At 50.0% G+C, this 119,763-nt stretch overlaps 3 protein-coding genes, 1 long non-coding RNA gene and 1 other non-coding gene across 7 annotated transcripts; 3 read left to right on the top strand and 2 right to left on the bottom strand.

Moving 5' to 3' along the window:
* The first annotated feature begins 7,609 nt into the window (after positions 1-7,609).
* On the top strand, positions 7,610-55,579 carry ASAP3 (ArfGAP with SH3 domain, ankyrin repeat and PH domain 3). The gene is given in 27 exon segments (XM_059136272.1): positions 7,610-7,951; positions 33,057-33,129; positions 33,221-33,366; positions 35,285-35,359; positions 36,548-36,597; positions 43,438-43,549; positions 43,741-43,826; positions 44,258-44,333; positions 44,484-44,570; positions 44,709-44,827; positions 45,743-45,812; positions 46,125-46,212; positions 47,508-47,556; positions 47,728-47,921; positions 48,012-48,145; positions 48,370-48,464; positions 48,699-48,876; positions 49,829-49,914; positions 50,078-50,193; positions 50,763-50,830; positions 50,925-51,032; positions 51,164-51,359; positions 52,406-52,613; positions 53,164-53,206; positions 53,208-53,255; positions 54,207-54,240; positions 54,243-55,579. Coding segments are annotated over 27 exon segments (2,706 nt in total). The 5' UTR covers positions 7,610-7,822; the 3' UTR covers positions 54,281-55,579.
* A 2,906-nt stretch (positions 55,580-58,485) lies between these two features.
* Positions 58,486-94,767, top strand: TCEA3 (transcription elongation factor A3). Of its 2 annotated transcripts, XM_059134893.1 has the most exons (11): positions 58,487-58,686; positions 63,816-63,878; positions 64,818-64,923; positions 65,411-65,552; positions 72,778-72,840; positions 82,643-82,806; positions 82,973-83,034; positions 85,588-85,737; positions 90,070-90,216; positions 92,067-92,138; positions 94,569-94,767. In XM_059134893.1, the coding sequence occupies exons 1-11, from the start codon at positions 58,618-58,620 to the stop codon at positions 94,575-94,577; spliced, it is 1,047 nt and encodes a 348-aa protein (XP_058990876.1). In that variant the 5' UTR covers positions 58,487-58,617; the 3' UTR covers positions 94,578-94,767. The 2 variants fall into 2 exon arrangements, with proteins under 2 accessions (XP_058990878.1, XP_058990876.1); XM_059134895.1 differs by lacking the exon at positions 63,816-63,878 and having other exon boundaries at positions 58,486-58,686.
* A 5,027-nt stretch (positions 94,768-99,794) lies between these two features.
* Positions 99,795-99,902, bottom strand: LOC131810644 (U6 spliceosomal RNA). Its single transcript, XR_009345643.1, has one exon. It is a non-coding gene; the product is annotated as a U6 spliceosomal RNA (small nuclear RNA).
* Positions 99,903-101,397: 1,495 nt separating this feature from the next.
* On the bottom strand, positions 101,398-103,782 carry LOC131808810 (uncharacterized). Its single transcript, XR_009344965.1, has 2 exons — positions 103,646-103,782; positions 101,398-102,093 (listed from the first exon to the last, which is right to left on the bottom strand). It is a non-coding gene; the product is annotated as an uncharacterized LOC131808810 (long non-coding RNA).
* On the top strand, positions 103,660-112,790 carry ZNF436 (zinc finger protein 436). Of its 2 annotated transcripts, none has more exons than XM_059134892.1 (3): positions 103,660-103,799; positions 105,999-106,125; positions 108,327-112,790. In XM_059134892.1, exons 2-3 carry the CDS (start codon positions 106,020-106,022, stop codon positions 109,577-109,579), a joined length of 1,359 nt encoding a protein of 452 aa, XP_058990875.1. In that variant the 5' UTR covers positions 103,660-103,799; positions 105,999-106,019; the 3' UTR covers positions 109,580-112,790. The 2 variants fall into 2 exon arrangements, with proteins under 2 accessions (XP_058990875.1, XP_058990874.1); XM_059134891.1 differs by lacking the exon at positions 103,660-103,799 and adding an exon at positions 104,826-105,191.
* The last annotated feature ends 6,973 nt before the right edge of the window (positions 112,791-119,763 follow it).

Genomic DNA, 119,763 nt, shown 5'->3' with positions numbered 1-119,763 from the left:
AACAGAGGTGGAGAACAAAGGGAAGAGTAAGAGTAGACAAGGTCAGAGGGAGGCGGATTATGTAGGGACTTGCAGGCTATGTAGAAACTTGCCTTTTTGTCCGAGTGAAATGAAGAGCCATTAGAGGGTTGGGTTTTTTGTTTTGTTTTGTTTTGTTTTGTTTTGTTTTGTTTTGGTAAGATATATTTATTTACTTATTTATTTAGAGAGAGAGAGAGCAGGGGAAAGGGAGAGACAGAACCTTAAGCAGACTCGCCGTTGAGCACAGAACCTGATGCAGGGCTCAGTCTCATGACTCAGATCATGACCTGAGCTGAAATTAAGAGAGTTGGGCACTTAACTGACTGAGTTCCTCATTAGAGGCTTTCAAAGAGTGAAATTACATGATCTGACAGGATACATTTTTAAAATTTTTTAGAAGATCTTATTTATTTATTTGACACAGAGAGAGGCAGTGAGAGCAGGAATACAAGCAGGGGTAGTGAGAGAGGGAGAAGCAGGTTTCCCACTGAGCAGAGAGCCCGATGAGGGACTCGATCCCAGGACCCGAGGATCATGACCTGAGCCAAAGGCAGATGCTTAATGACTGAGCCATCCAGGAGTCCTCTGACATATTTTATTTAAAGGATCATTTGCTTCTCTGTTAAGAGTAGACTATAGCAGAGTAAGGATGGCACCCAAGAGACCAATTTGAAGCCTCCTGAAATAATCCAGGCAGGAGATGATATGACTGAAATCAGGCTGGTAGCAGTGCAGTGATGAGGAGTGGTGGGTTTAGGATCTATTTTGGATATAGACGCGAGAGATTTCTCACTGTGGGAAAGGAGCTTTGGGAGGGAAATCTGAAGTTTGGCTTTGGATACACCAGGTTCAAGATGCCCCATGTGCCCTCCAGGAGCGTCAAGGAGGCAGATGGATATAAGGGGCTGAAGTTCAGGAGAGGTTCAGGCTGGAGTTTTAAGTCTGGGACTCATCAGGATCTAAATGGTATTTAAAGCAATGGGGCTAGATGAGATCATCAAAGGACTGAGCACACATAGGAGAGGAAATGACCAAGGACCGGGTCCTCAGTGTTAAGAAACCAGAAAAAAAACAGAAAGAGCTGATATGGGAGGTCCAGAAGCCACCAGTGAGGGAGGCAGAAAATCAGGCAGTGTAGTATCAGGCCAGCACTGAGCACTGGCCACTGGGTTCAGCAATGTGGGGGCACCAGTGACCTGAATGCGAGCAGTTGCAGTGGCTAATGGGAGTGAAAGGCTGATCCCAGGTAATTTAAGAGAATATTAGAGTTCAGGCCTCTTTCTGGAACTCCTGGTATTGTCCCTGGTGGCTCCACGGCTCACGCTTCTAGGTCTCTCCAAGCTCGTTTTTCACCCTTCCCAGCACTCAATCCCAGCAGCACCCTGGGTTCTCCTCTTGACAGATGCAATTTGCCTGGAACCCCAAATCAAGTACAATATACCAATGGTGCCAGTGAGTGATGTCCGAGCAACTGCTCCTGACTCTGTACTACTCGGGGCAAGCAGAAAGGAAGAGAATCTATCTTCAGACGTTCTCTTTAGAAAGTGATGACACTGGAGCCCCTGGATGGCTCAATTGGTTGAACGTCCAACTCTTGGCTTCAGCTCAGGTCATGATCTTGCAGTAGTGGGATTAAGTCCTGCATCAGGCTCTGCTCTCAGTAGGGAGCCTGCTTCAGATTCTCTCTCCTTCTCCATCTTGCTGTTGTGCTTGCGTGCTCTCTCTCTCAAGTAAATAAATAAAATCTTTAAAAAGAAAATGATGACAATGAAAGAGAGCATTTGCATTAGGTACCCCAAACACTGGGATCCTTATATTTTTCTCCTCTATTCTGCTCCAACATAAACATAACCTTGGCCACAACAGGATATTAAACACCTATTGATTACTCAAAGATTTCCCCAAGCCTGGAAACTTAGGGAAATTCTCAGTTTAACTGAATTGTTCACATAATACTTCAATAAAAGCAAAGGGTTGGGGGTGGGGTTATGGACATTGGGGAGGGTATGTGCTTTGGTGAGTGCTGTGAAGTGTGTAAACCTGGCGGTTCACAGACCTATACCCCTGGGGATAAAAATATATGTTTATAGGGTGCCTGGGTGGCTCAGTGGGTTAAGCCGCTGCCTTCGGCTCAGGTCATGATCTCAGGGTCCTGGGATCGAGTCCCGCATCGGGCTCTCTGCTCGGCAGGGAGCCTGCTTCCTCCTCTCTCTCTCTGTCTGCCTCTCTGCCTACTTGTGATCTCTCTCTGTCAAATAAATAAATAAAATCTTTAAAAAATATATATATATATGTTTATAAAAAATAAAAATTTGAAAAAAAGAAAAAGAAAAGCAACATTATTAAAAAAAAGCAAAGGGTTATTTTACTAAAAAGAAAAATACTAAAAATTAAATTATTAAAAAATTAAATATTTTACTAAAAAGAAAAATATTTTACTAAAAAGAAAAATCCAGGAGTGGAACTGGATACAGTGAAGACAGCAGTGACTTTCAATGACTCCAGCGGCAAAGGGAAGCCGGGAAATGGGGCAGTAGCTGAAGGGAGAAGAGAGATCAAGAGAATTGCTTCATCACAAAAGCTGTTAGGGCATGCGTCTGTGCTGATGGGAGCGGATTTTCTGTATCATCTTTATCCCCGCCTTGGCTCATTCTGTCCCCAGCGCCCTCAAATCCTTCAGGGCTCAGCTCAGGTGTCCTTTCTTTTCTGAAGTCTCCTCAGCTTCCCTGAGCCCCACATTGAAAGGGTTCTCTTCCCCTCCTCACCCCTCATTCCCATAGCTCCTCTTCAAGGCCAACTACAATTTGCATCTTATGATGATTTGAGTTCAAGTTCCTCCAGAATCTCCCCATATCGTGCCAATCTCTGTATCCACACCTTCCCCACTGCTCATCTTCCACTCAGGAATCGGCCTGGAACTGCGTGGTGACTGTTTGTTGAGTGAATAAGTAAATTTCCGGGAGTCAGATTTGTATAGTTTGGCCCAGGGACTTAGAGAAATGGCTATTTTATACATAATGTGTCTCAAACTCTTCCCTTGAAATAGCCCTAGTAAAGTTGAATTGTTTCACAGGGTGGTCTGGGGGCATAACTTGAAGCAACTGGAAATTTCCTTGAAGGCACATATTTTCTCTGAAAATTCCCCCAAATTTCGTAACTTATGCTGATAGGGTCCCAGGTTTATCTTATTTCCCCCAAAATACTGTAATTTACTTACCATTTGTTATTTAATTCCCCCTATTTTTATTTATTTATCTATCTATCTATCTATCTATCTATTTATTTTGACAGAGAGAGACACAGTCAGAGAGGGAACACAAGCAGGGGGAGTGAGCGAGGGAGAAGCAGGCAGGGAGCCAGATGTGGGGCTTGATCCCAAGACCCTGGGATCATGACCTGAGCGGAAGACAGATGCTTTAACGACTAAGCCACCCAAGTGCCCCTTCTCACAAAGATCTTGAAAGCTTCAGAAGTGGGCCACAAGAGTAACATGTGTCTCTCAGTCTGAGCATTTGATAAAAGATTTGACCTTGAAGTAGTTGCTTTGCAAGCTAGTAAGGAATTTGTTAGCCTGTTAGATATGACGACAGTGTTCTGCCTCTAGTGGGTGGTATGTTTTAATTATAGGAGAGAACACATGGAACATTTATATCTACTCAATTTGCAAGAAGCAACATTTTCAAGTTAGGTAGCATAGTTTGGTGATAAAACAAAACAAAACAGGCTTCTGAGTCATGCAGACCTGGGCTGGAATCTGGGTTCTATTGCTGGTTCATTCTGATTTTATACTAATTAGCCTCTCTAAGCTTTAGTTTTCCCACCTACCACACAGAGATGGCAAGAATAATGTTATCTGCCTCCCTGGGTTGTTGGGGGTACTGAGCAAATTATTGCTTGTAGCCCTTGGCATTGTGACCGGTACATAGTAAGTGCTCAGTAAATAAACATGTGGACCAGAGACCCAGATCGGCAAGCGAGTGATTACAGCGCACAGTGGGAGGTGTTATAGCAGGGCATAGCACGTCCTGTGGGAATCTCCAAAAGGACATTGGGGACGGATTCCTGAAGCAAGTGACATTGAATTTTGGGCAGCTGAAAAGAGGTTGGGGAGTATTACAGGCAGCAGGCGGTATAGCGAGAGGTCTCAGATGATGTCAGGGACAGAGGGTTGGGGTGAGAGATAAGGCTGTACATGGCAGGAACGGCAAGATCGTGCAGGACCAGCAAGCCATGAAAAAAAGTTCATCTTTCACCCAGAGAGCAATGCGGACCATTAGACAGCTCTAAGCACGGCAGTATCAGATCAGACATGCAAGACTGGGGGCAGGGAGACCTGTGAGGAGGTGAGAGGTAGCTTGGCCTGGACTGGGGTTGGTCTGGAGAAGGAGAAGGTGGCCATATTGGTGAGACATTGGAGACAGTGATAAGACTTGACCGAGTGGAAGTTGGTGGAAAGAGATGGAGAGGATTACCCTGTGGTGGTGCAAGATGATACCTTTTACCAAGACAGGGACAGAGAAGGAGCCAGGGCCAGGGGCAGGGTACAAGATGGTGAGTTCAGTTTTAGACAACGTAGAGTTTGAGAGGTCTGTCTGTGAGATATGCATGTAAGATATGCACCATCCCATGGGCCACTGGATCTTTAGTAAGCAGAGAGGCAGGCAGAGAGAGAGGAGGAAGGAGGCGTCCTGCTAAGCAGAGAGCCCGATGCAGGGCTCGATCCCAGAACCCTGGGATCATGACCTGAGCTGAAGGCAGAGGCTTTAACTCACTGAGCCACCCAGGCACCCGGATTCATAGATCTTAAGCCAGAAAAGAGTCGGAGCTGGAGCTAGAGCCTTGAAAGATGTGGTAGGCTCAGTAATGGCCCCCAAAGACATGCAGGTCCTAATCCCTGGAACCTATAAATATTATCTCATATCCAAAAGGAATGTTGCAGTTGTGATTAATGTAAGGATCCTGAGATAGGGAAATTATCGTGGATTATCTGGGTGGATCCTAAATGTAATCACAAAAATGCTTATAAAATGGAGACGGAGGGAGATTTGACCACAGACATGAAAGCAATATGATATGACACAGAGGCAAGATGCCCTTGAAGATGGAGTAAGTTGACTATAAGCCAAAGAAGGTGAGAAATGCAATTCTAGAAGCTGGGAAAGGTAAGGAAATGGATGCCCACCGAGTACCTTCAGAGGGAGTGCAGTCTTGCTGGTGCTTTGATTTCCACACGACGAAACTCATTTCAGACTTCTGACCTCCAGAACTGCAAGAGAATAAATGTGTGTTGTTTGCAGCCACCAAGTTTGCAAGAATTTGTTACAGTCCCGATAGGAAGCTAACACAGAAAACATCCACATTAATGGTGTGAAGGAAGCTGGTGGGGATGGATGAAAGTGTCCAGAAAGCCTGGGCAGAGTGAGAAGAGCAAAAGGTCTAGAAGGGAGCTCCCAATGATTCCAGCATTTAAGATACATGCAGAGAAAGTACATCTGAGAAAGGGCTCCGTGCAGCGGCCAGGGAGGGAGGAAAACCACCAAGGAAAAGAATTCTCTTAAAATTCAAAGGAAAGAGTTTTTCAAGAAGGAGGGAGTGATTAATAGTGCAAAATATTTCTAGAGGTCAAGAAAGAAAAGTGCTGGTTGCATTTTAAGAGAGAGATCCTCGTTGACCTTGAAATAACTCTGGAGGGATTCCTGCTGAAAACAGACCTGAGTCAGTTGAAGGGTGACTGAGTTGTATTTCACAGCATATTTGTCTTGTCTCCTCCAGCAGACTGTACACAGCTTTTCAACATTTAATTCTATTACAAGTAGTATATGCTCCTTACAGAGAAGTTAGGAGATACGGATTCACCAAAAGAAAAAAAAAAAAAAAAAGACTCATAATGTCCTCAGCCAGTGATATCTTAGTGTTTTTTTTTTAGTGGTTTTTTTTTCCCCTATGCAAAGTATGTAATAGTCTCAATCACCTTATGGAGTAAAATATTACTAAGCCGGCCACTTTAAGAGTAGAAAATTTAGGTTTGGGGGAGCCTGGGTGGCTTAGTTATGATTTTGCCTCAATCAGGGTTGTGTGATCAGCCGTGTTGGGTTCCCCACTGGGCTTGGAATGTGCTTAAGATTCTCTCTCCCACTCAAAAAAAAAAAAAAAAAAAAAAAAAAGAGAGAGAGAGAGAGAGAGAGAAAGAAAAAGAAAACTTCAAGTTTAGAGAAGCAAGCAATTTGCTCAGCCGCACACAGCCGGTCAACAGCAGCAATCACGATTGGAACTCAGATCTATGAAATTCCAAAGCCAATATTCTTCATCTCAGGGCTTCCCTGATTTATTTTTTTAAATTAATTAATTAATTTTTAAAAACCTGAATAAATCCTTTCCTTAGGACTTCAGGCTCCAGAACAAAACCCAAGTGGATTTCTATCCTGAACCCCATTCCTCATCCGCCCAAGGAAATAGGTGGTTTCCAAGAGGTAAGGGTTAACAGTTGGGAAGAGTGGCAGTCTTCAGCCCAGTACGGACAGTGAGCAGGGTTGAGGAGTGAAAGGCACGATACTGAGCCCAGCAAGAGTGAGGGCGCGGTTGAGAGGGTCCGCAAAGGGCGAACGGATTGCTCAGAGTTTATTCGTTACGCGCACGTGTTAGGTTCTTTCCTCGAAACTTCACAGTTTAGTGGGCATCAGACTTCTCACGTCGCAGAGAAGGAAACTGAGGTTCCAAGGAAGGAATGTACCCGCCTTCAGATCACACAGCCACCCAAGGGCAACGAGCCACACAACCCCACGGCGAACCAAGGGGAGGGTGGGCGGCTCCGGGGGAGCGCAGACTGGAGGCCAAGAGCTGGGCGTGCGGCGCAAGGGAGTGGTGCAGTTGGGAGCGGAGAGGGGGGCCCAGACCAGGTGGGCTTGGTGGAGAGATGGGGGCCGGAGTCGGGATGAGGCCGAAGGGGCAAAGTCACGAGGGCTGGGAACGAATCCATAAGAGAAGACACAGGGCGCAGGCAGGAGGGACGCGGAGGTGGGGCGCCCGCGCAGCGGGAGGGTAGCAAACTTGGGAGGCCCAGGAGAGGGCCGAAAGGGGGCGTGGCCGTGGAGGGCCAGAGAGGGAGAAGTGGCAGAGAAGCTCGCAGGCAGGCCGGGGCGGCGCAGTCGGGACGGAGCTCTCTGGGGCTGGGCGGGCTGGGAACCCTGCAGGGGAGCCCGACGTGGGGCCGGGGGCGGGGCTGGGAGTCCGGGGCAAAGCTCTCAGGGCCTGGGAGGCCTGGGGGCGGAGCGGAGGAGCCCGGTGAGGTCTCGAGCTCCGGGGCCCCGAGTCCCGGTGGCCGGGCGGGGCAGTGAGTCAGGGGCGGAGCTCTGAAGGGATGGGCGGCCTGGGGACGGGGCCGAGGAGCCCGGTGAGGGGCGGAGCTCCCGGGTTCTGAGGCTTGGTGGCCCGGCGGAGGAGTCCGATAGGGAGCCGGGGGCGGGGCAGTCAGTCAGGGGCGGAGCTCTCAGGCTGGGAGGTCTGGGGGTGGGGCTGGGGAGCTCCGCGAGGGGCCTAGGCGGGGCAGTCCAGCCTAAGAGGATGGAAGGCCGGGGGCGGGGCCTAAAGGCCGGCGGGGTGGGGAAGCTCTAGGCTCCCCGGACGCGAGGGATCGCGGCTGTGCAGGGCGAGGGCAGTCGAGGGCGGGGCGGCGTGGAGGGGGCGGGGCGTGCGGAGGCCCCGACGGCGCTCGCGGTGGGCTGTGAGGCCAGCCCAGTTCCGTGCAGCGAGCGCCCCCCGCGCCCCGCTCCGGCAGTCCCGGCGCCCTAGCCCCGCGCCCGCCATGCCCGAGCAGCTCAGCGTCGCCGAGTTCCTGGCCGTCACCGCGGAGGACCTCAGCTCCCCGGCCGGGGCCAATGCCTTTGCCGCCAAGATGCCCCGGTGCCGGGGGGCGGCACTGGCGCGGGAGGAGGTGAGGAGGCCGAGGCGGGAGGGGTCGGGGGTCCCGGCAGGGCCTCGCTTTGACCTTCACGGGCGTGACCGTGATGGCTTTTACCGCGCCCCAGAAACCTGACCCCTCTCTAGATCTTTGAGAACCGAGTGCATCTTAAACATCGGCGACCTCACTGTCGAGTCCGGAGGGGGGCCCCGAGGGACTTTTTGTGCGGCGGGGGGGGGGTGGGAATGGGGGCTTGAGGTCATCTCGATGACAGGCTTCACAGGTCGGGGTCATAACCCCAGTGCTCGTGTTGATCGACCCCGTCGCATGCATGTTTGTTCAGCGCCTCACTGCATCTGTTTGGGTTTTCGTCTTCGGAGCCCCACGAGTTTGCTCCCCAAGTCACTCCCCTCCTGGAAAACAGGCCTTTTGCCTCAGTCTGAACTTAACTTTTCCGCAGCTTCAGGGAGGCCCCCTCCCCCTGGCTGCGGGTTCTGAGATTTGGCCGGCGCTTGTGGAATGAATGCGAATGAGAAGGCGCCAGGAGCCGGGGTTCACCTTGGCCAGGCTCTTGGCAAGTTTGTAGTCTCCCCTCCCCTCCCCTTTTCTCTTTGTCTTTCCCAGCAACGCGTCCCAGGCCTTTTCTTTCGCCCTTGCAGGCTGCCCCACCCCATTCCCGTCTGCAGTTCATTCCTACCCCCCACCCAAACGGACCTGCTGCACGCTGGCTGGGGGCGGGGGGGTGGGCTCCTCTGCCCCGACTGTTCTAGGGCAGACACCCTGTGGCTTTGGGTCAAGGGAGGATAATGGGGTTGTGCACCTCCCTTTCAGAGGATGCCCTGAATTGGGTGGCATTTTTGACTTTACCAGGAGCTCTCATCTCCAGTCTTCACCATGAGAGTCTTGACCGCCCACTGTGTGGCAAATAAAAAGCTCAATAGTTCAGAATACTATTGGGCCTTGGCCCAGTGTCTTGGGCCAGTGTCTTGAGGAGTATCTCCTTCTCCCCCTCTCCCTGACAGGCTGAACCCCCATCCCAGAGTCTGTGCATCTCTCTGTAGGGGTGTTAGAGGAGCGTGGGAAGAGCATTGACTTTGCGAGAGGCAGAGCTGTGTTCAAATTCTGGCCCTGCAGTTTGCCAGCTGTGTGAGCTTGGGTGTATGACCTGAGCTGTTTGAGCCTCACATTTGGGATCTATAAAATGGGATAATAATGTTTACCTCACAGGGCTATGGTATTATATGAGTCAGTGTGAGTAAAGCATGCATCTTTATAAATGGAATGATTATTAGGTTGATTGATGGACCTTTTTAGATGGTGACCGGTTCTCTTTTGTTTGTCCTCATTTCTCTCATAGAGACTAGCCTAGTACGTTGCACATAGTAGGGTTACAGGCTTTCATAAAATAAGAAGCAGCCGTGGCGCCTGAATGGCTTAGTGGGTTAAAGCTTCTGCCTTCAGCTCAGGTCATGATCTCAGGGTCCTGGGATCCAGCCCCGCATCGGGCTCTCTGCTCAGCGGCTTCCTCCTCTCTCCCACTCTGCCTCTCTGCCTACTTGAGATCTCTGACTGTCAAATAAATAAATAAAATCTTTAAAAAAAAAAAGAAGCAGCAGCAGCCAATGACCTTTTGGCCTCTTTCCTCAGGCAGAACCAGTAACTTGAAGTCCCCGCACTATGAATGTGGATTCTGTGTTTCTGGGAGGTTCACAGGGCAACTGTCGTCCTGATGGGAGAGTGCTACCAGAGGTTTGTCTTCATGGCTTCACATTCCTTGACCTGGAAGAGTTCAGTGCCACTGGCATCAGTAGGGCTTTCACAGTTCACCCTCCTCTCTGGGTTGTTCATTAAAATGTTAGATCAGGAGCCGGAGAAGGGACTGTACTATGAACCTTTCTCCAGGGACAGAAATGGCCATTTATCCTGTGCATCTGGCCTTGCCTGGGTTGGTGTGTGTTAGTACTTGTGTGTGCTGGGGAATGAGCACGGGTGGGAGGGAGTATGGGGGGGCACCCCTTGGAACGGGTCTGGAGGCTGTCGTAGACTCCGGTCAGGACTCAGCTTTGCCCCAGTTCAGGCCAGACAAAAATCCAGCCTCGTTTGCATTTAGGACTTTGGTTTGGTCCGTGTGACGGTTTGTTTTCGCAGCAGAAAGCCTGTGGCACCCAAACACAGCTTTCCTCTTCAGTGTTTTAGTGTCCGAATAGTTAGCATCTGACCTTTGGATTGGACTTTCCTGAGGTTTCCTGTTTGATTTTGCATTCATGTTTATATTTACATGCAGTTTGATGCTGGCATCCACCCACACCCCTTCCCCCCAGCTTCCCCCCCTGCCCCCACTCCACCGTACCCCCATTCTGGGCATGTCTAACCCACCCCCTGGCTTGAGGCTCCATTTGGCTGAATTAAAATGCAACAGGTTCTTAAAGCACACCTTCCAGTCCCCTATGGCTTCCCCGGGAGTAACTAGAGACACTGTGCTGGGACTTGTAGGACTCTTTAGGTTCTCTAGGAAGGACCCTTGGCAAGCCACTGAACTGGAATGTCAGCATTGAGCAGCCATTTAAGATAGAGGTCACCTAGGAACTCTCATCTAAGTTGTGAAACTGATGTCCAGAAAGAACAAGAGACTTGTCCGAGCTCCTTCCTCTGGGTAATAGAAGAATTGACATTGCCATTCAAATATTCTAATCCCTGGTCCTATTCTGTTTCCTTCCTAAATCCAAATGCCTGTTTTCCCTACGTAACTTTTCTGAACCTTAATTATTCTACCCTTAAAATGGGTCTAATAATCCTTCCTTGCTTTCCTCTCTAGGTTGTTAAAGCTTTGTTTTTTAAGATTTTTATTTATGTATTTGACAGAGAGAGACACAGTGAGAGAGAGAACATGGGGTGGGGGGGAGGGAGAAGCAGGCGTCCTGCTGAACAGGGCGCCTAATGCTGGGCTCGATCCCAGGACCCTGGATCATGACCTGAGCTGAAGGCAGACGCTTAACGACTGAGCTACCCAGGCATCCTAAAGTTTTTTGTTTTTAATTGTGAAACACTGTACAAATGTGAAGGAATATTAAGACAAATAAACCATTCTGTCAACCACCTCTTTCCTGTTCTGGGCCCCTTTACAGTCATCATCTTACTAGTAATCACAAGAACACAGGTGAAAATGGACCCAAGAAGTTTAAGTCAGTCACCTAGTGACTGCCTTAGTCACCACTATCACATAGTGGCTATGTCTGACTCTAAGTATATTCTTTATCCAGTTCTCCATGCCATCTCTGGGCCAGGCACCAAGGACGTAGAGATGCTGCTCTGGTTTGATGGCTGGTTGGGAGATGTGCCTGCCTTAAGGAGACGAGTAGGAATCCCAGGAGTCTGTCCTGAGTGCCTAGAGAGAAGTACAGAAGGAGGGGCACCTGGGTGCCTCAGCAGGTTAAGCCCCTGCCTTCGGCTCAGGTCATGAACTCGGAGTCCTGGGATCGAGCCCTGCATCGGGCTCTCTGCTCAGTGGGGAGCCTGCTTCCTCCTCTCTCTCTGCCTGACTCTCTGCCTGCTTGTGATCTCTCTCAAATAAATAAATAAAATCTTAAAAAAAAAAAAAAAAAGAAGTACAGGAGGATGCCATAAGAGGTCAGTGGGGTCGTGGGGGAGAGAACAGTGAGGATTGGTGCAATCATTGCGAGCTTCCTGGAAGAGGTGACTTCCAGATGGGTCTTGAGAAATGGAGGAACTCCTTCATTCAGTGGAGAGGGTACGTGAGTGAATTTGGAGATGCGGGAAGAGAGCATATACAAGGACCAAGTAAACTATTTTGACCGATGCTAAGAATTCATGCAGTATTGTGTATCTCAAACTACTACTGAGCGTGTATCTCCTGCTAAGGTATTAGATAAAAGCAGTCTTCCACGGAGAGATCTTCGAAGGCTTGCGTCTCATATATTTATTTGAAGGTCAATGAAGTTTTAATTGCACAAAGGACATGATAATTTTTTATTAAGTTTTAAATTTTAATTCCTAGATAGTTAACATGTAGTGGTATAAGGACATAATCATTTATAATTAAAACATACAAAAACATAACAGAAAAGGCAGAATTCACCTCTGATCATGCTTCACAATCCTTATACTCTCCCTGGAGGTATTTGCTGTGGAAATGTGTGTGTTTCCCAACATATGACCTCAAAGAAAATACATTATCGCAAGGGGGTGGTAATTAGGAGGAATGTTTACCTCGATTAGTATCATGTTCTATATCACATAGTTGACATTTTATTGGAGTCAGATTTGTCTTGTCCTTTGTGACTTTGCTTTTTTTTTTTTAATCTTGTTTTAGAAAGAACTTTGTAGCTAATACTCTTGTGACTTCTATATTCTGCTCTATTGTGTCTTTATTTGTTTTACAAAAAATAATAAAAATTATGTAATCTTTGAGGTTGTTTGCAAGAAACATAAGCCCTCTCAAGCTGCTGATGTTGAAGGGAAACTTGTTTTAGGGAATTAGAGGGGCCTCAGGGGACTGAAGCGTGGTTAAGTAATAGTAGACCGCATCAGGGCCTCACTTGAGGCTGGGAAGTCATCAGAAACAAAGGGAACTGCTTCATCATTCTGGCTGCCCTGCCTCTGCTTCTTTCTGCGCATCTGCTCACTTGTCATCACACAGGTCCCAGAAGGTATCACATAGTCGTCTGGGGAAGAAGGCGGCTTCAGCCCCATATCCCCGTGACCTCACGTGTCTGAAGGTAACCACGCTGGCCTTGGGTCCCACTTCCTGGTTCCTGGTGGAGAGGTTGATGGCCTGGCTCGGCTTGTGGATTGGTTCTAGAAAATGGGGTTTCCACCCCTGGTTTCACGTGGCTACGGAGACCTGTGCTGTGGGAGGGAACACTTCCCAGAGAAGAGGGGCAGAGCTTGGAAAGTCCCCACCCCCTCCTATGCACAATCTAGGATCCAGGGAGAGGCACAGTTCTCATCCTGTTTTCTGCCTACTTGGCTATCCAGGTGTTAGGTGGACCCCAGTTTCAAAAGCTCAGGTTTAGTGGAATTAAAAAGATGGAGAGCTAGGGGCATCTGGGTGGCTCAGTTGGTTGGGCCACCAGCTCTTGATCTCAGGTTGGATCTTGATCTCAGTGTTGTGAGTTCAGGCCGTGAGTTGGGATCTGTGTTGGGCGTGGAGCCTATTTAAAAAAAAAAAGATGGAGAACTAGAGGGTGTAGCATGACTTAGAAGGCCATGACTGCCAATTTGTCACTTGGGCTTTTTGCTGGACACGGGGGACCAGTGAACCCAATCATGTTGTCCTAGGAATGGATGAGGCCAGTTCTGCTAAGGGACACAGCAGCCAGCATAAGGCCTTTGGGACTGCTCGGTGCCAGGGCCTGTGGTATGCACTGGGTGGACACATTGCTTATTAAAAGAAATAGAGGCCTTGCTCCATTGCGCTTTCAAATCTTCTGGGGAAGACGGCTAGTAAACAGATTAACAAAGTAGGTAATTGCATGTTGTGATGAATGGTATGAAGGCTCATCCTCCTGGCCAAGGCCTTCCTTGGAGCTTGGTCCTGGGCCCTCATTTCTTTGCACGCTAGCCCCTCTCCGGGCAATCTCATCCACACCCTCAGCTTCGGTCCTCTCTCATCTTTAAACGACTCACTCACGCATTGGTATATCCAGCCCAGACCCTTATGTTCAACGGCTTGCTTGGCCATTTCACTTAGACATCTCAATGAGTCCAAAACCACACTTGTGACTTCCTACACAGGCTGGCCTTTCCAGGATCCCCTTCTCCAGGAGTGGAACCTCCCTCTGTACTGTCACACCAGCCAGAAACCTTGTACCTCCACATGCATCCTGCATCATCAAGGGTCACCAGTTCTGTAAATATCTCCGCAGCCTACTCACTTCTATACATCCCAACCCTGTCCAGCCCACCATCACCTCTCCCCTGGTGCTCCTAACTTGTTTCTCTGCTTTTATTCTAGCCCAGTTCTCCCTAATAGCATTGCATGTCCCTCCTTTGTGGCACACATCAGAGATATATTTTGTATTTATTTATATAATGATGTTATTAAAATCTGATTACTCATTAGATTTTGAGTTCCATGAGAATAGAATCTAATCTCACCACTGTACCCCTGGTATTTACCATAACACCATTGTGGGTGCTCAGAAAATATTGGTTGGATCATGAATAAATAAAAGAGGAAAACTAAAAAGGAGCATACTAGAGAATAGTGGTGTGAGGGTGTTCCAGATTGGGGGAACAGCTTAAGCAAAGGCCCTGAGGCAGTAAAGAACCTAAAGCATCTCTGACACCGAAAGGAGGCCAGAGGGACAGCAGCTTAGTGATGAGGTGTTGGAAGACCAAGATCAAATGAGTTTGGGAAAGCAGGCAGGGGCTTTCAAGCTTGTAGGCCCTGGCAGCAGGTTTGGATTTTATCTTTTTTTGTAAGCAAGCAGCATGATCCAGTTTCCGTTCTAGAAAGGTCCTATCAGCTGCCTTGTGGAGATGAGATCAGAGGGAGCAGGAGAAAACCCAAGGATGCTGTCACAGCTGTTCATGGAAGAGAATGATGGAAGTGTGACTAGGGCCGTGATTGGTGGAGGAGAGAAGTGGACAGATTCTAGAAGTATTTTGTAAGTAGTAACTAACATCGAGACTTGTTGATGGAGTGCATGTAGGGGAGTGGTCAAGAAAGGCTTCCAGATTCCTAAGGAAGAATGCCATTGACCCTTTTCTAAGAAGGAGAAATCTGGGGGAGAGACAGGTTTGGGGGAGAGTCAGGAATCCTGTTTGTACGACCTTATAGGTCTTTGAGATACCCCAGTGGAGAGGTCAGGAAGGCGTTCGGGTATGAGTTTATTTCGGGTATATGAGTCTGGAGATGAAGGGAGTGAGGGAAGGAGAGTTGTCAGAGTTGAGATAGCGGGTTTTGAACTTGTATCTGTGTAAGAATCACCTGCTGGCCTCCTCAGAGAGTCTAACTCAGTAGCTGTGTCTTTCTGAGGTCTCTTATTGCAAGCGATAGAAACCAACCTGAGCTGCTTCACACAAAAAAGCAGTTCACGGAAAGGGAATATTCAGTAGGTCACACAGTTTCTGGGAAGCTGGAGAGCTGGGGTGAGGTGGCAGCCAGGCTCTGAGCCAAAATCACTCCGCTGAGCCAGTTTGGCGAGGACACCGCTAAATGCCACAGCTCATTGCTGCCACTGTCCTTGGAGACAGGGCTCCTTCGTGGCTCTTGCCGATGGCAGGAGAACAGATCTTACCTCTCTGCTCCCGACTCGGAGTCTGCAGCGAGTGCCTGCTCCGCCGAGTCCCGCTCGCTCCTGGACCCTAGCTGCAAGGGAGTCCGGAACAGCAAGAATTTGGACTTCACAGCTTTTGCCAGAGGCAAGCTCTGCCAGGACTTGCACTGCAAGTAGTTTCATAGATGAAAGAAGGAGACTCATAAGCTGGTCGGTGAAAAGTGGCAAGTGTCCCTGGCCGGTTTGCTGGCGGGCAGGAGGGTGTCTGAGAATCTGCATTTTGATCAGCGTCCCAGGAGATGCTCTTTCAGACGGTCCATGGACCACGTGGGCTTACATCGCATTAGCTGGTGTTTAAAGCTGAGGGAATGGATGAGATCCCCCAGGGAGAGGAAGGAAGAGGGCCCTGGGTCCAAGCTCTGGGGAGCTCCAGGGCCAAGAAGTTGGGAAGGAAAAGAGTAGCTAATGCAGGAGATTGAGAAGGAGCTGCCAGTGGGGAAGGAGGAAACTCAAGAGGGTGTAGAGCCCCAGAAAACTGGAGAGGAGTGTTCCAAGGAAGGAGCCATGCTCAGCTCAGTCAGATGCTGCCTAGATGTCCAGAGGCAAAATAAGAAAATGGCAGACACAACGCCTGAGCATGGCAACATAGAAGTCGATGAACAGGTTAGGAGCCGGGCCAGTGCTGGCTTCCCCTCTGTACTGGCCTGGACCGATTCAGGGAATGGGCTGATGAGAAGTTGTCCTGAGATGGGGAGCGGAGATGGGATGATGGCTGGGGACCCGCGCCAAGAGGGTTTTCCAGGATGGGCTTAGAACGTGGCCCCGCCTCAACTACCCTCTTCCCGTACCTACCTCTGGACAAGGGCAGAGGGTCTTCCTGGAGTGTCTGCCTCAGGCTCAGTCTTGTAGAGTCTCCCCCTCTCTCTAAATTTCAGTCTTCAGTGTTCACTTCCTTGCCTCATGTTCAGCTGTTTTGGGACACTGAGGTGACACAAGCAGGTCTGAGGACAGACACTGGAACTGCAGGGCGTGGCAGAAGGAAAGTGCTTTCCCTGAAGGCCGTTTGGTAGTCCAGTCCTTAGACAGATGTTGTTGCTAGAAGATCTTTTTTTTTTTTTTTTTTTTTTTCAAGATTTTTATTTATTTGTGAGAGAGAGGGAGTGAGCAGGGGGAGGACAGAGGGAGAGGGAATCTCAAGCAGACTCCCCACTGAGCATGGAACCCAATGCGAGGCTTGATCTCATGACCCTGAGATCATGCCCTGAGCTGAAACCAAGAGCCAGATGCTCAACCAACTGAATCACCTAGGCACACTGCTAGAAGATTCTTTCAGTGGGCCTAGTGCTTGGGTCCAGAGCACATGAGGCATTGAGGTCTGGGGAGGAATAGTGACTTCCCCAGGCTCTGGGGCAGAGCCCTGGGAACCCTCTGTCCTGGGAACATTGTAGGGACTGGGCCTCACTGGGGTCAGAGTGGGCCTCACTGTGGAGCGTACTGGAGGCTGACCTGGGAACAGCTGCTAAAGGTTCTCCAACTCAGATGGCTTTGACCTTGACTGAGCTTTTAAGAACTTCAGTTGCCATGGGCTCTACCCGGACCCACTTTATGAGAATCTCCCAGGGGTGAAGCCTGGTCAGGTGAGGAGTTCAGAAGTTCCCCAGGCGACTGATGAGCAGTGGGGGTGAAGATGATTGTGGTAAGCCCTGGCATGCCCCTGTAAGGTTGGGAAGGTAGGTTCTGATGGCACGGAGACCATAGGACAAGGCCCTGTCTGGAAAGGAGAAGGACTTAGGCCCATGGAAAGCTGATCGACAACCCACAGCATATAGGGATGAGGCTGAGCTCTATGCAGAGAGTCCGGGGACTGACGTCAGACAAACCTGGGTTTGAATTCCCTTTGGCTGTGTGACCTCAGGCAGATGACTTCACCTTTCTGAATCTCAGTTTCCCCATCTGTAAATCACAGCCAGTGATAACACTGTCACGGGGTTGTTCAAGGGGATCACAGATAAAGTACTAGCATATCCTTCGCACGTGACAGATGCTTAACTTTTTAAAAAATATATTTTATTTATTTATTTGACAGAGAGAGAGAGAGAGATCACAAGTAGGCAGAGAGAGAGGGGGAAGCAGTCTCCCCACTGAGCAGAGAGCCTGATGTGGAGCTCGATCCTAGGACCCTGAGATCATGACCTGAGCTAAAGGTAGAGGCTTAACTCACAGAGCCACCCAGGTGCCCTGATACTTAACTTTTTTAGAAGTCCCTTTTACTAAAAGCACAATTCCCCCCTGGGCATAGGATACCTAAAGAGATCAGGAGCCACACAGGGAAAATGAGATCATTGCAACAGGGTTTATGAGTGAGCGCTACAATGGTCTGGGACGTCCTAGCACCAGAGTCAAAAGAGGACTCTTGTGTCCCCTCCAGGTGTCCAGGAGTGAAGAGCCCAGCCCAGTCCTGGACAAGGCAGCTTCTTCCCTCAGCTCTGCTCTTTGTTGCCTCTCAACCATTCTTCTTCAGCAAACATTTACTGAGACTGACTGCACGTCCCCTCCCCTGGGTTGCTTTTAGGAGGATTTCTTAAAATTGGGATAAAATTCACCATTTTAACCATTCTAAAGCATGCTGGTCAGTGGTCCTTATTCACGGTGCTGTACAAACACCACCTCTTACTCCAGAACATCTCCTCACCCCCAAAACAAATACCGTGTTCCTTAGAGTCACTCCCTGCTGCCCCTCCCTGAGCCCCTGGCCACTCTCTGTCCCTCTGGATTGGCCTGTTCTGAATATTTCATATCCATGGAATCCTCCAATATGTAGCCTTTTGGGTCTGGCTTCTTCTCGTTAGTGTCATGTTCACATGGTTCTCCCATGTCATCTGGGTTGCTTTAAAAGCAGTAAAAATAGGAACGGCAAACACAGCAGGCAGTGCTGTGCGCACTTCCTGAATCCAATCACTGTAATCCCCATAAGGAGGCGAAGGCACAGAGAGATGAGTAGCTCAGTAAACAGGATCACCAGAAAACGTCCTGGATGCCCATGTGATATCTGGGATATACTTATCCTAAAAAATTATCTGAAATTCTAATGTAACTGCATGTCCTGTGTTTGCAAAATCTGGCAGCTCTACTAGCCTAAGTGGCAAAGCCAGGGTTTGGACTTGGCAGTTCGAAGCCCTTGGGAGGACCTGACCTTTCACCCCATGGGTCATGCCTGACTGACATGATTTAGCAGGTCTCAAGTGAGGCTCTGGTACGCTCGCTTTTTGAAGTGCTCCAGGTGATTCCCCTGGCAGCCTGGGAGTTTGGGGCCGAGTTCGCTGGGCAGGAGAGCTAGGCTGCCACCCTCCCTGTGTGCAGGGCGCTTCGCTATAGGCTGAAAGACCTGACTGCATTCAGTCCTATGAGGTAGATGCTGTTATTATCCCATTTGACAGATGGAGAAATGGAGGAACTGAGAAACCAAGTCAACCTGCTCCAGGTCACGTCATTGACCATGATTTACAGATGGGGAAACTGAGAATCGGAAAGGTGAAGTCATCTGTCTGAGGTCACACAGCCAAAGGGAATTCAAGACTATTGGAAAGAGAATTTAGACCTCAGAACAGGGCCGTGATCGTATAGTGGTTAGTACTCTGCGTTGTGGACCTCAGAACAGTGTGATGTGAAAGCTGGAGTCCTGACCTCCTGCTGCTTTTTCTTTGTTCCCATAGGGCCTTTCATCCATTCATTCACAAACGTTTCCGGCTACTCACGTGGCCCTGTGCTGGGGGCTGTGAATGCAAAGCCAAATGAGCCAGTCTTCAGCCCCAGAGGGAAGTCAGATGTGTGGTACAGAAGGGCCATGAATGCCCGGATAAAAGACAGAAAGGCAGGAGGGATGGGTTCTGGAGGGGTAAGTTCTGTTGAGGCAGGGAGGAAGTAACCTAAGCAGTGTCTGGGAAGACTAAGCGTCTAGGGCGGAACGGGAGAGGGCCTGTCCAGGCAGCCGGGAGAGCGTGAGCAAAGGCATGGTGGCTGGCAACAGCCTAGCGTGTTGAGGAAATTGCAGAGCTGGGTAGGACTGACATTTATGGGATCCGTGATGGATATCCCGTTGGGTGCAGGGAAGGGACTCATCCAGGCCAATAAGGGAGCCAGAGAATGGGAGGCGGGGGGCTCTTGGCTCCTCTATTCAGGGAGGGCAGGCAGGCCAGGCTGTCTGCAGAGCTGGGTGGAATTCAGGGCTTGGGGCCAGGATTCAGCTGGGAATCCAAGGCGATCGGTCCGGCAGAGTTCTCGCTCTCTTAGCTCATCACTGCCTAGCAGTCTCCCGAGAAAAATCCCAGCCAGGAAACTTGGGGTTTACAGAGGGCTCAGCTTACGTGGAGGGTGCGGCTCCCTTCCTGCAACCCCTCTTCCTCCCCACTTCCCACCACCCTGCAAGGGGCAGCTGGTGAGGCCTAGCAGCTTCCCTGGCCGGGGAGACAGATGCAGGGGCCCAACCGAGGGGGCCCCCGGCCAGTCACGGGCTCCAGCCGCGCAGGAAGGAAAACAGCGAGAGGCTGAGGGACCCTGAAATAATAAATGTCAGAGCTGGCAGGAGCCTTCCGCATCCCGCCCAGCCCCTTCGTTCCAGACTCCAGATGGGAGCCGAGGAGTCAGTCTGGGAGGGAAGGAGACTGCTCGAGGTCACAGCAGGGGTGGGGGTAGAGCTGGGCCCCTGGTCCTGGCTCCCAGGCTCTGCGGTTTAGCTAGGACAGAGGCTGCAGGCAGGCAAGGAGAGAGGAACTGGAAAGAGCCCTGCCCTGCTCCCTGGCACCTCCTTCTGACTCCCCCAGCCTGGACTCTTGGGTTCTGGGGGGTGGGGGCTTTGCCCACCTAGATGAAAACCAGTTGGAGATGTGCTCTCGCTGGTGCCCGAGGTTTGAGCAGCCTTGCGGGATATGATTAACAGGACTCGGGGTCCCAGAGCATCCTCTAGAAGGGGAATTAGCACTCATGTCTCTCAACTCTAAGGTGTACAGGTGAGGAAACTGAGGCACAGAAGGGCAGCACGTGCTCAGGGAGACCCAGAGGGGCTAGTGGCTGAGGCAGGCCTAAAATTCAGTCCCTTTCCCCTCCTTCAGAATGTTACTGCATTACCTCTGAAGCTGCCTGACATCCACCATTAGAAAAAATACGGTCTCATTTAATGTTCACAGTCGTGCTGACAGAGCTAACAGGCTCAGCCAGGTGGGATCTCGCTCATGGTTTGCTATAGCATGATAATATGCGAGAAGGCTCTGGAAACTACGGGCTCTACCCTTCCTGGAGCTGCCTGTGGCACCTGAGCCAGTTGCCTCATCTATCCCAGCCTCAGTTTCCTCATCTGTAAAATGGGAAGGATAATAACTACCTCGCAGGGCCACTGGGAAGAACAAATGAGGGAAGCATCAAGTGTCTGGCCCAAAGTGGTCCCTCAGTGGGAAGGGGGGATGGATGGTTGGATTCACGTTAGTAAGTAGACTCATTCTGGGACTTTGGAGTCTGAGTCCTTCCTGTCGTGTGTGATCGGCTTTGGGTCGGGCCAGGCTGTGTTCCCCTTCACCCTGTCAAGCCTGGTGGATGCGTCTGCGCCCCTTTTTCCCTCTTGGACATGGGTCTGCAGGCAAGCCCTGGGGCTGATCTTTCTACCATCGGAATTTACCACGTCACTCCTCTCTTGTCCAGAGCCCTGCGGGTGCTCCCCGTCAGCTGTGGGGTAAAACCTAAGGGTTTGGTTGAAAAAGCCTGACACCCTGGGTCTAAGTCTAAGTTCCACCACCTACCAGTTGTATGAGCCTGGGCAAATGCCAAAACTTCCCTGGGCCTCAGTTTCCTCATCTGTAAAACCTTCTGGGGTCACTGACAGGATTCCATGACATGGGACAAAGCATGTCACCTGGGGTAGAGTGCAACTCTTGACCCTGGGAGTGTGAGTTTGAGCCCCATGTTGGGGGTAGAGATGACTTAATGAATAAAAGTTAAAAAAAAAAAAGTATGTCACATGCTTGCTGCACAGCCTGGCATACAGTAGTGCTAGAAGCATCTGCTCAGCTCTCACTGTGACCCTGGTCTCCCAGGGGGTCATTCTGGGCCCTCTCGGTCCTGAGACCTCACTGTTTGCTGCCCCGCCCCTGGTGACGAGCTGCTGCAGGAAGCTCCTGGCTGGTCCCCAGATGTGGGAAGCGTTCCTACCCAGGGACTCTGCCAGGCACCTCTCCTCTCTTAAAGTCATCTTCCACTGTCTCACTTTGCTCCACTAATGTCTCCTTGTTTTTCAGGGCCCTGAAGAAGCATCACTTCATCTCAGCGTGGGGTGGGTACCTCTTAGTCTGTGTCCCCACACAGGCTTCTCTCCTGCTCTGTGCTCCCCAAGGGTCTCCGTAGCTATCCGAGACCGTGTCCTATCTCCCACACTGGGCACCGTGAGGGCAGGGCCCAAGCAGACATCCCTCTCTCCCCAGCATCCATGCAGGGGCTTAGGGACAGCTCGATGCTCAGTATGTGTGAATGAGTTCCTACTCTGTGCCGGTGACTGGCTAGAGACCTTACCCCAGCTCCTCCCTCTGTCTCACGGGGTGGAAAGGGGCAGGTTTGCAAATCTGAACTTCCCCAGCACACACACTCCTGAGGGTGTGGAGTTGAGCTGGGATTGCCCTGGAGCTGGGTTGCTGGAAATACTTCTCAGTCCCGCCCTTTCCCTTCCTTGCTGGCCACCCACCAAGGGCCCAGTGGGGTTCCCTGCCTGGCTCTGGATCTGGTGGTTAGACAGGTGGACGAGAAAAAGCAAACTTTAGAGCCTCACATGAGCAGGACAGCTCACATTTGCATGGGCTGCAAACTTCCCCAGTCTAATAGGATTTAATTCTCAATGCGGGGTGACTGGAGCATCGGTGACTGTCATTCCCATTTTGCAAGTAGAGAGCCAATGGCTGAGAGACCCTTGCTCAGGGTCTCCGAGCTAGTGAGAAATTGGGTCTAGAATAGACCTGCCTCCACATCCTGTGCTCTTTCCACCACGTGCCCTTTTATAATCAGGCCGCAGAGCATGGAACCTGCCTCTAGCCAGCAGGTCAGCCTTTACCCCTTCCTGCCTGATCCCTTGCCCTCCATTGGCCCTGCGCCCTAGGCCCCTGGCTCCCTCGGGCCAGCTTCTCCAAACCCACTCTTCCGTCCCGTTCCCCTTGTGGAAAGCCGTGTCCAGACAGCTATCCACTGAAAAGAATCAGTTCGAACGTACTAAGGTGTCAAGGGCTCGTTGCAGTAAATTAGTGCAGTGGTTCTCTACCTTTCTGAATATATGAATCCCTGGACGGGGCGCCTGGGTGGCTCAGTCAGTTGAATGTCCAACTCTTGATCTCAACTCGGGTCTTGACCTCAGGGTTGTGAGTTCGGGCCCCGTACTGGGCTCCACACCAAAAATAAAGGAAGGGAGGGAGAGGGGGAGGGGGAAAGAAGGAAGGGCCCCTGGTCGTCTTGTATGAACTCTGTACTGTAGAAATTCTCAAACATACCCAGAAGTAGACTAACCCAACTATTATTATTTCCTCAATCTTCTTTTTCATCGACGAGCCCTCACTTTTTCCTGAATTTGTAGAGATTCTGGAATGGTCACGGGGACAGAACAAAATGATGCACAACCCCCATTTGCACGTGACCCAGTCCTGTCCTGACCACACCTCCACCTGCTTCCCTGACTCTCATCTTATTTTGAAGCAAATGCCAAAGTTTTGCTTAAATTCCAAAAAATGTTCTAAAAAGCAAAGGAAGGTCTGTGCATCCCCTTTTGTCGGTGTGTGTTTTGCACCTCTTAAATGATTTCTCCTCCGTTGTTTTTTGTTTCGTTTTTTTGCAATCCCCTTGTTAAGGAGATCGGTGGCTTTTTCTGTAGTTTCACACGGTCTGTGCTCATTGTTGCATTCCCCAGGCGTGGCTGCACGAGTTTCTCCGTCTGCATTTCCCGTACGTTAGTAGTTGGATGTAGAAATGAGAAGCCCTGGCGATTTTGTGTGTGGGGTTGTTTTTTTGGTTTTGTATTTTATTGTATTTGCATTTTATATATCACTTCATTAAAATTTTTTTAAAAATCACTCTTTTTAGTTATTTATCTATTTATTTATTTATTTGACAGAGAGAGAGAGAGAGAGAGAGAGAGAGACAATGAGAGGGAACACAAGGCTGGGGAGAAAAAGAGGGAGAAGCAGGCTTCCCGCCGAGCAGGGAGCCCGATGTGGGACTCGATCCCAGGACTCTGGGATCATCACCTGAGCCGAAGGCAGAGGCTTTAACCCACTGAGCCCCCAGGCGCCCCTCATTAAATGGTTTTTTTTTTTTTAAGATATTTATTTATTATTGGACAGACAGAGATCACAAGTAGGCAGAGAGACAGGCAAAGAGAGAGGAGGAAGCAGGCTCCCTGTGGAGGAGAGAGCCCAATGTGGGGCTCGATCCCAGGACCTTGGGATCGTGACTGAGCCGAAGGCAGAGGCTTTAACCCACTGAGCCACCCAGGCACTCCTCATTAAATGGTTTTTTTTTTTTTCTTTTTTAAGATATTTATTTATTTATTGGACAGACAGAGATCACAGAGAGGCAGAGAGGCAGGCAGAGAGAGAGAGGAGGAAGCAGGCTCCCTGCTGAGCAGAAGTCCAATGCGGGGCTCGATCCCAGGATCCTGGGATCATGATCTGAGCTGAAGGCAGGACTTTAACCCACTGAGCCACCCAGGCACCCCTCATTAAATATTTTAAGTGTAACTTGGCTTGCTCTTTAGAATGCAGTATTTTAACTTTCACATTTAATATGTAGTAGATATAATTTAATCTTCTTTGTGGATATGAAAGCTCAAAGGAGCCGGGATTCTGCTCCCTCACAGAGGGACCTCTTTTTAATGTCAGTTTCATTGACCTTCCCATGAAGTCATACTTTTAGCATTGCTTGAGAAATTTGGAAAAGGACAAAAAGTTACCATGAATTCAAGAATGCTTATTTATTTATTTGAGAAAGAGAGAGAGAAAGCATGAGCAGGGAGAGGAAGAAGCAGGCTCCCCGAAGAGGAGGGGGCCTGACATGGGGCTCAGTCCCAGGACCCCAGGATCATGACCTGAGCCGAAGGCAGACGCTTAACTGACCAAGCCATCCAGACGCCCCCCACTCCACCCATGAATTCAATAATGCTTTTAAAGACTTTTGTGTCTTATTGATCATAACAGCTGTGTACAGATTTGGAAGGTGGTCATGCTAACCTGGGAGACTTTTAAAAATTGGTCTCTGGTGCTTCCTGTAGGTGCAGCTTGGTGGGGCCCAGGTAGGAACTGTGTGGACATCCAGGGTCTGGGGTCCACAGACTAGAAATGAACTAGAAATGGCATCTCCCAGTTTGGGTCTGTGCATCTCTGCTACTTTGTGGCTGTGTGAATTCAGGCAACTCCCTTCACCTCTCTGAGCCTCACTGACTCTTTGGCCAGATGGGAACAAAAGCAGCAACTGCCCTGTTGGGATGCTGTCCGTCTTACAGGATGGATGTGAAGCTCCTTTAGGAACTGTAAAGTCCTGTAAAAGTGTTGGTTTATATTCTTTTCTCAGTTTGTATTTCCTATGAGACTTGGGGCAGGAAGCTCATCCGACCCTTTGCTCTACAGTCTGTAGGATGAGGAGGTAATGTTAGATTATCGCTACTATTCTGTGATTTAGTCCTTTGGGAGACAACATCATGGTCCAAAGCAAAGATGGAAAATGGTTTTCATCTCCTGTGCCAACTCTGATTTAATTGGTTAGAAGCTACCTGAAGAGTAGTCCTAGCAGAATGAACCAAATCCAGGGTCAGTGGGAAAAATCCTGAGATGGATTAAGGAGGCCACAAAAGTGATGCCTCTGTGCCGTATTTGGTAGTCCCAAGGAGTGAATGTCTAATGGTGAAATTTAATGAGCAGCTCCCAAGGCCTTAGCTTTTGCTGCTCTGCTCCCTCTGCTGAGTCGCCATGGTTACCACAGCTGGCACTGGGAAATCACAGGAATGAAGAATGGGTCCTATTGATGAATCTTAACCCAAGAGGGGGGCATGCAAAAGCCCCTTCCAAGCAGGCCAGCTGGGCATGGCCCTAGTGCTGCCATCTATATAGCCTTTGCCTGCAGAGAACACAAATCAGAGCCAGAGCACAGTGTATGTGTGTGGGGGGAGGTCTGAAGGGGGAGCACGCCGGGGGAGGGAGGGGCATAAAGGGCAGTGCCACTAGCGGGAATTCAGGCTTTGTCTAGGGCCAGACAGGTAAGGCTGCCCAAAGGTCTCCAGCTAGTTTTCCAAGTTTAGGCACGTCTCCCCCGCCTCTGCCCGATGCCTGCCCAGGCTCTCCTGTGGAGCCATTGACTCTAAGCTTTGAGGGAACTCTGAATGGCCATCACTACTAAATCCAATTCCAGTTTGAATCGTGCTCTACTACCTGAAGTCCTTGAATACTTCCAAGTGCTGGGGAGCTCACTCTCTCAAAGGGTCGCTTACTCTTCCTTAGGAATGTCTTCTGAGCTGAAATTTGTTTCTGTCTCCTTAAATTCTACCTCTCAGGCCTGGAAATCCTCCTCTGGTCCAATTTGTACACTCTACGTTCTCTTCAGTAGGCTAGCCTGTGGAGTATTTGTCGTTGGGCACCGCTGTCAACCCTGTTGTTCTGGCACAGGTCTCTACCTGCCTTGTCCCTATTTGAAGGATGGGGAGGGGATGGTAGAGGCGTTTGAGTTGGGGTTCAGATTCAGAGGCAGAGCCAGTCCCCAGATCAAAGAAGCCATGTCCCTGAATGTCTGGGGGGCAGCTTGGTGGGAGGGACAGACCATCAGCCCTGGATGTGGCCAGACCTGGGTTTCAAGGACAGCTCTGCCACTCTTTGGCATTTATGTGACCTGACCGTCCCTGGACACGCTCCTTCCCCCAGCAGCTTCATCTATAAAATGCCAGTGGTGATGCTGGAAGAGTGACAAGAAACGTGCCTGGCACAGCCCAGGCATTCTCATGTACCATCTTGTCTGCCCTGTGGCGGAGTTTCTGTGTGACTGCCCAGTGGCCCCTCGGGGACCTGCCATTCACGGGTCGTGCTGAGCCGGATCATTGCAGGGTGAGGAGAGGATCTTTAATCAGCTCCAGGAAGGTGGAGAAAATCCTAACCCAATTCAGCTTAATTTTGGAATAGGTAACATCACCAGCTCTCAAATAATAAGCGCTTTAAGCACTAAGCACTTTACCTGGGTGAAGTCATTCCGTCTCCCCAACAACCGTTTGTAGTGGAAACTCTTGTCATCCTCATTTCAGGAATGGGAACCTTGAGGCACAGAGAAGTCACACAGCGAGTGCCTAAATGGAGCTGAATTCGAAACCAGGTAGTTTGGGGCCAGTCCCATACATTCGGCTGTGATGATTTATTGCGTCTCAAGGGTAGAATTAGGGAGCGATTTCCAAACTTTAGCATGCGTCAGAGTCACCTGGAGGACTTGTTAGACCAAATTGCTGGGCCCCGCCCCTGGATTTCCTGATTCAGCATTTCTGCATCCCTGCATTTCTGACAAGGTCCCAGGTGACGCTGTCGCTGCTGGTTCAGAGACCCCACTTGGAGGATTAGGTAGACCCACCTGCATCCAGAGACTGATTTATTTTTTTATTTTTTTTTTTTTTCTAACCTGTCCAGCCTCAGACCTGGGGAATGAGGACTGATCTCCTGCAGAGGCAGGAAGCAAACCACAGTCAGATTCATACTCATGTTTTCCAGATGCCCCAAGCCTTGGCACGTGCTGCCAGGTCTGCGATCTCTCGTAAGCTTCACCAGGAACTCTGTAGGTTAAGTGAAGAATGGATTATCTCCCTGCATTGTAGTGTTTTTCTCCTGTTTTAAGCAAGAGGAGATTTGGAAAACTGCTGTGTCAGTGTTCCCCAGGGAGGTCGTTTCGAGTAGACTAGGGCTAGAATCTCAGCTTGTGACTCCTCTCTCGTCCTACAGTCCATCACAGGAGTTCTGGAAACTCTGGGGCCTTTCCCCAGATACCTTTCCATCCCCACACTATGACCAGGATTTTCTCCTTAAAACTATATTCCTTTAGCTTAAGTCTTTGCTGCGTTGTATCATAGAGTGTGGATAGATGTTATCAGTCATTTATACCCCGGTATGAACGGTGTTCAGATTTTTTTTCTTGAGAAAAGGGTGATGAGGGGGCGGGTACCTTGGTGGCTCAGTCATTAAGCATCTGCCTTTGGCTTGGATCATAATCCCAGGGTCCTGGGATCAAGCCCCGCATTGGGCTCCCTGCTCGGCCGAGAGCCTGCTTCCCCTCTCCCACTCCCCCTGCTTGTGTTCCCTCTCTCGCTGTGCCTCTGTCAAATAAATAAATAAAATCTTTAAATTAAAAAAAAAAAAAAAGGAGACGAGGGTGATTAGAATTCTCCCCTTTTGTGCCCACATCGAACACTTCCATGTTTGTATGTCTGGGAGCCTCTTGAAGGAAGGGGCCATGCATGGCTAAAACAGGGCACCAGCAGATCCTTGCTGGAATGAATGAATGAATGAATGCATGAATGAACATACGGACCATGTTCCTCTCCTTTCCCCTTCTTCCCCGAGCCCTCCCTCCTCTAGCGATCCTACCATTATATGGAGCGCTCCCCACACCACCTCACAGTGCATTCTTAGTCCCTTTCCTGCCTGTCCCGTCCCCATAGTCAAGCATCACAGCTTACAGCTTTCCCTGTTCCTTTTAAGCAGATGCGATTCTGCTTCCCCTGGGCTCCCGGGTGTCTTGTCCACCTTCCATTACTAGCTCTAATCACATTGAAGGGATCTATTTGCTCGGCTCTTTCTCCCCTTAGATACTGATTTCCCTGGAGAGATGAGACTGTGGCTTTTACACAGGGTGCAAATGCAGAGCAGGCACTGGGTAACTAAGATGAATCAATGAATGAATGAATGACTGTGTGAACTTTGGTACAAGCACGAATGGTATCTTGCCAGGAAGCCATTTCCTGATGTATGTCTGACAAGGGCATCGAGTGATAGTTTGTTGGTCTTTTCTTTTTCCTCAAAGATTTTGTTTATTTATCTATTTGACAGCGAGAGATACAGTGAGAGAGGCAACACAGCAGAGGGAGTGGGAGAGGGAGAAGCAGGCTCCCTGGATGTGGGGCTCGATCCCAGGACCCTGAGATCATGACCCGAGCTGGAGACAGACGCCTAATGGCTTGAGCCACCCAAGTGCCCCAGTTTGTTGGTCTTTAGGTGACTTGCCTGCCTGGACCAGCTAGAGCTCCTAGCTTCAGTCCCAAGAGTATGCCCAGCATAACGTGGCTCATAGAAGACAGACATGTATTTCTCTTCCGTATGAAAGAAGTCTGCAGGTGAGTGGTCCAGGGCTGACGGGGTGGCTCCCTAGTTACTGGGGACAAGGCCACTACTTTGTCTACCACCATCTGTAGCACATGACTTCTGCCTTACGGTTCAAGATGGCTGCCCGAGCTCTAGCCATCACACATGCATTCTCACCAGAACGGTATGACAGAGGGTTACCCCTCCCTTTCTTCCTTTTCTTTCTTCCTTCCTTTCTTTCTTTTTTTATTTTTTTTTAAAGAGAGAGAGTTCTGGTGGAATGGAGGGACAAAGGGAGAGGGAGAGAGAGAATCTCAAGCAGGCTCCATGGTCAGCATTAAACCTGACATGGGACTTGATCTCAAGACCCTGAGATCACGACCTGAGCAGAAATCAAGAGTTGGATACTTAAAAGACTGAGCCACCCAGACATTCCTCCCCTTTTTTCAGGAAACAAAACAAAACAAAACAAAACAAACTTTATTTTTTAGAACACTTTTAGGGACACCTCTGTGGCTCAGTTGGTTGAGTGTCTGCCTTCAGCTCAGGTCACGATCGTGGGGTCCTGGGTTCGAGTCCCACTCAGGCTCCCTGCTCAGCAGGAATCCTGCTTCTCCCTCTGCCTGCTTCTTCCTCTGCTTGTGCTCTCTCTCTGACAAATAAATAAATAAAATCTTAAAAAAAAAAAAAGGAAAGGAAGTACAGAGTTCTCATATATCTCCTACTCCACAGACAACCTCCCTCCCTGTCACTGGCCCACACCAGAGTGGTACCTTTGTTAGAATCCATGAACTGACACGAACACGTCATTGTCACCCTAGATCCGTAGTTAAGTTAGGTTCACTCTTGGTGGTATATGTTCTTTGAGTTTTGACCAGTGCCTAGTGTCCACTCTCAACATCGGGCAGGATAGTGTGATGGCTCTATAAACCGTTTGTGCGCCACCTGTTTATCCTGCCCTCCGCTAGTGACCCCTGATCTTTTCATCGTGTCCATTCTTTAGCCTCTTCCAGAATGTCACATAATTGGAATCAGACACTATGCTGCCTTTTCAGCTGGGTTTCTTTCACACAGTAATATCCACATTTTGTGAAAGATTTTATTTTTAAGTAACCTCTGCACCCAAAGTGGGGCTCAGACCCACAATCCCAAGATCAGGAGTCACATGCTCTGCTGACTGAGCCAGCCCGGTGCCCTCCCTCCTCGAAATACACACTTAAGTTTCTTTCACGTATTTTGTGACTTGATAGCTCACTTCTTTTTAGTGCTTAGTAATATTCCCTTGTCTTCCAAGTTTTAGCAGTTAGGAATAAAGCTGCTATAAACATCCATGGGCGTGTTTTTACATGGGAACACGTTGTCAGTTCACTTGGGTAAATACCGAGGAGTGCAGTTGCTGGATCAGATGGTAAGAGTATGTGTAGTTTTGTAACAAGCTGCCAAGCTGTCTAGCGAAGCACCCGTACCGTTTTCCTTTCCCACTAGCAGTGTCTGAGAGTGCTGGTTACTCCACAGCCTCATCAGCATTTGGTGTTGTCAGTGTTTTGGATTTTGGCCATTTTAAGAGGTGGGTAGTCCCTTCCTTTTAAGAATACTTCTGGAAGCTAACAAGTAAAATATCCATTATATGACGTAGGTCAGCACGTAGTCCTAGACTACATTCAGCTGCAAGGTAAGCTGGGAAGTGTAGCCTGTATTGGGGTGACCGAGTTGCCATCTGAAAAGTCAGCATTCTTCTTTTTTTTATTTTTTTAAGATTTTATTTATTTGACAGAGAGATCACAAATAGGCAGAGGCAGGCAGAGAGAGAGGGGGAAGCAGGCTCCCCACTGAGCATCCCAGGGGCTCGATCCCAGGACCCTGAGATCATGACCTGAGCCGAAGACAGAAGCTTAACCCACTGAGCCACCCTGGTGCCCCAAAAGTCAGCATTCTTAACTGCTAAGGAAGAAGAAAGAATGGACACCGAGAGCCAACCAGCAGATTGTGCCGTGCTGCAGGGAAAAGAGATGCTCTCAGAGCAGCTTAAGCATGAAGGGGTATTTGTTGGGTGCATTCAAGGATATTTCATGAAGACCCAAGGACAGGAAGTGTGGAGAAGCCTCTCGGGGTGCAGGATCTGGAGATTTGCCAGAAACCAGAGCAGCCTTCTCTGGTTTTCTGGGGGCAGAATACATCTGCTTTATTCTTTTGTCTTTGCGCATGGTGGGAAAGATGTCCCAGCTTGAGTATTTCAGATCAATTAGCCAACTTCCCAGAGCCCGATTCCAAGTTCCTTGGAGAGAGAAGCTGTTTGGGCCGGCCTGGATCAGGTATCACCCCGGTCCCGTCTACTCTGGCTAGAACAGACAAACAAGGTAATAAAGGACCCCCTTCGAGAGGGGAGGAGGGCAGTTTTCCGAGAACAGGTATCGTGAGGTGGGGAGGCTCCCCCAAAAGTATCTACAGCAGGGACACAGACTCCGCAGATCCATGTCCCGGGACTTTGCAAAATGTTTCTTTAGGTAAACAACTAGTGGGTATTTTCTGTGTGCTCAGCACATGGATCTGCCTTTTAGGGAGCTTTCTCCTTTTTAAAAGATTTTATTTTTATGTATTTATTTGAGAGAGAGCGTTCATGGGGGCGGGGGAGTGACAGAGGGAGAAAGAGAAGCAGACTCCTTGCTGAATGTGGAGCCCAACGCAGGGCTCGATCCCAGGACCCTGAGATCATGCATAACCTGAGCCGAAATCAAGCGTCAGAGGCTTCACCGACCCAGCCACACAGGAGCCCCCTTTGCAGGAGTTTTTAAGTCTCTTTGGAATTCATTTGTATCTGTGGTCCGCACTGTTGGAGAAGGTCAGAGCTCCTTAAATTAATCATGTCTTCGCTTTCCCTGTCAAGTCTCAAGGTGGGGATCAAGGGCTTCGGGGAATGCGTGTGTCCCCCGCTGGGTCTTTGGGAACTATCGTGATGTCCTAGTTCTCTCCTCATGTCTTTGTTTCTCTGGTAGTGTCTGAGTTTGTTAGCTGGTTCAGATATGGCCTCCTGTTCCCCCATCTCCCTAATTCCTTGACTTTTTTTCCTTCAGCCCTGGGATGGGCGTCCACTGTCTCAAAGTCACATGTCCCAAACATGAAATCTATACTCAGGGAAGAGAATGTTAGCTTTCTAGTCCCTGTAGGAAACGTACTCAGAGTTCGGCGGACCCTTCTAGCCGCAGGTGCTGATAATGACCACAGGTGCTGTTCTTTGAGGCCATACTCAGCACCAAGCTAGGCCCTCTCTGTGCATCATCTCATACATACAATCTCATAACCCTGAGAGGGAGGCATGATTTCCCCCCATTGTAAAGATAGTTAATCAGGAAGCAACTTGCTGGAGGTCACACAGCATCTGGGCACTAGAGCAGAGCTTCGGAACCAGACCCCTCTCCCTCCTGAGGCTTCCCCCATGCCCAAGGCCTCGGAGAACATTCCACATTGCCCCCGAGCTCTGCTGGGTGCGTGCTCTCCTGTGCGCAATCTTTGGAGAAACCATTCCGAATGTGTTTGCTAACTCTTGTCACTTTGAAGGTAACTCTTTGGAGATAAACTCTGATCCCTTTTTCAGTCAGCGGACAAAAAAGGTGGGGCTGTGGCGGGGGTCGGGGGAAGGGTGTGTGGTGGAGCACCGAGCTAGAGCAGGGACAGGGAAGCCCGGCTCCGAGGCTGCCCCACTCTTTGGCTCTGGGCCAGGCCCTGCCCTCTCCAGGCCTCAGTCTCCTCTGAAGTGGTTCTGTCAGCCTTTCTCAGCCCTGATGTTCTATAATTTCCAGCTTCACCAACATTTCATCAGGGGTCCGGTGAGGTTGGAGCATCTGTACCCCAGTGAAGGAGGAGGTTTGGATTTCTGGCTGAGCCTGCCCCCCTAGCGCCTGTGAGACCTGCTTCTCCCCGTCACATCTCCTGGCCTTCCCCATCTGCTGCAACCCACAGAGGTTGCCTGGTGCTGTCCCACCAGTTCTTTCCAGTCGGGGTATACTGTGGCCCCTTCTGCTTACCGAACCTGGGATTCAAGGAACAAGCATTCTTCTGTCTGTGCCTTCGAGAATACAGAGATGTGTCTGCATTCTCTCCTCTGGTCTTTTGCTAAGCATTTTTGGATACATCTGTCAAATCATTAATTCTATCAGCACCTCCGGGAGCCTGTAGTATCGTTTCCTTTTGCAGACAAAGCCCCCAAGGCTCAGAGAAGTTAGCAGTTCTGTCTCGATCGATACTCTAGGTAGTGCCAGGGTCAGGATTCAAACCTGGGACTGGCGTTCCCCCGACTATGCCACGTGCCTTGGAATCGCTCCATTTACTTGGCCTGCGTTGGAATTGGGGAGATAAAGTCTGTAGGTCTTCCTGGAGTGCTGTGATGGATCTCTGGTGTCCTGTGTGGTCTGGATGGAAGATGGTGGTCTGTCCCTGTTTGGAGGGGGGCTGGGAGGCCCGAGGGAAGAAACTTTATATGTGTGTTTGGAGGGTGGGGTCCTGGAGTCAGGCACCCCTCCCAGCTGAGCATCCCTGAACTCTGTCTGCATTTGCTTCCAGATGCTGGAAGGAGACCAAGCCATCTTGCAGAGAATAAAGAAGGCTGTGCGGGCGATCCACAGCTCCGGCCTTGGTGAGTGAGCCTGCCTGATGCCCAGGCTGGCCAAGCAGCCCCTTCCCCAGCCCCAGCATGGAACTGACTCTGCCTTTCCCTACCTCCACAGGCCATGTGGAGAATGAAGAGCAGTACCGAGAGGCCGTAGAGTCCTTAGGCAACAGCCACTTGTCCCAAAACAGTCACGAGCTGTCCACTGGCTTCTTGAACTTGGCCGTCTTCACCCGTGAGGTGGCTGCACTTTTCAAGAACCTGGTGAGGACCTGTTCCTTTCTCAGCCACCCTTAGCCTAGGCTTGGGACAAATCAAGTGAGCTAATGAACCTCTCTGTCCAGGGTTGCCCTGGACCTCCAGTCTCCCTTGACCTTGACCAATGACCCAATTCCCTTTCCAGTTCTGACCTCCCATTTGCATTCTTCTTCTTGTCTGACTTTCCCCCCATGTGTTCTCTCTCCCTCTCTCCCTCCATGTCTGTCGTGTACCCACTTTGCAGAGCTGTGATGAGGCTCATGCTAGCTAAGTGCCCAGCCCCGAGGAAGTGCTCAGTAAGGGTTTGTTACTCTTGCGTCTGTGATTATTATATCTCTTTGCGTAGCACTGCCTCTCGCACTGTCTTCTGTAGTCTATGTAGGTCTTTGGTGTTTGAGTTCAACCGAGTTAAAGATTGCTTTTGTCTTTATCTCTCCTCCCCCTGCTTTGGTCAAACTAAGGTTTGCTGAGGGTCTCCTCCGTCTGTCCTGAGCATTGTACTGGGGGCTGTTGACACAGGAAAGAGTCGGGCTGTGCCTGAGAGAGCCACAGTCTACTGGGGGAGGCAGGAACTGAGATGTGGGACGACACCAAGCATGACTAGCTGTGCGGCACAAACTCAAGAACCCAGCAAGTTGGGTCAGAGGCTGGTGCTGCCAGGGTTCGGAAAAAGGAAGGTCACAGGGCGCCTGGGTGGTTCAGTCCATTGAGCATCTGACTTCGGCTCAGGTCATGATCTCAGGGTCCTGGGATGGAGCTTCGAGTCGGGCTTCACGCTCAGGGGGGAGTCTGCTTCTCCCTCTGCCTCTCCCCTCACTTGTGTGCATGTGCACTCTCTCTCTCTCTTAAAAAAGTAAGTAAAATCTTTAAAAAGAATTGAAAAGGGAAGGTCAGCATAGGCCATGAGTGGGGGCAGTCAGGAAGGCTTCCTGGAGTAGGGGAGACCTAAGCTGTACCTTAAAAGGTAAGCTGAAATAGCAGACAGGCAGTTGGGGCTGCCAGATGATAGAGATTCTATTCAAAATAGGTTTGGTTTTTTTTTTTTTCAAATTAGAATGTTTTATTTTTTTTTAAGATTTTATTTATTTATTTGACAGAGATCACTAGTAGGCAGAGAGGCAGGCAGAGAGAGAAGGGAAGCAGACTCCCCACTGAGCAGAGACCCCGATACCGGGCTCGATCCCTGGACCCTGGGATCATGGCCTGAGCCGAAGGCAGAGGCTTTAACCCACTGAGCCACCCAGGCGCCCCCAAACTAGGATTTTTTAAACCGGAAGTTCATTGGCCCTTGTAATGGGAAATCTAGGTATGCAACTGACTTTAGGCCTCTTCTCTTTCTCTTAGATAGTTTCTGTGTCTGCTCAGTGGGCAAGGTGGCCCAGCAGACCCAGACTGACAATACTGTCAGAAGAAAGACAGTCTCTCTCCCATGACTTTGGCAGAAAGTTACAGGAAGGACCCTGATTGGCTGGCTTGAGTCATGTTCCTGATACAGTCACTACGGCCCAGGGATGGGGTACCCTGATGAGCTCTGCTCCTGTGTTTACCCCATGTGACCACAGGGGAAGGGTTCCCCACATGATGGGGGAGACGAGGAGCTAACCACATACAAATGACAGATGGGCACTTCAGAGTCAGGGTCTGAGCGGTCAGGTGAGGATGCTGGAGGCAAAGGGCCAGAGATGGGACTGACCGTGGATGTTCCTAGAGCTGGGAGGTGATGAGGCCAGTTAGTCAGGGATGGCGGTAACAGCTCTTATGGGAGACCCCCTCTGCCACTCCGCTCCCCTCCTCCCTCGCCTCTCTCTCCCCAACCTCCTCTACCCCCAGTGCCCTCTTGGCCTCCCAGTGCTGTGCCCTAGCCTCTTGGGGCCGGAAAGATGGTCAGCCAGGGTGGGGTCTGAGGGGTCTCTGCTCTTTCTAGGTTCAAAACCTGAACAACATCGTCTCATTCCCCCTGGACAGTCTATTGAAGGGGCAACTGAGGGACGGGCGACAGGTGAGTTCCCTTTTGGGGAGCGGGGGTGCCCAACGGTGGTGGGATGGAGCGAGAAAGCGGTGGGCAGGAGACCAGAGGGGAGGCAGGGGCTGGGCTGAAGCCGCAGGTCAAATGAGGCTGTCACTGTGGGAGTGCTGACCCCATATTAGGGACTCTTGGAAGGACAGGAAGACATGGCTTTGGGGTCAGCCGAGGATGGCTGACCTACTGTGTGTCTGGGCCCTGATGTGAGATAGCTCGGGCTACTCTTACAGCAGCCCCACAAGGTAGATTCTGTAGGCACTGTCGTCCCCGCTCTGCAGGTGAGAAAACCCGAGGCTCAGGGAGTTTGGTAACCTGCTTACAGTTCATACAGCTGGCTGGCGGAAGAGCCAGGGTGGGCTCTGGGGCTCTTGACTCTCATGCTTGGCTAGTCCCTGCCCTGGCAGCTCCCCGCTCCAGGCAGAGCAGAACTCAAAGAAAGTGACAGAATAATCTGCATGAGAAATCTGTCCCAGAGCTCAGGGGAGACGCTGTCCTCCCCCCAGAGGCTTCCCTCTTGCCTAAGGCCAGTCACCAACCTGGGAACCACCCAAACCAGCCAGGCAGCTTCCTGCCTACCCCCTCCTGGGCTGAATGGGGCAATTCTGAAGGGTGTGAGCTGTCCCAGGCAAACTAGGCCAGGGATCGGCCAGGTGTTACTGGCTTGCTGTGTGGCCTTCAGTAGGCTTCGTAGCCTCTCTGTGCCTATGTCCCTCTATCTGTACCCTTCCTGTTGAGAGGATGATCTAGTACCAGGCAGGAGGAAGGAGTGGGGTAAAGTTAGGGGACGAGTTTGACCTTCGTCTTGCCATCCTCATCCTCATGGTGATCTCAGTCTTCTGAGGGAGAGGACTTAGGGCAGACCCCAAAATCTTCCCACACTTCAGGCCAGGGCCCACCAAACCCAGCTGATTCTTAGCAGCTATGGGAGGAGGTTGGGTGGGTGAAGGGGCTCAACCCTGGGAACGGGGCTGGTTGGGTCTATTTGGGTGTGGGGTGGGGGCGGGGTTTACAGTAAGGGCTCCCGGGGTAGGAGTTAGTTGGATTGTGGCTCTGAGCAGCATAGGGGAGCATGAAAGCGCAAAGTTGCCTTAAAGGTAGCAAAGTGTGCTGTGGATTCCCGACTCCAAGTGTCCCTTTGGGCACATTGTTCTTTCTAAACCACAGGATTCCAAAAAGCAGCTGGAGAAGGCGTGGAAGGACTATGAAGCCAGAATGTAAGTGGCTACAGTCAGGGTGGGTTTCCAGGGGGATCATGTCGGTGTTGCAGCAGGAGGCTAGACACTGGGGAGAACTTCCATGCTGCCCGAACATGTCACCCACAAGTGCACGGCCTCTCACTCTCTAGGGGCATTCATAGGGGGCGATTTATGCCCAGGCCTGATGGGAGTCTAGGGGCTGGGCTGCGAGACCACCGAAGGGAGGCAATTGTGAAGGGACCTCAAGATGCTGCTCTAAGAGGCTCATCTGCTCAGTGGTGCCAGATGTGGGCAGAGGGATGGAAAAAAGCGATCACTGACATACCAGCCACTTAATCCTCACAAGCACCCAGCCCTGTGCAGGAGGGGTTAGCGTCCCGATTGTCAGAGGAAGAATTGGAGGCTCAGAAGGGTTAAGTCACTTGGCCAAGGCCACACAGCTAGGCAGAGGAAGGATTGGGATTCGTGCTCCTTGATCCTTTTTCTGCAACACTAGGTGGTGTCTCAAAACATTTTGGTGGACATAGAGGAGGGAAGGGAGTTTGTGGTCATACCCAAGCCTCTTGGGTTCACCACACCAGACACTGGACCTCTCACCAGCTACGGGGCCATCATGGGGACAGAAGGAGCCAGTTCCCCCTGAGAGAGACTCCTCTGTCTGCAGGACTCTGCCAGGGCCCGCCCAGGCTCACCACACCTCAGAGCACTTGGTGGCTGTTTGTAAAATTTTGTTTCTCTTGCACTTTGCGAAAGCAGTATGTGTCCATTGAGAATAACTTAGAAAATAAGGAGACGCAAAAGAAGAAAACATTTTAATTATCCTTAAGAGAGGATTAGGGCAACGTGGGGACTTGACACTACTTCTCTGTTGTTTGTATATTCATACATAGTATGAGCGGACCCTGTCATTTTGTCACTTACAAACATGGGGGTAGGGAAAACTACCAAAACCAAGAGGAAAATTCTTAATTTCCGAGCCTCAAGTAGTAACAGCCTTCTGATCATTTTATTAAAATATTTTATTTATTTATTTGAAAGAGATCACAAGTAGGCAGAGAAGCAGGCAGAGAGAGAGAGAGAGGAGGAAGCAGGCTCCCTGCAGAGCAGAGAGCCTGATGTGGGGCTCAATCCCAAGACCCTGGGATCATGACCTGAGCTGAAGGCAGAGGCTTTAACCCACTGAACCACCCAGGTGCCCCTCTGGTCATTTTTCTATGCATAAAGAAATATTTTTACAAAACTGAGAACATAATAGTCATACATTTTTTTTTAACTTAAAAATACATCATGACCATCTTTCCACATTGTTACATATTCTTATACGACGTCACTTAAATGGGTGCCAACATATGCATGATTCGTAATGTATTTTGTCTTCCCTGCCTTTGGGGAAGCATCCTTGGAATGAGATCTTGGCTTCTACCCATAATTATTGCTTGTGTAGGATCATTCTAAGTAGATCCTGGAGCTTTATGGTTCCTCCAGCCCCAGGGCCATGGGGATCTCCTGAAGTCGAAGGAAGGCCAGGACACCCCCCCCACAAGCCTGTGCCAGCAGTATCCCCATCTACACTGCAGCTGTGCATGTAGACCCCGGGACGAAGGTCACGGGAGCTGTGATGGGCATGGCCATTTGCTCTCACAAGAGGCCCAGGGATGGGCACGCACACGCAGGCAGTCTTGTCTTTGGGCTTGGATGTGGGGTCGTCACATGGCCTGCATCTTACTGAGTCTCCTTAACCAAGCCCACAGCCTCGCAGGACACCGTGTACCAAATGAAAGAATAACCCCCACCTTCCAGCCTCCTCCAGGCAGTTCTGCTTTTATCAGAGTTTCCATCTTGCTCTTGCCTGTAAGGTGTTGTTTCGAGAAAAGATGCTGCAGTTGGTGGGGAGAGGGGCTCTGTGAAGATTCTCCAGTGAGGTATCACCGGGGCCCAGACTGGACCCCAGGGCTTCTGCGTCTGGTGGTCTCTCTGAGTCCTTATGCTCTGTGGCCCCCCGGCCTCTGCCATGGGCGCTACACAGGCTGAGCTCCACATCCAGGCACAGGTGTCCATGTACACTCCTTTCTGTGAGGGCTTCAGGTATGGCTAGATATTGGTGAGCCCTGCGTTTCTGTGCATTTCCACCCCTTCCTCCCACACTGGTCTGGGCAGCAGCTGGAAAGGCCACGAACAGCATCTGTCGGATACCACCAGGAGTCGCTTCCTGGTTGGTCACAGAGGAGGGTGGGTTCTCCGTTCTGCCTGGAGCTGCAAAGAAAGGCATCCCAGGCCCTGAGCAGGGGCCAAGTTTTTCTCCGTTGTTTCACGTGCAGGTCCGTTTCCTCATCTGAAACACAGGGCCGGTGGTACCTGGCAGGGTTGGCGTGGAGATGCAGTAGAACATCTAATGTTCTACTTACATGTAATGTTCTTTACATGGCTGTGAAGCACATCAGCAAGTACTCAGTGGTCATCTTTCCGAGCCCAGAACCGTGACCAGAATAGCACAGCAAGGGGCCAAGAGGCAGGAGCCAAACCCTCGGCTCCTAGCATTCCCCCCCGACCAGACTGGGATCTGGGACAATCACGTCCCTTCTCCAGGGCTCGGCTTCATCTTGTGTAAAACAATCCTTCACTGTGACCTGTCAGAAAAGACACCATGGTGGGGGGGGGAGGGGCACGGGCAGTGAAATAGGTGCTGGGGATTAAGTACACTTACAGGGTGCCTGGGGGCGGGTATAGTCAGTTAAGCGGCAGACTCTTGGTTTCGGCTTGGTCATGATCTCAGGGTCATGGGACTGAACCCCACATGGGCCTCCGTGCTCAGCCAGGAGTTGGCTTGAGGTCCTCTGTCCCTCTCCCTCTGCCTCCTCCCCCGCATGCTCTCTCTCAAATAAATCAATCAATCACATACCGTGACAAGCACTGAGCAATGTATAGAATTGTCGAATCACTATATTCTACACCTGAAACTAATATAACACCTATGTTAACTATGCTGGAATTAACATTTAAAAATTAAATAAATAAATAAATACATTTGGGAAAAAAAAGATACTGTGCCTGTCACCAGCTGGGGTGGGAGGTAGGGGGCGGGAGACCAGGCAGGACAGGAGGGATGGAGCTAATCTGAGGCACCGTGTTGGTTACCAATGTCGTCCCCAAGGATCTGTCGTCAGACCTGGATCCAAATCCTAGCTCTAGCACTCAACAGCCGAGCAATCTGTGACCCGTCTCAGCCTCAGGCTCCTCAACTGTAAAAGGGGGTCATGAATCCTGCCCGACAGGGTTCTCACGTTAGTACGTGAAGGGTCTGGCAGAGCACCCGGCATAGTAGTAGTGCTTAAAAATAATAATTAATAATAATAGCAGCTGATACCTGTACTCAGTTAAGAGCTCCCTCTGTCCAAGGAATTGTGATAAGCTCTTTAGATCATCAGACTGACTCCCCTTGGCAGGGAAAGGGGCTGTTACTGCCCCCAACTTCTAGGTAAGAAGTAAGGGAAAAAACACCACCACAGTCCCTGCTTTGTGGATCCCACTGGTTTGTAAGTGAGAAGAGAGGTGGGTTGATAAGTGACGGAAATACAAAGCGATGGTGCCGTGGGGATGGTGTCAGCGCTGCGGTGGCAGAAAAGACAGGTGGTTTGGTTTGGGTGGGGGTGGAGGGGAGGAGGCATCCCAGGAGAGGCTGTTCAAGGGGTCAGGCTGGCAGATACTGATTCGTTTTGTTTGTTTGTTTGTTTTAAGATTTATTTATTTGACAGAGAGAGATTACAAGTAGGCAGAGAGGCAGGCAGAGAGAGAGGAGGAAGCAGGCTCCCTGCTGAGCAGAGAGCCCGATGCGGGACTCGATCCCAGGACCCTGAGATCATGACCTGAGCCGAAGGCAGCGGCTTAACCCACTGAGCCACCCAGGCGCCCGATACTGATTCGTTTTGATTCCTTTCCTCTCCCGCCATCCTCCTCGCTGCCCCCCCCACTCCCCGTCTGAATACGAGACTGTCCCCCAAGTCCCCCTTCCATTTCTCTCAGTGTCCTCAGGAACTAGCATTTCCCTGCTTCTCACTCCCTACTTATTTTACTTCTCTTGCAGCAACTTCATTCGAAGGAAATAAACGTTTTCCAACGGTTGAAATGTTAAGAAACCACTGGTGAACCGTTGAGGACATTGAGGGAATAGGAGTTGTATTCTCTTCTGGCCAGGGCGTGAGAGAATAAAAAGCACTCCGCAGCTGGCAGTTTGAGGTTGGCAGGTCATCTCAGGTGACCAGGTCAGCTTTGGCAGGGTAAATTTCTTAGGTTACCTTAGCGGAGACGGAGGAACAGAGCTATGGTAATTCACAAAACCGTGCAGCGTACTTTACAGCTTGTTTTCATCCTGAGCTGCCTAGCTTCTGTCCTTTAATCTCCACTAGAGCCAGTAGCCCCAACCCCGAATTAAATAAATAAATAAGGAAGCACCCTGTGCTAACACACACACACACACACACACACACACACACACACACACACACACACATTATCTAAAGGAATCACCAGACGGCTCAGTTGGTTGAGCGTCTGCCTTCAGTTTGGGTCGTGATCCCAGGGTCCTGGGATCGAGCCCCAAGTTGGGCTCCCTGCCCAGTGGGGAGCCTGCTTCTCCCTCTCCCCCTGCTGCTCCCCCTGCTTGTGCTTGCTTGCTCTCTCTCTCAAATGAATAAATAAAATTAAAAAAAATAAAGGAATCACCAGCGGTTATTACCATAACCGTCAATATCACTAGCATCGTCATAATCCTGCTACTTATTGAGGACTTACCATAGGCCAGGGACGGTACCATGCATTATACCATCTGAGAACAAAACAGTATTTGTCTCGTTTTTGAAATGGGGGAAATAAAGCTTAGAAAGTTTTATAAAAATTAGGTGAGAAAGCTGCCATTCAAACCCAGACTGTGCATTTCTAGCCACTGTGCTATGGTGCTTCCTTTTTGTCCATTTACTCTGGAGCAGATGTCTCTCAGTGTTAGTACATACAGAGCTTCCTCATCCTTTTTAACAGTTGCATAGTATTCCTGTAACTGGCCATAGCGTAATTTAACTACTTCCTCCTGATAGACATTTAGCTTGTTTTTCATTTTTTACTATTGAAAGATGTGGTAGCAATGTCTGTGGGAGATTCCCCTGCCCCTGCCAGCAGCTCTGCCTTCTCTGTCTCCTACCCTTCTTAGCAAGCTGCCAGGCTCACAGCTGACACCCTGCTGTCCTAGCCAGCGCCTCTCTCTGCTGCTCATTCAGATCCCCCAAAAAGCATCTGTCATGATCCCTTAGCAGGCCCGGGTCATAGGGTCCATCCCCACCCTAACTCCACTACCCTGTCATAGACTCCCTCTCGGGATATCATCATGTCTTAGGGAAATGTAAAAGAGTCACTCCTAAGAAATGTTTTCTAGAAAACCTATAGAACTGTACCCTAGAGCAGTAGTTTCTCAGTCAGGGGTGATTCTGCACCCCCACATCACCCCCAGGAGATATCTCTGGTTGTCAAAACTGGGAGAGGCTACAGGAACCTTGTGGGTAGAGGTTCCAAGCATCCTACATCCACGGAACAGCCCCTCACATCAGAATCATCTGATCAAAGTATCTGTAGTTCCAGGGTTGAGAAGCTGCTCTCTGGGTCTCCAGGGACAGATTCTGAGTATAAACACTACCTCAGAGGCCTGACCTCAGTGGGGCCTGGAACTTTAAAGCCAGAATGAACTCGGCGCCTAGGCCATTGCTTCCCCAGTTTACAGATGGGAAAACTAAGGCCTACAGGGACCTGTGATAATAATAGCTGTAGGGTCTTTTGTGTGCTGAGTCTGCTGTGTCCTCTCTCTCATCTGGGTACAGAGAAGGATCCCCATTTTGCAGATGGGGAGACCAAAGGGGGGAGGGGAGTGACATTTGTCATGTATCCCACAACCATCTTTGCTTGGGGCTGGCACCTACTTGAAATCACCACTGATAAGCAAGAGGTATCGTTGACAGAGGAATTGTGGTGACAGGTGCCCAGCCCCAGATGTGGAAACACCCCCGGGCTGAGAGTGGGTGGGCTGCTGGGTGTGGGATTTCCAGGAAATCATTTAAACAGATACACCCATCCCTGAAGAGGGAAAACAGCCAACCCTGGACATCTGTGGGGGCAAGGCCCAGGTTGCTCTCAGCTGCAAGCCCAAGAGGCCCCGTCTTCACTCACAAAGAAAAGAAGGGTTTGCTAAGCTTTACCTGGGAGGTTCCGTGGCTCAGAGCATGAAGGCGCTTGGTGATCCCTTAAGCCATGTGGTCCTAAACCCCTCCCAGCAAAATCACACTGGTCACCCCAGACCTCACCTGGCCCTCATCTAAGCCCATCACTTCCTGCATAAAAACCTTCCATTCCTTCCCACTGCTCTTGGGAACCCTGACATGATCTGAACCAGGCCCTGTGTGACCTGGCCCCTCTGTCCCTTACTGGGAACCACCTCCTCTCTGCCTCTACTCCTGAGCCCTGAGGCCTCCTGCCTCCAGCCATCACAGGGTCTGATGTTCCTAGCTTCCTCCTGGCAACTCCACAGACCTCAGCTCTCACCTCGAGCAGCACTTCCTGAGCGGCCCTTGGTCAGATCCCCATTTTAGCTTTTCATGACTCTCTTGATGCCTGGGATCGGATCCACGTCATTCTCCCCCACCAGCCCGTGGGTTCCCAAATCTGCCTCGTTCACCGCTGTACCCACCCTGCCACACGGCTGGCGCACGGGAAGCCCCCTCGCTCTCGTGTGCTCGTGGCAGAGAGGAGCATGGGGAGGTGGTGGGACATGAAAGGGGCCCCAGTGAGAGTTGTTCAGGTTTCTCTTTCCTTGGGGCCTAGGGCCAGGCTGGAGAAGGAGAGGGACCGGGCCCGGGTGACAGGAGGGACGCCTGGGGAGGTGGCCCAGGACACTCAGAGAGAGCGGCGCGTCTTCCAGCTGCACATGTGTGAGGTAAGGATGCTGCAGGGGTGAGGGCTTCCTGCCTTCGTCTCCTGAACCCCCAGGGGGGCCAAGTCACAGGTTCTGGCCCAGAGGGATGGCACCAAGGTTCAGTGATGGCCTGGGATGGGGACGGCAGCCCCCTGGCCCCCAAGATTCCGCTTCAGCTCACAACTGCGTGCTTGGCCCTGCTCTTTCCCCAGTATCTGCTGAGAGCCGGGGAGAGCCAGCTGAAGCAGGGGCCCGATTTCCTGCAGAGCCTCATCAAGTTCTTCCACGCCCAGCACAAGTAGGTCTTTGCCCTGTCCCCAGCCCCCACACCATGGTCCTTGCCCCTTAACCCTTCAGGCAACACAAAACAAGGCCCCTCCCCAGGGTCTGGCAGGCCCTGGAGAACTCTGTGCCTTGGTGATGCTTTGTACAGCTTCCCTTAAGGGGGTGTAAACCGTGTATCAGGCGCTAAGTACTTTCTCTTACACATTGGCTCCCTCTCAATCCCCAGCAACCCATTTTCTCAGAAACTAAGCCTGAGGTTTACTAACATCCCCCAGCTAGTAAGTGGGATCTAGACCCAGACAACTTGGGCTCCAGAGAGCAGGCTCCCGCCAGACAGAGAGCACTGCCCCAGGTGCCCCGCGATCCTTGGAGCACCTTCTCCCACACGTCCTGCTTCTCTCTTTCTCATCGTTCTCATCCCTTGCTGGGCCTCACACCTCTTAGCTTTTTCCAAGATGGCTGGAAGGCTGCTCAGAGCCTGTCCCCCTTCATCGAGAAGCTGGCAGCCTCTGTACATGCGGTAAGTTGGGCCTTGGCCTTGGGGACCTGGTCAAGCCCCTGTCTTTCCGGGGGGAGCCTGAGGGTGGGGAGAGCTGGCCCCTGCTCGTCTTGGTCTGGGCCGTGCGCCTGACCCGTCTGCTGGCTGACGGAGGGGTCCTCTGTTCCACAGCTGCGTCAAGCCCAAGAGGAGGAGCTCCAGAAGCTGATCCGGCTTCGGGACTCCCTCCGTGGGACACTGCAGCTTGACAGCAGAGAGGTCAGCCCCTGTGAATCATCCCCAAGTGTACGCCTTCTCCCAAGGTCCGCTGTGGAGGGAGGGAGAGAGGGACCCCTGCAGAATGAGGCTCTGCCCACCCAGACGCCCTAAGGTCTCCTTTGCATGTCGGAGGAACAGGAGACTCTGAGCCGGAAGAACTCGGGAGGCGGTGGCGGCGGCTACAGCATCCATCAGCACCAAGGCAATAAGCAGTTTGGGACAGAGAAGGTGGGCTTTCTCTACAAGAAGAGTGACGGGTAAGTGACCCCGAGAGCTTGACTAACTTGCCCAAAGCCACACGGCCAGTAAATGACAGTAGGGGGACCTGCCCGGGGGAGCCGATCTCATCATTTACGTAGACTCTGCGGGTTCCAGGACCCTCCACTCTAGCAATGCAAAATCCTCCAAATCCTAAGCACGTGAACTTCTCCTAGAAGTCACTGGTTGTTCCTGACTTGAAAAAGAATAAAAGCAGCTGCTAGCAGTTACTGAGCACTTATTATGCCCTAGACCATCCCCGTGCCCTTCCGTTGAACCTCTGTAATATACTGAGTATGCCTGGAAATGAAAGTGTTGACTGTGCCTTGCTCCCTGGTGTAAAAAAAAATCAGTGTGTAAAATGCAAAGCCTCCATGGGATGTTCCCATTTCTCCTGACTAATCAGTTTTTATCAGAGAATAATAACTTTGGTATACTAATTAATATTTACTTCTTGAAGAAGTGTTAAGTAGCTTTGGATCATGGGTTTGCCAAATTTATTTGGGGGGGGTCTCAATATTTATCTTGCTTTATCCTTAATCATAATGCAGCTGTTGTGGTCGAGAGCCTGATCCTCCTCTCAGTCTGGGAGTTCCCTAAAGTCCGGGGCTGTGTCTCCTTTATCAGACTAGTGGCTCTCAGAAGGCCAGGGTCACGATTCCCTTCAGAGTCAGGATTCCCAGAGAGTGGGGGCTCTGTTTCCTCATCAGACTGGGAGGTACCTCAGGGCAAGACTACGTCTCCACCATCAGAAGGGAGCCCCAGAAAGTGAGGGGTGTAGGGGTCAGGGAATGAAGAGGTGTGCTGGAGGTCAGACAGGTGGGGCCAGGGACCTGGTCAGAACTCTGTTTTCTGATATGGGGGAATTAGGTGTGAGCCTTGGGTCAGTGTCTCTCTATCCCTCTGGGCTCTAGAATTCGAAGAGTCTGGCAGAAAAGGAAGTGTGGAGTCAAGTATGGCTGCCTGACCATCTCCCACAGCACGGTGAGGCCTGGAGGGGGCACGATCGATAGGTCCTCTCTTCACTTCTGAACAAACAAGTGTCAAACCCTCCCTCCAGCCCTGGCCCCCAAACCTGGATCCAGATCCCTGGAGACCCCCTGTGGGAGGAAGGCTGGGACTCAAAGCTCTCAACCTAATCTTGGCCCACACTCCACATCCCTGAGGCGCTGGAAGAGGGAAGACATGAACCGGAACAGGACAATTATGCCCATTTAACAGACTGGGAAAATGGAGGCCTGCGAGTTTGGGAGACCCAGAGGGGCACATGTGTCCTCTCTCCCCAAATTCCCACAGATAAACCGGCCCCCAGTGAAGCTGACCCTGCTGACGTGCCAAGTGAGGCCAAACCCTGAGGAGAAAAAGTGCTTTGACCTGGTGACCCGTGAGTACTCCCCGTCTCCTCCCTACAACTGCCCAGCACATCTCTAAGAGACCTGCCGGCTCCCTGGAGGCTTCAGTTAGGGCCCCGTGTCCAGTCCCCAGTGTGTTTATCAGACGGCTGGCCCTGCAGGCATCAGACACCTGAGGCCCTGGACGCTGTTTTTAGAGGCTTTACTCCACAGACTATTAAATATTAAAATGTACCTTCATCCCACATTAAGTATGATTATTTCTGTAAAGTATATTTAAATGGATTTGGGTAATTCAGCTTTGGAAGTTATTATTTAACATTTTCACTCTTCATCCTTTGGAGGCTTTGGTGCCAGGTTTTACGTGGGGGTCAGTGCAGGCTAAGAAAGACCTAGATCTCATTCTAGGGCAGCTCTCTCTGGCAAGGATGTGATGTGGGGATCCAGTAAGATGATGGGGAGTATTCAGAAGAGAGGTACAGATATAGCACTGTCAAAGATAAAGGAGGGGAAGGCCTGCCCTGCTGTGGCAATCAGGAAAGGCTACTTGGAGGAGAGAGCCTTTGAGTGTAGCCTTGAAGGACAGAGATCGCTGAGTTTGGGGGAGGACGTTTCAGGAGACAGGACTGGCATGATGAAAGGCACGGGAGTAGGAGAGTAGGTCTGACCAGGCTGACCAGAGTGCAGAGTTCGCAGAGGAGAGTGGTGTGAGATAAAGCCTGGGAATGCCTCTTAAAGTTTCAGACCTTATTTTCTGGCAATAGGGAGCCACAGAGGGTCCTGAAGAGGGGGTGGCCTGATGAGATCAGAACCTTGGGCACAACAGTCTGGCGGATGGTACAGGTTGGGGAAGGGGGAGCTGGGGAGCAGGGAGACCAGACAGGAGGCTGAGGGCCCATGTGGGGTGGTGGCAGTAGGTTTGGAGTATACCCTGTCTCTGAGCTGGGGTTGGGGGGGTGGTCCTGGAAGAGGAGGGCCTTGGTAGGATCCTCCTTTGGAGGTGACTTCTGAGAAACAGCCCATGCTGCCAGCCACTATCCTTGCCCATGGTTATCTGCCTGCCCCCCAGCTCCCAGCTAGGCAGAGTCTGAAAGGGAGCCCCAGAAAGTGAGGGGTGTAGGAGTCAGGGGATGAAGAGGTGTGGCTGGAGGTCAGACGGGTGGGGCCAGGGACCTGGTCCAGGACTCTGTTTTCTGATACAGGGGAATTAGGTGTGAGCCTTGGGTCAGTGTCTCTGACACTGGGGACAAAGTTCCACCTCGACCCCACCAGCTGGGTGAGGGCTCCTTGCATTTCTCTGGGCCAAACATACCCCCTCTCCCCACAGACAACAGGACATACCACTTCCAGGCAGAAGATGAACATGAGTGTGAGGCGTGAGTGACACCACCCTCCCCCCTTTCTAAGCCCCCCCCCCATCTCTCCCCACTCCCCTCCCAGCTGGAGACAACCTGGGGGTGGGGGCAGGGGAGCCTCATCTACCTCCCAGCCAGGTGTCCCCACCCATGCGGGTATCACTCCCATGCCCCCTCGCACCCTTTCCGTAGGTGGGTGTCAGTGTTACAGAACAGCAAGGATGAGGCCTTGAGCAGTGCCTTCCTCGCGGAGCCCAGCGGCGGTGGCCCGGGACCCTGGGGGGGCGCCGGGCTGGACGGGGAGCCCCAGGACCTCACGAAGCTGCTCATCGCCGAGGTGAAGAGCAGGCCCGGGAATGGCCAGTGCTGCGACTGCGGGGCTGCAGGTGGGCCAGCGAGGGGTGGGGAGAGAGGTGGGAGCTGGCGGTGGAGGGGAAGGGCCGGCGCCTTCAGGCACGAGCCGCTCTCTCTTGCAGACCCCACGTGGCTCAGCACCAACCTGGGCGTGCTCACCTGCATCCAGTGCTCGGGCGTCCACCGCGAGCTGGGCGTGCGCTTCTCGCGCATGCAGTCCCTCACCTTGGACCTTCTGGGCCCCTCCGAGCTGCTGGTGAGGGCGGGGCGGGGCCAGAGGGGTGTTGGGGCGGGGCTTAGTCGGGGCGGGGCTTGGGCCGACTGGCTCTGCCCTAGGGTTTTGCGCTAGGCGGGGCGAGGTGGGGCAGGATCCTTAAGATCCGGAAAGGGGAGGGTCGGGTCCGGCCTCTGCTGGCTCGGTCCTCCAGGGGCGCTTTCCTAAAGCACCGGTCTTACCCCACCGCTTTCTTGCGACTCCAGCTGGCCTTGAACATCGGAAACACGCGCTTCAATGAGGTGATGGAGGCCCAGCTGCCCGCACAAGGCGGCCCTAAACCCTCAGCTGAGAGTGACATGTAAGGGGATTCTCAGATGGGGGTCGGGCCGTTCGTCCTGGCTGGGGATTCTGCTTCTCCAGCTCCTGTAGTCTCAGGAGGATCTTGGGCCAGAAGTCTAGGGAGAAGGGAGCCGCAGATCTGGACGAGTACAGGACATGGGGCGGGGGGTAGATCCGTAGCTCCTCTGGGATGGTTCAGGGGTCAGCTGAGTGGAAACAGCCCATGCTCTGACACTAAGGTTGACTTCGGCAGGAGCACGCGCAGGGACTACATCGTGGCCAAGTATGTGGAACACAGGTTTGCCCGCCGGTCCACACCCGAGCCTCAGAGATTCCGAACGGCCATTTGCAACCGGGACCTCCTGTCAGTACTGGAGGCCTTTGCTAATGGGCAGGACTTTGGACAGCTGCTGCCTGGGCCTGAGGGACAGGTGAGGACCCCGTCCAAGGGCCACCTATATCCCATCCCCTCTCATACTCCCCAGTCCTTCTCCAGGACCAGCTGTCACTCTCCTCTGCCTCCCCCCCCCCACATCTGTTCAAACCCCACCTGTTGGAGGGGTAAATGGGACAGAGCACTTCCATGGGGCAGACCTGGGCCAGAGTCCTGGCTCTGTGTTTTCCTAGCTGTGTGATCTAGAACAGGTGACTTCACTTCTCTGAGCCTCCGTTTCTCATCTGTGAAATGAGTGGATGATAGCACCCCAGGGTTGAAGTGAGAATGAAGCATGTAGTGTAAAGGGCCAAGCGCATAATAAGTGTGCAAGAAATGTTAGTATCTTTCTTTTTCCTTGACTAACCTTGGACATGGGTAAAGGTGGGTCAGATTAGGTCAGGGAAGCCTGTTGCCTTGGTGATTCTGGTAGCAAATACCCCATGAGCCAGGGATTTGGGAGGGGAAGGGTGTCAGAGACATCTGCAAGGTTAAATTGGCAGGAGTTGCTGACTGTAGATGAACAATGGATGTCGTCTTTGAACTGTCTGATATCTTAGTGGGACTGTCCAGTGGGCAGTGAGGGTGCAGCACTTAGATGAGGTAAGAATTTGGAACAGCCTTCACATGAGTGAGAGCTGACAGCCTGAGGTTAGCTGAGCTCCCGGGGGACCAGCGAGAGAGAGGAGCAGAGAGAGCAAGGCCGGGGCTAAGAACCGAATTTGGGAAGCACGTGTAACTGGGAGCAAGAGGAGGCAGAGCCACAGAAGGAAGCATGGAGGAAGGGTCTCTCCTCGCAAACACGAGTCTCCCTCTCCGCAGTCTCCTCTCTCAGGGTTCAGTCAGGTTTATATCTGGAGATGTCGGGGGACAGCAAGAGTTCAAAAGGGTGATACTGGGTTGGGGGCAGGTGAACTGGGGGAATCTCAGAGGTGTGGACATGTACCCAGGCACCTGGAGAGCTTGCCCTGCACTTGGCCATCAGAGTCGCCAGCCCTGCCTCCTTGCCCCTGGTGGACTTCATCATCCAGAATGGGTGAGAGCGCCCCTGCCCATCTGCCCACCTCCTCATCCTCCTCTCCCCCCGTCCTGTTCCTTTCTCTTCTCCACAACCCTTCCCCCCTCCCTCTTTTTCTCCCTGACTTTGACCCTCCTCCCCTGTCTGTTCCCCTTCCTGCCTCCCTGTCTTCCCCCGACAGAGGTCACCCGGATGCCAAGGCTGCTGACGGGAACAGCGCTCTGCACTGGGCTGCTCTCTACAACCAACCTGACTGCCTCAAGCTGCTGCTGAAAGGGAGAGCTTCGCTCGGCACAGGTGGGGCTCCCAGCACGTCCCCCAGCAGACTTCCATTCTTTTCTGCCCCTGGTGTGGAACTTCCTGCCCTCTTCCCAGACCAAGGGAGTGGGTAACAAGCACAGACTTTGCAGACAGACTGGGGTTCTAATCCTGGCTTGCCTCTGACCACCTCTGTGACCTTGGGATTTGTCCATTCATCTCTTGAACCTCAGCTTCCTCGTGTGTAAAGTGGGTATAATACCACTGACCTGGCAGACCTGCAAAGAACATAAAATGATGTTTCTGAAAGTAGCTAACCAAGTAAATACTAGCCGAATGCAAATAATAATGATTATAATAGCCACTATTTACCGGCATAGTAACTCCTTTAGTACTCACGACAGCTCGTCAGGAGGTTACAAGTATTACACTTATTTTATAGATAAGAAAATCAAAGCCCAGAGACGCTAGGTAACTTGCCCAAGATCACACAGCCAGGAAGTAGCAGAGCCAAGATTCAAACACAGTCTGATTTCAGAGGCCCATCGTAACCTCTAAGCTAGAATGCATTTGACCTTGACCGTGACCCTTGGCTTTACCCCTCACAGTGAACGAGGCAGGAGAGACAGCTCTGGACATAGCCAGGAAGAAGCAGCACAAGGAATGTGAGGAGCTGGTGAGGTCTAGGAAAGGAGGGGAAGCCCCTTACCCTGTCTGTCTCTCTGCCGAGCCCCTGACCCTCTAAACTGCCAGGACCTTGTTATTGGCAGCTGGAGCAGGCCCAGGCTGGGACCCTCACCTTCCCTCTGCACGTGGACTACAACTGGGGAATCTCCCCTGAGCCTGGCTCTGACAGTGAGGAGGACGAGGAAGAGAAGGTGAGTCCCGGCCCCGTCTCTCGGGCCTTTGTTAGTCCATGGAAGGAGCCCGATTGGGCCTGGCAGGGGGAGGGCCAGGGCTGAACTGGAGGAACCAGACCATCCTTTCTCCCATTCTTTTGCCCCTGCAGCGCTCTCCTCTGAAGCCCCCAGCCCAGGCCCGCTGGGCCAGCGGGAGGGTCGACCTCAGCAATAAAACCTATGAGACCATCGCCAACCTGGGATCAGCTGCCCCTCAGAGCCAGAGTGAGGCCTGCCCCCCACCCTTGCCAGTCAAAAACCCTTCTCGGACCATGGTCCAAGGGCGTGCAGGACATGCCAGCGGAGGTATGGCCAGCCACCCGGAAAAGTGCTCCCCATACTGTTCATGGACGGTCTGCCGTGTGCTGGCGCGCTGAGCTAAGGCTGTGTGCGGTAGTCCACGCCCCCCTCCCGCCCTTGCAATCACCTGTCAGGTAGAGGCTATCCTCTACCCCCTGCAGGTAAAGGAACAGAGATGTTAAGTCACGTGTCCAAGAGCCCACAGCTAAGTCCCCAATGTGGGATCCCAACCCAGGTCTGTCTTATTCCAGATTCCTCAATGCTACGCTTAAGTAAAAAGGCAGAGAAGCACGTACTGACCATCCACTGGGTGCCTGAGACGCAGTCTAGTGGGGGAGATAACAGCCAGAATGTGATTCATTACAATATCAGACACGACGGTACAGAATGTAAATCCCCACCCCCACCCCACGAAGGATGTAAATCGCAAAAGCACAGGGATTGGAGTGTTCTGGGACTAGTATTTCCGCACCTGGCTGGCCTCAAGAACTGTTTGTTGACTGAATGAAGAAGCTTGTTCTGGGAGCTCAGGGGAAGGAGGGAGCATGTCCTGTTGGGACCGAGGGGTGGCTGAGGAGGGCATCCTGTCCTGTCAGCACCTGAGCTGAGCCTGACAGGTGAGCGGAGGAGTCCAGAGTGAGGACCCGGGGTAGCAGAAGCAAAAACAGTGCGTCACTAGCCCATGAGACCCAAGCAGAGTGGGGAGAAGCTGGAGGGGAACGCCAGATGGGGGGGCGTGGCAGTGGGGGCAGCTGTGATAGGCCCTAGCGGCCAAGGACTGCTTCGACATTGAGAACAGAGTAAGACATAAAGACAGGTTTTATCACTTCTTTTTTTTATAAATATTTTTTTTTCTAGATTTTATTTATTTATTTGACAGAGAGAGAGAGATCACAAGTAGGCAGAGTGGCAGGAGGAAACAGGCTCCCTGCTGAGCAGAAAGCCTGATGTGGGGCTCAACCCCAGGACCCTGAGATCATGACCTGAGCAAGGCAGTGGCCCAATCCCCTGAGCTACTCAGGCGCTCCAGGTTTTATCACTTCTGATTCCAGATCGTTCTGAAGTCCCCAGCCTGAGCTGTGAGCCCTCCGGGGCCCCTGAGAGCCTGGGCCGTCCAGCCTCCACCTCTTCCACCCTCACAAACCCCGTGGATCCTGCGGGTCCCAGCCAGACCTTACCCAGCTCTGAGGAGGGCCCCTCCCGACCCAGCCTGACATCTGGAGGCACCCCTGCAGAGATGTATCCCCCAGTCAGGTTCAGGTAAGAGCCCAGCTTTGCCGCTGAGCAAGTTTTTCCTGACCCCTATGTACATCGTCTAGCTCCCCACCTGTAAATGGTGGCTGCCTAAAGACTGGGACACCTCCCAGCTCCGAGGCCCACAACTAACATAACACACTGGCCTTCGATTGGGGGGTGAGAGGACCCTTCGCCCTTCGTATACCTGCCCTGAGTCCAGCCTGAAGGGCTGGGAAGGAGCCTAGAACTCACACTGCTGCAGATGGGGTAGAAAAGGCTGAGTCCCGCCTGTGTGGCTTCTTCTAGAGGTTCTCGGTGGGATCTTTGCCATGTCCCATTGCCAACCCACAATCCAGTCCTCCCTTCCCTGTACTCAACGCCTTTGGTCTTGAGTCTGGAGAGCAGACACAGGAAAGCTCCAGTTCCAGGCCTCTGTAGCCTGTGATGGGCCCAGCCAGGACCCTGGAGGACACTGTCCCCACTTGTCTCAGTCCCCAGCCGATACCTGAGCTCTTTGTCCCCGCTCTAAGAGGCTCTCGGCATGAGGTCATCTTGGCCTTTCCCTGCCTTCCAGCTCCGAGAGCACTCGCTCGTATCGGCGGGGTGGGCTGGAGCCTGGAAGACTGTCCCTCAGCCAGGCAGCCTCTGCCCACAAGGAACATGCTGGTATGAGCTCTGGGACTGTGGTTCGAGGGGTGGTGGCAGGACATGTGGGAGGCAGAGTTGGTCAACAGTCGATGGGTGGGGTGGGGTCATGGGGACCTCTGCCCATGGCCAGAGTCTATAGGAGGCTGGGTGGCCACAGTTCGGCCAGTCCCTTGCGCTGGTGTGCCCCCTTCCCCCTCCAGCCCGGGACTCATGAAGCTGGGGAGAGCCCAGGTCTTGAGGGACGGCAGAGGTGAGGGGGCCCGAGCTGGGGCTTCTCTCCAGGGGAAGATGAGCAGACCTGTGTCAGCCAGACTGGGGGCTCACTTCCCTACAGATGAGGCAGGATTAGGGTGGCTGGAGAGCAGCCCTTGGCTTGCCAGCTGTCCCCTTGTATAGGACAGTCTCCTGAATCCTCCCAGACAGGCCACTCCCAGGCAGAGAGGCGTGTGACAGGGACAAGGCAAGAGCTGTCACCCTGAATCCGCCCTCTCCCTGCTGAATCGTGACATCTTTCACAGTCACCCATAGTTAGTTGGGGATCCTGGGAGTGGGCACAGGACAGAGCCAGCTGGGCTGAGCACGAAGCCACGGTTCCCCTGGGGATCCCTCAGGGGTGGCGGTGGTTGCTGTGCTGGGAGTCAGAGACAGCAGGGGCAGGAGCTGGGCCTCTCTGAGGAATCGTCATCCTCAGTCCATCAAAGTCAGGTGCCAGACCCCAATCTGTGTCCACAACCAGGTATCAGCCCCCAGCATTTAGCAGATGCATGTTGGTGGCACATGTGTGATAAGAAGAGCTTGGACTGTAGGACATGGAGGACTTGGAAAAGTGGCTTTGCTCCTTCAAGCCTCAGTTTCGTTGTCTGTGAAATGGGGATAATTTCATCTATCCATGATAGGACGGTGGTGGAACTGAGGTGCTATGTAATATAGGTACTCGGAACATGTCAGTTTTCATTCTTCTCTCCCCAGGTTGGCTTCACTGAAGGAGAGGACTCCAGGAGAGGGCTTCTCCTGGAAACTCTGCACAGCTTTTGCAAGACTAGCTCCTTGCTCGTCCTTGCATGCCAGAACTAGCGCCCGTGTGGGACCCCAATGTTCAGTGCTAGGCCTTGAGCCCACAAGACCGGGGAACTGAGTTCTCCACTACCTTAGGTCTTGCTCTGTTTGTACCTTGTGCCTCTGTGGCTGGCCTTCCTCCCTGCCGTGGGCCCGTGCCCCCTCCAAGGATACGGGGCCCTTCCATATTCGGGCTGATGGCAGTTCCTTCCCCTCTATCCTGTCCCCACCCCAGGAGCTCATTAGCTGGGTCTGAGTATTCATGAGCTAACGGTAGTTAGCTGCAGAACCCTCAGTCTCTCATCAGACCAGAATATCTTTCTTCCATCAGTCTGGGGGCTCCATAAGAGTAGGGCCAGCCCACCTTCATCATCCAGACCAGGGATTCTGCCAGCCAAGGGGCCGTCTTTTTGGACGTTTGTTAGTCTAGTATTTTACTGAGGTTTTCCTCTACGTCCAGATGCCACACAAGTAAGACAAGGTTCTTGCAGATGTGGCCCCTTGCTGGGTCACTGGTCCCAAAGGCTGGGTTTGGCAATCAGCAGGGCTAGATTCCAGGGGATGGTCCCGGGCCCAGGGGCAGACAGGCAATCAGCTGCCTGATACCGATGGGACGCTGCATTGTCTGCGGCTCGCATCCATCCTGGTTGGCCACTGCTCGTGCTGTACCGGCTGTTAAGTAAATAAGCACTAGCACTCCTTTTGAGGAACCGCATAGCCCTCCTGGGGACCTCTGCTCTATTCCTCAGCCAGGAAGCAGGCTCAGCATAGCCCCCCATTTGCCTACTGTCCTTGATGTAACAGGAGGGAAAGGAATGGTCTGGGATGATTGATCTTCCCTGCTCTCCTTTTCCTTTGGTCAACTCAGAAGCCTTCCAGTCTTGGGGGAGGAAAGAGCTAAGAAAGGAAGAAGGGGAATAATAGGAATGGGAAGGAAGGGCTCAAATTCTGTTTCCCAGTCCCAGAAGTGTCACCATGACTTTCAGCCCCATATTAGAAAACAGGTACAGCTAAGCCATCATCAGTCTCTAAGGCGGCTTCATGGGCACCCGGCGCTGAGCCCTGGCAGGGATGGGTCAGGCCAAACAGGAGAGGCCAGAGAGTGCCAATGGCCAATGAAGCAATCTGGCCTGGGAGGCGGGGCTGTGTATGCTGGAGACTGGCCTGGTCTGGGATCCCACGGATCCCAATGTGGTAGTCTTCTGGGCCTCCAGCATCTGGTTTTGTTCATCTCAGACTTGTTATCTCACTCATCTCTAATAAAAGATTTTTTTTTTTGCATTAAATTCAGTGGCTTCATTTGTGGGATCTGAAGAACAGTAGGGAAGGGGTGGGAATCCTAGGGCCTGGAATGCTTTCTCTGGACCTACTAAGGAAGACCGCGGCATGAACAGGGGTTTGCACCTAGGGGTGGTTTTGCCCCCAGGGGGAGGTTTGGCAACATAGAGACCTTTTTTGATGGTTGCCAACTGGAAGGTACTACTAGCATCTAGTGGCTAAAGGTCAGAGACCCTGGTGACCACCCTCCAGTTCACAGCTCTGCCCTCAAAACAATGGATCATCCTAACTAGAATGTTAACAGCACGTGGGTTAAAAACCCCCATGCTGGCCAGGGAGCCGGAAGGCCAGCAGTTTAGGTTGACCACTGCCCTTGTCTCAGTTTGCGGTCTCCTGAGACAAAGTTCTGGAAGCAAGGGGTTTATAGTTTGCAAGGTGATCCCAGGAAATATAAAGAGGAAGTAGGGAGTGGAATACTGGGTCAAAAAGCAATAGGGGGTGTGTTAATGAGGGGCTCCTGCAAACTAGGGCTTATCTTCAGGACCTTCCAGAGACTATTGATTAGAACATGTCTTCGGGGCACCTGGCTGGCTCAGTCGGTAGAGCATGTGACTCTTGATCTCGGGGTCATGAGTTTGAGCCCCATGTTGGGCATAGAAATTGGTTTAAAAAAGAATAAAAAAGAACAAATCTCTGAGTTGTCCCACTGAAAGTGAAAAAATTGGTGTGTTTGCCACCACGTCTTTTGTTGTGTTTTGTTGGCTGAGGGGTCCTGCCTGGGAGTGTCCGTTTCTAAGCACCTCAGCCTGCTCTGAAGCCCTCATCCCGAGATGTGGGTAGGTGTTGGAGGTGCGTCCAGGAACAGCCTGCTGTGACCTCCATGTGATGGCAGGTAGAGGGAATACGGCGGGTACCAACAGTGTCTGATACGGTTGAGCAGTGCAACCCTGGGCTGCCCTAAGCCTCAGTCTTCCCGTCTGTACAATGAAGAGGTTGGACTTGATGTTTTCTTAGGGTCCTTTGAGCCCCAGTGATGTAGGTGTCTTGTCATACAACTCACCGTGGGAACTCTGTGGAACTTTGAGGAGGATCAGCTCTGCTTTTTTTCTTTTTTCAAGGCAATCCTGGGGCGTCTGGCTGGCTGTCAGTGGAGTATGTGACTCTTGATCTCAGGGTTATAAGTTTGAGCCCCACCTTGGGTGTGGAGTTTACTTGAAAATAAAATCTTAAAAAAAAAAAAAAAAGGCAACCCTAAGTAACTACAGACAGCTGTCCCTTCAACCCAGAGGTTGCTTGGGAGTTGACCAAGAGACCTCCGCACATCCCAAACAAAGTCTAACCTCCTAAAAGTGGCCCATAATGCTGGTGTGGTCAGACCACACTCACCTCTGGCTTTCTGCCCTGTCTTCCCCCAAAACCAACCTCTAAGCTGTAGCCCCGCCAATATTTAGTTCTTCCAACCCTGACACATGAAGCCCACTCCCACCCCAAAGCTTTGCACGTTCAGAGCTCCAGGAAGACTGTTTTGTTCCTCTCTGGATGCCCAGGGCTAGAACTGTCTGGCACATAGTAGGTGTTCAATACATATTGAATGAATGAATGAATGTTTCTTTCTCCCTTATGTGAATAGTCCCTTCCCACGCCCAACCCCCACCCCGCACTTCTGCCCCAAAGATTAAACTTCCTTTCTTCAGGGTAAATGAAACCTCCACTGGTGCAGGTCCTCTCAAAGGTGTCCTTAAAGCATCCTTACTTCTTCCTGACCCTCACCCCACTTGTGATAATATATTTGATTGCATCCAAATTCCCTTAGGTTTTCTCCTGCCTATAGACTGTACCTCAAGTTTGCTGGGACTAGTCCTGGACACTCAAAATGCATTTGTTGAATGAAGATAAACTCACTCCTTCTTACCATACTCCCAGGTCACTCACTCAGCAGCAGTTAGAAGCCAGATGAGCCGTCACCAAGGCTGGGATGGAGTTCTCTAACACTGAACACCCCAAGCCACTGTGTCCCCCCCTCTGCATATGCACTGACCACTTTTCATGCTTCCCCTCCAGGTCCCTAAGCACCTCTTCCAGCAAAAAGATAATGTTGTGTTAATTATGCTCACCAGTTTAGGACTCTTCCTGAGTGTGCTGGAGACACTTGGAAAGAAGGTCCTTCCATGGGAACACAGATGGGTGTGCAGTTGTGAGGGCACAGTTCTCTTTACTCCTTTCATCCAAGATCCCCCCCCTCCGGACCCGATCCCACTGGGGAGGCAGGTGGCCTGACCCTGAATAAATTAGGGGCACCCATCCACCCGGATCAGTATTTCTCAAACTTTGGCGCACCTAAGAATCTCCCAAGTCGTCACTACACAGAGAGCAGTCCTCGGCATAGCCCTGCCTGCTGCACTCGGGGGAGCTTCTAAGAAACGCAACATCTCACTGCAGCCAACAAAATCGATGGAACCAGAGGGCCTGGGTGCACCCGTGTACACAGGCTGTGTGCACGAATGAGCGGGGCCCGGTAGAGCAGAGTTGGATTTGACCGCCGCGCACGAAATATGAGCCGAGCGCTGCAAGCTGCCTGCACTTGGGCGCAGGCACGGAGCTAGGTCCGCCCGCTCGGAGCTGCGACCATGCAGAGTCGCTGGAGCCAGGACTCCTCCCAGAGCGCTGGGGCACCCTCAGGCGCCCTGCTTGCCGAGACAGCCCCTTGCGTCCGGGGACCACGGCCTCCCCAATTGCCAAACCTCGCTTCGGCAGAAGGGCCGAGGCGCAGGGCCCTCTCTCGCGCGGCCTCGTCCCTCTCGAGAGGCCAAACCCGCCGGCGCTGGCAAACTTTGCCCGGGCGAGTCCTTGAAGTCTATATTTAGTGCACGTCACCCCTCCCCCCTGCGGCTGCGGGGCGGGCGGGCCAAGGGGGTGTGGGGGGAGAGCCCCGCCCCCGCAGGCGTGTGCGTCGTGTGGGTTTGGGGCCCGCGCGGTCGCGCGCCCTCCGCCTTTGCGCCTCCCGCAGCCCCGGCGCCCCTAGCCCCGGCGGGCGTCGCGCGCCAGCATGGGCCAGGAAGAGGAGCTGCTGAGGATCGCCAGAAAGCTGGAGAAGATGGTCGCCAGGAAGAACACGGTGAGGCCGCAGAGTTTGGGCCACGGCCCCCGCCCCCAGGAGGCGCGGCGCGTGCGAGCCAGGAGTCCCGGGGGCGCGTGCTGGCCGGGCGCCCGGGAGGCGCGTGCGGGACGCCAGGGCCCGAGGGAGGCGCGGCTGGCGCAGGACGCAGCGCCACTTGGGGGCTGCTGCGAACTCCCGGGGTGGGCGTGTGCCCGGCCCAGGGCGCTGGGCAGGATCGCGCGGGCCGCAGAGGCGAGGCTTATGCACGCCTCTCTGGACCAGCGGGGTTCAGGGGCCCTGGGTGACTTGCGCAGGGCCCGGGAAAGCGAGCGAAAAGACCGGGACCTGGAAAAGGACTTTCGGAGTCCGGGGACTCAAGGCAAAGTCCAGGGAGTGGTGGCGACAGCGGGGCGGGGGAGAAGGGGGAACGGCGCGGGGGGTGTGGATTGCAAAATCCTGGGTGCCCGAGAAGGGGCAAAGAAACTTGAGATGATGTAGGGTGCTGAGCCGCCTCCATCCCTCACCCGGGGAGCGGATCTAGGGAAGGGATCGCAGATCTCACAACCTCACAGCCTGCGGGCGCCAGGAGCGGTTCTACTTGGAACTTTCCCTTAACTTGGCCGCAGGGTGGGGCCCCCGCGGGCGGGGCCGAACAGGTGCCGGGCAGCCACTGCGCGCCCTCGGGGGCCCTCGGGGCGGGGAGGGAAGGAGGACTGGCGGTAGGCCTGGCCCCGGAGGGTGGAGGGTTGGAGGGGAGAGCCGGACCCAGAGGAGAATGCAGACTGACGGCCCTACCTGCGCGGCCTGCGGCTCTCAGGCCAACTTCAAGTTAATGTTTGATCCTCACCATGATCTTTGCCTCAAGCTGGTGGCCACCAGGTTGCCTGGTCAGAGCAAAGTTGGCCTTGGGTCTGGGAGGGTCTGAGCACACCTGGAGAGGGAAAAGAGGACGACTTAGCCCTTGAGAGCTCAATAGTCCCTGCTGGAGCCTGACCTGGCTTTTCAGCCCATTCTGTGACTCTAGGAGCTTGGGAAAGGGATGGCCCCTAAGGAAAGCTTTAGAATGGGGAAAAAGGAAGAGTCACCAGAACCAAGGACTGTGTCAAGCAGCCCTAGAGCAGGCACAGTGAGTGGGTGTCCATATAAAGGCCAGAGTCTGCCAGTTTCCTCACGTGGAGAGAAGAGATAAGATTATCTACCTCCTGGGAAGGAGTGACTGCAGGCAGTGGTGAGTGTGGAAGAGATGTGAGTCCTTCAGGAGCACTTGCATGGATGTTTAGTAAGAGTTAGACAATGACTCCTCCTTTGGGACAGCAAGGCGGGACACGAAACCTGTGGAGTGCTGGGAGCCTGTCACCCTTACAAGCCCAGCCTCCCCCAACCCGGTTCCCGGATACCCCACCCAGTTCCAAGATCAGTGGTACTGAGCCTCGCATCCGAGGGCGTTTTCCCAGCTCCAAGTGGTGGAGCTCAGGCCCCTGTCTGCTGAGCTCAATCCTGCCTCATAGACCTGTCCCTGGCTAACCCCAGGCTTGGGCCGGCAGATTCTGGCCTGAGGTGGGGGTGGTGGAACACCTGGGGAAAAGCAGTTTGGGGGGTAGTCGAGCTCTGGCTGAGAAGGCGGGGACTTGCCCTGGGCTTCCCCCTCACTCCTTGTATGGTCCTAGGCTCACCATTCTCTAGGCTTTCCCTCTCTGGGCCTCAGTGCCCTCTTCTGTGAAATGGGAAGAGGAAACTGTGTCCCTTGGGGGATGGATTCCTGTGAAAGTACCCAGAGCTCCGTCCAGGAAAGAGCCCCATCTGGATGCAAGGTCTCAGTAGCACAGAGCTCCTTCGTGGCCACGTCTGCGCCTGGGCTCTTGGCAGCATCTGGGTGGGCACAAGCTCTGGGCCTGTGGCAGGGAGAGGCGGGGCCTGCTCTGGGAGCAAAAGTGGGGCCCGCCCAGCAGCGGTTAGGGAGAGGAGGACACATTTCCTGTAACAAGACGGATCCTCCACGTTGCAGCTCAGGCCTGGGGTTTGCTGCCAGTTACCGAAGTCCCAGCAACATACTAAGGGCTTTTGTCAGCTGCTGTGAGCATCCGGCTGAAGCAGCCTCAGACACAGAGCCACAGCGACAGCCACAGCAACACATACACATGATCACACACAACAAACATAGCTGCACACACGCAGCCACACACCGCAACAGCTAGACAAGCATCTACACACATAACTGCGTATGAGACACAGCCACAGGCACCGACGTGCCAGATACAGTGGCCATGATGTTTCCAGAAAGACACACATGTGTGTGCCGCAGAACCACCCTCAGACAGCCACACTGACCCACTCGGAGGTTGTAATACGGGCATCATTCCACAGAGACACACAGACTTGCTGCTCAGAGCCGCACATGCACAGCTCCACGCGGGGACCAGAGCTACAGCTGGGCGCACACCACAGCCCTGTACAAGGAGAGTCACAGCTGGCAGCTCTCGCTCAGGGTTCCTAGAAGTTTCTCTCCATCACCCCCCAGCGGTACAGTGGGACACACAGAGACACACACCCCGTGGTGAGCTGCAGCCACAGCCACTATTGATTTTTCAGGAATTTTCCAAACTGGCTGTGAAATGCAGACGTTTTATTCTTTTAATTGATTATAGTTGTCAGCCAATGTGACATTTAGTTTCAGGTGTATGACATAGTGATTCCTCAGCTCTATACATTCTGTATGGCACCACCTGTCACCGTATGATGCTGTTAAAATACCATCGACTTGGGGCGCCTGGGTGGCTCAATGGGTGAAGCATCTGTCCTTGGTTGAGGTCATGATCTCAGGGTCTTGGGATCGAGCCCCACGTTGAGCTCTCTGCTCAGTGGGGAGTCTGCTTCTCTCTCTCTCTCTCTTTCTCTTTTGCTCTCGCCCTTTCTCTTTGAAATAAATAAAATCTCTAAAAAATAATAAAATACCATTTTATATTCCCTACGTAGAGCATTATCTTAAAAATTAAAGATATACTTACAATTAAATAAGTTATATTAAAAACAAAGGTAACAAACTCTCCAAAGCCATCACTGCTAATTGTTTTACTTGACTTCACTATCACCTGGGGTCTAGAGCTGATTCCCTCGGATCACATCAATACGGTGGAAACAGCGTATGGTTCTGCACATCCCTCCTTTACTTCAGTGACAGCGGTTGGTAGCTTGAAACTGGCCACGGGAGGACTATTGACATGATAGAAATTGACAAACACTACAGATCAGGTGGTTTTTTCTTTGAGAACTGGGCGTTAAACATTGAGCAACAGGCCACTGCCCCTACTCATATTTCGTAATCGTACACTCCGAGGTCGCTACGTGTCCATCTCGAAGCAGTTTGTATCGTGGTTAGAGCCGAGGGGCCTCAGTTCGAATCCCAGGTCAATGTCTTGCAACTTGGGGCAAAGTATTTAATCTCTTTGTTCCTTGGGTGGCTCATCTGTGAAAATGGGGTAGTAATTTGGTAAGAAGGGGGCTAGGGATAGTATGTGCCTCACAGGGCCAGTGTGAGAGTGAAAGAGACAAAGGCAGGTGAAGGACGGAGGGCAGGGCCCAGCACCCAGGAAGCCTTGAATTAGTGCTGCACGCAGAGTTGTTTGCCCACACGTTTATGTACACACTTGCACGTCCGCAGGTCACGCCTCCAAAAATGTACTACAAGGCCGAGTTCCAAGAGAGGCTGAGGGCTGCCCTTGGGACACGGTCCTGGCAAGGAAGCCTGGCCGGCAGGGGCTGGCAGCTGAAACCACACACTGAGACCAGGGCAAGGGGCATGCAGGACACAGTCAGCTGGCGCTCCCAGGGGACCGAGCTCAGGACAGGAGGCAGGGATGGCCTCTGGGAAGTGGGTGTAGGAAGGAGAAGGCTGAGATGGGGCAGGGGTTCACGGGGCCTGGCAGGCAGCAGATTTTCAGATCTGAGGTCCTTTGCTTCCTTCTACCTCTCGCACCTCTGCTCTCTGCTTTAGCCATTCAGTCAGGGAGTGCCGAGCTGTGTGCTGAACCCTGAGGTTTCAGAGACTAAAACAGTCCTCTTTGCCCCAAAGAAATGAAAGTATATGTCCATACAAGGACTTGTGCGTGAATGCTCCTTGGCCCAGCTGGAAACTACCCCTACGTCCCACCAGCAGGTGAATGGATAAGCCAGTTGTGGTACATCTCTGCGATGGAAAATGACTCAGTAATAAAAAGAAATATCGATCTATGCAGCAACATACATGAATCTCAATTATGCAGAGTCAAGGAGAAAGCCCATCACAGTACATTTTATTTTTTTTACAAGATTTTATTTATTTATTTGTCATAGAGAGAGCACAAGCAGGCCGAATGGCAGGCTCCCTGCTGGACAAGGAGCCCGATGTGGGACTCGATCCCCAAACCCTGAGATCATGACCTGAGCCGAAGGCAGCGGCTTAACTGACTGAACCACCCAGGCGCCCCTGCAGTATGCTTTATATAAAATCCTTTCAAATGCATCTAGACTGACGTCAGAATACTGGTGTCTTGGGGTTGGGGTGCAGGGCGGGAGGGATCACAAGGGGGCACAAGGGAACTTTGGGGGATGACGGCTATGTTCTTCTCTTGATTGTGATGATGGTTTCACGGGTGTACGCAAACATCAAACATGCAGCGCATTGCATATCAGTTATATCTTATTAAAGCTATTAAGAAAAAAAAAAAAAAGCAAGGTCCTCGCCCTGCAGAAGCTCATAGTTGGCAAGCAGGGGGCTGAGGTTGCAGACTCAAAAGCAGTAACAAGAAGCCATGAAGTAGTTACTTTAAGAGGACAAGAAGGCGGAGGAGAGCGCATGCCCAGTAGAAGGAACAGCAGAACGGAGGCTGGGGGGAGGGGGAGTGGTTAGAGCTGGGACCCAGCTCAGGGAGGGCATGAGGCTGGCTGGGTGGTGGGAGAGGAAGTTAGGGAGCTGGTCCGGGGCAGAACTTCTTCCCTCTCTCCTTCTTCCTATCCCTTGCCTGTCCTTCGACCACTTGGCTGTGTTTATCCGGGAGCTGAGCAATCTCCCCTACCTCCTGCACCCCTCTTTCCCGCAACACCACACAGTGTCAGAAAGGGGCCTGGGGCAGAAGCCATGGCCCCCGTCCTCACCTCGTGGCCTCCCACAGGAAGCGGCCCTCGACCTTCTGAAGAAGCTGAACAGCTGTCAGATGTCCATCCAGCTACTCCAGGTGGGGGGGGGTGGGAAGCCTGGGGGGGGGGTGCTGTCCCTGGGGGATGGGGAAGACCTTCTGGGGAAGAGGAAGTGCTGGGGGGGGCCCTTCAAGGGTGGGGTCTGGGAGGGGTCTGGGACGGGAGGGCCAAGGGCGGGAAAGGTCTTGAGCTCTGAGGGTGGAGACTGAGGCACTGAGATGGCGGCCAGGTACCCTCCAAGGGCAGGAGGCCCTCTAGGTCTGTGAGAAGGACAGATTTGCTTTCTTAAATACCCCAATTCCTAAGTCCCTGGGCCTATGGGATCTGTTTTATTTATTTATTTTTTTAAGATTGTATTTATTTATTTGAGAGAGAGAGCGCATAGAGAGGGGAGAAGGTCAGAGGGAGAAGCAGACTCCCCACAGAGCTGGGAGCCGGATGTGGGACTCCCAGAACTCCAGGATCATGACCTGAGCTGAAGGCAGTGGCCCAACCACCTGAGCCACCTAGGCATCCCTGGGCCTATGGGATCTGAAAGGCCGGTGATCCAGGGGAAAGGAAAAGTGGCCCACTTTTAGATCCTCCCTGTGTTGCCCAAACAGCCCCCAAGCATTACCAGAAGTTCTCGGCCCTGAAAAAAATCAGCACAGACCCAAGCTGTAGGCACCAGACCTGTGTCTTCAGCTGAAACTTGAGCTCAGAGATGCCAGGAGGTGGACGTGGTGAGGGGTCCTCAGCGGCAGCTTTTCACCGAAGCCATGGTCACCATCGGGGCAGGGGGCTGGGCCTTGGGGCCTGGACTTCAATGCGTCCTGTCGGACCAGGGTCACAACATCAGCCACGGCTCGGGGCCAGGCCTCTGCAGAGGCTGGGGCGGGGGACGGTGTGGGGATTGAGCAGGGGCGGGTCTTGCCAATTAAGGTCGCCAGTCCTGGGGGCCCATTGGAAGACCAGCCCTTGACCCTCTGGCTTTGCAGACTACCAGGATTGGAGTGGCCGTCAATGGGGTCCGCAAGCACTGCTCAGACAAGGAGGTTGTGTCCTTGGCCAAAGTCCTCATCAAAAACTGGAAGCGGCTGCTGGGTGAGAGGAGTCCAAGTCGGCTTGGGCTGTGTGCTTCTCCCTTCTCCTGGGTCGGGACCATGCCTGGCTTACCGCACGCACTCAGTGCATGTTTGTCAAATGACTTAAGAAGTGACAGGGGGCCTCGTAGCGGGGAATGCCAGGGTTGGCCCACACACTCTGCACTTTTGTAGACGTGTGCCTCTATGTATGTATTTCCGTGTGTTTGCATGTTCTATAAAGAGCATATGTCTGTATAGACGCATTTGTGTAAATACGGTCTATGTGCAGATGTCTTTCTATCCCCGTATGAGCACGGGTTTGCACACGTGTGTGCATGTTGCATAAACATCCGTGTGTGAATGTATTTCTGTGTGTGTGTAAGGGTGTGTTGGGGGCATGTGCTGCTGTCCTGGTCCCTGCTCTTTGCTCCACCCTCCCCGAAGTCATGCGAGGGTCTGCGGAGATAGAGCGCAGTTTGGGACCAATGCCATGCTCTCGTTTTCAGACTCCCCTGGACCCCCCAAAGGAGAAAAAGGAGAGGAGAGAGACAAAGCAAAGAAGGAAAAAGGGCTTGACTGTTCCGACTGGAAGCCAGAGATGGATCTTTCTCCACCAAGGGAAAAACGAGGCAAAGAGCCCAAAGACAGGTATTTTTCTTCTGGGATGGAGACAGGGGGGTGACATTTGTCCTGTCCTCTGCCAGTGGCTCTGTTTCTATAACTTCATTTAATCCTCATGCCCTGGGAGGAGCTGCTGCTCTCATCTCCTAGGGGACCCCCTTGAGGGGCTCTTCTTGGGCTCAATCAGACAGACCCACAAGGCCCAAATAGGCCATCCCTGTCACTGACTTTACCGAGAAGGACGCTGGGGCAGGAGGCACACTGTGCCGGGGGGCAGGCCCAGGCCTTTCTCATCTGCTAGGGGACCGCACAGCCTCCAGAGCTCTTCTGAGTTCTACCCAGGTACAGGGTAATGAGTCCACAATGAGGAGGCCGTGAACCCCTGACGGAGAAGACAAAGCTGCCAGGATCCCAGCAGGATTCACGGTCCTTGGCGCAGCCCCCCAAAGCTATGGTTTTCCACTAATTATTTATATTGCGTTCAGAGCCCTTCCTGCCTGCATGTAATTTACCAATCAGGGCTCATTTGCTATAAGCAACGTTGCCTAGTGACACAGCTGACATCCCGCCCTTGTCAGGGTTCCAGGTAAATGGGGCTAGGAACTCACTTAACCACACAGAATGTAAAGTGTTCTGTTGCCTCTCTATTCAACATTTCCATTTCGTGAGGAGGAAGCCAAAGATTGGGGAGCAGGGACTTTTCCAAGACCACACAGCTGTTATGTGACCGAGTAGGATCGCATCTTTGTCAGACCCCCAGGCTTCTGCTGAGAAGAGTTGTTTGTCTCAACTCCATGCCCATTCCCCCTTGCCCACCTAACCAGGGTCCCCCAAATTGCATGACTTCATATAGACCCAAATGCCTTATCCATGACAGCAGATAAAAAGTCTTCATCGATGTACAAATAAATCCGACCTGTTCCCTATGTAACTAGAGCTCTTAAATCGCGGGGGAGGGATCTGCATTTGTTCATCTAATAGGTAAGGAGGCAGTTTTAAATAATACTGAATAGTATCTGATGGTGGATAATGGTAGGTATTTTATGGATAATATCACCCATGATATAGCAATATTTTTAAAAGATTTTTGTTTATATATTTGACAGACAGAGATCACAAGTAGGCAGAGAGGCAGGCAGAGGGAGAGGGGAAAGCAGGCTCCCTGCTGAACAGAGAGCCCGATGCGGGGCTCAATCCCAAGACCCTGAGATCATGACCTGAGCCGAAGGCAGAGGCTTAACCCATTGAACCACCAAGGTGCCCCCGATATAGCAATATTTTTTTTTTCTTTTAAAGATTTTATTTATTTATTTGACAGAGAGAGATCACAAGTAGGCAGAGAGGCAGGCAGAGAGAGAGGAGGAAGCAGGCTCCCCACTGAGCAGAGAGCCTAATGCAGCTCTCGATCCCAGGACCCTGAGATCATGACCTGAGCCGAAGGCAGTGGCTTAACCCACTGAGCCACCCAGGCGCCCCTATAGCAATATTTTTAACGAACATACCTTTTTACCCAATATAGACACTGTAGGTCTTCATTTTAAGGAATTAACCAGGTTAGGGGCACCTGGCTGGCTCAGTCGGAAGAGCATAGGACTCTTGATCTTGGGGTTGTGAGTTCAAGCCCCACACTGGGGTGGAGATTACTTAAAAAAAAAAAAAAGGAATTAACCAGATTAAAGCATAAAGACTAAATGTTGTATGTGTAACATATTTCTGCTGGCATTTCTGAAACATTTTAAATCTCTGAGCCATTTTAAAATGAATGTTTATTATAATCCTATAAAACAAGTGTCTTGCAGAAAACACTTTTAGGGAATGATGCTGTAGAAGAAAAGGTCTCACCCAGAAGGAAGACATACCTCTACCACGCTACTCCCAGTCTGGGCTGTGCAAACAGCTGTAGGGCAAGGATCCTGTGTATCCTTCCAAGCACAAAACAGTCCCACACATTGAAAAACCACTTTACTGTGTTCAAAAAGCTGGTAGGGCCTCCATGGAGAGGCGATGCTGGGTAGAAAAAAATTTAATGACGTGGGAAAATATTCACTAAGAATTAGGAGAAGCTGTGGGTATAATATAGTATATATGGTATGATCCCATTTTTTATAAAAATTAAGTAAGTGAGGGGCACTTGACTGGCTCAGTCAGTAGAGCATGTGACTCTTGATCTTGGGGTGGGGAGTTTACTAAAAAAATAAAATAAAATAAAAAAATTAAAAAATAAGTTTAAAAAATTAAGTGAATTTTATGTGTATGTATAGGAGAAAAGATGAGAAGGATGTATACCAGGATGGTACCAGTGATTATATCTGGGTGGTCAGATTGAGTTGTTTTCCTTCTTCTTTTTGCAAATCTCTGTCTTTCTTATTTTTCTCCAATAAATGTGTACTAATTTTTAAGTAAGAAAAAAATAATGAAACCATTTTTTAAAAAAAACAAAAATATATCTGTGTGGTTTTAATTAAGAAGATGATTAGAGACCAGAAAGCCAAGTTCTGGGCTGAACTCCGTCACTTACTCATACCCTTAGTCTATGAGACTCAGTATTGTGGCCCGAAAAATGGGCATCATTTTCTCAGGGTTTTTTTTTTCCTTGTAAAAATAAAAAATATTGGGCGCCTGGGTGGCTCAGTAGATTAAGCCGCTGCCTTCGGCTCAGGTCATGATCTCAGGGTCCTGGGATCGAGTCCCGCATCAGGCTCTCTGCTCCTTCTCTCTCTCTGCCTGCCTCTCTGCCTACTTGTGACCTCTCTCTGTCAAATAAATAAATAAAATCTTTTAAAAAAATAAAAATAAAAAAATAAAAAATATTTTATTTGTAATATATTCTAATTATATTTATTGTTTTAATTTATTTTATATTCATTTTATATTTTATATATTTTATATTATATATATTTTATTTAGGTAGATACTTGCCCATTGTGGGAAGTTTTTTTGTTTTTTTATTTTTTTAAAGAATTTATTTATTTATTTGAAAGAGAGAAATCACAAGTAGGCAGAGAGGCAGACAGAGAGAGGAGGGAAGCAGGCTCCCCGCTGAGCAGAGAGCCTGATGTGGGGCTTGATCCCAGGACCCTGAGATCATGACCTGAGCTGAAGGCAGAGGCTTTAATCCACTGAGCCACCTTGTGGGAAGTTTTTAAAAGTACAAATAAGAAAATTAAAAAAAAATCCATTCTCTAGAGACAAGCACATATAATCATGTATAATAATCTGTGTTTAAATATATATATATTAGGGGTGTCTGGGTGGCTCAGTGGGTTAAAGCCTCTGCCTTCAGCTCAGGTAATGATCCCAGGGTCCTGGGATTGAGCCCCACATTGGGCTTTCTGTTCAGCAGGGAGCCTACTTCCTCCTCTCTCTCTCTCTCTCTGCCTGCCTCTTCACCTACTTGTGATCTCTGTCTGTCAAATAAATAAACAAAATATTTAAAAATTATTAAATATATATTATATACATATTCATATATATATGTGTATATATATATATATAATTTATGGATGCTTACGTGGCTTAGTCGGTTGACCATACCACTTTTGATTTCAGCTCAGGTCACGATCTCCGGGTTGTGGGTTGTTAGATGGAGGCCCAGATCAGGCTGTGTGCTCAGTGCAGAGTCTGCTTGAGATTCTCTCTCTCCCTCTCCCATTGCCTCTCCCCCAACACTCTCTAAACACATACATACATACATAATAAATACATATATCATTTATGTAATCATATATACCCTTCCAGAATTTTTTGCATGCTTATTTTGTCAATAACATGGAGTTATACGCTATATATTATTTTATAACTTTTCCAAATGCTTATATTTATTTCAACAGTAAGGCACATTTAGTGTAAAAAATTTAGAAACTCAAACATAAAAGAAAATAACAGAAATAACCACTGTTAATATTTTGATGTGTACCCTTCTTGTCTTTTTTTTTTTTTTTTTTTTTAAGAGAGGGGTGAGGGGCAGAGGGAGAGGGCAAGACAGAATCTTAAGCAGGCTCCACACCCGGCACGGAGCCTGACATGGGCTCAATCTCATGACCCTGAGATCATGACCTGAGCCAAAATCAAGAGTACTTTTCCCTGGGAAATGAAGTTGTCACTGAGGCCAAGCAGGGAATGAGTAGGTTGTCTCCCCACCTCATGGAGAAAATTAAGTTGGCAAGGGTCCATTTTCAATTCAATTGGTGAACTTTTTGTTTTAGTTTCCTTAATGATGATTCACTATCGTTATTTATTATATAAACACTATCCACATTAGTGATATTTAAAATTTAAATGAGTGGCGCCTGGCTGTCAGAAGAGCACGCAACTCTTGATCTCAGCGTTGTGAGTTCGAGCCCCACATTGGGTGTAGAGATTACTCAAAAATAAAACCTTTTAAAAAATAAAATAAAAACAAAAAATATTTGTCCACAGTGTGTCACTTCCAACAAATGAAACAGCTTTTGGACATCTTCTTCCCTCTCAGTCCTGATCTAATATACATAATTTTTCCATTCCTATCGGCAGAGTAGACAATTACGTCCCTGTGTATCTTCCTATTGTATTCTAAGCATTTTTTCTTGCTCCTAAACACTTTTCGTAATGATCGTTTGCAGTAATTGCAGAATATTTCTGGTTTGCTCTAAAAAGAAAGGCAATGAAGAAGGGCCAGAAAATGGGGAGTCTCAGGGATTGAGGCTCATGTCTTCTTTCTTCTACTGCAAGAATTCCAGCTTCCCACTCGGGCCTGCACCTGTTCGTCCCCATGGGGCATTCGGGGTCGGGGGGAACCCCGCAGGGGAACTCCCAGGGTCCAGTGAGGGATTGGAGGGACATGTGAAGAAGGGTTGCTTCTCCCCCCTCTCTCTCTCTCTCTGCTGCCTCCCCTGTGTTTAAAGCTGGGGTGAAGATCTGGGTCCAAATGAGTCTGGCCCACAGGATAGTCAGGCCTAGCCCCTATATTTCCGCATTGGTCAATTCCACGGCATTTGGCAATAAATACTTATACAGCACCCGTTTTGTGTTAGAAGGTCTTCTGTTGGCCTGAAATAAGCCAGTCCAGGCATGAGATTGGATTCCACAGAAGCAGACCCTGAGACACAGGTTCAAGTGCAAGGGGTTTACTTGGGAAGTGATTTCAGGAAATGCAGAGAGAAGAGTGAGGGAAGCGAGATGGGGAAGGGAGGGAAGCCAGCCCAGGGTGTGTCAGTGGGCGGGCTAGTGCTGTGGGCGACCAGGGCTTAAATCCGGCCGGGGAGTTCTGGGTGACGTGGAAAACACACCTCGGTTCACCCCCTTGAGGGCTGAGGACGCTGGGGTGTTTATCCACCAATTTCTGTGTATCTGGTTGAAGGCTGCTCCTGGGGTCCTTAACTCCTTGGCACTTCTGGCCCATTGGCAGCTGGCACTCGCTGACACAGAGAACTCTCTCGAGCACAGTCTGGGGGACCCCACAGCACAAGTCCTTGGGTCCCAGTGCACAGGGAGAGTGAGTGCCTAAGGGGGTGTGGACTCTGCAGGGACAGCATCCGCCACAGTGAACAAACCCCACCAAGCTCTGTGCTTGTGGAATTTATGTGGGGGCTGGTCGGATAATATACATAGTACATAAGAACATTTTGTAGTACCTTAGAAGGGGATGCCCGCCCTGGACATAAAAAGAAGTCTCGGGGGACACCTGGCTGTGACTGTTAGTAGAGCATGTGACTCTTGTTGGTTTCAAGGTCATGAATTCCAGCCCCAGATCAGGCGCCAAAATTACTTAAAAAAAAAAAAAAAAAAGGCAGCCTGGGTAAGTGAAATGGGGAGTGATGGTTACAATTTACAGACAGATTAATTTCATAAAACCATTAAAAGGGGGAAACATATTAGATGGCATATAAAGAGAATGTAGCTACATGCATTTTGGAGAATAGAAACAAATTTTCACATCTGATCCTATCACCCTACTGTAACCATGGTTGTATTTTCCTTCTTTCCCCCCTTTTTATTTTTCCATATTTTTAAAAGTTTTTATTTTTGGAGATTTTATTTATTTGAGAGACCCAGAGAGCAGGAGCAGGGGGAGGAGTAGAGGGAGAGGGAGAAGTTGGCTCCCCGCTGGCAGGGAGCCTGAGATGGGGCGCATTAATGCGGGGCTCTATCCCAGGACCCTGAGATAACGACCAGAGCTTAAGGCAGATGCTTAACAACTGACCCACCCAGATGCCCCTAGATTTTTTTTTTCATTTGAGTAATCTCTACACCCAACGTGGGGCTCCAACTTAACTACCTGAGATCAAGAGTCCCATTCTCTACCAGCTGAGCCAGCCAGGAGCCCCGATCACATTTTCTTTCAATCTTTTTTCCTCCTAGGCATTGCTTTTCTTGTATGACTTTAGAAATAGTATGCATCTAATTTTATGTACCATTTCACTTGTCAGTTTAATAGCTCTACTATCTCCAAGGCCTGTGTGCCTCTCTCCGCTCCTCCTAAGTAAGGTGCCCGCAGGGGAGGCTGACGCTGATCTTTTCCGGCTCCCTGGCTCCTCCTGAGAATAGGCAGTCCCAGGAATGCCAGTCTCCATGGACTCCAGCTAGCCAAGGCTTGCCTGACAGCAAGGAGGAGGGGAGTCTGCTGAGAATTAATGAATAATAATTAGTAACACAAAATAAAGGTGTAGGGGTGCCTGGCTGGCTCAGTTGGTAGAACACGTGACTCTTGATCTGAGGGTTGTAAGTTCAAGCCCCAGTCTGGGTATAGAGATTACTTAAAAATTAAAAATCTTAAAAAAAAAAAAAAAAAAACCATTAGGGGCGCCTGGGTGGCTCAGTGGGTTAAAGCCTCTACCTTTGGCTCAGGTCATGATCCCAGGATCCTGGGATTAAGCCCCGCATTGGGCTCTCTGCTCAGCAGGGAGCCTGCTTCCCCTCACCCCCCCTCTGCCTGCTTCTCTGCCTGATTGTGATCTCTGTCAAATAAATAAATAAAATCTTTCCCAAAAAACACAAAAAAACAACCTTTAGTAACACATGCATAACACACATAATGTACATGGCACGTATAAGACCTCCTTCCCTTGATTGCTTCATTCAGTGGAGGGTAGGGGCAGGTGTCCAGCCCGCACGACTTGCAGCTTCGTCTCCAGGCAGCTGTGGTCCAGGTGGGTTCCACTACTCTCAGCCCAGCAGGCCTGGCTCCCAGAAGCTTTGTCCCCAGCCTTTGAGCTCTCGAGATCCGTCCTGGTGCTAACTTAAAGAGTCTCATCTCCAATTTCTCTTCTTTCAGGAGAGACTCTGTGGACTCCAAGTCTTCAGCCAGCTCTTCTCCAAAAAGGCCACCGATGGAAAGGTAAAAGAAGCCATGGGCTTCTCCATCCCAGAGGTGCTGTTCAGCATGTGTTCCCCTCTCTGCTTTTCTAGAAACAGCCTGGGGGCAGAGGAAAGCAGAAAGCCTTGTATATTATGTTCTTTGCAGACTCTAGGACCTACACAGGAAGACTGAATGGGATCCTGAATCAGAGGGATGGCTCCTTCACTGGGGTGGCTGACCAGTCACTATTGCCCCAACACTATCTAGGGAACATTCTCAAGGTCAAGTTGAACCCAGTGAGGACAGAGGTCTGGAGAACTTATCCCTGGAGTGGGATCTCTGTATTTTAGTTACCCAAAATAGCATAAGTCAGCAAGTTATTTATTCATCAAATATTTATTGAGAGGCAACTATGTGCCAGGAAATGTTCTAGGTGCCAAGGATACACACAGCAATGAACAAAAGAAAAATCTCTGCAGTCATGAGGCCTATATCCTAACAAGGCGTGAGAGGCAATCCATAGAATAAATAAATCAGGTGATGATTTAGAAGGTGACGAGCATTGTGGAGACAACAGGGCAGAGTGAGGGGGTTGGGAAGGATGGTCATTTGAACAGTGACCTTTGAACAAACCTTTCAGAGATGAAGGAATGAGCCATGCAGATCTCCAGGTCATTCCAAGCCAGGACCCTGAGTGGCAGGGTCAGGAGGCGGTGAAGTGGCCAGGGCTGGAGTGGAAAAGTGAGGCGGGAGAGTTGGAGGACAGAGTCGAACAGGAGCCCTGCGAGGGAATTTATCAGAATGCCTTTGGCTGCTGTGCTGAGAACGGGCTGTCAGGGCCAAGGGCAGGGGCAGAGCCCAGCCAGGAGGCTACTCAGTAATTCGGGCAAGAAATGACGGTGGGTTTCCCGACAGGCTGGGGAGGGATACTGGAGAATATCAAGAGTCAAGATGACTCCAAGACTTTTCTCTTGAGCGCTGGCAAAGACTGAATGGGGAAGACCGCGTCTAACTCAGGCTTCAGCAGGTGATACAGAGCTGAGGTGGGGATGTGTTGGGTTTCAGGCGTGTCCTAGTCATTCAGATGGAGAAGTTGAAGGCACTTAGGGTAGACCAAGCTAGAATTCAGGAAAAATGTCTGGGCTGGAATTTGAGTTTCAGACTCATTAGTATGGATCTAGCATTTGAAGCCACAGACCTTGATAGGTGGCTAAGGAGTGATTGTGACTGAAAGAGGGAGTGTGAGCTGTGGTCCAAGGGGCGGTCAGAGCAGGAGGAAGTGACGTAGAGGTGGATCAAAGCTAGTAAGTCATGTCTGGGGGCCATATTGGATGCCGGGGCAACTAGGCTAGAATGGTAAAGGTGTTGGCTTCCAGGAGACTATGTGTGGAGCCGTACAGTTATTTTAGGTCTAATGTACCAGTGAGACTACCACTGGAAAGAAAAGAAGAGGCACAAAAATTAGGCCGTTTAAGGTTTCTGAAGATTAAACAGGCCTGGGATATTGATGGGGTGATGTACTGCTATAGTCCAAAATGGCCGCCAGGTGCCTGCTGATGAGTGGCGGATCTGGGGAGTGCTGCGGCTTCAAGTTGGAGTCTGAGGCCATATCCTGCCTCTGAAGGGAAGAGTTTGTGGTCAACTGGTGATGTCTTCCATGAGTGAGGCCTAAGAATGGAGGACCCAGGGTCATCCTGCTTCTGCACCAGTGGTTGTCAGTGGAGAGTCATTTAGAAATTCGTAGAGGTATTTTTGGTCACAGTGACGACTGTGACATGGGGTATCTTAGTTCACACTGCTGTAACGAAATATCATGGACTTAAGCAACAGACATTTATTCCTCACAGTTCTGGAAGATGGGAACGCCAAGGTATGAGCCAACTCAGTTCCCAATGACAGCCCTTTGCCTGGTTTGCAGATAGCCACCTTCTCTCTGTGTCTGCACAACATACACGCACACACACAGATACACGCACACACACACAGTGAGCTCTGGTCTCTTTTCTTCTTATAAGGCCAATAATCCCATCATGGGACCCTAACTTCATCTAAACTGAATCACCGCTCAAAGTCCTCACCTCCAAATTCTATCACATTAGGAGTTAGGGCTTCAACATATGACTTAATGGAGGACACGAACATTCCGTCTGCAGTGGGAGAGAGGCAGGAGCAGTACAGCATTTACTAGGCAGGGGCCAGAGATGCTAAATGTCCTGGAACATGAAGGACAGACCTGCATAAGGAAGGATTGTTCTATCCCAAAAGGAAACACTGACCACTAGTCCAGTTCTGGGTGTGATATTATAAGAAAAACATTTCATATTTGTGTAAGGTTTTATACCTCTGTATTCCTTTCCTGACTTAGCCTTTTGACCTTGAAGTCTCCTGACTCCCTCCTGTAATACATTCTTTTTCTGAAGGTCAGTCAAGCAGAATACGTTTGTCCTTAGAGCAGTTGTGCCCTTTCCTGCTTGTTCTATATTGGGGGTGGGGAATCCAGAGAAATACAAGGAAGTCTTGTAAATCCACCTTATCTACTACCACACAGTTTCCTGTACACTCTCCCTCTCGATTTCATCTTTCCCATCCATCCATCCATTCATCCATCCATCCAATGAGCACATTTGTTGAGGACCTCCTTGCAAACCTAACATGCTCCGAGGACCAAGGTCATGTGCATACAGTGGGAGACTAGTGGAGACCATGGCAGACTGAAGGGGGCACTCACTATCCAGCACAGCTATTTGTTGCTTTGTGGAAATGCAGGCCCTGCATGGCATGTCTTCCTATTTTTTAAGGAAAGCTGGACATCTACATGTTCATATGAAACTCCCAATTTTTTTTAAGATTTTATTTATTTGATAGACAGAGATCACAAGTAGGCAGAGAGGCAGGCAGAGAGAGAGGAAGGGAAGCAGGCTCCCTGCTGAGCAAAGAGCCTGATGCAGGGCTTCATCCCAGGACCCTGAGATCATGACCTGAGCCAAAGGCAGATACTTTAACCCATTGAGCCCCCCAGGCGCCCCTGAAACTCCCAATTTTAAATATGGATGATGTATTCATATTTTTCTGCAACACAGTAGGGCAAACAAAATTCATTTGGAGCTCACCAGCTGCAGCCTCTAAGCCCAGGCAAAGGTGTAAACTCATGATCTCTGCCTTCATATGGCAAATCACTGATATAGAGGCAGACACCAAAATGTTTTTTGTTTTTGTTTCCCAAATGCTTCTTAAACAAACAAACAAACAAAAATTGAAGATGTAACATTCAATGGGGACATAGGAAGAGTCTCAATATGACTTGAGAAGTCAAAGAAGACTTCCTCCAAGATAATGTATTTGTACTCAGAATTGAGAGATGAGAAGGAGTTCGGTGGACAAGCCAGGAGAGGGCCTGTCGGGCAGTGGGACTGGAAGGTGCAAAGCTGTACTATGAGTGAACGTGGTGCTCTGGGAACTGTAGCTGGGGCATCAGGGAGCAAACCCCTCAGTGCACCCCTGTGACAAGGAGGAAGGCTGCACCTTATGGAGAGCCTAGCCAGCTCTCTGAATTGTGGACTTTTCACCCAGCAGCTGGGCTTCCTATCGGTGTAGTAACTGCAATGTCCTCGAGGTGGCGCGCAGGAGCAGCGAGCGGGCCTCCAGGTGCCTCCGCTCCGATCTGGGGTTGAATTTTTCTATGGGCTTGGTGATGTCAGATCACAGGCTGTGGGGCTGGCGCTGGCACATCCGGGGAGCAGAAGGAAGCTGTTGATAAATCCAACGCCCCACCCCCACCCCCGCCAGTGATGCCTTCCCTGCAGTTTGTCGCTGTTCCCGATCGTGTGCACTGAAAGCAAAATGAGGCTGGCTGCCTGAAATGCACTGAGACAGGAAGGCCAGCCAGCCAGCCAGCTCTTAGCCAAGGGGAGGGACCGGGGCTGGGAGTGCCCTGCCTAGAAGGTGGTGAGAAGAAAGCAACAGGCAGCCTAACCTAGCCTGGGTTAGGGGACCCTGAAAAACTTTCTGCCTTGTAGAAACACAGTGAGATGTACTGAAAAGAATTTGGAAGCAGAAGATCTCGGTTTGTGGTGTGGCTCTGCCATTTGCTGGTTGGATGACCTTGGACAAGTCAGTTCAGCTCTCTGAACCTCAGCCTACTAATCTGTAAGACGGGGACAATTATGACCCTTCCCCAGGTCATTACGAGGATTAAATGAAATAACAAAATGCTTAACACTGTTCCCAACCCATATAAATGCTCAGTAAGTACATAATCCTTGGTAATAATACTCACACTTAATGTGGCAATCTAGGTAAATTACCTAACCCTTCATTACTAGAATTCTCCTGGGTACTAGAATCCTATCAGAAACTCTCTAAGATGGGTACTGTTTTCATCCCCATTACTAGCCCAGGGTCACAGAGCTACAAAGTGGTGGTGTCAGGACTTGAGCCTTGGAGTTTGGCTCTGGAGCAGCTTGGGTCCTTAATAAATATACCACCTTAGTGTAGGCATTCCCTTGAGGAAGCTGTCATTTGTTATTATGTGTCCTTCCAAGCAATGTGTCCTCCAGGCTCCACTGTCGGGTCTCCACTGGAGAATCCTAGACATTGAGGATATGGTGATGGGGCATGTAGCTCAGTGAGGTCCAGCACCAGGAAGAATCTAGGGCTCCATCACAGCTGGAGAAGGGCTGGAGATGGGCTGACCTGGGTGGTGGGAGGTGACAGACTCTGGCTCAGAGAGAGATCACTTTCTTAATCTCAGAGAGTAGGGTCTCTATCTTTCCAAAGAGGACCTGTCACCCACCCAGTTCAGCTCTATCTAGGCCTCCTGGATGTGCCTTTTATCTCTTTGTGGCCAAATTTCTCAACTCATCTTATATTCATGCATTTAACAAAGACTCATCGAGTTTTGGCCCAGAATGCTATTCCAGGTGCTGGAAACAGTGGTGAACCAGCCAAAAGGGTTCCTATACTCTGAAACCTGTAATCTGGAGATGGAGGCAGACAATGCTTATAAACACACAAACAAGTTAATTCTAGACTTGGATAAGTGCTATGAATGAAAGAAATCAGGTCACATGCTAGGGAGTTACAGGGCAGGCATAGGCTGCTTGACTGGGCTGATTGTGGGAGGCCTCCCTGAGGATGTGATACTGGAGCTAAGACCTGACTGGTGGGAAGAGGCCCAGTCATAAGGAAATCTGGAGGAGGAGGAGCCTTCCCAGAGGAGGGAGCAGCCAGTGCAAAGGCACTGTGGTGGGAGTGACAGGTATATTTAAGAAAGAGAAAGAAGCAGTGCAGTGGGGAAGCTTCTATGAACCAAAGGGGAGCATGGCATGAGATTAGGTCAGAGAGGAAGCAGAGGCCAATGTCAAGGGGGCTGGGAGGCCATGGTGAACTTTATGCTGAAAATAACTGGAAGCCATTAGAGGGCCAGAAGCAGGGAGTGATGAGATCTGCCGTGTTTGAAAGGTTTCCCCAGGCTTTTGTGTGGCAAATGGATTGTAAGGGGGGCAAGAGGTTGCCGGGAGACCAGCTTTGGGGTTATTTTGGCTGTGTAGGTGAGAGCCCAGTGGCTAGGACTAGGGTTGAATGTGGGGGAGATTCCCACTGATTGCAGGCAGCTCCTTAAGCTCTAGACTTTACACACTACTTTACACGCTTCCCAGCCCTCTCTCGCTCACACCTTTCCCTCCCACTGAAATCTGACTCCAGCAGAGAGCAGGCTAGAGCTGGGGTTCCCAAGGCCTGTGCCCTGCCGAAAGGCCACTCACTTGTTAGGGAGGGTTGGGCCAAATCCAGGGTAAATTTATCTAGAACAGAAAGTTTCAAACTGCATTTAAAAAAATAAATAAAAGCTAAGAAATCCCTTTGGACAAAATTTTTCATAATTCAAAATATAAACCTTACAAGAGCAAAGCCCTCCCTCCCCAGCCCGCCTCAGTCCTGAGGTAGCACTTAGGAACATTTGAGGAATCTCAAGGTTCCGGAGAATACAAAAATCCCAGTGATCCAAGATTGTCTGTGGTGACAGAAGGCATCCAAGCCAGATCAAGCCAAACAGCAAAGGCTGAGGAACAACAAGGTCTCCAGCAGAATTTACACTGAAGAGTACCTAGCAGGATGTTGGATGTTTCTTGTCACCCCAGCTTTTTAACACTAGAAAGCTTAGGCTACTCAGTCAGCTTCACTCTCAGACACAACTTCTTGGGCCTTAATTTTCAGAAGCCCGTCATCATCTTCCTGAGGGGATGAAGTACATCCATAACTCCAGAGAGGTCTGGTGCAGCTGCCCAGGCTGTGCACTGTACAACTCCAGAAGATACCGAGCTGGCAATATAAATGGTGCTCTCTGGAATTAAGAAATACAGCAGCCCTTTAGGACCTTCCACAAGAGCTCAGTGGGTTAAGATTCTGGGGTGGAGGAAGGGACCTTAATTTCTTCAACCCTTGTGTGTCAGTTTTTCCGAGGAGGCCTAAGGACTGGCTGGCTGATCCTGATGGGTTACTGAAGGAAACAAAGGTGAAGGCATCTTGACGCCTGGCCCCCACCCCAAGAGTAGTGTAGAAGCAGCTCTGAAAGGGAGGGAGTTGTGGAACTATCACTCCATCCTCTCATCTGTGAAATGGGGCCAGGAACTTGCCACGGTCAGGGTTATGGAGAAGAAGAGATAGCAAACAAGCAATAAAAGATGGCTTTGGCTTTTACCTTTTTTTTTTTTTTTTAAACAAACCCCTAACAAGTCCTGTCCTTTCTCTCCAACACCCTTAGCCTCACACCCCAGGTGCCCTGAGCCCCTCAACACTGCCCACGCAAAACATGGGTTTCATGCTTCTGTGCATTTCTGCCATGAATGCATCTTCCCGTCCGCTCCTCCTGTGGCCAGCTCCCATCCCTTGGGAACTTGTAGACCTTGTGGAACTTGAACAGAGTTGCACTGCAGTGTGGGACCTCTTTGAGCTTTCTTAGGCTGCGTGGTTACTAAGGGCTGGCATTGTGATACTGATTCGCACAGGTCACCAACAGGATGCTGGCGGGTGCCTCTTCCCTCGCCCAGCACCCTCTTTGCAAGGACTCAAAAGGGACCAACAACAGTCCAAGTTTCAGCCTAGATTTTTTGGTTGCATGTATCAGTACTTCTTTTTTTTTTTTAAGCTTTTTTATCGTGATAAAATATATATAACAAAATGTGCATTTCAATCTTTTTCTTTCAGTGTAAGAAAAAAGATATTTTATCATTTCAAATGCATTAAGATTTGCCAAATATATAAAAACAGATTACTTATCATTGCATATGTCAAGCTGTGTGGTTATTTTTACTCCTTAAACTTCCTAGATGGATTTTTTTTTTTAAAGATTCCTAGACAGATTTTTTAAATTGGATCAAAATATATATAACATAAAATTTAGCCATTTTAACCATTTTTAAGTGTATCACGGCGTTAAGTACATTCACATTGTGGTACAACCCCACCACTGTCCCATCTCCAGAACTTTCTCATTCTCCCAAACTGAAACCCGACCCCATTTCCCCCTTCCTCCAGCCCCCACAGCACCATCCTACTTCCTGTCTCTGTGGATGTAATGACTCCAGGTACTTTGTGTGAGTGGATCACACAGTATCTGTCCTTTTGTATCCAGCCCATTTCACCCACCATGTCTTCCGTTCATGGCATCCATGTTGTAGTGTATCTCAGGATTCCGTTCCTTTCTGTGGCTGGATGGTCATCCACTGTATTCCATACCGCATTCCGTGTATCCATACATCTCTCTCTGGACACACGGGTTGCTTCCACATTTGCTGGGAGCTCTCTGAGAACAGGAACACAGGAAGCCCGTCTGAGCCATCCGCTTAGAGTGACCACTCGTGATTATCAATTTTCTTTTTTTAAAGAAAAAAACCAAAGAGTTTCTTATTACAGAAGTAGATATGCTCTTCAGGGAAGATATAGAAAATCTGGATAAGCAAAGATGAGATTGAAATCTAATATAACTCCACCTCAGAAAGATAATTAATAATTACTCATTATTATGATCAATAATTAATTATATAATTAGTAATAATAATAATTATTGCTCTTAACAAGGTGTTGCTGTTTGAATGTTTCTGTGTTGAAGCCCCCAGCCACAAAGTGACTGCATTGGGAGATAGACCCTTTATGGGAATAATGAAGACTAAATGAAGTCATAAGGGCAGAGCCCTGATCCGACAGGATTAGTGTCCTTTTGAGAGAAACCTGAGAGTTTGCTCACTCTCTGCCACGGGAGGACCTAGCAAGAAGATGGTTGTGGGATGCCTGGGTGGCTCAGTCAGTTAAGCTGCTGCCTTTGACTCAGGTCACAATTCCAGGGTCCTGGGATCGAGTCCCAAATCAGGCTCCTTGCTCAGTGGAGAGCCTGCTTCTCTCTCTGCCTCTGCCTGCCACTCTGCCTCCTCCCCTGCTTGTGCTCTCTCTCTCTGATAAATAAACAAACAAATAAATAAATAAAATCTTAAAAAAATAAAAGAAGAAGAAGAAGAAGAAGAAGAAGGAGAAGGAGAAGGAGAAGGAGAAGGAGAAGGAGAAGGAGAAGGAGAAGGAGAAGGAGAAGGAGAAGGAGAAGGAGAAGGAGAAGGAGAAGGAGAAGGAGGAGAAGGAGAAGGAGAAGAAGGAGAAGGAGAAGGTGGTAGTTGTCTACAAGCCAGGAAGCAAGCTCTGTCCAGTACCTTGATCTCAGACTTCCCAGTCTCCAGATCTGTGGGAAATATCTATGGTGCAAACCACCCAGTCTTTGGTATGTTGTTATAGCAGCCCACGCTAAGATGCAAAGTTATCCTGCCAGTCGTCTGTACATACATGTATATATACTTGTGGGGTTTTAAGCCCAAACCAAAATGAAATCATTCTTTTTTTTTTTTTTAAAGATTTTATTTATGTGTCAGAGAGAAAAAGAGCATAAGCAGGGGGAGCTGCAGGCAGAGGGAGAAGCAGTCTCCCCAGGGAGCCCAATGTAGAACTCAGTCCCAGGAACCCAGAATGAGGAGCCAAAGGCAGAAGCTTAACCAACAGAGTCACCCAGGCGTCCTCAAAACAAGATCCTTCTTAGGCAGTCTCTCTTGGGTGTTAAGAGTAGACTTCGGACTCAGACAGACCCGAGTTCAAGTCTCAGTGGTGTAATTCTGTTTCCTCATCTGCAAATGAGGAGGACGACAGTATCTACCACCTAGGACCGCTTTGAGGATTTGATTACAAAATGTTCCTGGGGTGCCTGGCACTGGGTAAAAGCCAGCTCTCTTCAGTGGTGCTAAAGTCACCCGTCACTAGACTGTCAGCTCCTTGAGGATTGGAGCTTTGCTGACTTTTCTGCTTTACCCCTTGTTCCTAGCACTGGACCTACAGAATAAGGGCCTACTAAGCATTCACTGAACGAGTGAGTAAATGGTCCAGTGAGAAGACAGAGCAGCTAGCACGGTGTCTAACGGATCATAGTGTGGTTTCACGTGGTGGTACAACATTCTGTGACCTGCAGAGCAGAGCGCTTGGTTAAGAGTCTGGGCGCCTGAGTTCAACTGCTTGGGTTTCAGTTCTGGCCTCCACACGTGTGACCTGAGTCAAATTATCGTGATTGCGGCTAGCTCTACGATTCACTTTAAAATGCAACTCTAACGGGGAGGTAAGAAGAGAAGCAGCCTCGAGGGGTTGTCATGAGGATTAAATGAGATGATCCATGTCAAGCCCCTAAAAATAGCACCTACCTCACCGTGTTGTGTGAGGATTAAGCGAGATCACCCATGAAAACGTCCAGAATGGTGCTCAGGGAAAGCTTTATCCACTTAATGTGCAAATGTCTATTACTGTTTGTCATCCTCAGATCAAACAGCAGCAAATCGAAAGCAGAGACCCCCAAAACACCCAGCAGCCCCCTGACCCCCACCTTCGCCCCCTCTGTCTGCCTCCTGGCATCGTGCTATCTCACGGGGGACTCTGTGCGGGACAAATGTGTGGAGATGCTCTCAGCAGCCTTGAAGGCGGAAGGTGAGAGGGCCTGGGCTGGGGGCAGAGGAGGGCAGGGCTTCTAGGAGGGCAGATGAGATGCCGTTTTTCTCAGGAGTGGCACAGGACACTCCAGTCTCTGGTACGGGCAGGCTCCACTGCCAAGGTCATGTCTGGCTGACGCCTGTGCTTCCTGAATCTCTTACAGACGATTACAAGGACTATGGAGTCAACTGTGACAAGATGGCGTCGGAAATCGAAGATCATATCCTTAAGTTGTGCCAGGGCTGTGGGTGCCCGGTGCTCTGTCCGGTGGCAGAGTCTCCCAAGTGCAAGGGACCTGGGACAGTGAGGGGGAGGGGACGGGCTCTGGGGACAGCCCCCTGTTCTGCCTCTGAACCGGAGTTCTTAATTCTAGCTAACATTTAGTAAGTCTTGCACCCGCCAGCCTCTTTTGCTAAGCTGTTCCTGAGCAGCACCTCCTTCAAGGTTGAGACAATCCCGCAAGGGAGGCCCCTGACTAATCCCATTTTACGAGGGAGGTAAACAGGCTCAGAGAGGTTAAGTCACTTGCCAAAGCTCATGCAGCTAGTAGTCGTGGTAGAGTTGGGATTTGAACCCAGGAAGCGTGACTCTAGAAATCGAGAGCTCAACTGCCGCGCTAGACAGGCCATGTCGTCATGTGGCTCGGTTGCAGGGTCAAGTATCAGAACGGACAGGGAAGACAGCATTCCTCATGCTCAGCCTTCTCCCTCTTCTCTCCCCTGAAGATGGATTCTCTGCTGGGTAGCAGGCCCTGTGATGAGCAGCCGACACTTCCTAGTCTGTCCCTTCTCACCGTCTCTATGAGACGGGCTGTTGCTCCCATTTTACAGATCAGGAAACTGAGGCTCAGGAACGACTGGGTGTCACAGCTTGACTGAAAACCTTGGCCTTTGGATTCCATGTCCTGAGTTCTTTCCGTATGACCCATCCTCCTACTCTTTGAAAGGGGGCTATGTAGACAGAGGAGGTGACCCCCCCCCCAAAGTCGTGTGGGCCCATTGCACCAAAAGATTGTTGTTTGGGGGAAAGAACTCCCTCTCTGTGGTGCCCCACAGCATATGAAAGAGGTGTAGAGGGAGGGGGACAGGATCCCCAGGGGAGAGGGGTTCTGAGAGTGGCAGTGAGGTGTGAGTGACCCTTTTAAACCTCTGGGGCTCCTAGGGAGCTCAGTCGGGTCTATTGGGGAGGTCCCTGCTCCGTCTAGTCTGACCTTCTCCCCTCCTGCCACCTCCTGTGTGAAGCCCACCTGGATATCCTCCTGCATAACTTCCTGGGACCTCCCCTCCGCTGTCCTTTAATTATGAACCAGCACATCTTGGGCTATGGAACTCCACACCAAATACGTTTTCATCAGTCTCAGTGATTCAGGAACACAGAGCAAAACTCTGAGCTTCATCTTTATTCTCTCCAAGCAATTGTCCCTCCCTCCAAACAGGTCCCCTCAACGTTCAAGCCCAGTTGGAAACAGACGCTGGTGGTCTGGTACCTCATTCCACTCCCCAGCCTGTCTTCCTTCCCTTCCTCCATCAAGCCCTTTATCTCTGTGTTCTTAAAAGGTGGGAGATAAAGGGGAGGATGAGTTCTAGGGGCTTGAAGGCTCTGGGCCCCCAAAAGATCTGTCCTGTTTGGAGAAACCTCACAGTAACATGGCAGCCAGAGGGCTGCGCTCCTCAGAAGGGGTCAGTGACCCCCCAGGCCTGGGCTCCATTTTGTCCCGGTCGGGGCCACTTCCTGCCTGGCGAGGGGGAGAGTGGAGAGAGCATGACCGGCTGGCTTCCCACCCTGTCTCTGCCGGGAATTTGCCCTGTGACCTTGAGCACGGCTGCATCCTTTCTAAGCCTCAGCTTCCTTCTATGTTCATGAGAAGTAACTCTGACCAGCAATTCCCAGAGTGGGTTCCGTGGCATGGTAATAGGTATTCCTAGGGGATAGGCGCAGGGGGAGATGGTTCTATGCTCAAATATGTTGGGAACATAATTGAACAAAATGATGTCTTTCTTGCAATACCTCTCTGAGGCTTCAACATGAGGCTCCTCGTCTTCTGTTTTCCTCTGATAGCTGGACGCCTGCCTTCCAGTGGTCCTGCAAAACTGGGGTTGTCTTCATCACCGTTCTCATCTTCATAGCCCCTAAGTGTTGAGCACTCCATGTCCCAGACCCTAGGCTAGTGGATCATGCAGTGCAGCTTGCTAAATCTTTGTTGTAGCCCGATATTTTGTAAATAAGGAAATCTAGGGCACCTGGTTGGCTCAGTTGTTAATCGTCTGCCTTTGGCTCAGGTCTTGATCCCAGGGTCCTGGGATCGAGCCCCGCATTGGGCTCCCTGCTCGGTGGGAAAGCCTGCTTCTCTGTCTCCCACTCCCCCTGCTTGTGTTCCCTCTCTCATTGTGTCTCTCTTTGTCAAGTAAATAAATAAAATCTTAATAAATAAATAAGGAAATTGAGGCACAGAGAAGTCATGTGACTCACCAGAGTCCCACAAAAAGCTCAGACAAACCCCCAAGGCCCATCCCTGGGAGCCCTGACACAACAGCACTCGTTAAGGTCTGATCTCACTGGGGAGACCGTTGCCCGTCCCTGATGCATTGTTGACCCCAAATGCCTGAGTGAAATCCCCTCTCCAGGAGTCAGCAGCCACTTAGGTGCCCAACCCCTGTACAAGTCCAAGGAAAGGAACAGAAGGTCCTGCGGCTCTTTGGGCTTTGGGGAGTGGCTCCCCATCCTTCTGTGCCCCTCCATGAGTGGCTCACTGGTCCTTGACATATCTGGTCACATATCTACCAGGAGCTCAAGAGCACAGACATGAAGTACCGGAACAGGGTACGCAGCCGGATCAGCAACCTCAAGGACCCCAGGAACCCCAGCCTGAGGAGGAACGTGCTCAGCGGGGCCATCTCTGCTGGGCTCATTGCCAAGATGACGGCGGAGGTGAGAGTGGGGCTAGGACCCCTGTCTGGCGGGCTGGGAGGCCAGGACCCTCCAGCTTTGCCCATCTCTGTGCCTTGTGACAGTGGTGATGAGCTGGGGGCTTTTTCAGCCAGACCCTCTCCAACTTCCCATCCCTCCAGGCTTCAGGACCATCAGGATAGTGAACACAGTTACTATGACTTAAGCACGGTGCTAAGTGCCTTAGGCTCATTGTCCAGTTGTATCTTCACAGCATCTGAGGTCAAAGTGCTTAGTATCCCCATTTTACAGGCGAGGTTACTGAGGCTCGGAAGGGTTCACTAGTTTGCCTGCACACCCAGCTAGAAGACGTCAAAACCAGGGGCGCGTTTGGCTCAGTCCGTGGGGCATGTGACTCTTCATTTCAAGGGTTCTTCTGAGTGCAAGCCCCACGTTGGGTGTAGAGATCACTTTTAAAAAATCTAAATCTTAAAAAAAAAAAATGTTGAAGCTGCGAGGCAAGCTCTTGGGCCCTACAACATCCACTCTTCACTGCTTGGTCATCTGCCTCCCTCTTCTGCCTTGGGTAATCCTGGGCCCAAGCAGAGGAGCAGTCCCTGTCTCTGTGGAACATAGTCCCTGCTGGGGAGACAGACATATTTGCAACTGCGTTCAATTCAGAGGTGGCGAGTGCCACGATAGAGCCACCCCGGGAACTTAGAGCAGGGAAGGATTGACCCAGCTTGAAGGGGTCAGTAAGGGAAGGAAAAGGGAACACCCTGTCCGAGGAAATAAGTGCAGTGGTTGCAAGCTTCAGAACTGTGCCTAACTGCATGGGTTTGAATTCTGCCCTTCTCACTTAGCTGTGTGCTCTTGGACAACGGACTTAACCTCTCCGGGCCTCAGTTTTCTCATCTGTAAAACAGGGAGAATAATAATAACTAATATAGGACACCTGGGTGGCTCTGTGGGTTAAGCGTCTGACTCTTGGTCTCAGTTCAGGTCTCAGTCTCAGGGTTGACTTCAAGCCCTTACTTAAAAAAAAAAAAAAATAGGGGCGCCTGGGTGGCTCAGTGGGTTAAAGCCTCTGCCTTTGGCTCAGGTCATGATCCCAGGGTCCTGGGATCGAGCCCCTCATCGGGCTCTCTGCTCAGCAGGGAGCCTGCTTCCTCTTCTCTCTCTGCCTGCTTCTCTGCCTATTTGTGATCTCTGTTTGTCAAATAAATAAATAAAATCTTTTTAAAAATAATAATAGTAATAATAATAATAGCTATCTCATGAAAGATTGAATGAGTTAATACATATGAGTGTTTAGGTTAATATAATAATAGGTAAAGCCCTCCCCAGAATTCTTATATGATAGACTCAATTACTGACCATTTCATGTAACCCCAAACACCATGCTGCAGAAGAGGAAATCTTTATCTCCATTTTATAGATGAGGAAAACTGAAGCCTCACACAACTGATAAGTGATGGGTGAGGATTCGAACCCAGATCGAATTTCAGAACCCACATCTTGGAAACACCTTTTGAACACCCTCAGGTCTGAGTGGCCTTTGATTGCCTGGGCTGATCCAGAGGATTCCGGGCAAGCTCTGCCAAGTCAGAGAGGCCCAGACAAGGGGAGGGGCAGTGCATTGGGATCCTGGAGTCTGGCTCTGCCTCAGGACATCTGGGAACCCTGATGCTGTTGGCAAGGGTGTGCCTGTGTGTGTTTGTGGCATGTGTGGTGGGTGTATGTCATGTGTAGTGTGTGTGGTGTGTGGAATGTGTGGAATGCACTTGGTATTTATTGTGCGTGTGTGTGCATGCGCGCGTGTTGGTGGGGGAACCATGTAGTGGTTGTATATTAATTTCTCTCTTCACTGCTTTCCTCAAATACCCAAAACAAGAGCAAGCCCTGGTTTTAGCTTCAAATGGGGGAACTTGGCACAGGTGGACCAGGGTTCTCTTTTGGCTTAATTCAGAATAGCTGGTATTGAGTACCTGGGGGGGCTCAGTGGATTAAGCACCTGCCTTCCGCTCAGGTTGTGATCTCAGGGTCCCGGAATCGAGCCCTACTTCTGTGCATGTGCCTTGTAGGAATGCTACCAAGACACTCTTCCAGGCAATCCAAGGCATGGGGAGACCAGGACCAGGAGAACCAAGAGCAAGGTATAGACACAGGTTCGAGCCAAACCCAGCAAGTTCCCATAAGCTAGAGGTCAGAATAGAGCTGAGTGTCTACATTAAGACAAAGACAGGCCCCAGACATCCCAGCAAAGTAACTGGCCAAGCCCGACATGAGGGCTCCACATGAGGACTGTTCACTAGGACAGAGCAAGAGAATCAGATGGTTGGTTGACCCATGGCCAAGAAGAGTCTGACTAGACCCAGAGGAGCGAGCCAAGAACCTAGCAAGCCCTCCATGGGGCCAGGCACCAAGGACCCTACCCTCTGCCCACCGTCCAGGCATCAAATGAGAGGAGATCTTCATCCCGGGTCCTCTTTGGTCCCAGGCAGGAAGCTTCTGTAAGAAATATAAGACCAGGGGCGCCTGGGTGGCTCAGTCGGTTAAGTGTCTGCCTTCAGCTCAGGTCATGATCCCGGGGTCTTGGGATCAACCCCCAGGGAGGGGATTCCCTCGGGAATTCCTGCTTATCTTTCAAGACTAGTTAAGGTGTCAGTTTCTTCAATGAGACTCCCTGCCCCGGAGCAGTTAGCCACCCTACTCTGGGCTTCCCCCTGTGCTGTGTGTACCTCCGCCTTAAGTACCTGTTCTGCTATCTCGAAATCCTGGTTATATACCTGGTGACTCTACCAGATTAGCATTACCTGGGGGCAGGTGGCCCATCTGCATATCTGGGCTCATATAGGGCTCAGAAGCAGCGGTTGGGCAGTTCAGGGGTTAGGGCCTGCCAGCCAGCTCAAGAGAGGTGGTCCTGTGTGGCTATTCCTAGCTCTGTGCTCAATTACCCCACATGAGTAGCTTGAAATTGGCCATGGAAGGAGCATTTACGCTATGGAAATTAGCGGATCGCGGCAAATCAGGCTCCCGTGAGCCCGAGGCCGGTTCACCAGCTTGTAAATGCAGTCAAAGGCGTTCAGTAAATTGACATCTAGTACGCTTCGAATGAATGAATGCCTTAGGTTCTGGATTTCCCCCCAAATGAAGGTTAGCTGGGTTTTTCTTTTTTTAAGATTCTATTTATTTATCTGACAGACAGAGATCACAAGCAGGCAGAGAGAGAGGAGGAAGCAAGGTCCCCGCTGAGCAGAGAGCCCGATGCGGGGCCCCTTCCCAGGACCCTGAGATCAGGGTCCTGATCTGAAGGCAGAGGTTTTAACCTGAGCCGAAGGCAGAGGTTTTAACCCACTGAGCCACGCAGGCACCCCAGTTAGCTGCTTTTTGCTTACATGGCCCCAGGTTGACTTTTCTGTACACCCTTGCCCACAGTTAGGACCTAGTCCTTGAACTGAATGTGGTTGGACTTATACATTGGCAAGGACCAGAATAGCGTAAGGGCACTAGTAAAATTCCCCAGGTCTGCCCTTGGGATTTTGCATTCAGAGGTCTCTACATTTCATCAGGGAGCCCAAGTGGTGACAAAGCAGCGATCAGCACACTGCAGTTTCCAACCTTTGTGCCAAAACCGTTTTTCCACGGTTTAAGGAGTCGGGAATAGATAGCGACAATGGAAAAGTTTAGCCCACACCAGGTTCTCATTTGAACACTAGCTCCGGCCATCCTCCCTTCCCCAAACAACCTCAGCGGACGGGAGATGGGAGACTGTTCTGTAGGAGCTTGAAGAGAAGGATGTTCTGTGACGCAGGGAAGCAGTTAGCTGTGTGAACCCAGGAGCTTCGGGTCCTATGCAGGTCAGGGCAACTGCAGCACGTCAAGGTTCCCAGCAGGCAGAATAGACTAGGCCATGACTGCAGTTTGGGTAGGCCCTGGGTCAAGTCTAGACCAGAAGGATAAGGGGAACAGCACAGATCAGGGGGTCACAATCCAGGCAATTCAAGCAGGAGGGCTCAGGTGGCTACCTAAGGCCCCAGCAGGGGGTGTGAGCACCAGATCTGAGGAAATGTACACAAGCTATTGACCCTGGGGCGGAAGCTGTTTGCCTTCTGCTCTCCCACACACACCCTCCTGCTCTGGGCCCAGTCGGAGCCTACAGGTTTGCCTTCCCACCCAAAGCAGGATGTGGACTCTCTGGGTACAGCCTTTTCCAAGCAGGGGCGAGGCCAGGAGTCCAGGCCTCCCTCCAGCTCCTTGATTTCAATCCAGCATGTTCCCTTCTCTTCTGGTCAAGCTCTCTAGAAACCCGGGGGGGGGGGGCAGGGTCCCTGGGACTCTGTAGCCCTGAAGGGCAGACTCCTTTCTCTCTAGGAAATGGCCAGCGATGAGCTGAGGGAGTTGAGGAACGCCATGACCCAGGAGGCTATCCGTGAGCACCAGATGGCCAAGACGGGCGGTACCACCACTGACCTTTTCCAGTGCAGCAAATGCAAGAAGAAGAATTGTACCTACAACCAGGTGTGGGACGGGGGCTGTGGGGCCGCCGAGGTAGAAAGGCAGCTTCAGGAGGAGTGGGGGGAGAAAGGACTAAAACTCCGGGCTGCAGAGACAAGGCCAAGTCTTGCTGTTCCCGTGGCTTCTAGAAAATGTTCTCCTGCATGTAGAATCACCCAGACTGGGGTCTATGAGGCCTGGCCAGCAAGCTCTGGCCCACCTTGAAGCAAGACTAGGAGGAACCAGACTTATCAGGCACGGGTTTCTGTAGAGTCACAGATGGTTGGAAAGAAACTTAGCAATAGAAAACTTGGTTCCCTCATTTCCTACATAGGGAAACTGAGGCCCAGACAGGGTCAAACTTTGCAAATTTGTCCAAGGTGGCCAAGACAGTCCTAAATGGCAGAGATAATAACAAACCCAGATCGAGACTTCTGCCTGCCTGAAATATAGCCAACATGGCCCACTGAGTTGAAGGCATGTAGCAAGTCCTAAGGCTGAAGACCACTGTCCTGGCATGGGGGGGGGGGGCGTCGCAGAAGGCTATGGAGACCCCCTCCTCTGAAGGACTTAAAACCCAAGAACCACCTTCTGTTTCTGGGTTGTCCATATTATGGGCTTGGGGCACCACTCTTCTTGGATTCTAATTTGTACGTAGTCATTCTAGAACTCTATTCATTCTACCATCTGCTGGGCAAGCAAAACTTACCAAGAGCACCTTGCCCTCAGTGTACCCTCGTGGCCACTGCAGAAATACAGCCGGCCTTGCCATTCTGCAAGAGTCTCTCAAAGCATTCCCATCCAGGAATTCAGAGATGTTTGTGCAAGCCTCCTGCTTTCTTCCAAGCCCATTTCCATGTGGAGTGATGTGTTTCCTGTGCGTTGCCTCCCACCAGAAGTAAACCACCCATTAGCCAAGTTTGCTCTGCACAGAGAAACCCCAGTGTTATCGTCCCTCCAGTGTTACTGCTCTGCAGTAGGGCAGCTGGGCTGAGCTGTGCTCTCCTGGCCCGCCCCAGGGGTCACTCAGGAGCCGGCGACTACCGTCCCCCACCCCCACAGACTCCCAGCTGACATTACAGCAGAGCCCAGTGTCAGCAAAGTAACACTTCATATGCGCCCAGGGTTGGCTATAGACAATCAGAACAGTAATTGTTCAATCTGTAAGTGCAAGGGATTTGCTGGGGGAAGCCCGATTCCTGCATATTCCTGGTTTGGTCAAGGGCGTGAGAAACTGGGAAACAGGACATTAGAGTGTCCCAGGGGTCCGCTGACCTTCAACTTACTTTTCCTCTCTGGGCCTCAAGTCTTGCACCTCTGACATCATAAGGAATGGGGTGGGGCGGGGGGAGGGGGCCCGGGTGGCTCATTGGGAAGCATCCCTGCTCTATCTCGCTCAGATCTTGATCTCTGGGCCGAGAGTTTGAGCCCCGCACTGGGAGCTGGGTGTAGAGCCCACTTAAAAAAACAAATAAAGGAATGAACTAGATGATCTTTAAGGGCGCTTCTAGCTCCCTAAAGTTCTGATCAGTGAGGCACAGCCAACGAACGGGGTATTTTCAGAGGCGAGTCAGGAAATAACTCCTGTGGGAGATGAGCCTTGAGGCGAGAGAAGAGTGATTTGATCTGAAGGATAAAGGACAAAAGCAAAAGGGCAGAGGGCTGGTTGAGCCAGTGGGGCACTGGAGGTGAGCTGATGGGCCTGAGGAGGGGAGGGGTACCCTGGGGAGCTCTCAGTGATGAGAGGGGCGGGAATAACAGTGCCGAGCTCTGGGATTTGGACCTACTGCTGCAGACAGTGGGAGCCATGGCAGGTCTTAGAGCATGGGGGTGAATTCTGGAGTGGTCCAGCTCTCGCTTTTTCTCTCTCTCAGGTGCAGACACGCAGTGCTGATGAGCCCATGACTACTTTTGTCTTATGCAATGAATGTGGCAATCGCTGGAAGGTCTGTATGTCTCACTTTCTCCCTTCCCTGTCATCCACAGCTGCTGCCCCACATAAGGAGTCCTATACCCACAGCCAGGAAGGGGGTGTGCAGCCTGTGCAGGGTGGGCCTGCAGAGTGGGAGACAGTGGCAGGTGGTAGTCGGTGCGTGTACATATTTTTGTTTCGGAAGGCATCCAGCGTGGGTGGGAGACGCAGCCCACCTTTTTTTTTTTTTTTTTAAGATTTGATTTTATTTAATTGAGATAGAGCATGAGAGGGGGGAGAAGGTCAGAGGGAGAAGCAGACTCCCCATGGAGCTGGGAACCCAATGCAGGACTCAATCCCAGGACTCCAGGATCATGACCTGAGCCGAAGGCAGTTGCTCAACCAACTGAGCCACCCAGGTGCCCTGCAGCCCACATTTTATCACAGGCTGGGCAAGTCTGTCCTTTGAGCACAGGTGCAGTCAGCCTCGTGAGATCCACAGAGGGGAGGAAAAGCACTCTGTCTTCGGACCGTACATCTTTGCAGAGTGCTTTCACAGATGGGATTTCCTTTGAACCCTGCCACAGCCAGGGGTGAGAGGAAGGCTGAGCCCCGTCAGGGGGCCTTGCCGCCAAATACCTCCCAGGTCACCTCCTTGCATAAGGCAGCTCTGGGAGAGCCCTACGTCACCCAAGACTGTAATCTGTGCTGTCCCAGCCCCTGCAAAGGTAGAGGTTTTGTTTTCAGGCATGGGAGCCAAACAAAGACTCCTCTCAGAGTGCTCCTTCCTGCCACGTCGTCTTCTGAAAACACTCAGTGTGATCATGTGACTAATGTCAGTTTCCAGTACCATCTGACTCGCACGTGCGTGGTGCGGTGTCTGGGCCTCCAGGCAGCTGGCAGGGGCTCCAGAAGTCCCGAGGTATTTAGTAAGGAGCCCAAGACTGGCTGGGAGTTGGGAGCCCTGGTCATATGTCCCACTCTGCCCTACTCGCTGTGTGGCCCTGAGCGTGTCACTCACCCCCCTGAGTGAAAGGGTGATGGTAATGCCTTCTCCCGTGGTGGAGGTGAAGATTATTGCATATGCACACACACAGTTCGCGAACAATTATGAGAAATGTTCCTTACAATATTACTCTCACTTTCAGGCCAGGAAATTGAGCTCCTGAAAAACACTTAGCGAGCCTAAAGCCACACAGTTCAGAGCACTGAAAGACAATACTCCAAATTCCTGATTGATTGAGTTTTCAACCTTACTAAGGGCCTTGATAGCCCTGGGGCCTCATTAGACTTGCCATATTTTTTAAGGTAAAAGTCAGATGATTGTGTACTTTTCCTTTATTCACTTATTGAGCGCTTAGGGATGGGACCAGCTTTGTGGCCTGTGGTTTAGAGCATGGGCTTTGGCATCAGGTTCGGATTCTAGCTTTATCAACTTACAAAGTGACTTTGCTAAGTGATCTGAACTCTCCAGACCTGAATTCCCTCATCTATAAAAAGGGAGTATTAATATCTAGTCTACAGAGCTTTTTTGAGGAATTAGAGAAGGTAATATAAACAAAGCATTAACAACTTTATTATTTACAGTTGATAGGTCGTATGGTATCTTTGTCAAATTGAAAAAAGGTCTCGCTGCCTCCAAGTAGACATAGCCTTGCACCAGCTAGGCAAACAGAGCAGGAGCTAAGTTTCAGCCCCAACTTGCATTAGGGCCAGCCTCTCTTGTGCAGTGCACAACCTGTACAACCATACCACAAAAAAGCCCTGAGCACATATGGACTGGCACATAGAAACCACCGTTCTTATTATTATGATTTTGTTACCTACCAGTATTATGGGAATTTGAGCAAGTCACTTAACTTGTCTGAATTGCTTCTTTATCTTTGAAAATTGGAGAGATACAAAGTGCATACCTCATAGGGTTGACCATGAGGATGTAGTATGGCTCAGCTCAGAATAAGGGCTCAAAAAATAGTAGCTCTTGTGATTATTACTGTTGGGAAAAGGACATTCTGCATGCTCCAAATCCAGCTCCTTTCCCTTCATGCCTGCTAGTTGGAGCAACAGGGCCCATTAGAGATGGCAGCTACGTGACTCCTGACACCATTGTCACATGGTGTCCATTGCCATGTGGGAGGCCTAGAGTCTAGCCAACTGATTAGTAATAATCACAGTGATGTTTTTGACCACGCATTAAAAGCCCACTACATGCCCGGCATCAAATTTCCTATTATTTATTACCTTTTAGCCTCTCGCATTGGCCAGGGTTATGATCCCATTTTCCACTTGAGTGATTGGTTCAAGGCCACACAGCTAATGAGGGCAGAGCTGGAATTTGGACTCTGGTTTCTGTGGCTCCAGATATTACCTTCTATTTCATGTCTCCCCCCCTCACACACACCCCTTGCTTCCTTGGGTGACATAGGGAGAGCCCTAAAATTGTATTGCCTTTTTGGTTTTGTAGTTCTGCTGATAGAACCGCCAGCCAGGATCTCGGTGAACAAGGTGAGGAAGAACAAAGAGAAAGCACTAAACCACTGTAGCTGGAGAAAAAATAAAAATTAAGATGAAGAAAAATGCTGAACTCTGACTGGGCTCTTAGGGATCAGAGGGAGAATTCTTTTGTAAACTAATAATCTGTTATTAAAATTGATCCACGAATAGAGGAGCCTGTTTGGGGTATGATGTTAAGAGTCTGTGTCGACAAAGCTCTTGCAGAAGCTCAGACTTCAGAGCCTCAAGGCTAAGGTGTCATGTCTTGGACTGTAGGCTGACAGTCCTTTCCTTGGAGTCCCTTCCCTCGCGTCCCGACCTCAGCTTTTTCTGAGTTGAAAAATACCAGCCAGACACAAATCTTACCCCACTCCCACTCCCGCCCCAGAGGCACATGTGTGGAACAGCTGGGACCCAGCTTGGCATCGGCAAATGGGACTCCCACACTGTATAGAAAGATCTCTTCCCAGACTCTCTGCTATCCACTGTTTGTAGCTGACTTCAGGGCCTTTTCAGGACTCCAGACCTGGTCCCTCCAAGCAGGGAACACATCTTCTTGAGCTCAAGCTTTCTGAGCAAAGGGTACCACAGTGCCCAAGTTCTGCAGATCTTGGGGCTCAGGACCCCACCCAGGCCCTGGTGATTCGCTCTTCACAGCTCCATCTGCGGCCCAAGCTTCAGAGGAAGTCTGCAGGGCACAAGGGGACTTGTCATGCTCCTCCTGCAATGACACTGGCTTGCTTTTTAAGATGATAGGAGGAACTTTACGCAAATCTAGAACCTTCTGGAAAAGTCTCGTGAGCGGGTCTGATGAGCACGTCCTGGGTCTCAGTCCCAGACTATCCCTAGCCTTCTGACAGCCCCAGGCTGAGCCTCCTAGATTCTGTGTTTCCTAAAATGGCCTCAGTACAGAAGCCTGTGAACTCCTGACAGCTTGGGCAAGTCACTCAACCTCTCTGTGCCGCTTTCTTACCTGTGATTATGGGAGCGGCGTGAGTGCCCACCTCACAGGGTGCTGGTGCAGAGGCGGCTGGCTTCTGTCTGCCTTAGTTCCCTCAGCAGGGCAGCTGTTAGGAGTAACTTCTGCCCATGTTCCTTATAATGCCCGGGTCTCATCTGCCCTGGGATTGATTTCTGCCTTCCGCCTTCCACCCATCACGTGCCTCCTCCTATAGATGAAACCTGTAAGGAAACAGTGCAGAGAAATCCGCCACCGTCTTCAGCCCTCCCTGAGTCATGTTTGGGGGGCCGTGTCCTTTGGAAGGATGGAAAATCTTCTCTCAGAAGATAAAACACACACAGCTTATCAACGGCAGAAGCAGGAACAAAACCTTGGTCTTCTGCTTCCTGTCATTGTACCCGAAGCTGTAGAAGCTTCGGGACCGTATGCAATGCTCAGCCCCTACCTTCCAGGAATGCCCAGCCTGGCAGGGAAAGAAACCATAAGCGGTCTTCCACACTGGACAGGATGGATAAATGCCATCCGTACCTGAGGTTCGAGTATGACCCCCCCTGGGACTGTGGAACCCTGTTGTTTACACAGCCAGGTGCTTCTAAAACTGGCCGGGATCCCCTTGGGATCCTGTTAAAAATGAAGATTCTGATTCATTGGGTCTGGGCTGGGGGAGGGGAGCCTGAGATATTTCTCTTCTTTCTTTTTTCTTTTTTTTTTTTTTTTAACTTTTATTTACTTATTTTTAAGAGAGAGAGAGAGAAAATGCATATGCCAGCAGGGTGGGGAGAGGGGGCTGTGGGAAAGGGAGAGAGAGTATCCCAAGCAGACTTCACGTCCAGCTGGGAGCCCCATGGGGGGCCCAGCCACAGGACCCTGAGATCATGACCTGAGCAGAACTCAAGGGCCAGACACTTAACCGACTGAACCACCCAGGTGCCCCCTGCCTTTTTTGGGTTCACATTTATTTATTTATTTATTTATTTATATTTTTTGGAGATTTTTCATTTCTTTTTTTTTTTTAATGTTATTTATTTATTTGACAGAGATCACAGGTAGGCGGGGATGGGGTGGGGGGGGATGCAGGCTCCCTGCTGAGCAGAGAGCCCGATGCAAGGCTCGATCCCAGGACTCTGGGATCACAACCTGAGCCGAAGGCAGCAGCTTAACCCACTGAGCCGCCCAGTCGCGCTGAGATTTTTCATTTCTTACAAGCTCCCAGGTGTTGCTAATGATGCTGTCCACCGACCATGCTCTGAGTAGTAAAGGGTTTAGATATGCAGCTTTTTCTTTGCATGATGGAATCCTCCGTCCAAATGTCTAGAAACCAAAAGCAACAATTATCACTATAACTGTGTCAATAAATGTTACTTCAGGCTGCTTCAGGTGGCCCCGTGGGGTGACTTTCAGTAGTCATGGTCTCAATACCCATTGTGCTCCTGGTGTCGTGGGGACTTACAGCACAGGAAAAAAAATACAAACCCTGACTCTCCGCCCTCAGTAACCTTACTATTTACAAAGGAGATGAGTCAGATAAAACAGCGCAAGAACAAGTCGGCTCCAGTCCGCACATCTATGCAGTACACCTCTAGGCTCACAAAAGGACACAGAAAAGCATCAATAGGCCTCAGACTGTGTTCATCAGCAGACATCAATATCCTCCCAACTGGCCTTCCTGTGTCCACTCTGGAGTCCCTCCAGTCCATGCTCTTCCCTCCACTGCCCGGAATAGGCTTTTCAAAATTGCAAATCTGATCACATTATAGCCCCCCCCCCCGACACCCACCGCCTTTTAGGCCTTCTGTCCCCCCCTCTGCATTTCGCAGGAGCAGGTCCCACAGGGCTGGCCTCTGCCCTGCCCCTATACTTTGTGCTCCAGCCACACTGGCCATGCTGTGTGTCACACGGTTCTTGCACAAAGCCTGTTGGCTGGGACTCCTGATTTAACCCCATCGCCTCCTTCATGTCCAAGACGAGGGCGCGAGCGGCAAGGGAGTTAGTGTGAACTTCTGCCACTGGGAAGGCTTCCCAGGGGAGGGGAGACTGCTACCTTAGAGGAGAAAAAGGCAAGGTCAGGGAAGGTGAAACACAGAGGCAGTGGCATGGCCGGTAATGTCATGGCCAAAAGACCTTGAAAACAAAATACATTCAAGATCTTAGAACCAACTTAGAAGATATTTTCTAAAGGTTACAGGAACGTGAAAGACTATACTATGGAGTGAGAAATCTTTCCTCGTATGCTCATTCACACTACCAAATCTGTCTTTAGCCCTAAGATTCCCTTAGCTTAAGACTTACGTCACCGGAGTGTCTATCTGGATTTCTCCTCTCAATACGCTGGCCCTCTCCATACAATTAATCTGAAACTAAACTCACATCTTCTCTTTCTGTAAGTGCCCTCTTCTTGTATATTTGTCAGCTAGATGGCTTTCTAGAACCATCTCGGACCCTCCCCTTGCCCTCTTCTCTTTTGTCAGTTACCGATTCTATTGTCGCTCCCTTGTTCAACCCTGCCCTCCCCCAACACTAGCAACATTCTTTCAGGGTTTCTTTTTTCCTGCACTGATGCAAACACCTTCTACCGGCCTCCTAGCTCAAAGCATCCCTACCTTACCTGCCCCTGCCCTGCCTGGCTCTGAGCATCGTTCTCCCCACCGCGCCAGTCTCCTCCCCTGGATTTCCTCCAGCGGCCAAACAAAACTCAGACTCCTTAGTTTGACTTTCAAAGCTCCTCTCCTGTCTTAGGTGGCTTATCTTTGACCTCTGCTGCCCCTTTGCTCCAGCCTGTGGGAGGTGCTTGCCCCGCCCTTGAAAACCAGATGGACCTTCCCAGCTGTGACTGCCTATTCTGATTCCTCCTCCCTCTCCCCGTCCTAATCTTACCCATCCTTCAAGGCTCACCTCAAGTGCGTGTTTTTTTTTTTTTTTTAAAGATTTTATTTATTTGACAGAGAGAAATCACAAGTGCGTGTTTTGTTTTGTTTTTTAATTGAAGTAAAGTTGACAAACATTCTTAATGTCACATGTACAGCCTAGTGATTTGACAAGTGAGTATAGTCACCATTTGTCGCCAGACAGCATTATTAACGATGTTATTAACTATATTCCCTGTGCTGTACTTTTTGTCTTCATGACTTATTCTGTAACTGAAGTTTGTACCTCTTAATCCTCTTAATCCTTTTGTTGACCCTTCCACTGCCTCTCTTCCCAGAGGCACCTCTTCTGTGAAGACTTCTCTAATCCCCTGGCCATAAGAGATGGTCCTGGGGGGGGGGGGGCTGGGTGGCTCAGAGGGTTAAAGCCTCTGCCTTCAGCTCAGGTCATGATCTCAGGGTCATGGGATCGAGCCCTGCATCAGGCTCTCTGCTCAGCCGGGATCCAGCTTCCCCCCCCCCCCTCTGCCTACCTCTCTGCCTACTTGTGATCTCTCTCTCTCTCTCTGTCAAATAAATAAATAAAATCTTAAAAAAAAAAAAAAAGATGGTCCTTGGAACTCCCACAGCGTGGTGACACTTGAATACTTACGCTGCATTCTACCATGGTGATGATGGTGACGATTTCGTTTCCCAGCATGGATAACATTTATGTTGTGAAATTATTGACTAGCCAGGTATCTTGGGCACATTATGAAACTTCTCCATGCCTCTGTCTTACCTCTGGAAGATGGTGGAAATAATGGCACCTGGCCCAAAGGGTTGTGAGGATTCGTTACAATCATACCTGACATGAAGTGCTTGATCAGTGAATGTTAGTGATTGTCATTACTGTGAGTAGAGGGGCTTACTTTATATTGTCCCCACTAACCCTCAGACCCCATGAACTGGATTACTAGGATTATATTCTCTTGTTTTGTGTTTTAAAATAGTTTAGTTTTAAGTAATCTCTACACCCAACTTGGGGCTCAAACTCTCAACCTCGAGATCAAGAGTCAGATGCTTTACTGACTGAGCCAACCAGGTGCACCCTTCAAAAAAAAGATTTACTTAGAGAGAGAGAGAGCCTGTGTGCACACATGCAGAGGGCGAGGGGCAGAAGGAGAGAGACCATCTGAAGCGGACTCCATGCCTAGCTTGGAGCCCCAGGTAGGGCTTAATCCCACGACCCTGAGATCATGACCTGAGCTGAAATCAATAGTCAACACTTAACTGACTGAGCCACCCAGGAGCCCCCAGGTGCCCCTTTTTAAAATTGTGACAACACATAGATAACATAAAACTTATTATTTTAACCTTTTGGGGGGGCTTTTTTTTAATGGAATGCGTCACAGATTTGCTTGTCATCCTTGCGCAGGGGGGCTTGCTAATCTTCTTTGTATTGATCCACTTTTGGTGTATGTGCTGCCAAAATGAGCACCGATCGTAACCATTTTTCAGTACACACATAGTTCAGTAGTGTGAAGTACATTCCCATCATTATGCAGCCCATCTCCAGAACATTTTCATCTTGCAAAATTGCACCGCTCTACCTATTAAGCAATTTCCCATTCCCTCCTCCCTGAGCCCTAGGCAAGCCCTAGGCAACTATTCTGCTTTCCATCTCTACGAATTGTATTATTATACTTTTTAAAAAAGATTTTATTTATTTATTTGAGAGAGAGAGAGAGCATGTGCAAGGGGAGGGGCAGAGGGGGAGGGAGAAGCAGACTCCCCAGTGAGTGGGGACCCTGATGTGAGACCAGATCCCAGGACCCTGCGATCATAACCTGAGCCAAAGTCAAACACTTAACCGACTGAGCCACCCAGGTGCCCCGTATTATCATACTCTTCACAAAATGAGGATACCAAAGTTCAAAGAGTAATTTGCTTCCAGGGGACAATCTGGACTGAACCCAGGCTGCTGTTCATGCTCTTAAGCCACTTTGAAATAGGGCTTCATCTCAAGAGCATCTGCGGTGTGTTTTACTTCCCTCATAACAAGGATGGTGCCCGTGTGCCCAGGCCCTCCTCTGTGCCTCTGTGTTGCCACCATTCTCACATTTAATTGTCACAGCAAGCCCCACGGTCATTGTGAGGGGCTGTGTCCTGTCTCCCCGCAGTGTCTGATACCGAAGAGAGACACAGGAAGCACATTCGGTGAACGGGGGCCTATCCAATGCTTTTAAGTAGACTAACTCACACTAGATAACTTTGTTGTACGTTTTTAATGCAATTGCTTACATTTTGGGGGAAAATGTTGATTGTCTCAGGAGAAAACCAGCTGAAACTCTGGAGCTCGTAAGGAACTTCCCAGGCCTCTCCACTCCCCCTCCTCCTGCGAGTGGATCTGCTCTCCGCACCCCAGGCCAGCCCCAGTCTGCCACCCCACCCCCACCCCGACCCCCATCTGCACCTCATCACCAGCTCTGTTGATCCACAGGCCAAAGGCTGAGGCAGGCAGGCAAGGGGACATAAGAGACTGTCCCTGCTCGGCTTCCTCCCCCGGCCACTCCACCCACACTCTTCCTCTAGCCCAGCACAGTCCCGGCCATCCTGGAACAAGCTGTGTCCTTTCACGCCTCCCTGACTTCGCACATGCTGTTCTGAAGACTGGATGCCTTCCCTCGTTCTCCACCTCCAAGACTCCTACAGTCTCTGCGAGCCAGCTCAGATGTCACCTCCTCTGGGAAGCCTCCTCCCCTGCCCTGTGCTGTCTGCCCGCCCCCTCCTCTGCACAGACTTGCTCATCGTATACTAAGGCACTTGGACCTCAACGAGCGACCCGGCGTCAGTGTGTCCCCCTGTCCCCAACTCCTTGTGCTCTGCTCGGAGTAGGGGTCAAGGGGAACCCAGGGCGCTGGGATTTTTCTTGATGCTCCTAGGACATGTGAAAATAAGATGGCAAAACAAGTTCACAAATAAATACTGAGGCATATTTTTCCACGTTTAATACATTAATGGCTTCTAATACAAAAAAAATCACACCATAATTGTGCTGCTCACAAGATGATTAAAGGATTTATTAAAATATAATAATGTAGGGTGCTCCACAGGCATAGTAGTCTTTGTTAATAAGAAACAAGCTTAAGGGCACAGAAAGAGGGTCTTTGATCAAATTGGTCAGTGGATCTGACATAACGTATAACCCCATTCGGAGATAATGTCAAAAGCCTAACTTGGAGACCCTGGCCCAGTGGTTCTTCTGGCCCCTTTCCGTGATGAGGGGCTCTGCTGCCCCCTCTGTACTCAGTAGGTGCTCAGTGTTGGCCGAATGATGGGAACACGTGCAGCTTTCCAAGTTAATTATTGAAAATTCTCATACAATAAGTATTCCTGAGAAACAATGAAGTCCTGAACAATGGGGCAGGAAGCCACCTCCTTCTCCAGTGACCCCCCCCCAACCCTCAGAGTCCCGCTGAAGGCTGCGGCAGGAAGCCCCTCACCCGCCGTCTTTCCCCCCTTCTTCCCCAAGGGCACCAAAGGCAGTTGGGCTTTCCCTTTGCTCTCAGCCTCTCTTCTCCTCCGCCCTCTAAGGGTCCCAGGTGAAGAGAGAGAGAAGCACTTACTCGCAGAAGGAGGCCAGCAGCCAAGCTGGGCTCCCAGGGAGAGTTTCCAGCCCCCAGGCAGGCCTGAGGAATAAAAGAAACAGTGAGAGGACAAAGAAGGACTTAGAGCACTGGAGCTAGGGGGAGAAAGGGCTAAGGAAGTTTACAAAGCAATCTGTCAGAGAAGGGATGAAAAGGGAGCCCTGCTGGGCTGACAGGCTCAGGGGCTCAACTCACCTTAGGCCCAATTAGAAATGTGCAATTACTGCACCAAAGTCTGAACTGACCCCCCCCCCCCACCCCCCTTTCCTTGTCCTTGTGGAGAAGTTTCCCTGAGCGTGAGGTCTCCACTTTCTGAGTTCTGGCAGCTTCAAATACCTCTGCTCTACTGGGCTCAATCTACCAATTTGCTTGAATCCACCAAACCGGCCCAACTTCCAATCCCCTCTGGATTTCCAGCAGAAACACCACATGAGGGGAAGGCCACCAGCAGATTCTCACAGCTCCTGGGCCACTCTGACTTCCCAGATTTTCTGAGCCAGTGAAAATATCCACAGGCCTTTCTGGAAGTGTCCTCCCTACCCCCGCCACCAAAGGCAGGATAAATAATAGTAACAGCTATTATGTGAGCGTTCCTTCTGCATAGTGCTTTATGTCACCTCACTCAGTGCTCACCACCAACTGAGGGACGATTGCTCTGTCTTACAGAAAGGGAAATGGGCCTGCGGAGATTGAATCACTTTCTAAAGGACAGCCAGCCAGGATTCCAACTCAGGTCTGTCTGACCTCGATACCCCACGCTCTTCCCACTGCGGACACCGTCTCTTGGGGACCTTCCAAAATTCCTTTTTCTCTTTCTTTCTTCTTCTTCTTTATTTTTTTGTGTGTGGTACCCAAATAAATTTCAGATGGGGTAGGATGGTATAATTCTGAGCTATCTAAAGAATTCCTACCCTCACAGCTGGGGATGAGGAGTGGGAGTGGGAGAGCCAGCCTCAGGGCTGGGTAGGGTCCTAGCTCTTTTCAGACACTTGAGTAATTTAACCATAAATAACTGGGCACTGGGAACAGGACACTCACTAATAAAAGCATAGCCTGGAGTCATGTTGGGGGTTGTGGGGGGGTGGGTGGAGAATTCAAGTCACTCAGTGGGTGGATATATCTGCAAAACAAAAGAAAAGCCCCTTTCCCAGCCCAGGCAAAGAAGTCTCCTGTAAAGTTAGAGACAACAGGCTTCTGGGCACGTAGCCAAGGTTCTGGGGATATTTATAACTTGAAGAGGGTGGGAGTCCCTAATAAGCTGCTATATTCTTTTTCCATCACTTCCCTCTCCAAGGCTACAGCGAGCTCAGAGCTCTTCCCCACGCAGAATGCCTGCCTTCCCGAGTGCTCTGCTGCCATTGTCTAATTTTCTCATCCTGGCTGGGGAAAGGGAAGGCTGCAAGCCCTTCCGTTCGGAAGAACTCCAGTTGAATGCAGCTTAGCTGCTGCTGGTGTTTCTTGGCTAGCTGCTGTGGTCTCAGCGATCTGCCTATGAGTCTGTGGTTTCTCTGAGCTGCCTGAGAGTCTGTGAGTCTTTGGGATCCGCCTACGGATCTCTGGGCTCTGCAGCCAAGTCTACGGATTTGAAATCTACCTGCGGGGCTGAGATATCCGGGATCTGCCAGTGATCTCCAGAATCCTTCCAAACACCCGAAGTCTCAGAGAACTCTGCCTGCGGATTTGGAATCTGTTTGAGGCCGCTCAGATCTTGGAGCCGGCGATCTAGTGGATCTTTTGCGGGTCAGGAGGTAAGTCTGTTCTTTCCCCAGCTGGGTTTTTCGGCTTTCCACCTTCAGCCGGTCAGGGACTGCTAGCATCCTGAAGGTCCGCCCGGCTCAGGGCTCAGAGGCCCAAGAACTCATCCGTGCAGGAAACCATCAGAAATCCTTTTAGGAGACAACCCGTCAGGGATGATAAGGACGACTCTTCTCAGCCCTGAGGCCGGACTCGCTCCTCCTTCGGCGCCCTATCCCCCACCGTCGCTTCTGTATACCCTCAGGGTTTTCGCATCCCCTCTACTGGGCGCAACTTAACCCGCCCCTCAAGGGGCGCCCTCTTTAGAAGGACAAGGTTGCATGCCTCTATAGGGTTAACAGCGGTGGAGCCGGGACACCCCCTGGCCAAGCCGCGCACCTCACTAGCCAGAGCGCCCGCGGCGCAGGGTCTCCTGGGAGTTGTAGTCCGTGTAGCCAGTGAGAGTGCCGCAGGCTCTGCTGGGAGACGTAGTGCGTGGGCGGAGCTCAAAGTTACAGCGCTGCCGCTGAGTCTCCCCTGGGGAGTGGGCGGGCGGCTGCCGCTTTCCTCTCAGGCCCCGGCTGTCAAATGAGGGCCAATCCCAGAAGAACCCAACACAGGCCAGCATCTAAATTAGGCCCGAAGTCGAAGTTAAGGCCCGATTCAAGATAAGCTTCTAAGGTCGTGAGGAGATGCAGAGCAACCTCTCTGGCTTAATCGGGCTGTAGTCTCCAAGTGAAGAAAGCGGAAGATACTACGCCCTGGCTAGGAGGACGTGCTTCTTTCTTCACCCTTTTGTTCTTTTCCCTCCTTGGTTTTTGGCCTCTGACTGGCCTTTGTACGCCAGAATGGAACTCCAACTCCCGGCAGGCCACGGGGACAGGCGCAGGCGTGATAGGGTGCTCAGCCGCGCTCAAGAGGCGGGCCTAATGTTCGCCATCTAATTGGCAGAGCGTTTTGCGAGCCTTGCTCGCTGATTGGTTAAGGTAGCTGCCGGAAAGGGCCCAGCCTCGAGATGGGAGAGCGGAGGCGTTCTGTGGGCTGGGCTGAGAGCCTCCTCCCCGAGACAGCATCGACTTGACCCCCCGGCCCGGGAGAGCCCGAGCCAGGGGGCTGTCTTAGTAAATTCCTGCAGTGCCTCCACCCTACGGTGGCGGAGACACAGAGGGCGGGTCGCGCTCGAGGGTCAGGGAGGAGAGTGACCCGGCCCGGGTCCAGGGCCCTCCCCACCCGTCTGGCGGCCAGAACTCCAGCCCTGGGGAGTGGGCAGGGCCTGTTTTCTGTGCCTCACGCCCTGCTTTTCGCCTCCTTTAGCGCTGTCTGCTAGCTGCTTTCCTGCTCTCTCTTCTTGGAGGCGAATCCTTGAGTCCGAGATGGCAGCCACCCTGCTCATGGCTGGGTCCCAGGTAAGCCGGGGGTGGCTTCTCGGACCCTGCCTCTGCTTACCCACCTTGTCCCGGCGTTTCTTTGCTCTGCAGATCCCTGTTGGCAATTCCCTGGGATTAGTAATTCACTCGCTTCGGTATTCTGCCTCCAGGAACCTCAGTATCAGGCCAGTATAGCCACAGACAAACATTTATCGAGCACCAGCTGTATACCTTTAAATACCGGGGAGACAAAAGATGGATGAAACGGGCCCTCCCTGCCTGCTCACAATCTTTAGGGAGACAGACGACGCATCCGGTTAACTGTAATAGGACGTGATAACAGCTTTATTTGTCGTAGGAACTAAGTGCCAAAGTGCCAAGTGGTGTGAGAACCAAGAAGTGGGAGTGATTAATGCTGGAGAGTCCGAGGGAGGAGTGGAACGGAGCAGGGGGTGGGGGCACAGAAGAACATTTGGTACTGGAACAGGGCCTTAAAGAAGTGTAAGATCTCACTAGTCTGAGAAAGAGATTCCAGGAAAAGAGGAACATTGTGAGTAAAGCTATGGAATGATGTAGGTGATGCCTGTGTTCTGAGAAAAGTACCGCTAGAGGATAAAGTTCTGGAGTAGGCAGGGACATCTGGCTATGGAAATAGCAGGGTACTCCGCTGGTAAATGGCTCCCTTCTCTACCACATCTCTTTTTTTGTCTGCTTATTTCTTCTCTCCACTCTTCAGTTAATTCCTTTTGCCTTCTCAACGATTCTAGCCATGTCTCTAATTTCAAGAAGAAAAACTGGTACTAACCTCCAGATACCAAGTAATGAGGAAGCATTGTGTGATTTCAGGCACCTGTGACATTTGAAGATATGGCCATGTACCTCACTCGGGAAGAATGGAGACCTCTGGACCCTACACAAAGGGACCTTTACAGGGATGTTATGCAGGAGAATTATGGAAACGTCGTCTCATTAGGTAAGTAAGGATTCTCTCTCTCTCCACCCCCACATTTTCAAGACTCTCAAAAATGGCTTAACTTTTACAATGCAACCTAGTTGTTTGATTTTTAAAGCAATTAATTGGCTATTGGCTTGAGTTCTGTCCACAGGCAAATCTTTTGAGTGTAGAAACATCAGGTCATATTGTCTAAAAAGAAAAACTGTTTCTGCCCATTTTAGAAACATTCAGATTTCTTATGCCCTGAGTCATCTACCCTTCTCCAGCCTGTTTGTACAGATCACTGACCAAACAGGTCTAACATAATGGTGCGTGCCAGGATGTAAATGCCCCTGTAAATGGTGATTTTACTGCAAGATTGAGGGGAGTTCTGACCTAGGTTCATGGGAGGGCAAAAAGCCACATTTTTGTGTTTGTTTTGGCTTTAAGCCCTAGCTTTGGCTGACATCCTTTATTTATCTGGAGCAGGTACTTGTCTAGAGGTGATTCAGAGTTGATCGTAGGTTTTGAGTGTGTCAGATGTTCAGGAGAATCATGAATAGAATGATCACAGATTCTATTAGGCAGGGAAGTGAATTTTTTTGATGGTCTGCAGACCTGTCTACTCTTGGCTGTCCTTTGGTATGGATGTAACTAGAATAAATAATATATTCTTGAGCTGAATGGTGTTTGACTCACTTAGTCTCTTGGTAGCACTTGACAGAAGTTAGCAACTGTGTATGGTTCACTAGGCCATCTGCCATTCATTAGGAATAATTCTTTTTTGGAAACCCTTATTTCTGTAGCCTTTCCCAGAACAAAAGGCAACTATGAGGGGTTTCATTTTAAACTTGGGCTCTTCCTGATGTTCCAAGATTCTTGGATCTTTCCTTTAGAAAAGTAACTAGAAATGAAGATAATTACCTAGATGTATTGCAGTCTCTAATCCAAATATTCCACTCAATCCAACAAAAGAATGAAGTGAGAATCTTAAAGAAATGTGAATTTATATGGCTATGGTCCAGCCCAAGTAGCACTTGTTAGAAGAATGGAAGCATGAAAGAACACACGCACACACACACACACACGCACACACAGAAAAACAAGTTCCTGGAAAATTTGGCACTGGGTTAATAATATTTACAAGGTTTCTTTACCTCAAGACTTGTCAGAGCCTTTAATGTGTTAAATGGCATGTGAATTTCTAAGAAGAGGCTATTAGATGCACCATGCACCAAATGAATTTATCCATGGACCCTTTTCTTCCAGCATACCTACTAACCTCTTTGTTGAAGGGTATGCTAAGAAACACAACTTAGAAAATGCAGTGTCTGGTAGAAAGTTTCTTGTAGACAGTCGTTGTATACTTTCATTTTCATTTGCAGACTGTATTTCATTAATGTCGGGAATGTTCTGAGCTGTTTTTGCATCCTCCAACCTTCCCTCCTCTACTCATACTAGGAGGCCACTGGAAAGTAGCAAGTAACATTCGGCAGTCACCTCTCCTGTCAGTTAAAGACTTGCGATAGCCAGACAAAAATGTGTTTTTCCCATAGTAACCCAGTAGATTCTTAGTAACTATGACATGGTAATAATGAAGACTTGAAAAGTTAAGAACATAACAGACAATACAATCACGCATAAAATATCTAGCCCCTTGGCTTTTAGAGATTCTAATATGGAGTCTCTTATATTTTCTGTTTTCTCTTTCTGGCTCTTTTCTTTCAAAACACCAGGAATATATATAATTTTCTTAAAGAAACATTAACTCTAGTGGCACAGAGCATGAACCGTGATTAGATAGACCTGGGTTTCAATCATGGCTCCACCATTTACTACTTTATAAGCCTGCACAAGTCACTTCTCTCGTTTTTTTTTTTTTTTTTTAAGATTTAATTTATTTGTCAGAGAGAGCAAGTGCACAAGCAGGGGCAGCAGCAGGCAGAGGGAGAAGCAGGCTCCCTGCTGAGCAAGGAGACCGAAGTGGGACTCAATCCCAGGGCCCTGGGATCATGGCCTGAGCTGAAGGCAGACACTTAACCAACTGAGCCACCAAGTGTTGCCCTTCTCCGGGTCTTGGATTTAAATCATCATAGAGTGGAAATCATCATAATGCCAGACTTTCAGGGTGGTTGAAATAATGGGATAAAGAACTTAGCACAGTGCCTGCTACACAGTAGATAAATTTTTTGTGTGTATTTGCCAGTATTATTATTATGACTATTTGTGCTTTATTACAGATTTTGAGATCAGGAGTGAGAACGAGGTGAATCCAAAGCAAGAGATTAGTGAAGATGTAGAATTTGGGACTGCCTCTGAAAGACCTGTTGGGAATACTGAGGAAAATCCTGAAAATGAAGAGGCCTTTGAAAGTGGGGATAGACCAGAAAGACAGTGGGGAGATTTAACAGCAGAAGAATGGGTAAGCTATCCTCTTCAACAAGTCACTGATCTGCTTGTTCACAAGGAAGTCCACACAGGCATCCGATATCATATATGCTCTCATTGTGGAAAGGCCTTCAGTCAGATCTCAGACCTTAATCGACATCAGAAAACCCACACTGGAGACAGACCCTATAAGTGTTATGAATGTGGAAAGGGCTTCAGTCGAAGCTCACATCTTATTCAGCATCAAAGAACACACACTGGGGAAAGGCCCTATGACTGTAATGAGTGTGGGAAAAGTTTTGGAAGAAGCTCTCACCTCATTCAGCACCAGACAATCCACACGGGAGAAAAGCCCCACAAATGTAACGAGTGTGGGAAAAGTTTCTGCCGGCTGTCTCACCTAATCCAGCACCAAAGGACACACAGTGGGGAAAAGCCCTATGAGTGTGAGGAGTGTGGGAAAAGCTTCAGCCGGAGCTCTCACCTAGCTCAGCACCAGAGGACCCACACAGGTGAGAAGCCTTACGAGTGTAATGAATGTGGACGAGGCTTCAGTGAGAGATCTGATCTCATCAAACACTATCGAGTCCATACGGGGGAGAGGCCCTACAAGTGTGATGAGTGTGGGAAGAATTTCAGTCAGAACTCCGACCTAGTGCGCCATCGCAGAGCCCACACGGGAGAAAAGCCGTACCACTGTAACGAATGTGGGGAGAATTTCAGCCGTATCTCACACTTGGTTCAGCACCAGAGAACCCACACTGGGGAAAAGCCATACGAATGTAATGCTTGTGGGAAAAGCTTCAGCCGGAGCTCTCATCTCATCACACACCAGAAAATTCACACTGGAGAGAAGCCCTACGAGTGCAACGAGTGTTGGCGAAGCTTTGGTGAAAGGTCAGATCTAATTAAACACCAGAGAACCCACACTGGAGAGAAGCCCTATGAGTGTGTACAGTGTGGAAAAGGTTTCACTCAGAGCTCCAACCTCATCACACATCAAAGAGTTCATACGGGAGAGAAGCCGTATGAATGTACCGAATGTGAGAAGAGTTTCAGCCGGAGCTCAGCTCTAATTAAACATAAGAGAGTTCATACTGACTAAGTCCTGTAATTAACAAGAAATGATTCATTTGAAGGTACAGTTTTATTTGATATACAAGAGCTCTCTCAAGACTGAGCTTCTTTTACCATACTGAATTTCCATGTGGGCCACAGGTTAAAACATCAAAGAAGATAAGCCATTTGCAATTCTGACCCACAACTCTGGGAATGTTATCTCCTCCTCCAAAGTAATGATTTTTATTCATTCGATATTAATGAAGTACTTCATCAAAATCAACCCCACAAATAACTGGGAATCGGAAGACCAGGGGATAAATGCTGGTAAATACTCAGGCCTGGAAATGGAGTAAAACTTTAAAAGTTATTTCTCTCGTCCTTGGCCCAAAGAACTATGCTAGGGGAAATGTTGGACTGTAATAGGGTGGTCACAGCTGCTTCAGAAAAAGACAACCAGAGACTGCCCAAATTGCCACACCTATTCACTCTCTGTAGTAGTTGGGCACACACATCTTCCCCTTCAAAAGGCTTTTTCCTTGAGTTGCTCATGCATTTGTCTCTTTCCATCTTCCTGAGAGCAGGATTCTGCACGATGAAGGCAATGATCAAAACTTTTCTCATTATTTCTAATTTAACTTTATTAAAGCTTGCATCTTTGGAGAAGCTAACTGAAGATACAGATTGAAAGGAAAAATGAGACACAGGTTTGGGGACCAAGGAACTCATCAGTGGTGGTGACTTTAGCAAAAGAGATGCCCACTGTTGTTCTCGCCATTAATCAGAATGTATTCATTTTCTTTGGGAATCACTGTAGGGAACATTGTAGGGAAAATATCTTCAAGGAAAGCTAGGACCATACTGATGGTGGAGTGTAAGGAGCAAGTGGAATTGACCACTTCAGGGAAGGAAACACAGAATTCCTCCCCAAGGAATACCACCGGTCCTTTCTGTGTTCTTCCCCCTCTGCCCTTTAAGATCAATTCTCCTTATACTGCTAACTCTAGAATTTGATAAGGGCCACATCCCAGTGTTCATCTTGGCTTGCATAAGGGCATGTGTAATGTACAGTAAAACGTGTATTCTTGTAATTTTTCCAGTAACGGAAACTGTATTCACACAGAATTAGCATGTTCTTGGGTGATGTTGATCATGTGACAGAGCTGCAGACAACTTCAGTGTGAGAAATGTCCTTTTGTTTTCATTATTTTCTAAGGAAAAAAACTTAAACACTAGTGCTCTAGTGTGCACTCTCCTGTAAGATCTGTCTTTGTACAGAACTAAGCACTTGTTTCTGTGTATCAGCCAATTGCGGGAGACAATGACCGGATAGAGAGGTTGATTGTCCTGTTCTCAGACTGAATTATCTTCTCTTTGGCCTAGTCACAAGGAATTAATAAACCTAGATAGGAATGTATCTCCATCCTCTCAGTCTACAGAAACATGTAGTTAAAATGAGAGTTGACCCAATTTAAACCTGTTAGTGTCAGATCCTCTCATCCCAGCTCACCATAGGAATTAAGAAATACCCCAGATGTTGATGCTTACCCAGGCTTTTGGGGATGGCAGTGTGAGGGGACTAGAGTAAGGAATATATATTTTTGAGAGTGCCCCCAAGTTCTTCCTACTGTGCTTTATCGTGAGTGTTGTAACATTTGAAAAATACTTCTGCCGTAGGTCTTTGGGACTTGGTGTGTTAAGGGAGCCAGTGGTCTCTCGGGGAGTCTGCTAAAATGAGTCATGAGGACCCACAGCTGTGTGGGCCTGCATCCTCTGCAGTGAGTGACAAAGCCTTGAAAGTAACACCACCACTCCCTGAAGGAGGTTTCTTTATTATGTCGCCTCCCCTACTGAAATATAAACTGGGGCAGGGAGCATGTTTTGTGTTCTATACAAAAATCTAGCTGATGGTGGGTATTCATATTTTAATTGTTGAATGACTTACATGTTCTTGATGACTCAACTCGAGTATGTCTTTTCCCGTGTCAGTGTTGCTAATGGTTTTAATGACTAGCAAAGTTCTCCTGTTGTTTCTGTGAGCCACAGTGGGCATCAGCTTTGGAGTGGCCCCAGAAGACAGCATCCTCATGACCCAAGTATATATCACTCCCGTTTTCTTCCCCCACTCTTCTGCCTCGCCCCAAGCTGTTCCTGCTGCTGCTTTTAGCTTCTTAGAGGTGAGTGGCTCAAGAAGAGGCTTCTAAGTGCCCCAGCCTTCTCTCCATATGCCTACACTCCAGCTGGGAAATTAGAAGGGCAAGGGCCAAGACCACCTATTTCCTCTCTTTTTTCCCAACTGCTGCCCATTTGCCGTGTTGAACTTTGTGTAGAACTTATGCATCAGACTCTCTTTGCTAATGCTTTTTGCATGTCTTCTGCTCCCCAGTCTCTGGCTGCTTCTGCACATACCCTGAACACTTTGTGCCTGTTTTCTATGGTTGTGGAGAGTGAGTGAATAAGTAAGTGTGTAGAGCAGTTTTTCGTACGGTATTGGTCGCAGTTATGCTAGTGTCTACATCTGTATTCTAACAATATTCTATAATTAAAAGTATAATTTTTAAAAATCAAAACACTGAGAATTATTTTAGTCATCCAGCACTGATTCCTAAGATGGCATTTCATCAGATTCATTAAAATGGGCATGACTGTCTTTACATTAATGCATTTGTACAGATGTTCTCGTGGAAATGGGGGTGTACGTTGTTTTCACACATGGGTGAGCCCTCTGGATATTACCAAAATTTGGGAAGATGCAAAAATCTGGGTAGTTTCCTATAAAGATTGGGCTGGTAGCAAAAGAGCATGGAAATAATTTGGTTATGAGAGGCCCATTAGCCTTGGAGAGGGAAAAAAACAAACACATCCAAAAGCAGAAATGAGAGGAGGCCTTTGTTGCTTTAAGGAGGTATTTTTGGGTACCTGTTGAGAATGCTGAAACAATTTCTACTGAACCAGTATTGGGATCCCAGAACAGATAACCTCTCAGAAACAGTCAAAGGCTCTCTGTTCACGACAGTTAGTTTGCCTAAGGCAGTGATTATGTATTACTAGGGTGTGGCTATGTTTTCAAATCACTTACAAGCAATTTTCTTTGATGAATACCTTCTTTAAAGGGAGGACCAGGCTAGGCAGAGGGAGGGAGTAGAAGTGCTTTAAATTGAGGAAAAACACAAATACGGAAGTAAAATTGTAACTATACCTATTGCCAAAACTTGGAAACGGAAAGAGGTTTTATTAAAACCCTTTTTAAAATTCTATTTTTCCCTCTACGTGATCAGCAGTTTTTATTTCTGGGAGGAAACGTAAAAGGAAAACCCGGGCTCACCCGGAGCCTCTGCTCTAAAGGTATTTGATATGTTAATGCTTCGCCATTGTTGTAAAGGAGATTTCCTTCTGTGGGATCTGTTCTCTAAGAGGCTAGGTTAGGGCTTTGCTTCCAGGCCGCTAGGATACTGATGAACGCACTGAAATGATAATTTGCTAAGTGGTTCCCTACTGTTTCAAAAGTTGGTATTATTTAAAAAGGAGTTCCTGTGGCCTGGGATAAATGGACTCTTTGAAGCATTGGTTAGATACCCATCCTTATGATAGCCTGGGCTACCGCTTCTCTGTTGGGGACTCCAAGATAAAAGGTCATTAGTGAAAACCACTGAGGAGTGAAACTAACAGAAGAAAATTACCTTGTTGTGACCTAAAATTGTTTCATAGTTAATCCCATTTTAAAATCTGTTTTCCTAAATGCTTCATGTTCAAAGTTTGTATCATTTTTCAGCATCTCCAAAGGTGGTTTTGTTTTTCCTTCTGGGGGGAGATTGAGGCTGATAACCTCAAGATCTCACTCTGAGTTTCACAGTAGCCCTTGCGCCTAACTGCCTTGGAGACCCCTCCATCTGGAAATGACCCAGGCACCTTAAAGTCAATGCCCCACGTGACCTTCGCATTTTCCTCCACCAGCTCCCAGCTGTCTCTCCTATAATTCTTCCCCTCCCTCCCTTCTTTCCTTCCTCCTCTTTCCTTCCTTTAGATTTACTTATCCATTTGAGATGGAGAGGGGGGCGCGTGAGAGAGAGTGAGGAGAGGGGCGGAGAGAGGGAGAAAATCTAGCCAACTCACTGCTGAACGGGGAATGTGACATGAGGCTACATCCCATGACCCATGAGATCACAACCTGAGCTGAAACCCAAAGTAGAATGCTTAACCCGACTGAACCACCCAGGCACCCCTCCTGTATTTCTTCACTCAGTCATTGCCCGGTTATCCAAGCTGGACGCTTGCATATTGTACTCAACAGCTCCTGCTCCTTTTGGCACCCTCCCCAAACCAATAAATATTAGCGGACTAGTCATTCAGTCGTGACCAACCTTCCTTTCTCTACTTGCTCTCTCACGACTTACCATGTGACCTTGGGCACGTTAATTAATTTTCCTGCTCCTTGGATTTCCCATCCATAAAATGGGTTAGTTCTATCTGCCTCGTGGAGTTGCAAAGATAGAAGCAAGGTAATGGGCTCTGCTGCAGTCATTCAGACCATCACCAGGCCACATCTTGCTTACAGTGTTTCTTCTTTTAAATTTTCCGTAGTTAACATACAGCGCAATATTGGTTTCTGGAGTAAAATTCAGTGATTCATTAATTACATACACCTCCCAGTGCTCATCACAACAGATGCCCTCCTTAATACCCATCACCTGTTTAACCCACCCCCCACCCACCTCCCTCCATCAACCCTGTCTGTTTTCTATCTTTAAGAGTCTCCTATGGCTTGTTTCTCTCTCTCCTTTTTTTTTTTTTTTCCTTCGTCCCCTTCCCATATGTTCATCTGTTTTCTTAAATTCCACATATGAGTGAGATCATGAATCATACAATATTTGTATTTCTCTGATTTATTTCACTTAGCATTAATACACTCTAGCTCCAGTCTTGTCGTTGCAAATACTTTTAAAGATTTTATTTGGGGGGAGGGCACCTGGGTGGCTCCGTCAGTTGGGCATCTCCCTTCAGCACGGGTTGTGGTCCCTGGCCCCTGGGGTCGAGCCCCACGCTGGGCTCCCTGCTCAGTGGGGAGTCTGCTTCTCCCATTCTTCCCCCCCCCCCAGCTTGCGTTTTCTCTGTCTCTCTCTGCTCTCTGCGCACGCTCTCTCTCTCTCAAATAAGTAAATAAATAAATATATTTTTAAGATTTTATTTATTTATTTGACAGAGATCACAAGTAGGCATAGAGGCAAGCAGAGAGAGAGGGGGAAGCAGGCTCCCCACCAAGCAGAGAGCCCAACGCGGGGCTCGATCCCAAGACCCCGAGATCATGACCTGAGCCAAAGGCAGAGGCTTAACCCACTGAGCCACCCAGGTGCCCCAATAAATAAAATATTTTTAAAGAAAGATTTTATTTTATTTTTAGGGTGAGCAAGCAGTGGGTGGGGCAGAGGGAGAGGGAGAATCCTGAAGCTGACTGCCTGCTGAACACAGAGCCCAGAGTGGGTCCCATCCCAGGACCCTGAGATGATGACTTGAGCTGAAATCGAGTTGGCACCTTACCAAACGAGGTGCCCCTAAAGATTTTACTTTTAAGTAATTTTTACACCCACCTTGGAACTCAAACTCACAACCCCAAGATCAAGAGTTGCAAGTTCCTCTGACTGAGCCAGCCAGGCACCCCACATCTTGCTTACTGAAACCACCTTCTAATGTGCTTTTCATTTTTTTAAAAAAGATTTTATTTTTGCAAGAGAGAGTGAAAGAGAGAGCCTGCGCACGCACAAGTAGCGGGAGGGGCAGAGGAGAAGCAGACTCCCCGCCGAGCTGGGAACCCAGATGCAGGACTCCGTCCCAGCACCCTGGGATCATGACCTGAGCCGAAGGCAGCTGCTCAACAGACTGAGCCACCCAAGCGCCCAAACTAGGACTTTCTTTCTTTCTTTCTTTCTTTTTTTAAGATTTTATTTATTTATTGGACAGAGATCACAAGCAGGCAGAGAGGCAGGCAGAGAGAGAGAGGAGGAAGCAGGCTCCCTGCCGAGCAGAGAGCCCAATGCGGAACTCGATCCCAGGACCCTGAGATCATGACCTGAGCCGAAGGCAGCGGCTTAACCCACTGAGCCACCCAGGCGCCCCCAAACTAGGACTTTCTGAAGGGCAAATCCTTTCCTGCCACTGTTCTGTGTAAAACCTTCTCATGCCTCCCATTGCCAGCTGTATACAGTGAAACTCCTGTGTTCATTTTTTAGGAGACCATCTTTGCTCTGGCCTCTGCTGCCCTCCGCTGCCCTCAGATTCAGTTCTCTGCACTACACTCTCCAACCTTTTCTGGAGAATAGTTCTTCCCACTATTCCAGCCAACTCCTCCTCTCCTTCAGGTCTCATACCTCACTTGTTCTAGGAACCCTTTCCGGATCCCACAAGACTGGATCAGATGTTCCTTGTCAGTGTTCCATGGGTTTTTTTTTCCAATCAAAGCATTTTATCCCTGTTTCATAATTGCCTGTTTACTTTTTCGTCTCCTCCATTAGACTGTTACCCTTGAAGTCATTGTGTCTTGCTCATCATTGAATCTTCAGCTGCTAGCAAATGTCTGACTTCAGGTACAGAGTAGGCAGACATCAGATATCTGTTGGGTAAATGATAGGAGAGTATGTGTACACTTCCTTCCCCTCAGCAAGGCTGGTGGCTTCAGGTCTGATTTGCCATCACACAGGCTACTCATGAAAGAACTGTAGAAATTCTGTCACTGCATACCTGGTGGGGCCTTATGCAAGAGGACGAAAGCTCCCCCAGGTGATGTCCTTTGTTTAAGACGTCTCCTCTCCCCTCCCCCAGATAAAGCTGGGATCATGAAGACACCACCCCTGATGGTTCCTGTGTTTAATGAGATTTTGTCATCTTTGGAGGGTTAACTAGGAATAGACTCTTTATGGCAACTTTGGAGCTGTGTTCACGGCAGGCTGTCAGTGCAGGAAGCCTGGGCAGGATTTTAAGACCCCTGCTCTAAGTTTGGTATCTGGTCAAACTCTGAATTCTCCAAGCACATCACATAAAACAAAGGTGATTAATCTTTTACAGGGAGACTCCAGATTCCTTTGCGAATCTCATGAAAGTTTTGCAACATTTGCTTTTATGGAGTTTTGAGAATTCTTTTTTTTTTTTTTTAAGAATTTTTATTTATTTATTTGACAGACAGAGATCACAAGTAGGCAGAAAGGCAGGCAGAGAGAGGAAGGGGAAGCAGGCTCCCCGCCGAGGAGAGAGCCCGACGCGGGGCTCGATCCCAGGACCCCGAGATCATGACCTGAGCTGAAGGCAGCGGCTTAACCCACTGAGCCACCCAGGTGCCCCGAGTTTTGAGAATTCTTTGTATGTTTTGGATACAAGGCCTCTATCAGACATAGGATTTGCAAAAATTTCTCCCCGTCTTTGACTTGTCTTTTCATTCTCTTAATAGTGTCTTTCGAAGAACCATTTTTAAATTTTGATGTTCATTTTCCGATAGGATTTTGATCCAAGGTTTCCTTCTCTGGATCTCCACATGGATAGCTCTTGAATCGTAGCACTTAAATCTGGTTTTTAGCGAGGGCAGGAAGAAGCACACTTTCTGAACTTCATTCTTGTTGAGTTATATCCCCTCTAGTGGAGTTTGGGTTTTAGCCTAGGTCGTACTGCCATTAGACCAGGACAACAGGGAGAGCCTCCTGAGTCCGGCTCTTTAAAGGGCCCGATCTGGCTCTCCTCCAGTTGCACATTTCTTCATGGGGTTAAGGGAACAAGCCCACCCAGAGCTCACACGCCTCTCCCCTTCTCTAGATCACAAACTCCAAGTATTTAGGACCTTGCAATTCTTTGCCCAAACAGCTCACTTCCAAGCTTCTTCTCCAGGTTGTTTTATTTTCTTTCTTTTTTTTTTTAAAGATTTTATTTATTTATTTGACAGAGAGAGATCAGAAGTAGGCAGAGAGGCAGGCAGAGAGAGAGAGAGGGAAGCAGGCTCCCTGCTGAGCAGAGAGCCCGATGTGGGACTCGATCCCAGGACTCTGAGATCATGACCTGAGCCACCCAGGCGCCCCTCTCCAGGTTGTTTTCTTGAGGGAAAATCAAACTTTGTGTGTGTACCCTAGGCCTAGGTTTGTAGGATATACTTATACTAGGCTTATAGGATAGACTTATACCTGCAGGTTAGGTAGCCTCCCACATGTGGACACTAGGGCCCTTCTAGAACAGGGCAGACAGAATGGGAAAAGAAGGGGGGGCAGGCCTCTGTTTGTACTCTATTCCTTTTCTGGTTCCAGGTATGCTATCAAAAATTTCTGGGACACCTGGCTGGCTGAGTAGGAAGAGCAGGTGACTCTTGAGCTCCAGGTCATGAGTTTGAGCCTCACGTTGGGTGTAGAGATTACTAAAATAAATAATTTTTCTTTTAAAAATTTGGGCGTGCCTGGCTGGCTCAGTAGTAGAGCAAGTAACTCTTCTAGATCTTGGGGTTGTGAGTTTGGGCCCCACATTGAAAGTAGAGCCTACTTAAAAAAATTTTTTTCATGAGTGACTTGTGAGGAGGAGTCAGAACTTTGAAATTCCAGATTTCTGAGGTAAGTGATTCGTTGAGTGGGTGAGTATGCTACGAATGGAGCCAGAACACATAAAAGAGGAGGAATCTGGGATGGGTATCAAGATTACAAGTTAAAGGGCCCCTGGGTGGCTCAGTGGGTTAAGCATCTGCCTTTGGCTCAGCTCATGATCCCAGGGTCCTGGTGTCGAGTCCCACATCTGGCTCCTTGCTCAGCGGGGAGCCTGCTTCTCCCTCCCTCTCCCTGCTACTCCACCTGCTTGTGCTTTCTCTCTCTCTCTGTCAAATAAATAAATAAATAAAAATTCTTTTTAAAAGATTACAAGTTAAGTAATTTAACAAAAATTTGCTGAGCACCAGTTTATGTACCTGGCATAAGACTGAATGAGATGAAAACTCTGCCGTTGTAGAATTTATATTCTGGTTGGCGGGGGGGGCGGGGGAGTGATGGACAATAAACAAAGACATACGTTGCATCTGGTGATAACAAGAAAAACAAAGAACAGAATGAAGGGGACTGCTATTTTAGAGAGAGTGGTCAAGGAAAGCCCTGCTAAAGAGGTGACATTAGAGAAAGACCCTGGATGAGTCATCAGGATATCTGGGGAAAATGTTCTAAATCCTTAATTTACTGAAGAGCGATGTAAGGTAGTGAGGCCATGATTGGCAGGCATACTGGAGGAACAACCACCAGATTGGTGGGGGGTGGAACTCGTTGAGGAAGGGGGCAAAAGGTGGGAGATAAAAACCATCTTTAGAGACTAGATGTTGAGTTTGAAGAAACTGTTAGATCCAAGCCCAGCAAGTAGTTGAAAATATGAGTCCAGAGCCCAGGACCAAAAGTTGGGCTGTAGGTAAAGAAATGGGAATAGCTAGCCTGGAGACGATAGTGTAAACCATGCATGGGAATGGGTGTCCCTCCTAGAGCGTGAGAACAGCATCAAGGATGGAATCCTGGGAACACCAGTAGGTAATGATGGGTAGAGGAGAGGACCTAGAAGGAAGAACCCAGAAAATCAGGAGAGGAGAGTCACAGGGCCAAGCACGGGGCACATTTCAAGGTGTCCAGACAGTGACGATGTCTAGTGAAATACTGTGTTTGAAAGTGCGTGGAGGGTATTACAGCCTTGTTATTATTAATGATAGTTAGAGAACACTTGCCCCCTTCTAATGGATATTTCAGTTTAAGGGTAATGAGAATTTTGTTACATGCACATAGTCTATTTATAATCAATTCCTACTGTTTTATTGGGTTTTTAAAGCAAGACATATGTAAGTTACGCTGAAGGAGCAGAATTCACAATCCCTGTTGACTCTTAACTTGGCTAACAGTGTGTTTAACTTGTATATTTAAATATGGGTAATAATTCTTAGAATTCTCTGAATTCCCCTGATTTGGGTTAAAAGCTTATAGTAACACTTTCATAAAAGACTTGCAGATAGAGCTCTTCTACCTGTCTATAGGGAAGCCTTAAAATAATTAGAACTCAGTGGACCAAATGTTATGTTCAATGATCTCCTAGAATTTGATTTCTGGACTTTGGGTGGCAGGTGTGGCTGTTGCCTGTGCCTCTCTCTCTAAATGGCTACAGAGGTCAGTGTCAACGGATAGATACATGAAGTCCCTGGTGGTGAGTTGCCAAGGAATCTTGTTGTTGCCGAGTCTGTTAAATTCTTCC

The sequence above is a fragment of the Mustela lutreola genome, chromosome 10, assembly GCF_030435805.1.
Source record: "Mustela lutreola isolate mMusLut2 chromosome 10, mMusLut2.pri, whole genome shotgun sequence".
NCBI lineage: Eukaryota > Metazoa > Chordata > Mammalia > Carnivora > Mustelidae > Mustela > Mustela lutreola.
Note: the sequence above shows the minus strand (reverse complement) of the source record. Positions and strands in the feature narration are given on the sequence as shown.

Bases quoted from the DNA above. Each gene is read 5' to 3' on its own strand.
- TCEA3 (XM_059134893.1), top strand. From the start codon at position 58,618: ATGGGCCAGGAAGAGGAGCTGCTGAGGATCGCCAGAAAGCTGGAGAAG. The intron at 58,687-63,815 runs GTGAGGCCGCAG...GGCCTCCCACAG, and splicing joins TGGTCGCCAGGAAGAACACG to GAAGCGGCCCTCGACCTTCT. The intron at 83,035-85,587 runs CTTAAGTTGTGC...TGGTCACATATC, and splicing joins CGGAAATCGAAGATCATATC to TACCAGGAGCTCAAGAGCAC.
- ZNF436 (XM_059134891.1), top strand. From the start codon at position 105,159: ATGGCAGCCACCCTGCTCATGGCTGGGTCCCAG. The intron at 105,192-105,998 runs GTAAGCCGGGGG...GTGTGATTTCAG, and splicing joins TGCTCATGGCTGGGTCCCAG to GCACCTGTGACATTTGAAGA. The intron at 106,126-108,326 runs GTAAGTAAGGAT...GCTTTATTACAG, and splicing joins TGGAAACGTCGTCTCATTAG to ATTTTGAGATCAGGAGTGAG.